Raw genomic sequence first — 144,179 nt, 5'->3', positions numbered from 1 at the left:
ATCACCAGATGGTCAACAACGAAATCAGATTGATTATATTCTTTGCAGCCAAAGATGGAGAAGCTCTATACAGTCAGCAAAAACAAGACTGGGAGCTGACTGTGGCTCAGATCATGAACTCCTTATTGCCAAATTCAGACTGAAATTGAAGAAAGTAGGGAAAACCACTAGACCATTCAGGTATGACCTAAATCAAATCCCTTATGATTATACAGTGGAAGTGAGAAATAGATTTAAGGAGCTAGATCTGATAGATAGAGTGCCTGATGAACTATGGACAGATGTTCCTGACATTGTACAGGAGACAGGGATCAAGACCATCCCCATGGAAAAGAAATGCAAAAAAGCAAAATGGCTGTCTGGGGAGGCCTTACAAATAGCTGTGAAAAGAGAAGTGAAAAGCAAAGGAGAAAAGGAAAGATATAAGCATTTGAATGCAGAGTTCCAAAGAATAGCAAGAAGAGATAAGAAAGCCTTCCTCAGCAATCAATGCAAAGAAATAGAGGAAAACAACAGAATGGGAAAGACTAGAGATCTCTTCAAGAAAATTAGAGATACTAAGGGAACATTCCATGCAAACATGGGCTCAATAAAGGACAGAAACGGTATGGACCTAACAGAAGCAGAAGATATTAAGAAGAGGTGGCAAGAATACACAGAAGAACTGTCCAAAAAAGATCTTCATGACCCAGATAATCACAATGGTGTGATCACTCACCTAGAGCCAGACATCCTGGAATGTGAAGTCAAGTGGGCCTTAGAAAGCATCACTATGAACAAAGCTAGTGGAAGTGATGGAATTCCAGTGGAGCTATTTCAAATCCTGAAAGATGATGCTGTGAAAGTGCTGCACTCAATATGCCAGCAAATTTGGAAAACTCAGCAGTGGCACAGGACTGGAAAAGGTCAGTTTTCATTCCAATCCCAAAGAAAGGCAATGCCAAAGAATGCTCAAACTATTGCACAATTGCACTCATCTTACATGCTAGTAAAGTAATGCTCAAAACTCTCCAAGCCAGGCTTCAGCAATACGTGAACCGTGAACTTCCTGATGTTCAAGCTGGTTTTAGAAAATGCAGAGGAACCAGAGATCAAATTGCCTACATCTGCTGGATCATCGAAAAAGCAAGAGAGTTCCAGAAAAACATCAATTTCTGCTTTATTGACTATGCCAAAGCCTTTGACTGTGTGGATCACAATCAACTGTGGGAAATGCTCAAAGAGATGGGAATACCAGACCACCTGACCTGCCTCTTGAGAAACCTATATGCAGGTCAGGAAGCAACAGTTAGAACTGGACAAGGAACAAATAGACTGGTTCCAAATAGGAAAAGCAGTACGTTAAGGCTCTATATTGTCACCCTGCTTATTTAACTTCCATGCAGAGTACATCATGAGAAACGCTGGGCTAGAAGAAGCACAAGCTGGAATCAAGATTGCTGGGAGAAATGTCAATAACCTCAGATATGCAGATGACACCACCCTTATGGCAGAAAGTGAAGAGGAACTAAAAAGCCTCTTGGTGAAAGTGAAAGAGGAGAGTGAAAAAGTTGGCTTAAAGCTCAACATTCAGAAAATGAAGATACTGGCATCTGGTCCCATCACTTCATGGGAAATAGATGGGGAAACAGTGGCTGACTTTACTTTTTTGGGCTCCAAAATCACTGCAGATGGTGACTGCAGCCATGAAATTAAAAGACGCTTACTCCTTGGAAGGAAAGTTATGACCAACCTAGATAGCATATTCAAAAGCAGAGACATTACTTTGCCAACAAAGGTCCCTCTAGTCAAAGCTATGATTTTTCCAGTAGTCATGTATGGATGTGAGAGTTGGACTGTGAAGAAAGCTGAGCACCAAAGAATTGAGATGCTTTTGAACTGTGGTGTTGAAGAAGACTGTTGAGAGTCCCTTGGACTGCAAGGAGATCCCACTAGTCCATTCTGTAGGAGATCAGTCCTGGGTGTTCTTTGGAAGGAATGATGCTAAAGCTGAAACTCCAGTACTTTGGCCACCTCATGTGAAGAGTTGACTCATTGGAAAAGACTCTGATGCTGGGAGGGATTGGGGGCAGGAGGAGAAGGGGACGGCAGAGGATGAGATGGCTGGATGGCATCACTGACTCGATGGACATGAGTTTGGGTGAACTCCGGGAGTTGATGATGGACAGGGAGGCCTGGCGTGCTGCGATTCATGGGGTCACGAAGAGTCGGACACGACTGAGCGACTGAACTGAACTGAAAGGAGGAAACTTTGGAGGCAGAGGTTCTGGCTCCTATGGTGGTGGAGGCCAATACTTTGCCAAACCACAAAACCAAGGTGGTTGTGGTGGTTCCAGCAGCAGCAGGAGCTGTGGCAGTGGCAGAAGGTTTTAATTACTTCCAGGAAACAAAGCTTGGCAGGAGAGGAATGCCGGAGAAATGACAGAGAAGCTACAGGTTACAACAGACTTGTGAGCTCAACCAAGCACAGGGGTGGCAGGGCCTAGCTGCTACACTGAAGACGTGTTTTAGACAATACACATGCATATGGGCAAAAACTTGAGGACTGTCTTTGTGACTAATTGTATAACAGGTTATTTTGGTTTCTGTTCTGTGGAAAGTGTAAAGGATTCCAACAAAGAACTTTAACATAGATTTATTTTTGTACCCATGCTGCTGTTGTTCAGTTGCTAAGTTGTGTCTGACTCTTTTCAACCCCATGGACTGCAACCCCATGGCTTCCCTGTCCTTCACTATCTCCTTGAGTTTGCTCAAACTATCTCCATTGAATGGTTTTGCCATTCAACCATCTCATCCTCTGTCAGCCCCTTCTCCTCCTGCCCTCAGTCTTTCCCAGAACCAGGGTCTTTTCCAGTGAGTCAGCTCTTCCCATCAGGTGGCCAAAGTATTGGTGCTTCAGCTTCAGCAACAGTCCTTCCAGTGAATATTCAGGGTTGATTTCTTTTGGGATTGACTGGTTTGATCTCCTCGTTGTTCAAGGGATTCTCAGGTGTTTTTTTCAGCATCACAGTTCAAAAGTATCAATTCTTCAGCATTCAGCCTTCTCTATAGCCCAATTCTCATATCTGTATATGACTACTAGACCTATGCTGTTGATTGCTAGGTGTAATAGTCTGATCAAGATGCTGAAGAAACATGTCTTTTTTAAAAATAGCCGAATGTGGGAAACTGATAAAAGGACAGGGTCCCTGCTGGGAAGAGGGAGTGGGAAGCCAGAGCATCTCACCAGGGATAACCCTGTGCCTCCAACCTCAGTGCCCTGTTAGCTTCCACTGCCCCCTGGAAGCAAACGCACATTTCATTTTTCTGTAAGGCTGCTCTCACCAGGCGGAGAAGGCAATGGCACCCCACTCCAGTACTCTTGCCTGGAAAATCCCATGGATGGAGGAGCCTGGTAGGCTGCAGTCCATGGGGTCGCTAAAAGTCGGACACAACTGAGTGACTTCACTTTCACTTTTCACTTTCATGCACTGGAGAAGGAAATGGCAACCCACTCCAGTGTTCTTGCCTGGAGAATCCCAGGGCCGGGGGAGCCTGGTGGGCTGCCGTCTATGGGGTCGCACAGAGTCGGACACGACTGAAGTGACTTAGCAGCAGATCTCACCAGGGCATCAGTGTCAGGCCACCTGCACTTAGAGCATGCAGGGCGTCCCTGGCCACCTGCAGGGGTGGAGGACATTGCTTCTATGAAGGTAGGACCTGCCACCACTGGAGTCCCTGTCTATCCTGGGGCCACAGCACAGCCTCCTCCATCCTTCCCTTCACCCCAAGCCCCAGCTGCAGACTCCACCAGGTAGCAGTGCCCTTTGGGGACAGCCAGGACCATAAACCCCCAGTCATAAATGCCACCACACTGCCCAGGCTCACGTGAGCGTGTCCTTCCAGTCATCTCGCCCATGTCATTGATAGAAGGGCTCTGATGAATCAGCCCCAAATTGCATGACATAGAAGTCATGGCTTCCATGAACAGCATAATCTGATGGGTGATAAAAATCACTTACAGGTGCTGAGAAAAAGTTCTGTGTGTATAAATTAGGAAGCTGGGATGCGCCCAGACCATGAGGGGCCCATCATGTGCCGTGAAATTGTTTATCCACTCACAATCCTGGGAATGCCATGCTGCCCCAACCCAACAAACCAGACTTTAGCACAGGGGACCAGTGTCTTCCCTGAATCAACACAACCCAGCAGAAGTAAAGCCCATGTGGGCGAGTTTCAGTCTGGCAGTGCTGGAATCAGTTCCAGAACCTTCCAGGCCTCTGGGGTCCCATCGCCCCACCTCTCAGCATGAAGGCCAGAAACATGAGCCATCCCCCAGCCGGCAGAGCCTGGCATCTTGCAGAGAACCCCATCAGATGTTTTATTAACCTCCAGATTTCTCTCCTGCCATTTAACCATGGGGAGACTCTGGCATTGGATCCACCTGGACTCTTGTTCTAAGAGCAAAGGTTTCCTGAATCGTCCCTTTTGTATAAAATGAAGTCCAGAATGGGCTTGTGTTCTGGTTTTAGTCATGTTAATAGTGACAACTATTAAATGATTCAATGAATAAATTGCAGGTTTTTCAGTCTCCTTAGTCTTTAGGCTAGTGTGGTGGGAAGGATGACCCAGGAGCCCTGTGTGCTGGGCTCATGAAGCACGTGGAGTCTTGCGGCTCCACAAGGGGAGGGTGATTGCCCCAATTCACAGCGGTGGAAACTGAGGTTCAGCGATCTTCCCAACCCACTATCAAACCCAGGTCTCCTGCATCGCAGGCAAATTCTTTGCCATCTGAGCCACCAGGGAAACCCAAGAATATTGGAGTGGGTAGCCTATCTCTTCTCCAGGGGAACTTCCCAACCCACTAATCTAACCTGGGTTTCCTGCATTGCAGGCAGATTCCTTACCAGCTGAGCTACCTGGGAAGCCCAGAAAGGGTGAGAAACTTACTCAAAGCTCCAACTCAAAGTTGGTGGTGCCACGATGGCTTTAAGTCTTGTTTGGTTTCCAAGCCTCTGCTCTTTGTAGACACCAAGTACCCTTTATAACTGTGTGTGTGCATGCTAAGTCACTTAGTCATGTCCAGTACTTGGTGACCCTATGGATTTGTAGCCCACCAGACTCCCCTGTCCGTGGGGTTCTCCAGGCAAGAATACTGGAGTGGGTTGTCATGCCTTCCTCCAGGGGATCTTCCTGACCCAGGGAGTGAACCTATGTCTCTTAAATCTGCTGCACTGGCAGACAGCATGCAGATGCATTTGCTTTTCCAGACCTTTAGAAAAACTAAGTCAGAAATTGCGGGACCTGCAGAAACCAGTGTTCATTATTTGCATCTAACAAAGCAAGTGTAGGAACAAACCCATGTGGGGAATTATGATGAAAGGCAGGGGAATTCTTCCTGTATGGATGTGACTGTGGGGTTGTTATGTGGGAAAACAAGGCAGGGGGGCATTTGAGCTTTTTAAAAACAATCCTAGTGAATGCAGTTTGCATATCAAAGGCATATAGAATGCTGGGTAGTGACCAAAACTCTGTTGAGGGCTTCCTTGGTGGCTCAGCTGTAAAGAATCCACCTGCCATTCAGGAGATATGGGTTCCACCCCTGATCCAGGAAGATCCCGTATGCTGCAGAGCACCTAAGCCTATGCACACAGCTACTAAGCCTGTGCTCTAGAGCCTGTGTCCGAAACAAGAGAAGACACCACAGTGAGAAGCCCACACGCCACAGCTAGAGAATAGACCCCAACTTGCAGCAACTAGAGAAATCTGTTGTTGCGCATGCAGCAACAAAGACCCAACACAGCCAAAAAATAAATAATATATTAAAAAAAAAAAAACCCCTCAGTTGACAGTGTTACAGAAAAACTCTGAGGGGCAGGCCTGCTGCTGCTTGTGTGGTGGGGGAGGGGAGCAGGGGGAGAAGTGGGTGGGGGAGAGGAGGTGGGTGGGGTTGGAGAGGCAGCTCAGGCAGGGTGGACATGGCATAAATGTTTCCTGTAGCAAAGTGTGCAGAGTTTAGCTGAAAAGTTATAGACAAGAAGCATATCCAATCAAAAGACATTTTTTTTTTTCCAGTTTTGCCTAAAATCTTCAAGTAAGCTTAGTAGCCCCGGGGATAAATCTGGGCAGTTCTCCTAAGTCATCAAGGACCAGGTTAGCAGATGTTAACCTAAAACAATAAAACAGCCAGTTATTTTTACCAGCAAAACAAGCTTATTCAGGAGCAGCAAAGAATCGTAATTTAGGATATACAGCTATGTGGAACCACCTACTAACCGATAAAGTAAAGGAGAGGAGACTCACAGGAGCAAAGGGGAGCCAGGAGAGGTTCTCAAAACAATGGGCTTCCCAGGTGGTTCAGCAGTAAAGAATCCACAGCCAATGCTGGAGACATGAGTTTGATCCCTGGGTTGGGAAGATCCCCTGGAGAAGGGAATGGCAACCCACTCCAGTATTCTTGCCAAGAAAATCCCACAGACAGAGGAGACTGGTGGGCAACAGTACAGGGGATCACAGAGTTGGAGCTGAACACACTTGAAGCGACTGAGCACACGTGCAGCAGAATAAAGCTGTGCATGCGCGCTAAGTCACCTCAGTTGTGTCCAACTCTTTGTGACCCCATGGATTGTAGCCACCAGGCTCCTCCGTCCATGGGATTCTCCAGGCAAAAATACTGGAGTGGGTTGCCATGCCCACCTCCAGGGAATCTCCCCAACCCAGGGATTGAACCCTCGTCCCCTGCAGCTCCTGCATAGGCAGGCACCTTGTTTACCGCTGAGCCACCAGGGAAGCCAGTACAAAAAGTCAGGAGACAGAAGACCTCAAGTCAGATCAAAATATACTAGTCATTTGTAACTCCAGACAAATTATCTAGTTTATATAAGCCTTGTTTTCCTCAAAATGTAAACTAGAAATAATTCTCGCCCCCCCTCTTGAAAGACTGCTGAGACAATCCAGTTACATTGTGAACTGAATGTAGATTTTTTTTAAATATAAAGCACTGTAAAAACACAAGGTACTTTTTCTTACCCGGAAGTAAAGAGAACATTAGAGTAATTGGAGTGATTATATTCACTTTCTACTCCTAGGTTTTGTAATGTTAAAGAGGTATTGTAGATTGCATAGTCCCTTGAGAAGCTTAATTAGACATTGATCAACAACACAAAAAAACTTTTCTCAAATACGTGATGTCTGAAAAAAAGTGAAATGTTTGTTTTGTTGTTTAGTCGCTAAGTCGTGTCTGACTCTTTTGTGACCCCATGGACTGTAGCCTGCTAGGCTCCTCTGCCCATAGAATTCTCCAGGCAAGAATACTGGACTGGGTTGCCATTTCCTTTTCCAGGGGATTTTCCTCATCCAGGGATCAAACCTGTGTCTCCCGCATTGGCAGGCAGAGTCTTTACCACTGAGTCATGTGGGAAGCCCCAGAATGTTTATTTAGTTGCAGCATGTGGGATCTTAGTTCCCAGACCAGGGACTGAACCTGTGCCCCGTGTATTGGGGTGTGGAGTCTTAGCCACTGGACGTTGTCGCTGGTGTCACTGGCCGTGTAAACTAGGAGGCAGTGTGTGGCCAGTTCTGAATGCCAGGGAAGAGAGGTTACCTCACTGGAGGCTAAGGAATAATAGGGCAGGGGAGGGGGTGTGTGTGTAAGGGAGACGGGATGATAATCCTGAGGGGCTAGAAGCGAAAAAGAATGACAGAGGCAGAGAGCACAGAGGTTCCCTGGGCAGGAGAGGGGCCTCCCTGTCTCTGACAGATACCCTTACAACTCGCTGGGAAGACTAGACTCCAGCTGCACCTGAGCAGGCACCCCTGGGCAGGGGCTCACCTGGCCCAGGGAAGGTCGTGAAACATGGCAGGTTTGGAGACACCTGTCCCTCCTCAGCGGACGCTGCCCAGCCATTAGGTCAGGGTCCCGAGTCCAGGTGTTTGCCCACCTTCCTTCCTGATCTTTGAGACCAAGGCAGCTGCCAAAACCTTTCTGGGCCTCACTTCTGCTCTCCGTGAGCGTAACTCTGAATGCAATTACAGTGTCACCTTTATGGCCTGGAGCTGTCATCTTTACATCCTGGAATATCTCATCAGAGAGGACGACGAGGCTGGTGACACCTGTGAGGGGGCAGGACCAGCTGACACTGGGGGCTTCCGGCGCATTCCTGGGGACGGGGCCGGAAGTGCTGCCCGGGCTTCCCGGAGGCCGTGTCTAGTCTTAAGGTACCCATCTTCTCCCTCGTGGCCACGCTAAGCAGGGAGGTCAAGGCCCTGGATTAGTAATTAACTAGTGTGATAAAACTGGTATTTTCAGATGGCTGTGAGCCAGGAGTTAAGCTGAGTAATTGAGGCCCCCAGGAGCAGAGCGTGGACAGTACTAGCTGGAGGGACCTCATTCCTGCAAACTGTGCTAGGAATCCACCTCTCCCCGCTACCCCACACCTCGCCAAACCAAGGCTGTCCCATCCCACCTGGCTCCCTCCTGAGAAAATCCCGAAGTCCAGCTCTTCAGGAAGCAGGTCTCTGAGGACGGAGAATGGCCCGGGTAGTGAGGAGCTTGGTAGGTCACTGTCTGGGGAGAAAAGAAACTACGCATCTCAGAGAGAGAGAGACGCGGTTTCTTCAACTCGACTCTGTCCTCTCGTGTTCGCTTCCTCAGCCCCTTCTGGGAATGTACTCGCTGGTCTGGAAATGCCCCCCTCTCTGTTGTTCCTTGAAAACAAAGAATGGAAACAGAAGAAAAAGTCCTTTCATTACCTGGTACAGTGCTACACACAGACCCAAGACGGGGGAGATCAAAGCCCCAGCTTGTAGCAGAAATAAAGAGGGATTCATTGACCGTGCTGCAAGCAGGCAGGCGCACAGCAGACACTCCAACCTATGTGCCTTTTCTTTCCTTTTTTTCAAAATATTCTAGTCAAGAAAAAAAAAAAAATTTTTTTTTTTTTAAATTCAAGGAGAGGAAAAATCAGACTGAATGGATTCAAATGATCTGAGAGCCACATCCGTATTTTAGAAAGGAACCTCAGGCAGAATGTCCCTGCCCACACAAGCAGGAGAGCCTGGAAAAAGTGGGCTGTTGACAGCAAAGGGAGTTCCCAGAAGTGACTTGATATTAAACTGGCCCAGGTGTCATTGAACCGTTTTCAACTGTTTCAGTTGAAACAGTTGAAAGGGGATTTGGACAAGACCCTGGCTAATCCCTTCTGCCCTGGAGCCCAGACCTGCAGGCTCAAGAGAAGGTTCTGGTAGATGGGTGGGTGAGGACTGTCGAGCTGGTGGCTCTTCCAAAGCTCTTTCAGTTAAGTGATCGGGAAAGAGATATGTTTGCAGACAGAATGGACTCCCACGTTTATGCGTTCCTGTTGTGGGATACTTTCCTCACACATGGGCTGTTTCACCCGAGCTCCCTGACTGCAGCACTGCCTTGGCTGGAAGGAGGAGTGTGGAGAGGGGCCAGGCTCAGGGCACAGATGGGGTCTGTGACTGGGCACAGCCACAGCTTCTCAGGTAGGGGACTAGCCTCCAGAGAGCCTGCCACATCCCCTGAGATCAGAACTCACACGTCCCCAGGGGCCTGAAAGGTTCTCAGCCCCCATCTGTACTGATGCTCCGGGCAGAGTTCCGTTTCTCTTGTCCTGGGGGAGTCTGTCCCTGGTCAGAGTGCTGGGCAGGCCTGGGGAAACCTGAGTCCACCGGAGCAGGTTCCAGGGGGCTTGTGGCTTATAAGAAGCATAGACGGTCTGTTTGCTTGTGTGTGTGTGTGGTGTGGTATGTGATGTGTGTGCTATATGTGTGACGTGTGTGTGTGGTTTGTAGAGGGTATGTGTGGGGGGTGTGTGTGTCCTGTGTGTGCTGTGTGTGGTATGTATGATGTGGTATTGGTGTTTGTGCTGTATGTGTGAAGTGTGAGTGTGCTGTATGATGAGGTGTATGGTGTGGTGTGTGATACAGTATATAGTGTGTGTGGTGTGTATGATGTGCGTGGAGTGATGTGTGTCTGTATGTGGTGTGTGTGTGGTGTGGTATGTGATATGCTACGTGCTGTGTGTGTATGGGGGGGTGATATGGTAGATGCGGTGTGTGTGTGGGGTGTGATATGTGATGTAATGTGGTGTGTGTGGTATGCATGTGTGGTGTGTGTGATGCGGTCTGTGGTATTTGCGCTGTATGTGTGAAGTTTAGGTGTGCCTGTGTGTGATGTTTGAGTGGTGTGGTTTGTGATATGGTACATGAGGTGTGTGAGTGTGTGTGTGTGGTGTGGTATGTGATACGGTACGTGCTGTGTGTGTGTGGTGTGGTTTGTGGTGTGGCGCCTGCTGTGCATGTGTGTGGTGTACATGTGTGGTGTGTGGGATGGCGGAGGGCAGGGGTCACTGTGGTCCGGGGTGGTCAGAAGCCTACTGAACACACTAGGACTTGCTGGTGCTCCTCGAACAGGAGGAAGGGCAGAGCCCCATTGGAGCCGCTCTGGGGAGGCCCACCAGCCCACGCTGGGCAGCCGGATGGAGGGCGGTGAGTGCTGGTCAGCAGGTAATGACTAAAGCCCGAACCGCTTCCCTGTGAGGCTCGCTGATGTGAGAGTCAGGACGTAGGTGAAGCTCCTGGCACAGAGCTTCTAAGAGTTGCCAGGAAAGCCTTAATGATGTTAACTGTGCCCTAAAAGATTCTTACCTTAATATTGAAAGTATTATTGCAGTAAAATATTTTATTCAGGCATGGAATAATCTGTTCTTCCTGTCCTCCAGAGATGCACAAATAACAAAACCCTGGTGCCTCCTTTTGGTTTGTATAGGAAACCTATACAAACATTTTGCAAAATGCTCTCAAGTGAAAAATCACCTCACCACAGTTACCCACCCACCACTTACCCTCCAGGCTACTTACTTAACCTTTTCACACCCTACTTTCTTCTGTGAAACAGGGTTTATGGTCTATAATCAACTCAATGAAAGTAAAGTGTCTACACTTGTGTGCACAGTGAGTGCCTGATAAATGTTAGCCAGCCTCCCAAGCTGGTCTCCTAGGCAGGTCCTCTGCTTTACTTCAGATGCTTGGTCCTGAGGGTCCAAGGTGAGTTGGCCTGGTTGACAGAAGATAACTGTGAAAGTGAGACTTGGAAAGTGACAAGTTCAAAAGGAAGAAGGGAGGGAGGAAGAGAGACAGAAAAAGAGAAAGAAAAAAAGAAGGGACCAGCCAGGTCACTACAGGGAGGAAGAGAGACAGAAAAAGAGAAAGAAAAAAAGAAGGGACCAGCCAGGTCACTACAGGAGAGGTAACTAGACCATGCATGGACCATGTGGCATGCTTCCATTTTCCTCTTCTATTTCCTCCCCCAGAAGAATTTCCAGACACACAGAAGTTGGGGCCAAGTCCAACGTCTTACTGTGTTCTCTCTGCCTAGAAGTAGAGTTGAAAACCATGTACTATGACTGCCCACATTCAGATCTGCTCGCGTGAACAGTATTTTCAGAGTTTATGAATCTTAACTCCAAAATAACACAGTGAATTTTTTTTACTGAGGTATAGTTGACTATTTTCTTGGGCTCCAAAATCACTGCAAATGGTGACTACAGCCACGAAATTAAAAGGTACTTGCTCTTTGGAAGAAAAGCTATGACAAACCTGGACAGCATATTAACAAGCAGAGACATTACTTTGCCAACAAATGTCCATATAGTCGAAGCTGTGGTTTTTCCAGTAGTCATGTATAGATGTGAGAGTTGGACCATGAAGAAGGCTGAACACCAAAGAATTGATGCTTTTGAACTGTGGTGTTGGAGAAGACTCTTGAGAATCCCTTGGACTTCAAGGAGATCAAATCAGTCAATCCTAAAGGAAATCAATCCTGCATATTCATTGGAAGGGCTGACGCTGAAGCTGAAGCTCCAATACTTTGGCCACCTGATGCGAAGTCAACTCATTAGAAAAGACCCTGATGCTGGGAAAGATTGAGGGCAGGAGGAGAAGGGAATAACAGAGGATGAGATGGTTGGATGGTATCACTGACTCAAGGGACATGAGTTTGAGCAAGCGCTGAGAGATAGTGATGGACAGGGAGGCCTGGGGTTCTGCAGTCCGTGGGGTTGCAAAGAGTCGGACACGATTGTACGACTGAACAACAATAGTTGATTACAATATTATATTAGTTTCAGGCATACCACATTGTGATTCAAAGTTTTTATAGGCTGTACTCCATTTAAAATTGTTATCAAATACTGGTTATGTTCCCTGTGCTGTACAACATACACTTGCAGATTATTTATTTTGTTCCTTCCTTCCATAAATATGCACTGAGCACTTGCAACATGCCAACCCCTGTCTGAGACATTTGGGATGTGTTAACAAATGAAACAGGCAAAGACTGCTGTCCATGTGGAGTTTATGAGCTGTGTATGCAGGGAGACAGACAGTGAGCAGTAAAAAGCAGACAGAATGAGTGATTCATTTGTCTGGTTTGTTATAAAGTGACAAGTACTGTGGAAGGAGAGAAAGAAGGAGGAAGGGAGCCGGGGGAAGGAAGGAGGACAGAAAGTAGAGGTGGGCAGCCGTCAGGGAGACCTGGGCCAGGCTGGGGAGAAGGAGGCTGGTTGTGACTGGAAATCGAGAGGTGACCTCTGAGCAAGGGCTTGAAGGAAGGGAGGGCCTGCAGGGGCAGTGTCCACAGGGGGAGCATTCCAAAGGGAACAGGCAGCAGAGAGGCCCTCAGGGTGCAGCGCACTGGAGCATTCCCTGGAGGAGCTATGAGGCTGGATGCCCCTGGCGTTCACAGAGGAGGGCCTCTGCAGAGGGCCTCACAGGTCATTATTAGACAGGAGCCCCCTGGGAATCATTGCAGAGGTTTGAACAGAGGGGCGACATGACGTGACATACTGTAACAGAGTCACTATGGCAGCTGGGCAGAGACCAGACCTTGCGGACAGAGGTGACAGCCAGGAGATCAGCTCAGGGGCTAGGGCAGGTGGGAGAGGATGGTGGCCCGGACCAGGGGGCAGACCAGGAATATGAAGTGGGTGGTCAATGTCTCGTAAATTTTGAAGGTGGAGTCAGATGTTTCCTGAGAAGCAGATGTAGGGTGTGAGGGAAAGAAGAATTAACTAATAGAAGGACGCATGTGTGCGTATGCTCAGTTGTGTCCAGCTGTTTGCGACCCCATGGACTGCAGCCCCCCTGGCTCCCTTGTCCATGGAATTCTCTAGGCAAGAATGCTGGAGTAGGTTGCCATTTCCTCCTCCAGGGGATCTTCCTGACCGAGAGGTTGAACCAGCATGTCTTGTGTCTCCCTCATTGAGCAAGGGGGATTCATTACCAACTGTGCCACCTGGGAAGTCCCTGTAGAAGAATGGGTGGGGTATGGACTGAGGTGGAGAACCTGGCAGGTAGAGGACTTGGGGGAGGGAGGTGAGGAAGGGTAATACAGCAGAAGCGGACTTTGATCACATCAGCCTCCGAACGTCTATCAGAAACTCCAGCGGATGGTCGAGGAGGCAGGGCCGCCGGGTCTTAGGGTTTGGAATCAAGGAGAACGAGGAGCTGGAACTATAAACTGACCTCATGTTTCAAGTCACAGTCTGGCGAAGACCCCAAAAGCACAGAAGAGGACCAAGGGTGGATGGCACCCCCGCGTTTCCAACCCTACAGGACTGGGAAGGGAGGAACCAGAAGGAGAGAATGGGAAGACAGAGGAAAAGCAGGGCAGCCGGGTGGTGGAGAGACTGGAGAAAGGAGACTGGAGGCAGAAAGGTCAGCCTTGAATCAAGTGCTTCCAAGGGTCCAGGTCAGAAGGCGACTGAGGACTCAGCAGCTCCTTTCTGCGGCTCGGAGCCAGAGGCCACTTTCATACTGTTGATCATCCTTCCCTGGGCTATGCAGGCTCATCCCCAGGATTCACTCTTTGTTTCCATCGGGGGACTCCATCAAGTTTTATGTCCAGTGGGGTGAAAATAGAGACTCAAGGAAAGGAGTTTCTTCATTTAGCATTGAGCTCCAAGTACAAAATGGCCCAGCCCAAGGTTATTACAGAGAGAGAGAAAAAGAACAGCTTGCAGCCATCGCATCCCCAAGCAAAGTGGCAAGTTCACCACCCTAATTCGTAAATAGGAAGCCTCCAGCCTTCGAGACCTGGTAAGGCGAGTTTGTTTCCATTTCACAGGGTGAGTTTTATTGCTCTGCACCCTTATAAGCTATCGATGCACTGAGTACGTTCTATCAAAACTAAATAAAAGCAACACTTAGTTGGGAGTAATCGAAAGGTACTGATGAAGGAAAAGACAAAAGAAATACATTGCCCTCAGACTCTTCCTGAAGCTCTGCAATGGCTCTGTTACTCCAGCCAAGGGGCCAGCATCTCCTCCACCTGCCAGAGGGCAAGTCCCTTCATGTGCTGGAGTCTCAGCTGCCTCACCTATAAACTTGGGGTGATACTCCTCGCTGCCTACTCTGCTTAAGGATCCAATGAGATAAAATGTGTAAGATCCGGCATATGGTGGCTGATGAATATTAACCATAACGTTTTTAGCACCTAGAAATGCACGATCTAAGAGCTTGCAATTATTTCATTTATTTAGTTTTGGCTGTGCTGGGTCTTTGTTGCTGCACGGACCTTTCTCTAGGTGCGGTGAGTGGCGGCTACTCTCCAGGTGTGGCGGGCAGGCTTCTCGTGGTGGTGGCTTCTCTTGTTGCAAAGCACAGGCTCTGGAGTATAGGCGCTGTAGTTGTGGAGCTTTTAGTTGCTCCATAGCACACGGGCTCTTCCCAGATCGAACCACTGTCTCGTACATTGGCAGGCAGATTCTTTACCACTGAGCAACCAGGGAAGCCCTGAAGAGTGACTATTATAATGGTGATTCTCTGATACTTCTTCAGAAGGTTGATTTCACCAGAGGTCCTCATCTCCCCCAGTCCCTGGGAAACCCCCAAATCCAGTCCTGACAGCATTGGACCCACCCTCCCTGACCAAAACCCCCAGGAACTCAACTCTCCAGGTGATAGCACCTGGCTGCCAGGTGTGTGAGAGAGGCTGCTCTTGACCTTTTCTCCTCTGCACACAGGGAAGTAGGGCCCTTTGCAGGGCGTTCCAATGGCTGCAGGGAGCTCCTGAATGCAGGGCTGGCTTGTGATTCAAATCCTGCTCCTGTGGTTTAGGAACTAACAGTTGCCATCTCACTGTGTACACAGGTCGACATCCTGCTCTTTGCCCTGAGGGACACGTCTCATGGGTGACTCTCTTTTTCAGGTGCCTTCTTGTTGGCCCTTGGCTCGGCTCCCACCCACCTGATGGGGAGAGGCCCCAACCTCTTGGAAAAAAGCAAACAAATTCCACCCTCCGGATCCAACCCAAACCAGCCAGCCTGGCTGGGTCCACCTGCCTGGCTCGCTCAGGGAGAGGGCACCCCACCCACCTGCCCCAGGTGTTTAGAGAGGTGTTTCCTCCACAGTACTCCATGGGGCACAGGTTTATCGCCCAGGTGGGACTGTCAACATTCCAAACTCAGGTTGTACATCGGAGGGGTTTCTGGTAAGCTTTTACAATGGCATAACTGAAGCTCTATGTTTTAAAAAATTGTTTTAATGTTTAAATATGGTTGAACCTGTATTTTCCTATCACCATCAATGATAATAATGTGCATGCATGCTAAGTCTTTTCTGTTGTGTCCAACTCTTTGCGACTCCATGGACTGTAGCCCACCAGGCTCCTCTGTCCATGGGATTTTCTAGGCAAGAATACTGGAGTGGGTTACCATAATAATAATAATTGTTATTAATTAAAATAAAGCTATTGACTGTCACGCAATTAAAATGTGCCAGCTCTGGCTGAGGTGACTGGCACAAGTGTTATGCACTAATTTCACCATCTCCAGTGGAGTGGGTTTTCTCTCCCATTTCGCAGACAAGGCAGGAAAGGCATCACAAGGAGGGGACACAATGGCAAACCCTGGATTTGTCCTTGCTCAGGATTCAGTCCTTGCTGTGGGACCCAGGGCGTCTCCCCTCCGCCCGCAGGTAATCTTCCCACACCCCTCCCAGCATCCAATCCACCCCCACCCTCACCCAGGTGAGACCCCCTCCCACCTCACCCCTACCCTGTCCCTCCCACCTGAATGAAAGAACTTGGTGAAATAATCAGAACTTTTGGTTCTCGGTTGTTAAGCCATTTTATTAATACTTTTTCACATCGCGCCTCCTCTGCTTTGTGAATCCTTCCTCGACAACTGCGGTAAGCCTTTCAGTCCGATTCTCAACAGCGGTTCAAATTCAACCCGAAGGTTTATTGTGTCGCTGGTCACTGCCTTGTATAGCACCATCCTTTTCTCGAATTCCCCCTTCTAATTCATTTTTTTTTTTCATTTGATTGATATATTTCGTGAGTAAGATTTTTTTCAGAAGTAGCATGGGAAGCACACCACTCTCCTTGTTCCCTCCCATAGGAAGGAGAATCCTGGCACTACCCAGAAGGTCCCGGGTCCAGCTACTCCTCACTCAAAAAAACAGTACTCAAGTGAGGCAAACGTAGACAGAAAGAAAAGTTGCTTTTAGTCAGAAAGATGGCAATCCTGGGAGATGGTGGACTCGGTGTCTCCCAAAAACCACCTCGGAAGGTTCTGCTTGGCCATGACAGCTTTTAAAGAGAAACAGAAGTAATCTCAGCTCGTCATTTAGAGGAGGGGTCAGAGTCATTGCCACCCCCCACTACATGCAGGCTCGTTGACTTCTTGTGATCTTTTTTAAAACTTCTTTGTTGGAGGACAGCTGCTTTACAATGTTACATTAGTTTCTACTGTATAGCAAAGTGAGTCAGCCACACGTATGCGTAAATCCCCTCTTCCTTGGATTTCCTTCCCATATGGGTCACCACAGAGCACTGAGGAGGGCTCCCTGTGGCTCTACAATAGGTTCTCATTATTATCCCCACTCCAGTATTCTTGCCTGGAGAATCCCATGGACAGAGAAGCTACAGTCCATGGGGTCGCTGGGAGTCAGGCACAACTAAACGACTTCACTTTCACTTTTCACTTTCCTGCATTAGAGAAGGAAATGGCAACCCACTCCAGTGTTCTTGCCTGGAGAATCCCAGGGACGGGGGAGCCTGGTGGGCTGCCGTCTATGGGGTCGCACAGAATTGGACATGACTGAAGTGACTTAGCAGCAGCAGCAGCAGTGTATATCGGAGAAGGCAATGGCACCCCACTCCAGTACTCTTGCCTGGAAAATCCCATGGACAGAGGAGCCTGGTGGGCTGCAGTCCATGGAGTCACTAAGAGTCAGACACAACTGAGTGACTCAGTACAAGCTCCCAGTCCATTCCACTCCCTCCCCTGCTTTGGTATCCATATGTTTGTTTGTGATCTTTCTTTAGATGCTGTCTTGTTCACAGAGTTTGTTCATGAGATTACTGAAGGGGAAGCTAGGGATAGAGATATGGTCATCTGTTAATTACTTATTCTTCATTTCTACTTCCTCGATCTATGGAAAGAACCAATAAGTTAGGCAAAGTATTGTGTGAGCAAAAGATTGATTGGTGATGCTCTGGTGGGGTTTCTGAGATTTTAAATGAGTTGTCCTGTAACTGCTCCTGGTGCTTGGGCTAGAAACGAGTGGAGCATGGGGGTGACTGGTGTAAGTTTAATGTCAAGACAAAGGGGCCTCCAGCAGATAGCTCTTTCCTGCCAAAAGCTGCTTACACTGGGATCAGTCCCATTTTTCTCAGACTGGTGGTTCAATCACCACTCAGTCTTCTGGGACACTCCTCTTCCAGTCAGACACACAGTTTAAACAATTTCCTCTTTATCATTGAAATTTCCAAGTGTTCTTTTCAATAACTGCACTCAGAATTTGGTGAGGATATTTGACCTGATGTCCTTAGCTTAAGAAACACTTGTTTTTTTTAGTCTTTGCTTCTCCTCCATCATTTTGGTTCTCACTTCCTGGAAATTATGTTGTTGCTCCTTGTTCAGTTGCTCAGTTGTGTCCAACTCTTTGTGACCACATGGGCGCCAGGCTTCTCTGTCCTTCACTATCCCCCAGACTTTGCTCAAACTTATGTCCATTGAATTGATGATGCCTTTCAACCATCTCATCCTCTGTCACCCCCTTCTCCTCCTGCCCTCAATCTGTCCCAGCATCAGAGACTTTCCCTTCAGGGCTCTCCTCACCAGGTGGCCAAATTATTGGAACTTCAGCTTCAGCATCAGTCTTTCCAATGAATATTTAGGGTTGATTTGCTTTAGGATTGAATGGTTTGATCTCCTTGCTGTCCAAGGGACTCTCAAGAGTCTTCTCTAGCACCACAGTTCAAAAGCATCAATTCTTTAGTGCTCAACTCGTGTTCTTGTTGTTGGTTTAATCCCTTAGTTGTATCCGACACTTTGCAACCCCATGGACTCTAGCCCTCCAGGCTCCTCTGTCCATGGAATTTCCTAGGCAAGAATACTGGAATGGTTTGCCAGTGCCTTCTCCAGGGAATCTTCCTGACCCAGGGACCGAATCCAGGTCTCTTGCATTGCAGGTAGATTCTTTACCAACTGAGCCACCAGGGAAACTCAACTTGTGACATGAATGTAAAGGTCCCCTAGACTCCCTTCCCCATAATCTATCCTTTCATGGTCCCCATCTCTTTATCTCTTTGCTCTGGGGCTTCAAATATTCCTTGACCTGCATTGAGCTTCTCATTTACACCTCAGATTTCAGCTCTGTTCCTTCTGCCATTTGCTGTCTCTGTGAGTTCTTCTTTTATTCTCCAAGAATTCTTTTTTGAGCTCCACTTGCTTTTTTTTTTTTTTTTTTTACAGTAAGAGTTCTTATTTCTTTCTTAGAATAGCTCCTGAAATTTCCCTGAGGAAAAAGAGTCTTAGAATTCTATGTTAAGTTCTTCGTGGTGCCCCTTCAGCTGCTGATCTCCTCGTGTGTCTGGGAGCATCTTGTCTGCATGTATTTGGGGGGAAAAAGCTAAGACTGACGTATCTTGGTAGCTAGTGCAGGTTCATTCTGGAGCCAGTTTAGTGGGAGTCTTTGGAAAGAGCACAGAATGGGATATAAGCCAGGGGTCAGCTGACATACTTCCCCTTGGGAATGGTGCAGAGGCAGGAGGGGGCAGGTGGCCAGAGCTAAAAACCAAGGTGAAGGGGTGGCGCCATTTTGACCTGGTGGTGGAGAGTGTCATTAGTCTGCAGGTCCTTAGTCTGCAGGCCACAGGTGGATAGTCACTCTATGTCTGATGCTCTGGTGGGGTTTCTGAGATTTTAAATGAGTTATCCTGTAACTGCTCCTGGTTTGCCCACCCACCCTTCAGCCTCTCTCTGCTGGTGGAATCTTATTTGTGTCTCTGCAGTGTCAAGACAAGTGGCGCTAGTGGTAAAGAACCTGCCTGCCAATGCAGAAGACCCCACGTAAGAGACCCAGGTTTGATCCCTGGGTCAGATCTCCTGGAGGAGGAAATGGCCACCCACTCCACTATCCTTGCCTGGAGAATCCCATGGACAGAGGAGCCTAGTGGGCTAAAATCCACAGTGGTCACAGAGTTGGCCACGACTGAAGCGACTTAGCAAGTAGCAAGCAAGTGTCAAGACAGGGCACCAGAGGGCGGGGCATGCGTGGGCATTCCACTCCTGCCTGGAGCCCTGCTCCCACCTTTGACTAAGGCCCTTACAGGGAAATGAAGCACTGCCTCCTGGTCCCCGCTGTCTGCTAAGGACCTTGCCAGACCAGATGTCCCACGTCACCCAGCAAGCCACCCATGGGGGCAATGTGAGGTGCAGTGCCAGGGTGAGCTGCTTTTTGGAGACAAAGGGCCAGTCTGATTATTGGCCCCTTGGGGCCCTTTGCCATCGCCAGCCCTACCCTGATGTCTCACATGGGCAGCTGCACTCCAAGCTTGTGGGGAGGGCCCTGGGGAGGGGATTCTGTACCCTGAGTTTAAAGGAGAAGGTGGTTTCTGGGACCCACATTGCTTCCTTCTCCAGTGTGGGATGAAGCTGAGCTGATTTAAACTGGACCAGCCTGGGGCTCTGAGACTCCAAGTGGGCACTGGCATCTCCTGCGAGGGGGTGGGGTGGATGATGGTGAGTCCCAGCCGTTCCCCACCCCCACAACGAGCTGACCCGCAATTTCTCCTGTCCTTTCTTCCTTATTTTAATCCTTCACTCCCTCCCCTCTTCATGCTGTTACTTTTTTCCTCCCACAAACTCATAAATCCACACAGAAGACAGTCCCATTCTCTAAACGGCCCCTGTCAGAACAAATGCTTTCACGGGCACTCACTTGAATTTGTCTTCCTCCAGCCTTCCGCCAGGAAAGAGAAGCAATTACAACTTTCAGAGGGCGACCAAAATAAAGATGACATGTAAAAGAAGATGTCTGAGTCGGTCTGTGGCCAGCAACCCACTTCTGATCTCACCACTCAAGTATTCAGCCTGCATTGGCATGAATCTTAATTCATTATGATCACATGAAAGTCACTGAACCTGAGGGAGCTGTGAGTGCCAGGATGCCGAACGTGGGGAAGATTCCACTCTCACCTGGACATCAAAACCACATGGGTCTCAGTCCCTGGGATGAGGAATGGAACCCATTCCTAGTGCAACTGGAAAGACAGTGACAGAGGTGGAGAGAGGGCCTCTCGACTGCGCCCTGGAGCCCAGTATCAGGAAGGATGATAATGGAGATGAGAGGCCCCCCTACCAAATCCCAGATACACCCAGCCAAAGGAGCAGAGCCTTTAAATCCAAGACAACATTTTCAGGAAAGGTACAGGAACATTTCTTGAGTGACTACTGCGTAGTGAGAACTTCTACAAGTGTTAGTTTCAGTAACTCTAGTCATAGTACGATACACACCTCAGTGGAAAGAACCACTATTCCATTGTTTATATACACAATATTTTTCTTTGTCCATTCATCTGTCAATGGACAATCATCTTCCCATGTCATGGCTATTGTAAATAGTGCTGCACTAGTGCTGTAAATAGTGCTATTGTAAACAGTACTCCAGAAACACTGGAATACACATGTCATTTTGAATTGTAGTTTTCTCAGGGTACATGCCCAGGTAAGGAATTGCTGGATCATATAGTAGTTCTATTTTTTTTTTTTTAAGGAACTTCCATATGCTCCCCCATAATGGCTGTGTCAATTTTCATTCCCACCAACAGTGTAGGAGGGTTCCCTTTTCTCTACACCATTTCCAGCATTTATCATTTGTAGATTTTTATGATGATGGCCATACTGTCTTGTCTGGAGAACCCCATGGACAAAGGAGCCTGGCAGACTGCAGTCCATCAGGTTGCAAAAAGTCAGACAAGACTGAAGAGACTGAGTATGTACACACTCATTCTGACTATTAGGACAGATGAACCTATTTCCATGGCAGGAAAAGAGATGCAGATGTAAAGAATGGATATGTGGATATGGGGGGGCGATGGCGGGGGATGAACTGAAAGTTTGGATTTGCACATATACTCTACCATGTGCAAAATAGATAGCCAGCGGGAACCGATAGCACAGGGAGCTCAGCTCAGTGCACTGTGATGACTTAGACGAGTGGGGTGGGGGGATGGTGGGAGGGAGGTTCAAGCGGGAGAGGATATATGTACGCGTATGTGTTCACTCACTCAGTCGTAGCCAACTCTTTGCAACCCCATGGACTGTAGCCCACCAGGCTCCTCTGTCCATGGAATTTTCCAGGCAAGAATACTGGAGTGGGTTGCCATTTCCTTCTCCAGGGATGTGTGTATATATATATATATATATATATATATATATATATATATGTATATATATGTATATATATGTTTGTGTATACATGTAACAGATTCACTTTGTTGTACAGCAGAAACTAACACAAAAAGCAATTATATTCCAATAAAAATAAAGTGAACAATTCAGAGGCCAAAAAACCACTATTTCATGCCACTAAGAAAAAAATGCTAGTTAAACTGTGATATGATACTTTCTTATCATTTAGGTTTTGAGTTTCCTGCCTATAAAAGAAGTTTTTGGCCCAATTTAGGTTTTCCCGTATAAACATAAAATATAGGTGAAATAAGCTGGTAAGTTATTCTTAAAATTTTTCACTCCAACCAACTCTTGAATCCTTTCTGGACTCACAGTCATCAATGTCTATGCTTTTCCTACAGTATCATTCTCTGGGCCTTTAAGGTATGAGGCGATACAGTTTCCTAAGAGTGGTGTATCAGTTTCCCGTCGCTGCTATAACAAATAAGCACAGATTGGTGGCTTAAAATAGCATGCATTTGGGACTTCCCTGGCACTCCAGTGGTTAAGACTGCCTTCCAGTGAGGGAGTATGGCCCCAATCCCTGATCCAGGAACTAAGATCCCACATGGCTCAGGGCTACAAAAGCCAAAACATAAGAAAAAACAGCAGAAGCAATAGTGTAACAAATTCAATAAAAACAGCATGAATTTTATTATCTTACACTTCTCAAGGTCAGAGTCTGACTTGTCTCAGGGCTAAACTCAAGGTGCCAGAAGTGCTCTTCTCCCTTTCGGGACCTGTAGGGGAGAGTCTGTTTCCTTGTCTTTACAAACTGCTCAGGTCACCTGCATTTCTTGGCTTGGGCTCCCCCCCCCACCCCCATCCCCAAACTGGCAACAATACACCTTTCTAACAGTTCTTCTGTAATCACCACTACCTCCCACAGCTGGGAAAGGCTGTCTGATTTTAAGGATGCAGTGATTAGACGGGCCCCGCTGGCTAATCCAGGCTGCTCCCCCAAGCCCAAGGGACATAATTTAATCCCACCTGCAAAATTCCTTCTGCCATATAAGGTAACTTATTCACAGGTTCTGGGGACAAGGACGTGGGCATTTTTAGGGCATTTCCCTTATCCTGCCACCACAGTGGTTCCCTACTGTGGTATCCAATCCCCCAGCCCCTGACACCTTTCTACAAGCATTTTTTGCTGGGCTTTCTGGATATTATCTGAATATCAACAGAAACTTTTGGACAATCTCAAGACTCATACACCTTTCTCAAATGATCCTAAGTGGTTTGGCAAGTGAAATGGCAAAGACAATGGTTACCACTCATGATGGGGTTTTTGTCATTCAGTTGCTAAGTCATGTCCTACTCTTTGGGACCCCGTGGACTGCAGCAGGCCAGGCTTCCCTGTCCTTTACTATCTCCTGGAGTTTAGTCAAACTCACGTCCATTGAATTAGCAATGCTATCCAACCATCTCATCCTCTGTCATCCCCTTCTCCTTTTGCCTTCAATCTTTCCCAGCATCAGGGTTCTTCCCAATGAATTGGCTCTTCGCATCAGATGGCCAAAATATTGGGCCTTCAGCGTCAGCATCAGTCCTTCCAATGAATATTCACAGTTGATTTCTTTTAGGATTAACTAGTTTGATCTTGCTGTCCAAGGCACTCTTCAAGAGTCTTCTCCAGCACCACAGTTCAAAAGCATCAATTGTTCAGCACTCCGCCAACTCTCACATGCATATATGAAAACTGGAAAAATCATAGCTTTGATTATATGCAGCTTTGTCAGCAATGGTGATGTCTCTGCTTTTTAACATGCTGTCTAAGTTTGTTATATCTTTTCTCCCAAGGAGCAGGTGTCTTTTAATTTCATGGCTGTAGTCACTGTCCCCAGTGATTTTGGAGCCCAACATAAAATCTGCCATTGTTTCCACTCCCCCCGCCCCACCCCGCATCTATTTGCCATGAAGTGATGGGACAGGATGCCATGATCTTCATCTTTCTAATGATGAGTTTTAAGCCAGCTTTTTCACTCTACTCTTTCACCCTCATCAAGAGTCTCCTTAGTTCCTCTTAACTTTCTGCTGTTAAGAGTCATATTATCAGCATATCTGGGGTTGTTGATATTTCTCCCAGCAATCTTGATTCTGGCTTATGATTCATCCAGTGGGAATCACAACCAAATGTACGCCTTCTCAAGAGACTAACATCTGAGTCCTGGCTTTGGAGCAGTTTAAACATGAGCAAACAGAATTGAGGGAGCCTACTAAAGCCAGCAAAACCATTCTGATACATGACCCCAGGGGGTGCCATTCATCCTGACTGTATGAAAACATGCCCCTGGAGGAGGGTGTTTCCTTAGAAACTAAGGCTCAGCGAGTGGAAGACAGTTGCCTGGGGATGTTCTAATGGTCCTTGGCAGAAGTTGATCCCAGGTCTCTGGGCTCAGAGCCTTTGTGCTTCCTTTGGCTGTTACCTCTGCACTCATTCAAAGGGCAGGGTTGGCGTTGGACAAATATTTGGAAACCTCTGTGAGTTTGGCAGACTACCTCTCTAGGTGGAACCCAACTGATGTAATACAATACTGATGAGCCTTATTTATCCAAGCAATGTATTCCTAAAGGTATGCATGGCTTTTTGTAAAGGGAGACCTATTTTAAATGTCTAAAGCAAGATTGCTGTGAGGAAGTGGAGGTGAGCCCCCACTTCCCTCTCTCCCAGAGGGAGCAGGACTAACGTGCCTGATAAGTCATTTTAAGACAACAGTGTATGAAATAATGCCATTTACAGCAGCACAGACGGACCTAGAGATTTTCATACTAAGGGAAGTAAGTCAGACAGAGAAAGACAAATACCATATGATATGACTTATATGTGGAATCTAAAATACCACGTGAATAAACACATCCACAAAACAGGCTCACAGAGAGAACAGATTTGTGGTTGGCAAGGGGGAGGAAGGTTGAGGGGCAGGGATTGGGAGTTCGGAATTAGCAGATGCAAACTATTATAGCATGGGTAAATAACAAAGTGCTACTGTATAGCACAGGGGACTATATTCAGTATCCTGTGATAAACCATAATGGAGAAGAGTATGAAAAAGAATAGATGTATGAATAACTGAATCAGGCTTCCCTGGTGGCTCAATTGGTAAATAATCTGCCTGCAATGCAGGAGATCCAGGTTTGATCCCTCAGTGGTGAAGATCCCTTGGAGAAGGAAATGGCAACCCCTTCTAGTATCCTTGTCTGGAAAATTCCATGGACAGAGGAGCCTGGCGGGCTACTGTTTATGGGGTTGCCAAGAGTCGAACATGACTTAGTGACTAAACCACGATAACTGAATCACTTTGCTGTATAGCAGAAATTAACACAGTTTAAATCAACTATTCTTCAATAAAAGAAAAAAGAAAAAAGCAACATGGTTTAGGAAAAAGAACATAGTCTTGGGCAGTTGATGGACCAGGTTCAAATGGGTTGGCCATTTACCCACTGTGATCTCAGGCTGACCTTGAACTCTGCCTCAGTGCCCTCCTCCACGGCCTGGGCATGGGATGCCCACCTTGGACCATAGTCAGAGTGTGTGAATCAGAGGACAGAGCATCCAGAATGTGATGGGAGCTCAGTGTTCCCATCTCTCAATGTCCTCTCATACACAGGGACATGCGCCACCCCCAGCTCCCATCATTTGAGGATCAAGGGGAGATGGGTTTGTAATTCTGCTTTGAAAACTAAGGCACACCAGCCACGGGCAGAGAGGAGGAATTATCCTAAAGATGCCTGTATAGTTAGTGTCCTCCCACGAGCCCTGTCATCCTTCTTCCCAATGCTGTGCAGATTTCGCTTCTCAACACTAGACGCGACCTCTCCATCTCCATACCCAGCGTCTCCATCCTCATGGAGTGAGCTGGTGACCTCCAGATTGTTCTCCCTGTCTCCAGACTCACCGCCTCAAACTCTCCTCCATCCAGAAGCTGCAGCAGTGTCTCCAAAAAGGAGGTGTATTTAAGGTCTGTCTCCTGCTGTGGCCTCTGATGGGAGGGGTTGTCTGGTCTTATAGGCCCATCTAACTCTGGCTGTAACATGGCATTGACACAGAGGTACACTCAACATATGCCTGCTAAATGATTGACGGGGAGATGTGGCCACTGTCAGCAGGCTCTCCCTGCTCCTCTGGAGGTCCTCCTCAGTTCAACCATCCTGTGATCTGCAGAAAACCCACATTAAAGAGGAGACCCAAGCCCCGTGATGACGACCACAGGATCTGAAATCGGGACTCAGATTTCGAATCTGTGCCTTGGTTCTCATCTGTAAAATGGGAATGCTAATGGTGCCTGCTGATAGGGTTATTATTAGGATTGTCTATTTCACTGAGAATACTGCCTGGCACATTCCCCACCAACCCGTATCATTTTGAAACAATTCTCATTTCATTTGTAAACACTACAGAATAAGCCCTCACTAGATGAGAACCCTTACACACACAGACACATATACACTTGATGCTATTATTACAACTAAAATGTTAATAATAATTCCACAACATCTTCCAACTAGTGTTCAAATTTCCCTAATTTGGCTCATAAGTAACTTTTTCAATGTGTTCATATCAGGATCCAAATAATGTCCCTAAATTGTAATTTGTTGATAAGGGTCTTGGCACTCTTGTGATCTAGAGCAGGGTTGGCAGACTTTATCTTTAAAGGGTGGGTGGTGGTTTAGTTGCTAAGTCGTTTCCAATTCTTATGACCCAATGGACTGTAGCTTACCAGCCTCCTCTGTCCATGGGATTTCCCAGTCAAGAATTCTGGAGTGGGGATTGTCATTTCCTTCCCCAGGGGATCTTCCCAAGCCAGGGATAGAACCCATGTCTCTGCGTTGCAGGCAGATACTTTACCCACTAAGCCACCAGGGAAGCCCCCTATAAAGGTTAGGCAGTAAATATTTTAGGCTTTAAGGACTATACGGTCTCTGTAGCAAGTACTTTAGTAAATAAGTGTGGCTGGGTTTCAACAAATCAGGCCAGATCCGGCCCCCAGGATATGGTTGGCCAACCTATGGTTTAGAGTCTTGATCAGATTCAGGTTTGATGTTTTTGGCAAGAACATCTCACAGGTAGCATTGTGACCTTTCAATAGGAGGCAGGGGATGCTGTGTGGTGTTATCAGCTGTGTATGTTCAATGCCTAGATCTATTATTTCATTAGAGGCTGGGACTTCCCTGATGGTCCAGTGATTAAGAATCTGCCTTGCAATGCAGGGGACACAGGCTCAATCCCTAGTCAGGGAACTAAGGTCCCACATGCTATGGGGGTAACTAAGCCTGTGAACCACAACTACTGAGCCAGAGGACTCTGGAGCCCAAACACCACAGCTAGAGAGTCCTCACATTGCAAGGGAAGACCCCGCATGATAAAACAAAGACATGACCAACCAGATACAAAAATAAATAAGATATTTTAAAAATTCATTAGGGGTTGCAAAAGGGCAAGTCTAATTCCTTCATCCTTCATTTACTAGCTGTAATACTTCTATAAAGAGAAATTCCCCTTCACCAGCTATTTGGTTCTACTAAGGCATGGTTTGTACACAAAAGGGAAGATAACGAAGTCTTGCTTCTTCTCTTTTCTCTGCCAGTTTTTAAAAATAATTAGCTGGGCCCCTTAGCATTCTTCAAAAATAATTGATGTACTTTGTAAAAGAACATCATGAACGAATAGATTTCAACATAATTGAAATGTTACAAGCCATTGAAATTACTACTTCTAATGATGTTTAAATGGTTGCAGTTCTGCCCTGGCTCTTGACAGGACCTCAGGAACCTTTGATAAACATCTTCACTCTCTGGTATGATGAGATATCCCAGGGTCATTTTGTTGGGTTTCTGCTCCAGGCCTGAAATCGGCCTTCTCCAAAGAGGCCTGGAGTAGAGGGAAATAATATTTAGAAACTTTAATTCAGGCACTAGGGATGCTCAATTTTTTCTAGGTCTTTTCACTCAACACAGCAAGAAATTTTTTTTTTAAATATGAAAGACCTCTGGGTGCATACTGAAATTTCCAAATCAATTCAGGACAATGGGAGCACTGAGCCTCTTCAATCTGATTTGTAAATCTCATTTCTCCCAGGTTCAAATTCCAGATTCACTTGGAAGCTTTGAAAACTAGCAATTCAGGAGCCATGCCCCAAACCAACTGAATGGGAACCTCTAGGGAAGAGTCACCTGAAGGATCCCCGGGTGATTCTAGTGAAGAGTCAGGCTTGATGGAGATGTGGATGGAGAACCCAGACGTGGATGGACAATGCTGCCCAGGGGGTGGGTAGGATAAGGCTGGAGACTGTCCACCAGGGCACAGCCTGTCCATGTGTGGATGGGGACTTGTAAGTGAGGAGTGAAGGAGAGGGTAGAAGTTGGGATGGGGGTGCAGGCAGCATTTTCAGAGGGCAGGAGATTAGAAGCACTAGCCACAGAGGGGCAGGATCAGGGCAGGTTTAAAAAAAGAGAGAAAAGAAGCGTTTAAACTAAATGTTCAGATGTTGCCTAGAAGGCACCTGGAGGCAGGTGGGAAACGAAGCTGCAGGAGAATGAAGAGATCAATGGACCAGATTCTTCAGGCTACAGTGGCGGGGATCCCCTCCTGCTAAGTCTGGGGAGCCCAGGCATCACTAGGATATTGGGACTGGCTCCTGAGTCTAGTCTGCAAACTTAAGGACCGGCTTTTATTTCGCCTTTTCCTCCCTACTGTTGACACAGTGCTGGGTACAAAGGACTCTTTTTATGTTGAAAATGATTTAAGATGCAAACATAAAAACCAAAAAGATACTGCAAAGCAGCAGTTCTCAAGGTGTAGACTGACCCTTTCAGGAGGGCCTGTAGCTCCAAACATTTTTTTATAATATAAAAATGTTATTTGCCTTGTTCACACTCATTCTCTCCTGCCTGTTGGACAGAATTTTCCAGCAGCTTCCTGATAGACTGAATATAGATACAGATATCACAATCTAGCTGCCTTCTATTAAGTCAGAGAGCGATTTGCAAAAGTGCAAAAATAATGTGATTCTTATCTTTTGAAAAGTAAAGTTAGTTTTTATTAAAATGTTATTGATGTTGCTGTGTAGTGGGTTTGTTATAGCTATTTTACATGGATTACTACATACTGTTAAAATTTCTCACTTCTAGTTCCTAATTTGCTGACTGTTGATAGATAAAACCCACATAAATAAAAGCTCTTTGGGGTCAATTTTTAAGAGGGATCTTAAACCAAAGATTCTGAGAACTGCTGGTGTCAAAGGAACTTGGAGCCAGTGTATAAGCCAAGGAACATCAACACACATATCAATGACAACCTTTCTGGCCAAACACTTGTATCCATGGAAGGAATCCCTGGTGAACAATGTGGGCTGGGATGTGAGACCCTATCTCACCTCCTGCTGTCCAGGGGCATGATGATGGTGTTTGCTCTTCGCAAGGAGGGAAGGACCATCTCACTGCAGGGCTTTGGTGCTCCTGAGTGGGCCAAGAAAGAGTGTGGCCGAGAGTGGAGGTGTTCAGGCTGGAAGGAGGAGCGGGAGGGGAGGAGAGGGGAGAAGAAGGGTGAGAAGGAGTGGGAGAGGAGAGGGGGGAGCTATGGGTACAGTAAGGGAACACAGGCCAGTCTGAAGAGGATGTGGGGCTGTCCTCAAGGAGTGAGGGGTCACCTCCTCCCTCCGCACTGTATTGTTCACCCACATAGGAGAAGTGGCTTCTTCCTTGGAGAAGCCCTTCATTCAGTCAGTCAGTTCAGTTGCTTAGTTGTGTCCGACTCTTTGCGACCCTATGGACTGCAGCATGCCAGTCTTCCCTGTCCATCATCAACTCCCAGAGCGTGCCCAAACTCATGTCCATCAAGATGGTGATGCCATCCAACCATGTCATCCTCTGTCATTCCCTTCTTCTCCTGCCTTCAATCTTTCCCAGCATCAGGGTCTTTTCTAAGGAGTCAGTTCTTCTCATCAGGTGGCCAAAGTATTGGAGTTTCAGCTTTACCATCAGTCCTTCCAATGAATATTCAGGATTGATTTCCTTTAGGATTAATTGGTTTGATCTCCTTTCAGTCCAGGGGACCATCAAGAGTCTTCTCCAACACCACAGTTTGAAAGCATCAATTCTTCAGTGCTCAGCTTTCTTTATGGTTAAACTCTCACATCCATATATGATTACTGGAAAACCATAGCTTTGACTAGACAGACCTTTGTTGGCAAAGTAATGTCTCTGCTTTTTAATATGCTGTCTAGGTTGATCATAGCTTTTCTTCTAAAGAGCAAGTGTCTTTTAATTTCATGGGTGAAGTCACCATCTGCAGTGATTTTGGAGCCCAAGAAAATAAAGTCTCTCACTGTTTCCATTGTTTCCCCACCTATTTGCCATGAAGTGATGGAACCAAATGCCATGATCTTATTTTTTTGAATGTTGAGTTTTAAGCCAACTTTTTCACTGTCCTCTTTCACCTTCATCAAGAGGCTCTTTAGTTCCTCTTCACTTTCTGCCATAAGGGTGGTGTTGACTGCATGTCTGAGATTGATGTTTCTTGAAGCTCTTCAAGGATGCTGTAAAAGAAACCCAAAGCCACCCTATGGGAGGACTGCCACATATGATTTCAGTTAAAACACCTGAAAGGTAAAATGATTGTTTCCCAAATCCAGCCAGTGCCACAGTTCTGAGCAGGGATCAAGAATTCTAAGACCATTCATAAAAACAGATGCCATCAAGGGGACAGTCATCAGATGCTGTCACTTCTGTCTGCATTATTTTCTGATGCGGCAGCTCTGCCCTCCATTAAAACTGCCTGAGGTCCTCTGTGACTATATTTTACTGCATCTGTTTACCCACGAACCTAAACAAGCCCTCTTAAAATGAAAAGCTCATGAATACTCATATTAGATGGAGTCGGGAGTTTCCTGAAGGACAAACCTTAATTAGACTCGGTTTTTAAAAACTTCTCCTGGGCTGTTTAATTATTAGAGCAAATGTCTCTTATATTGAACTTCTGGGTCACGTAGCCCGTGTGTCAATGTCCTTAATAAATTTCATGGTTTTTTTTTTTACAAGGTTGCAGTCTTTGGAAAGCTGTCTCTATGTCTTTTTGAACCCCTCAAGACTGGACACTGAGGAGTATAAATAATCATTTTAAAAAAATTACACTTCTCCAACCTTGAATTTGAAATGTGAATATATGAATATAATAGCTCTGGAATCACTATGCAGATTTATGAGGAATATCAACTTAGGTTATATCCCAGGACCCAACCAGGCCTTTCTTTGTGTGGCCAGGGATTTGTTAAAGTTGGGATATAGTTTGGGAAAAGTATGATTTATAGTTAAAGTCATCTGAAAATCAATACTGCTGAAGATCTCTGACATAAGGGTCCCTTGCAGAGCTAGACATGATTCTAAAATTGAGAAGATAGGAATAAAAATCAAATCTTGAGTAGCAGTAACTGGAAGTTGCAGGGAGGAGGGAAGATTCCTCCAACCTCCCCACTGTTTGAAGATGGGCTTGTTTGTTTTTTTAAAAAAAACAGCCAACATAATTCAGCTGGAGGAGGTAGAAAGCATTGTCTACTCCCCGTTTCAGTAGAAATCGATGGACTTCAGCTCGTGTAATTGTCCCCCCTGCGTTTACTATTTAAAATAAAATCACTCTGATCGCTTGCATTACTGAATGCATTTCTGGGTATGCCTTGATGTCTGTGGCTAAACAAGTATTAATTAGACCATCCGCGGAGAGCTTGGGGGAAGCGGGAACGGGAGGGATGGAGGCAGAGCTGTAAATTCAATGGCCCTGATTTTGGATGATGACTGCAACTTGCCCGGTGGAGTGAGGGAGTCCTGGGGCAGGTGAAGTGCAGCTCCTAGCAGCATCCCATCTGCATTACGGTCGAGCAGGGGGCAGAGAAGCCCAGGCTCAAAGCCAGCTGCGGACGCCACCTCCCAGCCGAAACGCTGGGCGCAGAAGGAGAACCGAGGCCGGCGCAGCTACAGCAGCAAGAACCACCGCCCCCCCGCCCCGCACCTCCCCCAGGCTTTTTAGGGGGAAGTCTCCAAAGCTCTTGCGTCCTCGCCCGACTCTCCCAACCCTCGCCTCTCCCAGCCTCCAATCAGATCTCGTCAAAATCATTCAGGGGCCCCAAAAGTGGGGATGCAGAACGCGGGTTGGGGGTGGGGGTGCGCAGTGCACGGAAAATGCCCCGAGAAGCAGCCGGACTCCGGCAAGGCTGAAAGGCTGCAGGACGGACTTGGCGAGGGGAGGCGCAGACTCTCACACTCCTTGAGATGCTCGCTGCGTTTTTACGATTTCCTGCACTTCTCTCTGACCCCCACATCACCCTTGGCAGCCCCCGCCACTGCGGGGCTGGGGAACACCTGCGGGGCACGTGGTGCGCGGGGCCAGGGAGCCCGTTCAGGCCCTCGCTGCCCCTTTAAGGGTTCCCGAAACTTTCCCCTCTGGTATCAGATGAGCCTCGTCACATCCGTTGGCCGCGGCAGCGGGGCGCGTTCCGAGGAAATTGGGGACTCGAGTTTCCCGGGAAAGAGGCGCCGCCCGAGACGAGCAAGGGTGAACGGGGCCACCCTGAGGGGACCCGGGCGCACCCCGCGCCTCGCTTTGACCTTGGCCGGGGCAGGGAGGGGCCCGGCCCTTGTGGGGCAGCCGCCGCCCGCCAGAGGGGGCAGCGGCGACCAACTTGCAGAACTTGGCGCGGGCTGGGGCGGCTCCGGCGCCTCCTCCTCCCGCTCCGGCCGCGCCTCCTTCTCGGTCCTCCTCCTCCGGTCCGCCGCCGCCGGCCCCGCTGCGCGCCCAGCCCTGCCCCGCAGTCCCGCACGCCGCCGAGTTGCTGAGCCGCTGTCGCCGGACGGGACGGGCCCGGCCCAGCGCGCCCCCCGAGCCCCGCCGCGGGCATGGGCGCGCTGGCCCGGGCGCTGCTGCTGCCGCTGCTGGCTCAGTGGCTCCTACGAGCGGCCCCGGCGCTGGCCACCGCGCCCTTCACGCTGCCTCTCCGGGTGGCCTCGGCCACGAGCCGAGGGGCTGTGCCTACCCCGGGGCCCGGACCCCCTGCTGAGCCCCGCGCGGACGGCCTGGCGCTCGCCCTGGAGCCCGCTGGGGGTGCGGCCAACTTCTTGGCCATGGTGGATAACCTGCAGGGGGACTCCGGCCGCGGCTACTACCTGGAGATGCAGATCGGGACCCCCCCGCAGAAGGTAGGTCGGTGCGCGCTCGCCAGCCCTCTCCGACCAGGCGCCCTGCAGCCGAGGGCTTCTGGGGGACTTTTGGGGGCGCCCAGCTGTGCCTCCCCCGCAGCTTAGCGTCTCCCATAAAGCAGCAGCAGCTGTCCCCGGAGAGAAGATCTTGGGGACCCAGCGGGGCTCCAGGTCGGGAGTCGGGGCGCGCGCACTCGGGATGCGGAGCTGCCCAGCCCCCGGCGCAGCTGGGGTGCGTGCTTCCGAACTTGTTAGCTCTTCCTCACCATGTGCCTGCAAGGCGAGAGACCTATAACTTGCCTCTAACGGCATTGCCCCTGGCGAGCGACACCTCTTTTCAGCGAAGAGACTGTTTGGTGGGCCCAGGGAGCGATGCTGCTGATCCGGGGGAAATCACTTTGCGCTAATATTCCCACCCCCACCCCCGTGCTGTCTCATCGCTCAGGAGGCTCGTGGCCAGCCTCCAACGGCGCAGTACCCCTTACAAGGGATTCTTGCTTTATCTCAGCTCAAAGTAACGCTGTCTTAGCAGGCTGGCTCGCTGGCTGCCGGTGGAAGGAGCCGTGCTTCCACGGCGCCACTTTGCTCTCTCCGAGTTGGCTTGTCAGTTTCCTCCGAGCTGCCCAGCGGCTCCAGGCTGCCCGGGTCCTCAGCACTGATGAAGAGTCTATGCACGTGTATGGAACGTGCTAAATGCAGTAAAGGGACTGGGAAAAAACATGGGCTGAGTCAGGCTTCCGGAGACCAAGTGGTCTCCCAATGACAAATTAAAATCAAACAGCGATCTTATCCTGATTTTCAGTTATTAGCACTTTTTTGTAGCAAGAAACCCATGTGCCCAGGCCGGGTCATTTTAAGAAAAACCAAATCCTAGGAGTAGATTTGGCTCCCCTCCTCCTTCCAAACTACTCAATCTGTGATTTCAAGTCAAGTTTTTCTTATCGATTGAATATGCTGTCTGAAGATGCTTTATTTTTATTTTTAACATTGTCATTTGGTTTTTAATTCAGCTGTGATTCCTCCATAAATAGCACATACTCATGACTTCGGTGTAATTCTAATTAAATTATTCAAGACTTTCTTAAGAGGAAAGACATGCCATGCTAATCTCTTTAAAAAAAGAAACCCCACTGAATAACTTCTATACTTGTTTAATTAGTTGAAAAGAAAAAAGCCTTCAAAAATGTATTGCGGCTCAAAACTTTGATTCTGGTTGCCTTTCATCTAAGGGCTGTTTTTGGCATCTCCGGTGGAGGATGGCTGGGGGGCAGTGGGAAGTTGAGGGGGAGGGAGTCAGCTGACAAAGCTTAACTTGGCCAGGAGAGGTTGGTACTGGTGAAGGCCACCACGTGAGATCATGCGCTGGCAGTGAGAGTCTGGTACATTTCATTTTTCAGGAGATTTCGCTAAGATATTGAGGGTGGACCTCTCTTGTGGCCCAAGGATAATCTTTTGGAACAAATAATCATTACCACCTGGGAATGTGTGTCTTGATGTTTTGAGTGGAAGAGAATTTTTTCAGCTATACCAATCTACTCCAGTATTCTTGCGTGGGAAATCCCTTGTACAGAACTGAGTGACTCAACAACAAAAATTAATCTGGGCAATGTGGGTCCTGACACCCAAAGTTCAGTTCAGTTCAGTCGATCAGTAATATCTCTTTTCGACCCCATGGACTGCAGCACACCAGGCCTCCCTGTCCATCACCAACTCCCAGAGTTTACTCAAACTCATGTCCATTGAGTCGGTGATGCCATCCAACCATCTCAACCTCTGTTGTCCCCTTCTCCTCATGCCTTCAATCATTCCCAGCATCAGGGTCTTTTTAAATGAGTCAGTTCTTCGCATTAGGTGGCCAAAGTATTGGAGTTTCAGTATCAGTGCTTCCAAAGAATATTCAAGACTGATATCCTTTAGGATGGACTGGCTGGATCTTCTTGCTGTCCAAGGGACTCTCAAATAATAGTTTGTCTTTATTAATTAGTCCAATCACCTTTACTCTAAAATGACGAAGTTTATTGAATTAAGAAGAATGCATTGAGTATCTTATGCTGCTGTCTTTACTGAGGCCAAGGAAGTAGTTCATTCAAGGTTACTTCTCAGTTATACATTCTCATGTTTCCAGGGAAGGCTCTTTTTAACAATCCAGATTTAATTTTTACATTTGACGGGAAATGAAATATTCTGTGCCTTTTCCTTGGCCTGATTTAGTAATAAGCTGCTTTATAGCAGAATTCATGTGTGCTCATTCCAAATGCCTACTGTAAACTCTTAGGTGTTAATGACAAGTAAATCAGAATTCATTCTGTCTGCCTCCTCCTGAAACATCTCAGACCACTAACTGGGGGTCTATAACAGGCAAGAGGGGGCAGCTGTAGGTGACTTCTGAACTTAATGGAAGTTTTTCTGCTCTGTTAATTGCCAAGAGTCCTGCATATGTGCTCTGCTGATTTTCTGAAGCCTAAAATAAAACTTGCTTAGGTGGAGAGAAAAATGGAGTTGTAGATTCAAGAGAATCTTTTGAAAATGAAGGGATAGTCATGGATCGTGTGGAGGGCTCCCCTTGTGTTACATGCCTTACAGGTGCCTTCCCCAGGAATCCTCAAAAGGGCCCCAAGTTCTTACCCCCATCTAGTAGACAGCACAGCTGAAGCTTGGAGTTGAGTGGCTTTCCCACGGCAGTGGGACAAGGCAAAAGCAAAGCTCTAGAAAGCAGCACAAGTTGAACCCAGGCCATTGGACTCCAGAATCCAAGTTCTCAATGACCTGGCAAACACTGGGTCCCTTCACTTCCTCCCTTCTGACTTATTTTCTTTGGTTTTGGGCCACTTGTTTTTCTCATCAACCAGAGATCCCCGAACTGTGCACCCTCAGATACTAGGAACTTAACATATGACCCAGACTGGACTCTCCCAGACCCAGCCACCTCTCCGTGCATCCCCTTCCTTCAGGGTGATGCTCAAGCCTCGGCATCCTGAATAATTGGATCCAGGTGTGCGTGGGAGAGAACGTACAAGAAGATTCAACAGGAACCAGAGCCCCATGCTCCTTGCTCTCTCCTGGGAAAGGCTGGGAATGTGCTTAGTCCCTGGGTGCGTTAATCAAGAGCTGGGGTCCCTCTTTCAGCCTGACACCCTTCCAAGACATCACAGGCGTCCACCCGGAAGCACGTGTGTGAGCAGCCCCACGTTGGCATGGAGATGAGAGCTGGGGCTCTGATACCATTACATGACTTCCTTCTAACAGGAGAGAACCAGCAGCTGCTTGAACCATGTAATTTGGTCTTATTAATAATAATAATGGTGTTCTAAAGTGATTATAATTACAGCAATTTCCATTATTTTTTTAAAAAAGACTTTCATGCTGACACAATAAATCCAACCAGAGAAGCTAAAGGTCTGAGGCTTTGTACCTGGTAATGGCTTCAAAAAGGCTTTTGGGTTTCTGTTGAAAGATTTTCTGTCATCTCCACTAATATGGATAAAACAGACAGCAAAGTGATTTTGGGGTTTAAACATTTGAAGGTAAAGAGCTCACGAATTATTAGGGGATGCACATTTCAATCATAGCACATGGGCTCATTGGCTTCTCAGTTCACAGTTACCTGAAAGACTTTGGACTGAAGATATGATATATCCTTCATATACAATTTAAAGGTATGCCTTTTTCAGAATAAGCCACCCAGTGTCCCCAGATTACATTAAACTCACTTCAGGGGAGGCTGGAAAAAGGCCAACAAGAAGAAATTTGATGGAGCAAATTGAGAAGGTAAATGACTAAAGACAATGAAGCCAGGATGGATGACTCGCCTGGAAAGAGCCAGAAACCAAAACCAGGTTCCCACTAGCTCCTTGAGGTGGGGGAAGTTGCCCTTCCTGAGCTTTGGAATAATAATTCAACATCAAAGGTCTCCTTACAGAGGACCGTGAAATACCAAGCTCAGGAATCTGCTCCAAACAACTTGGAGAGGCAGAATCTGAGAAATTGTTAACGACTGTGTATTGATAGCTAACCTTGATTTCAGGCTGATTGGGTGCTGAACACCACGCTAAGCATTTTGCCCAGATTACCTCATTCTTACTCTCACCAGCCCTGTGAAGTACGTACGGTTGTTTGAGTCGGTTTTCAGATGGGGAAACTGAGGCTCAGAGAAGCCAGGTCATTTGTCCGAGGCCACGCTGGTGAACAGCTGGGCTGACTTTAACCATCAGGTCTACCTGGGTCCACAGTCTGAAGATTTCACTGCTCTGCATGCTGCTATTTGAAATGCAGTGACTTCCCCTGCCCTCCCCGCCCCACCAAAATGTTTGTTTATTTATTTGGCTGCACTGGGTCTTGAGGCATCAGGGATCTTTAGTTACAGCATGTAGCTGTGGTGTGCAAACTCCTCGTTGTTGCATGCAGGATGTTTAGTTGTAAATCTAGTTCCCTGATGAGGAATTGAACCTTGGCCCCCTCCAATGGGAGCATGGAGTCTTGGCCACTGGACCACCAGCGAAGTCCCTGCAATGACTTTTGTTTTTAAAGAACCACCTTCATTTGCCTGTGAATGACTTGGGCATAGTGGGAAGCACCCTGGAGCCACTGCCGTGTCCTGGGTCCTAGTGATATTTCATACGTGACGATGGGCAGGTGACAACCTCCCTGTGCTTACCCTTTCCCACTGGTTGATAATATTTTAAGTTTTCTGCAGCTGCTGTAATGGAAGAACACAAACTAGGTGACTTAGAACGATAGAAACGTACTCTCACAGTTCTGGAGGCCAGGAGTTCAAAATCAAAGTGTCAGCAGGACTGCACTCCCTCCAAAGGCTCTGAGGGTGGATCCTTCCTGCCTCTTCCAGCTGCTGGTGGCTCCAGGCAGTCCGTGCTGTTTCTTGGCTCCTACTTGCATCCTCCCATCCCTTCCTCTGTCTTCCTGTAACATCACTCCCCCACCCCAGACCCCTTGTGTGCTTCTATGTCCAAATCGGCCTCCTCTTATGAGAACAGCAGTCATTGGATTAGGACCTGTCCTGACCCAGTCCAACCTCGTTGTGGCTTGATTTTAACTCTCAAGACAGGTCATGGGTTCAGGGTTTTAACTTTTCTGTTTGGTGGTGGTTCAGGGGGACACATAATTTAATCCACTCAAGTTCATTCTAAGTTTATCATTCTGTGGATCTTTTTCCTTTCATTCTCTCCCATCTTTTAATTGCCTATTATTTTAATTTGGAATTCAACTGTAATTTTCATCAAAGGCCACAGCACATGGTGGTTTTGGCGCTACGTTGACACAGTCTGTGACACAATATTGCACTGTGGGACAGGGCAGGAGGTCGAGGAGGGGAAGGTTTGGGGTTATTTTCTGTATTTCATTGTCTGTTTCCTCACTAGAGAGTAATCACTTAAAATTTTAAAATGCCTCTTGTCATGTTGCATTAATTCCAGAATTGCTGGAATCATTGCATAACCTGGGAAAAGCCCACTTAGGCAGGCTCCGATTACTGGTGTTTAAATACCTATGACTCACAGATACTCATGGTGTAAGCTTGCATTTCATGTCATAAAGACTTTGGAAGGCATCTGTCCTCCCCTTTCAATGGAATCTATGATACGAAATACACATGCTTTTCCGTGAAGCATCCACAGCCCTTTCTTGACTTCTGCCTGGCTTCCTGTGTTGTCAGAAGGTGGCTTGACCTCCTCTGGGCTTCCTGTTTGCTCCTAGAATGATCGCTGAACCCAGTGTAGCTGAAACCAAAAGAGGAAGGTCTAGTTGAGCCACTGCTATGGTTGATTTCTTCTCCACGGTGGGCTGTGTTCACAGTGGACTGTGTTGGACCTGAGGAGAGGACTTTAGAGGTGACACAATTTTCCCTTCCCCGTGGGGTGGAGCAGAACACCTTGGGGTTTATTTTATGTCTCAGACACTGAAAGGAGCAGGTCAAGCCTTTGGATTCAGGGTCCCCCTGGGCTGAGGTTGGGGGTCATGGCTGCTGACTCTCGCCCCGGCCCCAAGCAGAGGGCAGCAGAGGGAGGCATTGGGTCTTATCTGATGGTGAGCAAGCCACTGCTCCCTTGAGCCTAAGAGCCCCCGTTTAGGATGAACAATGGGCCTTCTGCATACACTTGGCTCCCCTGCCATCTGTCACAGGTCCCTCCTTACACTCTCTCTGCCCTGCCTGCCCAGCCCAGGCTGGATGTTGACACTGGAATCATTGTTCAATAGTGACACTAGATACCACCTGGGGAACGGAACACACCTGTGAGGCAGGTGGATGGCCCACCTGGGCTTCCGTGCCTTGTGCATACATCACGATGGTGCAGTGCGAGTAGGGCTTCCCAGGTGGAGCTACTGGTAAAGAATGTGCCTGCCAATGCAGGAGACTTAAGACACGCAGGTTCAGTCCGAGTTGGGAAGATTCCCTGCAGGAGAGCATGGCATCCCACTCCAGTATTCCTGCCTGAAGAATCCCATGGACAGAGGAGCCTGGTAGACTACAGTCCATGGGGTGACAAAGAGCTGGATTGCACACACACACGCAGTGTGAGTAAGGGTGTGTGTGCCATATTCCGGGCCATTTCCCAAGCTGTGGGAAATGTGTGTGTGGCACACGGTTGGACTGGCTGTCACGTGGCTTCCGTTCCTCATCTCCTGGCCCAGATGGACTATTTGACTTTTTTTTTTAATCTATCACTACTTAATAAAAAATAGGTTTTTTTTTTTTTTGCTCTTGGAGTTCTCGAAGAGTAAAGAGACTATTGGAGGGATAACATCACTACAGGGGAGAAACAAAGCTAGTAGGTTTGTTTCTGAGTTAATGCTTGCTGCCCTGCACAGGTATCAGGTTGCGTGTTTCTGAGTTTTATTATACGGTGCATCATATACCTGTATGTGGAAACACACAATCTCAGTCCTGCCGGTTTAGGAAGATGAAGAGGACTGTCTGCAGTGTTAAGGGGTGGTGCCCTGGGCTGGCTTCATCGTAAAGGGCAGTGGGAACCTCTCACTCCATCTCACACTCGTCTGAGGACGCACAGGAGGATTTATACCCGGCCCTCCTAAGGACCCCGCAGGCTCAGATGGTAAAGAATCTGCCTGCAATGCAGGAGATGCAGGTTCAATCCCTGGGTCAGGAAGATCCCCTGTAGAAGGGAATGGTTACCCACTCCAGTATTCTTGCCTGGAGAATCCCCATGGACAGAGCAGCCTGGTGGGCTACAGTCCGTGGGGTCACAAAGAGTTGGACAGGGCAACCCACTCCAGTATTCTTGCCTGGAAAATCCTATGGATGGAGGAGCCTGGTAGGCTGCAGTCCATGGGGTCGCTAAGAGTCAGACATGACTGAGCGACTTCACTTTGACTTTTCACGTTCATGCATTGGAGAAGGAAACGGCAACCCACTCCCATGTTCTTGCCTGGAGAATCCCAGGGACGGGGGAGCCTGGTGGGCTGCCGTCTATGGGGTTGCACAGAGTCGGACACGACTGAAGTGACTTAGCAGCAGCAGCAGCAGAGCAACTAACACAATAGCAGGGACCCTGTAGACCTCCAGCCCACCTCAGCCCTGTGCTGGATAAATGGCCTTCTTGGGAGGGGGTTGAAAACTGCTTCAGTTTGTCTGCCCTGCCAACCCTGTGCCAGAAGCCCAAGAGAACAACCACAAAGCAGCCCCTTCAGAAAGTGGCACCGTGGGGGGAAAGGGTGGAAAGGATCGAATCCAAGTTTTCCAGGCAGCCTCAGGGGAGCGGGATAATCAGCTCTGACTCCCTTTCAAGGCAGGATGTGCTGCCGGAATGGAATTGGTAAGCTGCTGCTTTGTGAAGGAGGTGTGGATCCCCCAAGCCGCAGAGGGAACGTTCAGAGCCATCTTTGCTACATTGAGCTGTCTCCTGGGGAAATTCATTAGCTTTTCTCAGCCTGACAAGCCACCGTCTCCCGCTTGTCAGCCTTGGGGGATTAGGCGTTTCTGGTGCTGGTCCCGGAAAGTCTGCTCGCCAAATACTGGTGTGGATGAGCAAGTTCTCCAGCTGCTCGGGCCTCAGTTTCCTCACCTGTAAATTAGGGGATTGGACTGGGGGACCTGAGATGCCTTCTAGAAGCCCCAACACTCAGTGATTATAATCTCTTTTGTTTGTGAGCCCTTCCGATAGCTCTAATTTTCAGCAGCTGCTTGCAGGTACGTCACGTGGGGTCTGTGAAGATGCGGAACCTGGTTTAGGCCATGGGAAGCAGGCAGGCCGCGTGGTGCTGGTTGGAAGGCCAGAGCCGGAGTTCTTGCTTTGTAAACCAGCTGGCCACGGGGGGCGGGGTGGGGACCAAACACACCTGGCTGTTGTTTAGTCTCTCAGTTCTGTTCGACTCTTCTGCAGCACCATGGACTGTAGCCCTCCAGGCTCCTCTGGCCATGGGGTTTTTCAGGCAAGAATACTGGAGTGGGTTGCCAGCTCCTACTCCAGGGGGTCTTCCCGATCCAGGCAGATTCTTTACCACTGAGCCACCTGGGAAGCAAGCACACTTTGTAGAGTTGGTTAAAAATTCAGATTCCCAAGACCCAATCCAGACCGACCGGACAGGACAGTCTGCACCGAGGCCTGGGAGTCTGCCCTGGATTGCATCTCCCACCCCCGCCCCTTCAGTGGCCAGGCTGGTCTCAGCCCTGGGATGCTGTTTGCAGGCCGTGACAGAGACAGTCTCCTCTGCCATGTGATTTCCTGAGCGGAAGCAGCAGGTTCTTTCTTCTTCCTGAAGCCTGGTTGGTTAAGTGTGAGGTACCGCTAGTAGTAAAGAACCTGCCTGCCAACACAGGAGATGTAAGAGACATGGGTTCAAAGCCTGGGTGGGGAAGAAAAGCCTGGATGGGGAAGATCCCCTGAGGGAGGAAATGACATCCGACTGCAGTATTCTTGCCTGGAGAATCCCATGGAAGAGGAGCCTGGCAGGCTATCGTCCATAGGGTCCCAAGGAGTCGCATATGGCTGGTTACTTAGCACGCGTGCTGACTGTTTAGGAAATCTCTACCTCCAGAAAGTTGTGTTCCAGACGCTTGCTTGCATTTGGCAATTTGGAAAGGTGGTATGCACTTTGTGCAGAGCAAGAGCTCTAAAGCCCTGCTGTTCAAAATTCTCTGTGCTGACTTCGTCCTTTTGAAATTTGCAGTCTGTCCTGAGCAGTAATTTGTAAATCAATGGAAATGAATTACTAGGAAAATGAAAGTTTAAGAGACATACACATCTAAGTGCCATATTTTAGATGATAAGATTCTGCAGATGTTCCACTTTTCTGTTTGCCAAAGTTTCCGGGGCTTCCTCACCCATCCTGTGGTTACCTTGTTGCCAAAATGTATCCATTTGTTTGTTTGATGGGTGCCACCATCTGGGCACTCTTCCAGCACAGATAAGAAGTTGTTACAATTGGTTCTAGTAACACTTGTTTTGCAGCCTGCTGTCTTCAAGAGGATAGTGGTCATTTTCACTAAAGCAGAAATTTCCTAGGCAGTCCAGTGGTTGGGGATTTGCCTTCCCATGCAAAGTTTGCAGGTCTGATCCCTGGTCACTAAGCTAAGATCGTACATGCCTTGGGGCCAAAAAGCCAAAACATAAAACAGAAACAATACTGTAACAAATTCATAAAGAGTTTAGAAATGGTCCACATCAAAAAAATTCTTTAAAAGAAGAAAAAAAGGAAATGTGAGTGATGTGAGTGTTGGCTTCTGGGCTTCCAGCCCTCTCAAAAGGTGCTGGTATCGAGCTTTACATCAGAGGTAGCAAGTAAGCCTAACTCAGTTCAGTCGCTCACTCGTGTTGGCTCTTTGTGACCCCATGAATTGCAGCACGCCAGGCTTCCTGTCCATCACCAACTCCCGGAGTTCACTCAAACTCATGTCCATCGAGTTGGTGATGCCATCCAGCCATCTCATCCTCTGTCGTCCCCTTCTCCTCCTGCCCGCAATCCCTCCCAGCATCAGAGTCTTTTCCAGTGAGTCAACTCTTCGCATGAGGTGGCCAAACAAAGTATTGGAATTTCAGCTTTAGCATCAGTCCTTCCAATGAACACCCAGGACTGATCTCCTTTAGAATGGACTGGTTGGATCTGGCAGGTCAGGTCACAGTCTGGGAAACTGTCCTGCAGGGGTCACTGGGCAATCCATGGAGATATTTTTAAGTGTAGTCAGTTCAGTTCAGTTGCTCAGTTGTGTCCAGCTCTTTGTGACCCCATGTATTGCAGTACACCAGGCTTCCCTGTCCATCACCAACTCCTGGAGCTTATTCAAGCCCATGTCCATTGAGTCCATGATGCCATCCAACCCTCTCATTCTCTGTTGTCCCTTCTCTTCCCACCTTCAATCTTTCCCAGCATCAGGGTCTTTTCCAATGAGTCAGTTCTCATCAGGTGGCTAAAGTATTGGAGTTTCAGCTTCACCATCAGTCTTTCCAATGAATATTTAGGACTGATTTCCTCTAGGATGGACTGGTTGGATCTCCTTTCAGTCCAGGAGACTCTCAAGAGTCTTCTCCAACACCATGGTTCAAAAGCATCAATTCTTTGTTGTCAGTTTTCTTTATAGTCCAACTCTCACATGCATACATGACTACTGGAAAAACCATAGCTTTGACTAGATGGACCTTTTTTGTCAAAGTAATGTCTCTGCTTTTTAATATGCTGTCTAGGTTGGTCATAGCTTTTCATCCAAGGAGCAAGTGTCTTTTAATTTCATGGCTGCAGTCACCATCTGCAGTGATTTTGGAGCCCGAGAAAATGAAGTCTCTCACTCTTTCCATTGTTTCCCCATCTATTTATCATGAAGTGATGGGACCGGATGCCATGATCTTAGTTTTCTGAATGTTGAGTTTTAATCCAGCTTTTTCACTCTCTTCTTTCACTTTCATCAAGAGGCTCTTTAGTTCTTCTTCACTTTCTGCCATAAGGGTGATGTCATCTACCTGTCTGAGGTTATTGATATTTCTCCTGGCAATCTTGATTCCAGCTTGTGCTTCATTTAGCCCAGCATTTCACATGATGTACTCTGCATGTAGGTTAAATAAGCAGAGTGACAATATACAGCCTTGACATACTCCTTTCCCAATTTGGAACCAGTCTTTTGTTCCATGTCCAGTTCTAACTGTTGTTTCTTGTTCTGCATACATATTTCTCAGAAGGCAGGTAAAGTGGTCTGGTATTCCCATCTCTTTAAGAATTTTCCACAATTTGTTGTGATCCACGCAGTCAAAGGCTTTGGCATAGTCAGTAAAGCAGAAGTATATGTTTTTCTGGAATTCTCTTGCTTTTTCAGTGATCCAACGGATATTGGTAATTTGATCTCTGGTTCCCCTGCCTTTTCTAAATCCAGCTTGAACATCTGGAAGTTCATGGTTCACGTTCTGTTGAAGCCTGGCTTGGAGAATTTGAGCATTACTTTGCTAGAGTGTGAGATGAGTGCAGTTCTGTGGTATTATGAACATTCTTTTCATACTGTTCATGGGGTTCTCAAGGTAAGAATACTGAAGTGGTTTGCCACTCCCTTCTCCAGTGGACCACATTCTGTCAGACCTCTTTACCATGACCCCCCCGTCTTGGATGGCCTCACAGGGCATGGCTTAGTTTCATTGAGTTAGACCAGGCTGTGGTCCGTGTGATTGCCTTTCTTTGGGATTGGAATGAAAACTCACCTTTTCCAGTCCTGTGGCCACTGCTGTGTTTTCCAAATTTGCTGGCATATTGAGTGCAGCACTTTCACAACATCATCTTTTAGGATTTGAAATAGCTCAACTGGAATTCCATCACCTCCACTAGCTTTGTTCGTAGTGATGCTTCCTAAGGCCCACTTGACTTCACATTCCAGGATGTCTTGCTTTAGGTGAGTGATCATACCATCGTGGTTATCTGGGTCATGAAAATCTTTTTTGTATAGTTTTTCTGTGTATGTACTCTTGCCCCCTCTTCTTAATATCTTCTGCTTCTGGGATGTTTTTGGCTGTCACAATTTGGGGGGTGACACTGGCATCTGGTAGGTGGAGCCCAGCAATACACAGGACAGAGCCCCTCCCCCAACAAAATATTATCTGCTTCCAAAAGCCAGGAGTACCAGGGATCTGAAATCCTGGCAACTCAGCACTGCAGCTCAGCAGGCCTGTAGTGACTGCTCAGAGCAGTAGGGAGACTGTCTGTCAGAAGCATCCGTGTGGGCCGGAGCGGGCTGTGGCAACAGGCCTGTGCTTGTGGGTCTCTTGATTGTTGCAATGCTGTCTTGTTCCTAATGTCCTAGTTCTTGCCAGATGCTGTAAGGCACTTCTAACTCAAGTGCCTGGGCTCTGAAGAGATGAGAGAATCTTGAACTAGATTCAAAGGATGAGCATGATTTATTCCTTCATTTGGCATATTTATTACGCACCTACTGTATACCAGGCCCTATTCCAAGCCCTGAGATGTGACAGTCAACTCCACCAAGACAGCCCTTGTTTTCCTAGGATCTATGTGCTTATTGAGAAGATAGATTGTAAAGACAGTAAACAGAATGTTTGGTGATGGGCTTGGATAAAGACCCCTTTCGAAAGGGGGCCCACGTTCCAGGATGAAACCAGACAGGTGAAGGCTGTGGCCGGAGAGCACACAGCACCAGCGTCCTGGGCTGTGGGGAGTCACTCTGATGTGCCCGGTTTTTGACGCAATTCCTCATTCATCTGTTTTGTTTTGTTTTGTTTTTTAAGAGAAATTTCTTGTTTTCTTTATTGTTAACAAAATTTCCTCAGAAACATAAAGTTTTGTTTTTTTAATTTTTATTTTTTAAAAGTTTTTAATTGGAGTATAATTGCTTTGCTGTATAGCACAGGGGGCTCAGCTGGGTGCTCTGTGATGACCTAGAGTGTTGGGATGGAGGAGGTGAGCTTGAGATGGAAGGGATATATATATATATATGGAGCTGACTCGAAGAGCCAACTCATTGGAAAAGCCCCTGATGATGGGAAAGATTGAGGGCAGGAGGAGAAGAGGGTGACAGAGTATGAGATGTTTGGATGGCATCATTGACTCAATGGACATGAGTTTGAGCACACTCTGGGAGATAGTGAAGGACAGAGAAGCCTGGTGTGCTTCAGTCCCTGGGGTTGCAAAGAGTCAGACACAACTTGGCAACTGAACAACAGGAAGAGCTGATTCACCTTCATCTGTTTTTATTTTTTTAATATAAATTTATTTATTTTAATTGAAGGTTAATTACTTTACAATATTTTATTGGTTTTGCCATACAACAACATGAATCCACCACGGGTGTACACGTGTTCCCCATCCTGAACCCCCCTCCCTCCTCCCTCCCCATACCATCCCTCTTCATCTGTTTTTTAATTGTGCTTTGAGATTCAATTCTATTAGAACAAAGGCCTTGCAAAGTGTGAAAACATGCTTTAGGCCAAGGGTGTGCAGGGTGTGAGGAGTTGGGGGCGGGGAGTTAAATATGTGGAGGAGAGTTTCTGAGTTAGAAAGGGAAGTTAAACTCGGGGTGCCTGAGAGGAGGCAGGGTGCAGGCAACCACTTAGATGGTGCCTTGGGTTGGGTTCCCTTGGAAACAGAGAAAGGATGTGAGGTGGGCAGTTCACTCGAGAGGTGATTCCAGGAATGGTGCACAGAGGTTGGGGCAGTGCGGGGAGGGGAAGTGTTGGGAGGGAGAGGTTACAGGTGTGGGTGGTGGGCTCAGTCCCCCAGGATCTCTTGAGAGGGAATGGTGCCTAGACTCAGCTGTTCCAGTTGAAGGGAGAGGGAGCTGGGCATTTATCGCCCACTCCTGTGGGTCCTGGGTGAGGGCTAACAGAGGTTGCGTTTGTGGTCCTGCAGCCACTGGCAGAGAAGCTGTCAGGCCGTGTCCCAGGAGGCTTCAGAGCCATTGGCATCAGCACAGTGTACTGTGGCCACTACATCCCTCCTGCCTGTAACCAAGGCTGGCCCAGGCTGGGCTAATATGTGAGGAATAAAAAAATGATTATTCTCTACCACCAAATGCACTTAAGAGCATCATTTTGGCTCAGGAGTCACAAAGCAGAGTTTTAAAGCTCTGCTTCCCAAGTCCTAACTTCCTGGAGTGTTCTAGAATCTAACTCACGAAAGCCTCTGTGAGTCAGTCCGGAGTGAGCCATTGCTGTGTGTACTTTGAACTTTTTTCTGGAAGAGGAAGATGTGACTTGTAAGCACTGGGACAAAATGGTTGGGGGGCAAAGGGAGATTTTGTTTGAGGTTAAAAACAACCACAAAACTTCCTTTGAAGATCAAATGCTCTGAGCATAAGGATTTTCAAAACCCTTTGAGTGGCCGACGCCGTGTGATGTGGAGGAGTGGGGCTGCCAAGGTCACGAAACTGCCAAGTTCCTGGTCCACGGACACTGACATGTCATCTAACCCATAACCACGTTCACCCAAGGGTGGCCCCCATGTGTGTTTAAGAATTCCCTATGTGACCGTTTGCTTATAGTCTCCATAACATCAATTCTCCAGTATACACAAATTGCAAAAAATATCAAATGTTTTCTGTCATCCTTTGATCAGTAAGTGTATGTGCATTTTGGCTCATTCATCCTGTAAGACGTGACTTCCATTACCCCTCCTCCTTGCTCACTCCACCCAAACAGGAGACACTGCAGTGCCCAATGACTGGGCTGTTGGTAGAGGAGGGATCCTTACCTTCCCCTCCATGTCTGAGTGGGCACTGCAGTTGGAACCAGCTCATCTCTGCCTCTTTGAACGCTTACTGTCCTAGGCTTATGAACCATGAGGCTGGCTGCAGAACAGAAATCCCAGTATTTATGTTCAGGCCTCCAGGAAGGAAGGGACCTGCTGAACCTCAAATCCGGGCCTCATGCTCCAACCCAGATTCACCAGAGGTCTGTGGGGGGGGGCAGATCTGGGGGTCAGCACAGCCAGTGGTCACTGGTAGTCACTTATTTCCTGTGGCTCCTTTGGTTAGCACCACCTCTGAGCTGCACCCAAGAGTGAGTAGAGAAACTCCACTTTTTTTCTTTATTATTGAAGTATAGTTGATTTACAACATCATATTAGTTTCAGATGTACATCATAGTGATTCAGTATTTTTTACATATTATACTCTGTTAAATGTTATTATAAGATAATGGCTATAACTCCCTTTGCTATACAAAATATATCCTGTTGGTTATCTATGTTATACATAGTAGTTTTTAATCTCTTAATCCCCTTCCCTGATCTTGCCAATCCCCACTTCGCTCTCCCCACTGGTAACCCCTAGTATGGTTTCTGTATCTGTGAATCTGTTTCTGTTTTGTTATATATATTCCTTTGTTTTGTTTTTTAGATTTTACGTCTAAGTCATATCATGCACTGCTTGTCTTTCTCTGGCCTATTTCGCTAAGCATGATAGTCTCTAGGCCCCTCTCTATTGTTGCAAATGGCCAACCAAATTTCATTCTTTTTATGGATGAGTAATATTCTGGTGTATGTGCGTGTGTGTACATACATATGTATACACACATACCATATCATCTTTATCCATTACTTTGTTGATGGACATTTGAGTTGCTTCTCGATCTTGGCTTTGGTAAATAATGCTGCTATGAACATTGGGTGCTTGCACCTTTTCAAATTACTGTTTTTGCTTGCTTTGGACATATGCCCAGGAATGGGATTGTTGGATCATATGGTAATTCTGTTTTGTGTTTTGAGGAGCCTCCATACTGCTTTCCATAATGGCCATACCAATTTACATTCCCACAACAGTGTACACAGGTTTCCTTGCCTCTACATCCTTGCCAATATTTGCTACTTGTAGACTTTTTGATGAGGGCCATTCGAGCAGGGGGCTTCCCTGATAGCTCAGTTGGTAAAGAATCTGCCTGCAATACAGGAGACCCCAGTTCGATTCCTGGATTGGGAAGATCCACTGGAGAAGGGATAGGCTATCCACCCCAGTATTCCTGGGCTTCCCTTGTGGTTCAGCTGGTAATGAATCTGCCTGCAATGTAGGAGACCTGGGTTTGATCCCTGGGATGGGAAGATCCCCTGGGGAAGGGATAGGCTATCCACCCCAGTATTCCTGGGCTTCCCTTCTGGTTCAGCTGGTAATGAATCTGCCTGCAATGTAGGAGACCTGGGTTCAATCCCTGGGATGGGAAGATCCCCTGGAGAAGGGAAAGGCTACCCACTGCAGTATTCCAGCCTGGAGAATTCCATGGACCCTATAGTCCACTAGGTGGCAAAGAGTCAGACACGGCTGAGCAACTTTCACTTTCACTTTCATTCTAGCAGGTGTGAAGTGATATTCATTGTGGTTTTGCTTTGCTTTTTTTTGATGATTAATAATGCTGAGCATATTTTCATGTGCCTTTTGGCCATCTATATGATATCTTTGGGAAAATGTCTATTCAGGTCTTCTTGCCATTAAAAAAAATGTTTATATTGAGTTGTATGAACTGTTCATATATTTTTGATATTAACCCCTTGTCATAGTATTGACAAACATTTTCTCCCATTCTGTAGATTGGCTTTTCATTTTGTCAATGGTTTCCTTTGCTGTGCAAAAGCTTTTAAGTTTAATCGGACACTATTTGTTTATTCTTGCTTTTATTTCTTTTGCCTCAGGAAATAGATCCAAAAAAAATACTGCTATGATTTATACCAAAGAATGTTCTACTTGTGATCTCTTCTAGGAGTTTTATAGTTTCAGGTCTTACATTTACAAAAACAGTCTTACAAAATAGTCTTTAAACTATTTTGAGTTTATTTTTGTATATGGTGTGAGGAAATAGTCTAATCTCATGTTTTACATGTAGCTGTCCAGTTTTCCAAGCACAACTTGTTAAAGAGGCTGTCTTTTCTCCATTGTGTATTCTTGCCTCCTTTGTCATAGTTTAATTGACCATAGGCATAGGTGCATTAGTTTATTTCTGGGCTCCCTATTCTGTTCCACTGATCTGTGTGTCTGTTTTTGTACCACTACCACACCGTTTTGATTACGATAGCTTTATAATATAGTCTGAAGTTTGGGAGGGTGGTTCCTCCAGCTTTGTTTTCTTCTTAAGATTGCTTTGACAATTAGGGGTCTTCTGTGAGTCCATCTGAATTTTAGGACTATTTGTTCCAGTTCTGGGAAAAATATCATGGGTATTTTGATAGGGGTTATATTAAGTCTGTAGATTACTTTGGGGAGTATGGCCATTTTGACAGTATTAATTCTTCCAATTCAGGAACTCTGGATGTCTTTCCATTTCCTTTGTATCATCTTCAGTTTCCCTCATCAGTGTTTTATAATTTTCAGAGTATAGGTCTTTCACTTCCTTGGTTAATTTTTTCCTAGGTATTTTATTCTTTTTGACATAATTTTAAATTGGATTTTAAAAACTTTCTGCTAGTTCATTAGTGTATAGAAAAGCAGCAGATATTTGTACATTAATCTCATATCATTCAACTGTGCTGAATTCACTCATTAATTCTAATAGTTTTTGTGTGTGTTTACTTTAGAGTTTTCTACATAAAGTACCCTCAGAGTCTTGAAGCTAGCTTTACATTACCTTTTGCTTTGATGCTCTTCATAAGCCTAATTCAATTGTGATTTCTTATTTTGTATGTGAATTAAATATGAGATAAGCAAGAGAGTTCCAGAAAAATATCTATTTCTGCCTTATTGATTATGCCAAAGCCTTTGACTCTGTGGATCACAATAAACTGTGGAAAATTCTGAAAGAGATAGGAATACCAGACCACCTGACCTGTCTCTTGAGAAACCTATATGCAGGTCAGGAAGCAACAGTTAGAACTGGACATGGAACAACAGACTGGTTCCAAATAGGAAAAGGAGTACGTCAAGGCTATATATTGTCATCCTGCTTATTTAACTTCTATGCAGAGTACATCATGAGAAATGCTGGGCTGGAAGAAGCACAAGCTGGAATCAAGATTGCTGGGAGAAATATCAATAACCTCAGATATGCAGATGACACCACTGTTATGGCAGAAAGTGAAGAGGAACTAAAAAGCCTCTTGATGAAAGTGAAAGAGGAGAGTGAAAAAGTTGGCTTAAAACTCAACATTCAGAAAACGAAGATCATGGCATCCGGCCCCACCACTTCATGGGAAATAGATGGGGAAACTGTGGAAACAGTGTCAGACTTTATATTTTTGGGCTCCAAAATCACTGCAGATGGTGACTGCGGTCATGAAATTAAAAGACGCTTACTCCTTGGAAGGAAAGTTATGACCAACCTAGACAGCATATTCAAAAGCAGAGACATTACTTTGCCAACAAAGGTCCATCTAGTCAAGGCTATGGTTTTTCCAGTGGTCATGTATGGCTGTGAGAGTTGGACAGTGAAGAAAGCTGAGCACTGAAGAATTGATGCTTTTGAACCGTGGTGTTGGAGAAGACTCTTGAGAGTCCCTTGGACTGCAAGGAGATCCAACCAGTCCATTCTGAAGGAGATCAGCCCTGGGATTTCTTTGGAAGGAATGATGCTAAAGCTGAAACTCCAGTACTTCGGCCACCTGATGCAAAGAGTTGACTCATTGGAAAAGACTCTGATGCTGGGAGGGATTGGGGGCAGAAGGAGAAGGGGACGACAGAGGATGAGATGGCTGGATGGCATCTCCGACTTGATGGACATGAGTCTGAGTGAACTCCGGGAGTTGGTGATGGACAGGGAGGCCTGGCATGCTGCGATTCATGGGGTTGCAAAGAGTCGGACACGACTGAGCGACTGAACTGAACTGAACTGAAGTGTGATATTATTAGACCTGGTATTCTGAAACTTCATGATGGTGCGTCTTGTTTATGCTGGAATTCTTGGTGCGTCTCTTCAGTCTAGAATTTCATGCCATTCAGTTCTGACAAATTTTTTTGTAACTATTCTCTCTTTTGGACCTCCTGTTATCCAGATACTGCTCCTTTCTGTGTGGTCTCTCCTATTTCTGATCTCTTTGTCTTTTGATTCTACATTCCATATTCATTTCTGCTATCTGAATTTTCAAGAGCAGTTTCTTTTCCTCTGAATGTTTCTCTTCTGGATGTGTCCTATTCTTGTTTCAAAGTTGCATTACTGTGAGAAAAATTGTGATTTTTTTTGAAGTTTTCTTTCGTCTTCCTGCCTTGCCTCTGTTTCTCCTGGGCTCCCTCTATCAAGGTTTTGTCAGTGTCTCTATATCTCACCTAGAGGCTTTCCTGGTGATTGTGGCTGTCTTTTCATATTTAAAATAGAAACATTACGAGCCTGATTGGAAGTTAAAGTTTGTGTGTACACAGAGTATGGGGAATATTCCCATTATGTGCATCTGTGTCTAGTTTTTGAAAGATGGCAATGGTCATGATTCTGTTTCCTGACCTGTGGCAGTGTATTTTCAGTTGGGTGATCAACCTGAAACATCTTCCCAAGTCTTCTTTCTCCAGCCTGAATCTTTTCACTGTCACTTGCTTTGTGACTAAGGACACAGCTATGGATAGTGGGACTTTAAGTGGTTTCCTGGGGGATTTCAGGGGCAGTGTGTGTTTTCTGATAAGGGTGGCAGGTGTGGCCGGGATTATAATTTCTCCTCCTTCCTGCCTTTGATAAAAATACAAGACTTCTAAAAGGGTTAGCCAAATTCTGACTTTGAACAAGAGGTCAGGGGTAAAAAAGCAGAGATCTGACACTGACTTTCCCTGGGATGTTGATCTACTACCAACTATTTCAAAAGACTTCTTGATTTGGGGAAAAATAAACCCCTACTTGTTTGATCCACTCTAAATCTATAGTTTGCTGTTTACTTGCAGCCAAAAGCATTCTGAATGATGCATCATCATCATCTTACATTTTGTTATTGTTGTTTAGTTGCTAAATCATGTCCAACTCTTTGTGACCCTATGGATTGTAGCCCTCCAGGCTCCTCTGTCCATGGGATTCTCCAGGCAAGAATACTGGAGTGGGTTGCTGTTTCCTTCTCCAGGGGATCTTCCTGACCCAGGGATTGAATGCTGGGTCTCCTGCTTGGCAGGTAGATTCCTTACCATGAGCCACCAGGGAAGAAGTTTGGGTGGTGGTAAATTGTAGCTTAATAATAATTAAAAACTAGTTTAAGACAATTTGTCCTTCTTTTCCTTTCCTTGGACTCTTCAAAGAAGAGAGGGGCAAGTCTAAAAATCTTGTCACTACCGTCTTTATTGCTGGTATGGACAAGGTGCTTATTTTCAGTGGGCACGGTGTGCCCCTGTTACAGGAATCTAGATCTTAGTCACCGCAGAAGGACCCCACCAGAGAGGACCCCCAGAAGGAGTTTGTATGTGGTGTCCCAAGGGTCAGAAACTAAGGCCTGTGGACCAAATCTACTTTTTTCTAAATAAGGTTTCATTAGAATGCAGCCATGTGATTGTTCACATGTTGTCCAGGGTGCTTTCTTGCTCCAGTAGCAGACTTGAGTGCATGAAACGGAAAGCATATTGTCAAAGATTGAGATGTTTACTACCTGACTCTATGTGGAAAAAGTTTGCCAACCTCTGTGTCAACTGTCAAGTGCTAGAGACTAAGGAAGGAGTAGTAAGTGGCCAACGGGCTAGCAGTGGCTCTGCCTACACCAGGAAGCTGCAGATGGGAGTCCATGGTGGGGGTGGAGAGGAGGAGACAGTGGTTCTGAGGAGACCCCTGTGTGTCTACATCAGCCACATTCAGAATCTGCCAACCACGAAGCCAAACAAGAACGTTCGTGCCCATTACCTCTCCACTGCCTCTGTTTCAGTCCTGGAAAAATCAGAGGCACCTTTGTAATCAAAATGGGAAAATAGAAACGAATAGAGATAAATCCAGCCACACCTCCCCTCCCCCTCTAAACCCTGAGCCTAAGGCAGGCCCTTAAGGGTGCCAGACAGAAAATTTGATGTTAAACAGGACAGGACTTATAATACCTAAAAATAAATGTATTGCCACAAAGCTCTTAGAAAAATATAGCTTTGGCCAAGATTTCATTCAAGGATGGGAAAGAGCAATTTACAGAACTCATTTGAAGGCATTTGTGTTACAAGAGAAGTTTCTATTAAAATGCTACTCCATCCTACAAAAACCACAGAGGGGAGTTTGGAAATGATTAGGCAAATTCATATGTGTTTGCCCTTTGACTCAGAAACCCACTCCTAGGAATTTACACAAAAGATGTTGTTCAGTCGCTAAGTTGTGCGACCCCATGGACTGCAGGATGCCAGGCTCCTATGTCCTCCACGATCTCCCATAGTTTGCTCAAATTCACGTTCATTGAACCAGTGATGTTATCTAACCATCTCTTCCTCTGCCTACTTCTCCTCTTGCCTCCAATCTTTCCCCGAATCAGGGTCTTTTCTAATGAGTCAGCTCTTTGTATCAGGTGACCAAAGTATTGGAGCTTCAGCATCAGCCCTTCCAATGAATATTCAGGGTTGATTTCCTTTGGGATTGACTGGTTTAATCTCCTGGCAGTTCAAGGGACTCTCAAGAGCCTTCCCCAGCACCACAATTTGAAAGCATCAATTCTTCCACGCTCAGCCTTTTTTGTAACACAAAAGTTACCTTCGGCAAAACTATGAAAAGTAACTCAAGGCTGTTCTTTGTCATGTTGCTTGTAAAAGCAAATGATTGGAAATGACCCAAATGCTCCTGGGAAGGGGGCTGGGGGTGTGAACCATGGCACTTCTGTCCATGGAATGGGAGACAGCAGCATGCAGACAAGGATACTCTTAAAACCTCACGTGAAGACAACAAGGTGGAGAAAAGAGAGGGCAGGGCGCATCTAAGCAAGTGGGTCCAGATCACGCAGGTACCTCTCTCTAGAGACTGCCCAGGACAGAAATCTCCAGTGATGGGCAGACTCTGCAGCCAAATGAGCATGTACTCTGCTCTCTGGCGTGTGCTGCTTACAGCTGCTACCACCATTTTCAGGCTGCAGTACATCATCAGCCTGGTTTGTTTATGAAAACAAGACCTCTGACGACGAATTACTTGCTTTTATTTCCCAGAAAGCCACAGTTCCAGATTTCCTGACTTTTATTGCAACTCCAAGTGTCCATCAGCAGCATGCCTTTAATAGATATTGAAAGAAATAATGAATATAATTAATAAATGCCCTTAAAGGGATATTTTAATCCTGAGTTGGAAACAACCTTTCAACAGGAGCTCCTGCAATGGAGAGTCTTTTTGAAGATGATTTTTCTTTTTATGGCTGTGCTGAGTCTTTGTAGTTGCTCGAGGAGGTCTCTAGTGGTGGTGCGTGAGCTTCTCATTGCAGTGGTTTCTCTTACTGCAGAGTACGGGCTCTAGAGCACAGGCTCAATATTTGAGGTGCACGGGCTTCGTTGCCCCGTGGCATGTGGAATCTTCCCAGACCAGTGATAGAACCTTATTACCCATGCATTGGCAGGCAGATTCTTATCCACTGTGCCACCAGGGAAGTCCAAAGATAATAGTTTTAAATGTTTCCATCATGATTTGATTTCTCCTACCAAAAGTGATATAAGTTTGCTACCTATAAAAATTGTTTGGAATAGTTAACCTAGAAACTGAATTTCCTACCTGGGTAAAAATCTTGCAGAGAATTTCAGCTGTTAAAAGAAAAAATGACCCACTGGAGATAGGTTGTATGTTCTGGTTAGTTTGTTGGAGCTACTGACTGCTGTTAGGGAAGATGAAAGTTTACCATTCATTGTCCCCATTTTACAGATGAGTAAGAAGAGGCACAGATATTCTCAGTGTTGAGGCAACACACTGCATGAGGCCAGAGCCAGGATTTCAAAAGTGGTGGGCTATTCCCACACCCTGTGCCCTGAACCACTTTACCATGCCGCCTCTTAGCATGTAAGTTAGAGGTATATTCACATATAGGGGGTGAGTACTCAAATATTGGGCTTCCCTGGTAGTCCAGTGGTAAAGAATCCACCCGCCAATGCAAGAGAGGCAGATTTGATCCCTGGATTCGGAAGGTCCCCTGGAAAAGGAAATGGCAACCCATTCCATTGTTATTGCTGGGAAATCCCATGGACAGAGGAGCCTGGTGGAACCAGTCCATGGTGGAGTCCTGGTGGAGCCAGTCCATGGTGTCACGAAGAGTCAAACACTACTGAGTGACTGAGCATGCAAGATCAGATATATTTTCCTGGATGGGGCGGTTTATCCAAAACTTTCTGGAGTCACTAGTCTAAGTATTCTGGAGCCTTGTAAGGGACAGTGGACCTGATTTGATTCTAGAGGAACTGCCCACTGCTGAGCTGAGCCAAGGTGTCTGGTCCTCAGCCAGTTCTTGGAAAAGCACAGATGCTCAGAAAATAGCCTTCATGCGTCCACTGACACTTGGCCTTCTGGAGAATGGACTGGCTGCCTCCTCTAATAAGCTCGTCCACCAGGGCAGTCCCAGAATAGAATTAGACAATTGAAAGCTTTATCTAAACCATAAATATCAACTCCCAGTGGCAGTCTGTGTGTGCTTATTTCCCTCACTTTCCAACTAGCCAAGAGGAGTTACACCCCTTGAGTTTTAGCAGTGCCCACTTGTTTTATGCAGCGCTGAAGAATTGATGCTTTTGAACTGTGGTGTTGGAGAAGACTCTTGAGATCAAACCAGTCCCTTGGACTGCAAGGAGATCAAACCGTCAATCCTAAAGGAAATCAGTCCTGAATATTCAATGGAAAGACTGATGCTGAAGCTCCAAACTTCGGCCACCTGATGTGAAGAACTGACTCACTGGAAAAGACCCTAATTCTGGGAAAGATTGAAGGCAGGATAAGAAGGGGGTGACAGAGGATGAGATAGTTGGATGGCATCACTGACTCAATGGACATGAGTTTGAGCAAACTCTGGGAGATAGTGAAGCATGCCGCAGTCCATGGGGTCACCAAGAGTCAGACACAGCCGAGTGGCTGAACAATAGCAACAACTTTTTCATGGGCCAGTCTCAGAACTCAAGGTGGCATCTGCTCCTCTTCTTCGGCCTTTGTGTGTGGGGAGGTGGGTTGGCTCCACAGCCTGCTCACCCCATTCCTTCCTGCTGCCAGTCCTGCCCTCCCCACACCGTCTTCCAGTGGAAGCCAGAGGAAGGAGGAGGCAGAGGAGGCCGACAAGGAGCAAGGTGCTGGGGATGCATCTTCGAGTGGTGGGGGTCCTGCCCAGCACACAGCATGAGGCATCTGATGTGGGCACCCAGATGAAAAGGCATCATCCAGGGACTCGACGGGCAGGGAGTTTTCCAGGGATGGTCCTTCTCTCCTTCATCAGGGTGGCCAACATCCGTAACTGCACCGCTCAAACTCCCCTTTCTTCTGGCTTCTGAGTGGGTTCCTGTCTTGCCTTCAAGCCCAGATGGGAAGGTGCCCCTGTCTATCCTTCCAGGCTGGCCCTGCATCCAACCTTCTCCCAGGAAGCCTGGACCAGAATCCCCTTTCTTGCTGGGCTCTGGTGGCCAGGATATCAGCATGGCTGGCGATGATGACAGTGAGAGTGAAGCTTTGTTTAGGAGTCTGTTGAGTGTTTAAATACAGGCTTTGGTTTGGTTGGTTTGTAGTGAACAGACTGAGCTACAGAGACTTAGCCAAGTTTCCCATCCGTCTTCACCACCATCTCCTCCTCCTCTGGATATCAGTGTTCTCATGCCCACAGGGGCTCAGATCGACACTGTGAGAACTGCAGGGTCCCGGGGCCTTATCCACGAACTGTGCTGGCCCAGTCCCCTGTTATTAGCTGAACTGTTTCCCCAAGACTCATACATGGGAGCCCTGACCTCCAGGGACCTCAGAATGTGACTGCACGTGGAGATACAGGGCCTTTAAAGAGTGATAAAGTGAGGCTGTCAGGATGGCCTTGATGCCCTCTGACTGGGGTCCTTTTAAGATGAGATGAGGATACACAGAGAGATGTTGGGGAGCCCATGCATAATGGATTGACCATGTGAAGGGGTAGCAAGAGGGCTGACATCTGTGAGCCAAGGAGAAGGGCCACAGGAGAAACCAGCCCTGCTGGCATCTCAGACCCCAGCCTCCAGGACCGTGAGATCAGGAATTTCTGTTGTTCCAACATCCAAGCCTGCAGTATTTTGTTCTGGGTGCCCCAGCAAACAAATACACTCTGCTTATGTCCAGCTCCCAGTGGGGGCGGGATGCACACGCTCACTCAGATTCTACAGGCTTCCAGTGTTCCTGGCCTCCCACGCTCCCCATCCCGTCAGGGCAGGTCATTTTCCTTTGGCAGGAACAAGTTGAGGGGAGGGCTTTCTGGGATAGAGTTGTCCCTGTGCAGTAAGAGCCCACCTGCCATAAAAAATACTTGTCCTGTGAAGTTGTTTGTGCTTCAGTAATTGAATGTTAATATGCCAGAAACAAGCTGAACACTCGCTGTGGGCCAGGCACCACTGGACTCTCTTCTCACACCGAAGGCAGAGAAACGCATTTAATAGAGTTAAGTTTGTTTTTCACAAATCAAGACACATCTACTCGGGGGCAAAATCGTGACATTTGTGTGAATCAGAAAATGATGGCTTCTTTTATAGCCAGGTATTCGAAGGCTAAGATCATCTCACTGCCTGCCCTTCTGAGCACTTGAAACAGAAAGGATTGGGATGTTTTGAACAAAACCTGGCACTTAAGAGTCTGAGGCTTTCCGCTGTGACTCTTACGGTCTCATCTCCGTCTGGGCAGTTCATTGATTTCCAAGCCTGGCAGCCTCCTCGGGGAGAGGAGATTTAAGACTGAGCAGTTCAAATCTCCATTCTGTCCAGAAACCAAGAGGTGTGGCGGGCAGGCTCCTTAGGCGCGTGCTAATGCTCTGCAGTGAGGCTGCTAAGACTCTTCCTATAAATCAGAGTTTAGGAAATGGTGTGGGAATGTTTTTTCCGAAGTCTACACTCACGCTCATTTCTTCATGAAATCCATTTTGTCAGTGAAGGAGATGAAGTTTGAGTTAATTTTGGCAGTTGCAGACCATTGCCCATATTTTCCAAACTCGCAAGCCCAGCATTTTTTAAGGATTATTGTCAGGGATGAAAACCTGATTGTTTTAAAACTTCATGCTAAATGCTAGCAGTCAGAGGCCCTGATTAGACAGAGCAGGGTATACTGGAATGCCAAGAAAAATCTTTATCAAGTGCATATCTCATTGTATGATGTTGGCTTTTCTAGAGTTTTAATGTTTTAGGGAACTGTGAAATCATGTAATACAAGTTTTACTATGAGTTATTTTCACAGGTCTTTAGGCTTCCCTGATGGCTCAGATGGTAAAGAATCTGCCTACAATGCAGGAGACCTGGGTTCGATCCCTGGGTTGGGAAGATCCCCTGGAGAAGGGAATGGTAACCGACTCCAGTATTCTTGCCTGGAGAATGCTATGGACAGAGGAGCCTGGCAGGCTAGAGTCCATGGGGTCACAGACAGTAGAGCATGACTGAGCAACTAACTCTTTGGGCTAAATGGGCAGGTGTGGCTGCAGTTCAGCGTTTGCTGTGTGTATTAAGACGTGGGTAATGCTGATATGTATGGAAATTGATAATTAGATGGTTGATTGGTGGATTGTTGGAAGATGGTATGAAGGATGGATATTAACTTTCAATGGGACCCTGAGATGCTCCCATGGTGGGGAAGTCATGTCATATGACCAAGGCTTAGAGAATTCCAGAGGGAATATACTTCCAACCCACCCAGCATCCCAGAGGAAGTATGCCATGGGCTCCACATAGAGCACACTCTACCATACTTCAGATATTTAACAAACGGGTTCATGGGAGTGGGCTTTCCTGCCAAGATCTGGCGAGGTCTCCTGGGCGGCAGTGAGGACTGTGAACTATTTAGTTGCCTGGAATCTCCCTGAGGACAAGCACTGAGTTTTTCTTGCTACTCCTTCATCCTAGGATGGAGCATCATGCCTGACCCAGGGTAGGTCCTCAAAAAGTATTCCCTGAATTAAACTGAGAAAGAAAGAGCATTCCAAAATGAATGCCCTGAACCTGGGACAATTCAGAGCCTAAGGTAATGAGCTGCCGTCACTGAAGTGCCTGGCAGACACGGGACTACCTGTCAGCGTGGTTCTAGACAGTGGTGCTACATTACAGAGAGGCTGTAACACCTTTTTGGTCCCCGTACCTGGCTGATTGTTACTCACCTGGGTCCTTGTTAAGAGTATTGAACTCCAGGCTCCATTCTCTGAATTGGAGATTCCATATATTTAATTCCTGGAGTGATTCCAGTAGACAAAGCAATGACCCCTGAGGTTCATTTCAGTTCTTCAATTTTGTATTTCATAATAAAAGCTAGTAACTGAGTTTGGTCATTGTTTTGTTAAGGCCATTGCTATAATTCACAAGTGACTAAACACATTCAGGAAATACATGATGTCCCTGTTCTGGGCATGGAGGATACAGTAGTGAGCCATGGTAACAGGGAACCTGCCTCCTCGAATATCACATTTTAGTGCAGAAAGGCAGACAAATCAAGTAAATGTTCTGTATTTGGATGGTGTGGTGGTGGAGGTTTAGTCGCTAAGTCATGTCTGACTCTTGAGACCCCATGGACTCTAGCCTGCCAAGATCCTCTGTCCATGGGATTTTCCAGGCAGGAATATTGAAGTGGGTTGCCATTTCCTCCTCCAGGGGATCTCCCTGACCCAGGGATCAATTGCTATGCAAAATATTAAAGTATGGGTAAAGGCACACAGTGGGTGGGAAAGTGTTGCTAATTTGTATAGGAGAGCTGGGGAAGGCACCTTGGACCAGGAGGTGAGACCTAAAGAAAGAGGGAGTGAGGTTCTGGGAAATCATGTTCCCGGCAGGTGGAGCGGCCAGTGCAAAGGCCCTTCTTGAGAAGAGTGTGTACTTGCATTGGGAGGAACACCACAGAGTCTCCAGTCAGGTGCACAGTGGGTTGTGGGAGAGGAGGTGAGAGAAAGGTGGGTTGCATGGCCGTGGATGAATGTTACATGGCTTACTAAGTGAGTTAGGAGTTCAGTTTTGGAAAAGTCAAACTGAGATGCCTTTTGCAACATCCAAGGTGAGCGTCCAGTAGCAGCTGAATCTGTCTGGAGTTTAAGCTAGAGGTTCCAGATAGAGACCTAAATTCAGGAGTCACTTGGCCAGAGGAGATGTGTAGTCTTGAGACTGGATGCAATCACTGTGGACTCGCAATGACTGGTGCTGAGACACCCCCAGACTTTAGAGACTGAGGAGGTCAGGAGGAATCAGCCAGAGCCCTGAGAAGGAGCAGCCACGGAGGTGGAAGGAGATTAGAAGATGGTCTGTCCAAGGAAGCAAAGCCTGGGACAGGGAGAGAGTCTGATGGTTGACTTAGACACGTGAGGGTAATGGTTAATGGGGAGAGGATCTGTTTCCATGAGTGGTGGGTCCAGTGAGAACTGGAGGAGAGGATTTGCTGTCAACTCTTTTAGGGACTTTATTGTAAAAGAAGTGCAGAGGAATGGGACTGAAGTGGGAGGAAAATGTGGGGTGAAAAAAGTTATGTGTCATCTTTATTAAGGTGGGAAATAATCACAACCTGCTTGGAAGTGGGTGGGAGTGGTCCAGGTAGAGGAGAAAAAACCTGAGGATGCAAACAGAGTTGGGGGATTTGGGAGTGTGTTGTCCTGAGTGGGCAATAGGGTGGATCCAATGTCCATGGAAGAGGCTGGAATTAGGAAGACATGGATCTGTCTCTACTTTTTCAACATCTGTCATAGTGAATGATGATACGCAAGAGCTCTCACTTATGTGTTGGAGATTTTGCCAAGGTTAATATGTTGCAATTTCTTGCCAAGTCTTTGTTTCTTTGTCATCTCTAAAATGTTCTGGAATGTTTTCGTGTGTCTGTTCTGTACCCTAATTAGGAAAACATCTGTATTTCACTGGTACAGATTGCAAAAGAGGAGTGCATCCGTCATTTCTCTTCTGGGCTAACATTCTTTCAAAGTATCTGGACACCACAAAAAATGTGTAGATTTAATGTCTTTCCTGAAAGGAATTTACTTGGAAAGGCTTTAAAAAATCTTTTTAGCAGAGAATGATATCTTTGATCACCATATGCCTATTAAAATACACTTTTCTCATAGGTTTAATAAGGGGGAAAAAAAATCAAAGCCTTTGATGAACCAAACAGAAATAGACTGTTTCTTAAATGGCTGGACTGAAATTAACAAAGGGTAGCGAATCTGAAAACAATGGCTTTTTTGTGTGTTATACATTCCAAGTTTGGGCCAATCAGATCAGCATGCAAAGATGTTCTGCAAAGTGGAGATACCATTTTGGATTTTAAGAAGACATTGTAAAGGCTAGGTCACAGCATTCCACATGGCGATGAATATGAAGACCCTTAGATTATCAATCATTACTGTTAACATACCCACATACAGTCATCGCTACTGCTAGAAGGTGCTGAACCCTTGTGATACTTAAGACATAAATCACATTTCCTGCTTTCAAGGCACTTAATGATAGCATTGTTTAATGCATGTACTTTGTGACCCCATGGACTATACAGTCCATGGAATTCTCCAGGCCAGAATACTGGAGTGGGTAGCCTTTCCCTTTTCCAGGGGATCTTCCCAAACCAGGAATTGAACCAGTGTCTCCTGCATTGCAGGCGGATTCTTTACCAACTGAGCTATCAGGGAAGCCCATGTTCACAGAGTTTATTTCAAGTAAACCTGGAGAGGATAACCTCACAGGACCATGTGGCAGGTCTGTTTTAGATCCAGTGAAGTTTTGATATAATCATCTGTATGCATAATGAAAAGTAATAAGATTGGCAGTCCATTTCCCTACTAGGAAATTTACTTTCCTAATTATTTTGTGTTTTACACACTATTAAAATTGATTATAGTATCTTGATAAATATCATCATAAACAGAGGGAATTTTTTTTTTCCTTTAAGAGTATTGATTGGCATGAGAAACGACTTAGACAGTAAACATTTAATTCAGGGGAATAACCTCTAATTAGTCATCTATAGTTCCTTGTGCTTTATTCCTCTCTAGTCCTATAGCCAATTCAACAGACACTGAAAATCATTATAAAAGAGAAGGCTGGTCTTTGGTGTGAATGTTGGGTGATGAATTCCCTAAGGAACCCCATATCTTCTGTCTTCATCGCCCAGGCATATGGTCACCACTCATTAAATATTCATTGGGGAAAAAAAAAGAATCTTCCCAAGAGAACTGAAACAGGATTTGAAGGAGATATTTGTACATGTATGTTCATAGCAGCATTATTCACAATAGCCATAAGGTGGAAGCAACCCAAGTGATCGCCGATGGATAAATGGACCAAAAATAAATATGCATGGGAATATTATTCAACCTTAAAAGGCGCTTACTCCTTGGAAGGAAAATTATGACCAACCTAGATAGCATATTGAAAAGCAGAGACATTACTTTGCCAACAAAGATCCGTCTAAGCCAAGGCTATGGTTTTTCCAGTGGTCATGTATGGATGTGAGAGTTGGACTGTGAAGAAAGCTGAGCACCGAAGAATTGATGCTTTTGAACTGTGGTGTTGGAGAAGATTCTTGAGAGTCCCTTGGACTGCAAGGAGATCCAACCAGTCCATTCTGAAGGAGATCAGCCCTGGGATTTCTTTGGAAGGAATGATGCTAAAACTGAAATTCCAGTACTTTGGCCACCTCATGCGAAGAGTTAACTCATTGGAAAAGACTCTGATGCTGGGAGGGATTGGGGGCAGAAGGAGAAGGGGACAACAGGGGATGAGATGGCTGTATGGCATCACTGACTCGATGGACGTGAGTCTGAGTGAACTCCGGGAGTTAGTGATGGACAGGGAGGCCTGGCGTGCTGAGATTCATGGGGTCACAAAGAGTCGGACACGACTGAGCAACTGAACTGAACTGAAAGGGGAAGGAGATTCTGACACTTGCTGCCATGTGACTGAACCTTGAGGACATTATGCTGAGTGAAGTAAGGCAGTAGCAACAGAATAAATACTGAATTATATTTACACGAGGTCCCTAGAGTAGTCCAATGTATAGTTACAGAAAGTTGAGTGGTGGTTGCCAGGGACTGGAGAATGGGGACTAGCGAGTTAGTTGTTTAGTGGGCACGGAGTTTCTTTTTTTTTTTTTTTAATTTTTTATTTATTTGTTTTTGACCATACCACTTAGCACACAGGATTTTAGTTCCCTGACCAGGGACTGAACTGATGCCCCCTGCAGTGGAAGGACAGTCTTAACCTTGGGACCACCAGGAAAGTCCCTAGTGGGAACAGAGTTTCTGTTTGAGATGAGGAAAAGTTCTCGAGATGGATGGTAGTAATGGCTGCATGGCGATGTGAATGCTGAACCGTACTTTTCAAAGTGGTTAAGATGGTAAATTTCATATTATATGTACTTTGCAATTTAACAAATGAATCTAAATGCCTAGAATAATAGTGAGTGCTAACCACTTTATAATAATAGTAACTTGAAAGTCTTGCCTGTTGCTGCAGTGAGTATACATGCTTTATTTTTTCACATTTACTGAAAATTGTAACAATATTTGAATGTCAGGAATCAGAAGGAAGTTAATCCTTTGTCTTTTTTCCTGAAAGTTCAGATCTGAAATGTCTTTCTATTTGCAGTTATCAACTCTTGAGCAAAAGTGAAAATTTAGTGGAACTCCCAAAGTGTCTTAAGAGTTAAGACATTACACCTTTGATGAGAATCTGTTTGAACGTCTTTGGAAAATGTGCAGAAAGAACCAACTTTTAGCTAAAATGATGTCTCCTAAAATCCTTAGCAATGTATAATGGGTTGAGGGGATGGCTTTAGTTATTGAAGGCAGGAGGAGAAGGGGACGACAGAGGATGAGATGGTTGGATGGCATCACCAACTTGATGCACATGAGTTTGAGCAAGCTCTGGGAGTTGGTGATGGACAGGGAAATCTGGCGTGCCACAGTCCATGGGGTCTCAAAAAGTCAGACACGACTGAGAAACTGAACTGAATTGAACTTGAGGAAAAAGGATTAACTCACCCATTATTAGTAGCTTCCCTTCTTGGCCCCTCCCCCCGCAATCACCAAAATATGGAGACAGATCTACTTTTGTCCAAAGTGCTTTCTGAGAAACCGTTCCACATGAATTTTCCTTTCTGTGGGAAAAAGGATCGTTATGTTTATTGGCGTCAGTGAATGAGTTCTATCCAGCCTTGTGACTCTCATCTATGTCTGTTTAAACATCCTCCTTCAGTCTTCAATCACTGGGATTGCATCCTTGTGTGACCTCAGAGGCTGAGGGAAACTCCACAGCCCAGGGAATTCCCTGGGGCCACAACATCTCCATAGAAAAGGGGCTCCCTCTGTTCTTTCTCTGCTTTCCTAGCCCCGTCCTGGGTTTGCCTGCCAAGAGGGAGGGGCTGGCCAATCAGCTGGAAGTATCCAGCCTACCTGTCTCTTGAGTGAGAGTGCATTCTCAGTCCTAACTAATGTTGGACTCTGTCACCCTGTGAACTGTGGCCTGCCAGGCTCCTCTGTCCATGGGATTCTCCAGGCAAGAATACTGGAGTGGGTTGTTATTTCCTATTCCAGGGGATCTTCCTGACCCAGGGACCAAACTCGTGTCTCTTGCATGACAGGCGGATTCTTTACCGCTGAGCCACCTGGGAAGCACCCATCTCTGAATATGCTCTTGCAAACATATAAGCACTTTCTGGCTTCTGGCTCCTACTTCCAGAAGCTTAGTGGGCACGAGGCTGCTTGCAGCCCCTCCCCTTGTGGTCTAGGTTCTCTGTCCAGGAGGCAGAGAACCAGGAGCTGGCTGTTTTGACCATCGGAGACAGTGCCACCATGTGTAGCCTCTCAGCAGACAATCAAGTGCCTTCTTCAGGTATGACAGCAGCTACTCCAATAACTCTGAGCCCAGGGGCGAAGTGGCTCTGGGTTCTGGCCCTGACTCTGTGGGCCAGGGGCAGCCTTGGGTGTGTCATCACGCCTCGACTCATGTGCATATGTTGTCTCGATTCTCAGCAGCCTAAATGGAGGCTGGAGCCTTGGGATATTAAGTGAAACAGTTTCAGGAAGGGCGACCCCTTCCAGGGCCCAAGAGTGGGCTCTTATCTAACACTCAGAAATGAATTGTCAAAGGAGGCACACGAGCTGACAAAGCAAGAGGTTTTATTGGGAAGGGCACCCGGGTGGAGAGCAGTAGGGTAAGGGAGCCCAGGAGAATGGCTGTGCCACAAGGCCCACAGTCTTGGGTTTCATGGTGATGGGATTAGTTTCTGGGCTGTCTTTGGCCGGTCATGACTCAGAGTTCTTTCTGGTAGCACCCACGTTGCTCAGCCAACACGGATGCCAGGGAGAAGGATTCTGAGAGGTGGTCGGACGTGTGGTGTCTCCTTTTGACCTTTCCCAAATTCTTCAGGTTGGTTGTGGCTTGTTAGTTCCAAGCTCTTTGCCAGGACCTCCTGATGTCAAATAACGCACATGGATGGTTGCAATGGTTCCTGGGAGGGTGGTTTTACTCAGTGTGCTTCCCCTAACAAAACAAACCCAGGGTTAACACTCACGTGTAAAGATTATCAACTTAAAAAATATTCACAACCTAAAAGTCAAGAGTTATGATTTATTCAGTGGGAATGTTTAGAACTTCAAGCCCAGAAGATAGCATCTCAAAGAGCCCTAATATAATTGCTCTGTGGAGGTGAGGGGAAGAACCAGGTTATATAGAAGTTTTGCATCAAAGGGCAAGTATTCTGAACATCAAAAGATTATTGTTAAAGAAAATCATATAGCCCAAGTTAAGGAATTTAGTGCTTTTCTATGTTGGGCAGATCCCCTAGAGGAGGAAATGGCTACTGACTCCAGTATTCTTGCCTGAAAAATCTCATGGACAGAGGAGCCTGGTGGGCTACAGTCCATGGGGTCGCAAAGAGTCAAACAGGACTGAGCTTTCATGCACACACCTCTGTATGACAAGATACAAGAGTCTCGGCTCACTGAAATCTTTCCTTTCTTCTGCATCTCAGCTATCCCAGTCCAGAATCCTGTATTTTTCACATCCTGTGCTCCCTTGGGGCTCCCCAGAGGGAGTGGCTACAGCCTGAGGATGACTGCTGATTCATAGTTATTCTTCTCCTTCCTGAGTGCCCTCTGGGCTCACCAGCTCACGTTGGAGGGCTGCAATAGCTGAGGACTGTGACATCCTTGTTTGCTGTATTCTGTTTCTCAGGATGGAACCCAGAAAGGGAGACCCCCGGATGCAGCTTTGTTAGGGAAGCAGGCTCAGAAGATGGTCTTCTCTCCTTTCTCAAATGTGCCTTACTGCTGCCACTACACCACTGTTAAAATTTGCCCTTGGAGCCTGGGAGATGGTGTGACTGGGAGATCCAGAACTCACTAAAACCCCTTGAGGGGGACTTGGACCTCAAGACAACCCAGATCAGAAGGCAGAAGCTAACTCCACTTAAGTCTTTGGGGACAGGATGGCCTCAGTGATGCTTGGGCATCATTCATGCCTTCAGCACCCTCTGTTGAGCACTTACTGTGTGCCAGGTCTCAGAACTAGGGACATAAAGCTAGGAGTGAGCTGGGCAGGAGGAAGGGGAGAGAGAAACATGATCAGTTTTAGGAACATTCTGGAAGTAGAATAGAGAGGACACACAGGCTCCTGGAAGTGGAGGCAGGAGGGAAAGGCGGAGCCTGTGCACTCAGGTGATGGAGTGGCCGCTTGAAGAAAAGGCGGGGTGAGAGAAAACCACACTCCTGGCCCTGGGATTAGAGCGTTCCTGGGTGTATCTCTGCCTTGTTCCAGCTGAAGGCAGGTGCTACACACGCCAAGCACCCCCAGGTGTTTTGGGTCATGTCCGTGTCAGCATCACCTGCTGTGGGACCAGCGCTGTGTGTGGGGGTCTGCTAAACACATGGCACGGGTTCTGCAGCTCCTGCTTATCGCTTCTGGGCCACATCCAGACTCACTGCAGTGTGGAGATGTGGAAAGAAAGCCTGCTGGGGAACTGGATGCCTGTCATGTTTGGCACAGTGGTGTATTTGAGAAGTCAGCCCTGTAGCAAGAGAAAAACAACGTCAGGCCACTCCTCTTTGAGAAACTGAAACACCCCTATGTGTGAGGCACTATTTTAGATGCATCGCATATGTATGAGGGGCATCTCGTGTGCTCATAGCAACACCTTTTCATCTTACCTTGGATATCATCTGTCCTTGGATGAGGACACCAAGGGTCAGAGGTTAGGTGGTTTACTTAGGGTTATGCAGCCAACAGGTGTGTGAGCTGAAAAAGAGCACAATGTATACATTAAGAGTTATGTTTTATTCAGCAGACAAAACTGAGGACTTAAGTGCTGGAGAAGACTCTTGAAAGTCCCTTGGACAGCAAGGAGATTAAACCAGTCATTCCTAAAGGAAATCAACCCTGAATATTCATTGGAAGGACTGATGCTGAAGCTAAAGCTCCAATACTTTGGACACCTGATACAAAGAGCTGACTCATTGGTAAAGACCCTGATGTTGGGAAAGACTGAGGGCAGGAAGAGAAGGGGACAACAGAGGATGAGGTGGTTGGATGGCATCACCGACTCAATGGACATGAATTTGAGCAAGCCCTGTGAGATGGTGAAGGACAGGGAAGCCTGGCATGCTTCAGTCCATGGGGTCACAAAGAGTCAGACATGACTTAGCGACTGAACAACAACAAAGCCTGGGACAGAGCATCTGATGTCACTCTGAGGGACTGCTCCGAAGCAGCAAGGGTGTGGGGGAGTCAGGATAAACAGGAGCATTTACAACAAAGACCAGATGGTCAGGACATGAAAAGATTATTGTTAATTAAAGAAAACCAGGTATCTCAAGTTAAAGAATTGAGCACTTTTCTATATATGGGAAGATGTAAGAGTCCGGGCTCATGGAAATCATTGCTTTGATATGCACCTCAGCTATCTGGGCTTCCTTCATAACTCAATCAGTAAAGAATCTGCCTGCAATGCAGGAGACCCGGATTTTAATCCTGGATTGGGAAGATCCCCTGGAGAAGGAAATGGCATCCCTGGAGAATCCAGTGGACAGAGGAGCCTGGCGGGATACAGTCCATGGGGTTGCAAGAGTCGGACATGACTTAGCGACTAAACCACCGGCTCCCTGGAGTCAGGATCCGGTCTTCTCTCATCCTGAGTCACCTCGGGGAGCACTTCGGGGTCAGCTGCAGCAGTTGTTGGCTTGATCACGGGCACCATCTTCCATCATGAGTTCCCTCAGGGCTCACTGGTGGGGTGGCTACAACATGATGATCTGATGGTCACAGCATCATTTGTTTACTGATACAGTATGCATGCGTGATAAATCATTTCAATTGTGTCCTACTGTTTGTGACCCCATAGCTCCTCTGTCCATGGGGTTTCCCAGGCAAGAAAACTGGAGTGAGTTGCCATTTCCTTCTCCAGGGGATCTTCCTGGCCCAGGGATGGAACTCGAGTCTCATGTCTCCTGCCCTGGCAGGTGGGGTCTTTACCACCAGCACCACGTGGAAAGCCCTCCTGATGTGACAGGCAATAGTTTTCACTCATAGGGAGGCTAATCTAGGGTTCAGATGCAGGTCTACCAGAAGCTAAAGCTGATATTTTTCATGTTATTCTCCTTTAGAGAACATGCAGGGTGTATCCTGGGACCACAGGTCAGAAGTGAACTGGAAGCCCTCATCCTGTGAGTGGGCATAATTGCAGCATATTTAAGGGCATCTGCTATGGGTGTGTGATGAAATCTCCCCCAACCTGAGAAATCCAGCCTTTCCACTCATCCTAACAGGGATGGGTTGTTCAAAAAGTTAAAAAATTCAATCACAAAGGAGGCCCTCCCTCTAGGAACTGCCACATTTCCTCAGCGACAGATTTCAGCTGCAGAGGTAGTAGCAGCTCCCGCATCCAGGAGGATTCTGATCTGGGGGTGACTTTTCGTTTCCTAAAACAGAGACCCTCACACCAAGCTCCCTTCATCCTACCACTTCCTCTGCCAGTCTTAGCCTGCCAAGCCCGACGCAGTCAGTGAAAAACTGCTGCTATATTCAAATCAGTGCAGGTGATGCCCTCTCCCTCCCCCAGCATTCCCTTGGAAGTTAAGAGTTTCCCAAAAGGAGTCAGGGAATCCATCCACAAGACTCTGGACTGTGTTTTTCTAGGAAGAGCCCCGTCTGCAGGAGGGAAGCAAACACACATACACGTGCATGCGTGTGCACTCACACACAGAGCCTGAATAGGTTGATAATCAAGTCCCTCGTAGCTTCTATAACATCTGTTTGTGTTAAGTGGAGCCCTTTGAAAATGATTTTTTTCCCCTTCTCTATAAAGGCAACCTTAATTTTAGAACGTGGAGAAATGGTGAGTGGCAATTATTTTTGCTTCCTTCAACAAGACGTGTTTCAGTAAATGAGCTTCATTTCCAGAATTGAAGCCCTGAAAGAACCTGATTAGCAAGATCGGCGCCCACAATCACGTGTAATAACTGTGGGCAAACAGCCCTGTGGAGCCGGGCTGGGAGGACCCCGCTGCTGTGGGTTCTGCTTGCCGGCAGACTTCAGCAGATGGGCTGCTAATGTAATTAGGAATCGTTGTGTGAAATGAGCCATTATTTAAATTATCTGCTAATTTTCCTATCTATTAACCTGCTGAAAAAGAGGCAGTGGTATCTGAGGAATCTCAGGCTGCTAATCACTAACTAGATGAAGAGCCCATTCTTCACTTTAATGCAACCTTTCACCTTATTACAGCAATTAGCAGATGGCTTTCTGGGGGGTTATTGCCCAATGCATCAGCTGAAGATTGAGAAGGGACATTGGGAAGACACTCACAGTCTACAGGTTTTCACAAGTGGAGATATTTGGTCTCTGGGGCATGTGAAGCAATGTTTGTGTGAGCCAGCCTTCCCTGTGTCTCTCTACCCCAGACATTGGTGGGAGCAGAGCATTGAGGCAGGAAGGAGGAGAAGGCTAATAATACAGAGCAGACCCCCAGGGACTCCCCGAGGCACAGGGCACACTCAGAGCCATCCACCTGGGGAGCAAGGAAGTGGAAACTTCATCAGCTGTTGTGTATTTGGGTTCAGGGCTGCTCCCAGGAGTGAACACTCATTCTTGTATTTCAGATCTCCCCTGGAAGCTGGAGAGCTTTTGAGGGGAGGGTGGGTACAACTAAGGTTTTCCTGGGTTCTTCCCAGTAAAGGAGAAGAACCCACACTGTACCCTGGATGTTGGAGGAGCCCCAGCAGCTGGAGTGAGTGTTGGGGCACCCAGAGAGTGCCAACACCACCACCACCCCCACCACCCCCTGCCCTTGGCTACCATCTCATTCCTAACTCTGGTTAGCCTTGGGTATTTAAAAGGAAACGTGTGATTATTTTATATTGTTGTTGATCAGTTGCTCACTCTTGTCTGACTCTCTGTGACCCCATGGACTGCAGCATGCCAGGCTTCCCTGTCCTTCACTATCTCCTGCAGTTTACTCAAACTCATGGCCATTGAGTCGATGATGCCATCCAAACGTCTCATCCTGTGTCTTCCCCATCTCCTCCTGTCCTCAGTCTTTCCCAACATCAGGGTCTTTTCCAATGAATCAGTTCTTTGCATCAGGTGGCCAAAGTGTTGGAGCTTCAGCTTCAGCATCAGTTCTTCCAATGAATATTCAGGACTGATTTCCCTTCGGATTGACTGGTTTGATCTTGCAGTCCAAGAGACTCTCAAGAGTCTTCTCCTGCACCAGAGTTCAAAAGCATCAATTCTTTGGTGCTCACCCTTCTTTATAGTCCAACTCTCATATCCATACATGACTACTGGAAAACCCATACCCTTGACTAGATGGACCTTTGTCCTCAAAGTGATATTTCTGCTTTTTAATAGGCTGTCTAGGTTTGTCACAGCTTTCCTACCAAAGAGCAAGCGTATTTTAAGTTCGTGGCTGCAGTCTCCATCCCCAGTGATTTTGGAGCCCAAGAAAATAAAAGTTTGTAACTGTTTCCATTTTTGCCCCACCTATTTTCCATGAAGTGATGGGACTGGATGTCATGATCTTAGTTTCTTGAATGTTGAGTTTTAAGCCAGCTTTTTTGCTCTCCTCTTTCACCTTCATCAGAGGTTCTTTAGTTCCTCTTCACTTTCTGCCATAAGGGTGGTGTCATCTGCATTTCTGAGTTTATTGATATTTCTTTCAGTGATCTTGATTTCAGCTTGTGATTCATCATATATCAACTGGGAAGTCAAGTTAGCCACCTCTGCCAGTTCTAGGAAAAGCTCAGTGAAGTCTGTGCACAGACGTATCAGGAGTTTGGCCTGGCAAACTCTCGCCAGCTCCTTGGCAGTTTCCCCTTCTTCATCAGCTTTCCACTCCTAGGTGGAGCTCATGTGAGTCCCCTCCCCATCCTATGGAAAAGGTGATTAGCAAATTCCTGCTTGGGAGATGACTCCAGAGACTAAGGAAAAGGGTTCTGCCCTCAAGCAACTGACAAGCTCCCTGAGAGAAAAGATGTGTGCCTGGGAGAAATGAGAGGCCAGTAAAAGGCATGAGACAAGTGAGTGGCCAAAACTTAGGGCCCAGTGGTCAGTGGGGAGAGGGACAGACCAGGGCTGGCACTGAAAGGCCTTTCAGAGGATGCAGGACTGCCTGGGTCTCAAAGACAGCCCTGTGTGTGGATTGTGGTTGAATTCTGCCAGCTGGCACAGAGTGTGAGAGGTGGCATATTATTGTGTCAGAACAAAAGGAGGAAAGTAAAATCCCACAAGATATGCCATTTTAAAAACAAGAAAGCATTGTCTAGGCACGACAAGGCATGGGGATAAAGTCCTGACTGTCCCCAAGAACGTCCCTAAAGGAATCTTCCTGGAGAGTCTGTTGGCTTCAAAGTGCTCCAGGACCAGCCCTCAGCCAGCAGTTCCTTGGGATGTCACAGAGTTTGTGTCAGTGGCCACCAGTGACTGACCTGACTCCCCACCTCCTGTTGAAAGTTGTGTGTATGATTACCATGTGTGTTCAGTCATGTCCAACTTTCTGTGACCCCATGGCTGCGGCCTGCCAGGCTCCTCTCTGTTCATGGGATTTTCCAGCCAAGAATACTGGGTTGCCATTTTCTTCTCTGGGGAATCTTCCTGACCCAGTGATTGAACCCTCATCTCCTATACTGTAGGCAGATTCTTTACCATCTGAGCCACCAGGGAAGCCTAAAAACAGGTAGTTTGACTATTTTAGAGTCTTCATGTGAGATCGTGTAAGATTTGTCCTGCGTCTGGCTTATTTTACTCTGCATAATGTTCTCCAGGTTCATCCATTTGGGTACATATGGTAAGATTTCCTTCTTTTTTTAAGGCTCAGAGTAGAATGGTGGTCTCCAGAAGGGTGGAACGAGGCAATATGGGGCTATTCGTCAAAGGTATTGGAGAAGGCGATGGCACCCCACTCCAGTACTCTTGCCTGGAAAATCCCATGGACGGAGGAGCCTGGTGGGCTACAGTCCATGGGGTCGCTAAGAGTCAGACATGACTGAGCGGCTTCACTTTCACTTTTCACTTTCATGCATTGGAGAAGGAAATGGCAACCCACTCCAGTGTTCTTGCCTGGAGAATCCCAGGGACGGCAGAGCCTGGTAGGCTGCCATCTATGGGGTTGCACAGAGTTGAACGCGACTGAAGCAACTTAGCAGCAGTCAAAGGTATGGCTCAGACTAAAAAGAATCTACCTGCAATGCAGGAGACCTGGGTTTGATCCCTGGGTCAGGAAGATCCCCTGGAGGAGGAATAGCAACCTACTCCAATTCTTGCCTGTAAAATTCCATGAACAGAGGAGCCTGGCAGACTACAGTCCATGGGATCACAAAAGAGTCAGACATAACTGGGCACACGGGCACACACACACACATCTGGCAGTGAAAATCTCTCAGTCCCTGACTTTTTCATTCATTCAACAACTGTTCACCGAGCATCTAGGAAACACTGGGCACTGTCCAAGGTGCTGGATGGATGAAGGATGATGAACCACAGGTGGGCCCCTGTGGTTGGCTCACTCTTATGGGGGTGCCCCATGCTTGGATGCTCTCTGGAGAAGATATACTGGAGTGTGTAAAAGATGCACAGTGGGGACCTGCTTCCTCCATGAAAGAGCCCCTGGAACCCCAATGTTGGCAAAGAGATTGGAGCAGTGAAAAGCCAGCGACTGTCAGAATGCTAGACCCTTGCTCTTTGAGAAGGCAGATTTTTGTCCTCGTTGCTATATTCTGGAAGAAGTGGAATGTGGTTCTATAGGAGGCTGCTTGGTATAGGGAAGGAGGTGGGGACTTCCAGCTCTCACAGCATTTCTTCTAAAGCAGGGATGATGGTTCATACATGCTTCTGATTCATTTTCAGTTGTGCTTCGAAAGTGCAGTGCATTTCCCATATTTGTGTGTGTTTTCTGCATCCATTTATGGGGTTGAATAATGTCCTCTGGGGTAAGACTATATTCGCAGTTTGAGTTGAACCCAAGGAGACCGGAGGTGATGCTGGAAATTCCGCAGATAAGGACACAGCAGGGGATGTTGTGTGTGTGAAGTGGGGCAAGGCGTTCAGGAGAATGGTGCACTAAGCCTTTGCCTGTCCATGCTTTCAGGGTGGATCCTATAAAATTTAGAGGACAAGTGACTGTATTTTTTTTTCCTTTGTGATTAAGACTAGGAGTTACAAAGAGAAAGTCATGGTCCTGGTGAGAATTCAACGTGAAAAATGTCTATTTCCAGTTCATCACACAGAAAAAGGTGTTGGTGGCTCAGAAACATTACTTGAAGCCCCACTCAAAGTGTTTACTGCTCCCTAGAAATCCATTCCTTGCCTGACGCTGTGGCTGCCTCGTTTACTCTCCTCAAATCCTGTCTTCTAACAGCAGCCAAAGTGATGACCAACTTGGCTGAGCTGTGACTCCAAACTGAATTTTCTTGAAATCTGGCTTCTGCTGACGCAGCTGGGGAGTATGACTGTGCCCAGCGCCTGGGCAGTTAGAAGTCATCTGTGTAAGATAATGCTGTCTGTGTTTTGCTGTGACTTTCTCTGTTTTGTGTCGCCCGCCTCTGCAAGGGGGGACCATGTGCTGTGAGGCAGAAGTAAGGACGGGGGTGTGTGGAAAGGACATGATTCTAATGTGATGCAGAGGCGGCCGGTGGAATTCCATACCCGGGAAAGCAGAGTGAAATGTCTGTAGAGCACGTCCCTGGTCACTGGGGCCATTATGCCCAGGAGAGTAGTCCTGGGTCTGCTCTGCCTGTGGCTGGTTATGTAGGAGCATTGGATGTGGATGTGGGATGCCAGCCTGGGAACCTGGCCTTCCAGGCAGCTGGTCTTTGCACACACGTCCTGCTGGGCTGTTGGGTGTGTGTTTGCCAGAGAGACCCGGGAAAGACTTGTAAAAATGGCATGCTTTCATGAGTTGTCGTGAGCCTGGAATTCTGGGTTTGCTTTTGTTTTTTTCTTTCTTGTTCATCTCTCTACTAGTTTCACCTAAGCAAATTAAAAGTTCATCCTACCTTAAGGAACCATTTAAATCCAGGATGTGAAATCAGAGCTGAGAACATAGGCCATGTGTGTTACATGTATTATTAGGTCAACTTGGACTGTCTGCTGTCAGGACAATGGACTTCATTCCAATGAAGGGTGAGATTCTGGATCTTGCTGACTGCCCATATGTGATATTATGATTTATGTGAAGAAACACATATTTATACAGAGAAATATGTATTTGGTCTTTGTCTCAGTTCCTGGCACAGGGCACCCTTGGAACTTCCTCAATAATAAGGGTGATAAAGGCACCTTTGTTTTCCATAACAAGTCCCTTCCAACCATACCTGAGGTGTGTCAGTGAGATGGCTTTTGGAAAGTCCCAAAGGATGGGGAGCCAACCCTGAGAGTAGAGAGCTGGAACTTTCAGCCTCATTTCTAGGGAAGGGAGAAGAGTTGAAGGTTGAATCAGTCATCAATGGCTCATGATTTAATCAATCAACCCAACAGATGCGTGTTCAGTTACTTCATGTTCTGTTCATGTGTGTCCAACTCTTTGTAACCCCATGGACTATAGCCCACCAGGCTCATCTGTCCATGGGATTTCCCAGGCAAGAATGTAGGAGTGGGTTGCCATTTCCTTCTCCTATATACTTTTAATTGTGTTCTGTCTGAAATCAATGCAAACACCTATGTAGTGAGACCCTTCAACTTTTATAGTGACTATGTGTTCATAAATGGAATTAAGAGAATTCATTTCCTAAAGTCACAGTGCATAAATGGGTATTTACTGTCTCTCAATTCAGTATGAGAAGCCCAAAAACATGTTGAGGAGAAGAAGCCAGAACCTCCTGCCAAAAATCCCACATGATGCCATTTATATAATGTCCAGGAACCAGTGAAACTCGTCCATGGTAATAGGCGTCAGAGAGTGGTTGCTTCTGAGAAACAACGGGGATTGACTAGAAAGGGGCATAAGAGGGGCCTTTGGGGAATAACAGGAATTTCTGTATCTTGTTTGGGAGAACACCATGTCAGAACTCTCCAGTGGAAAATCCAAGATCTTTCATTTTTATTGTATGTAAATGATAATTCATTAAAACTTAAAAAAAAAAAAATAGCGATGCCTCTGACAGTTGTTTCCAGGTCCTGTGCAGCAGAGATGAGGGAATACCCACTGCCAGAAGGTGTCTGGGGAGGTGTGCTGGGTGTGTGGGGTGGAGGTGGAGGTAAATGAGGATTTTCAGGTGAGATTGGAAAGGCAGGAGGAGGGCTGCCCAGCCAAGTGACAAACCAGCCGACAGTCCAGGGTGAGAAAGGGCTCTGCCTGGTTACCAAGTACTGCTGGCTGGAAAATGAAACCCCACTTATTCCACTGAATTTATCTTCTTTTAAGGTTTGGTGTGTATCTGAAGCTAAACTGATCTCTGCCCTTGCAAGCTTCACAATGGACTGTGTTTGGAATTCAATTTTTCTAGCAGCTTTTTAAAAATATTTCTAATCCATATGATTTCTCCAAGTAACAAATTGTTCTCAGCACTTAAGGTTTAAGAGAAGTATTCAAGAGTGTTGCCCTAAGCAAGTAACCTAATGGTTTCTCTGTTTTTCCCTTAAAAATAAAAGCTGCAGATACTCGTTGACACCGGAAGCAGCAACTTTGCCGTGGCTGGGGCCCCACATCCCTATATCGACTCTTACTTTGACGCGGAGAGGTGAGTGATGGGTCTGTGCCTCGGGGTGGGGACCGGGCTTGGGGGCACCAGATTAATGCTTCAAAATACACTGGGAGATGCAGCCGAAAGCTGTTTCATTTTAGGGAGGACATGTTCATGTATATGTCTGTGTAAGTATCTGTGTGTATATGCATATAGTGGTGTGCATATATTTGTGTATGTATGTATGCATAAGTGTATGTGTAGGTATCCATGTGTACATGCATATGGTGGTGTGTATATTTGTGTATATTTGTGTGTGTGTATTTGTGTATATGTAGATATCTGTGAGTACGAGCACATTTGTTGTTGTTCAGTTGTTGTCATGTCCGACTCTCCGACCTCAGGTACTGCAGCACAGCACCAGTTTCCTCTGTCATTCACTGTCTCCCAGATGTTGTTCAAATTCATGTGCATTGGGTCACTGATGCTATCTAACCATCTCATCCTCTGCCACCCTCTTCTCCTATTGCTTTCAATCTTTCCCAACATCAGGGTCTTTTCCAATGAATCAGTTCTTTGCATCAGGTGGCCAAAGTATTGGAGTTTCAGCTTCAACATCAGTCCTTCCAATGAATATTCAGGACTGATTTCCTTTAGGACAGACTTGTTGGAGCTTCTTGCTGTCCAAGAGACACTTAAGAGTCTTCTCCAACACCACAGTTCAAAAGCATCAATTCTTCAGCGCTCAGCTTTCTTTATAGTCCAACTCTCACATCCATACATGACCACTGGAAAAACCATAGCCTTGACTAGATGGACCTTTGTTGGCAAAGTAATGTCTCTGCTTTTTAATATGCTTTTTAATAGGTTGGTCATAGCTTTTCTTCCAAGGAGCAAGTGTCTTTTAATTTCATGTCTTCAGTCACCATCTGCAGTGATTTTGGAGCCCAGAAAAATAGTCTTTCACTGTTTCCATTGTTTCCCCTTCTATTTGCGATGAAGTGATAGGACCGGATGCCATGATCTTAGTTTTTTGAATGTTGACTTTTAAGCCAGGTTTTTCACTCTTGTCTTTCACTTTCATCAAGAGGCTCTTTAGTTCTTCTTCACTTTCTGCCATAAGGGTGGTGTCATCTGCATATCTGAAGTTATTGATATTTCTCCTGGCAATCTTGATTCCAGCTTGTGCTTCATCCAGCCTGGCATTTCGCATTATGTACTCTGCATAGAAGTTAAATAAGCAGGGTGACAATATACAGCCTTGATGTACTCCTTTCCTGATTTGGAACCAGTCTGTTGTCCCATGTCCAGTTCTAACTGTTGCTTCTTAACCTGCATACAGATTTCTCAAGAGGCAGGTCAGGTGATCTGCTACTTCCATCTCTTTAAGAATTCCCCACAGTTTGCTGTGATCCACACAGTCAAAGGCATCAGCATAGTCAATGAAGCAGATGTTTTCCTGGAACTCCCTTGCTTTCTCCATGAGCCAATGAATGTTGACAATTTGATCTCTGGCCCCTGCCTCTTCTAAACCCTGCTTGTACATCTGGAAGTTCTTGGTTCGTGTACTGCTGAAGTCTAGCTTGAAGGATTTTGAGCATAACCTTGCTAGAATGTGAAATAAGCACAATTATACAGTAGTTTGAACATTCTTTGGCATTTTTTTTCTTTCGGATTGGAATTAAAATGGACTTTTCTAGTACTGTGGCCACTGTTGAATTTTCCAAATTTGTTGACATATTGAATGCAGCGCGTTAGCAGCAACATCTTTTAGGACTTGAAATAGTTCAACTGGAATTCCATCACCTCCACTAGCTTTTTTCCTAGTAATGCTTCCTAAGGCCCACTTGCCTTCACATTCCAGGATGTCTGGCCACACCATCATGATGCACTGAGTGGTGTGTATATTTATGAATATATGTATATGTTTGTGTATGTGTAAGCATCTGTGTGTACATGCACATGAGGGTGTGTATATTTGTGTATAGATGCATATATCTGTGTAAGTGTAGGTATCTGTGTATATGCATATGACTTCACAGTTAGTATGCATATGATACACACTTAGTGGTGTGTATATTTGTGTATAGATGCATATATCTGTGTAAGTGTAGGTATCTGGGTACATGCATATGACTTCACAGTTAGTATGCATATGATACACACTTAGTGGTGTGTATATTTGTGTATAGATGCATATATCTGTGTAAGTGCAGGTGTCTGTGTACATGCACATGTGGTGTGTATATTTGTGTATACAGGTACACATCTGTGTAGGTGTGGGTATCTGTATGTTCATGCACATTGTGGTATTTACATTTGTGTGTGGTGTGCATGTGTGGCCTGATGTGCTGAGTGTACATCCACTCCAAATGAATCCATTGCAGGATTCTCCTAACAGCCTTGGTGTGTTCTCAGGAGCTCTGCTTTATAGACATTCAAGTCAAACTTGAATGTTTTGTGGTCAGACCTGAATTGCAGGAAGCTCATGACCCTTAGACATTTGTTGAGCCCCCCTAATCCTCACGAGGAGGTGGCCTGAGCAGGGCAGGGCTCATTGGATCTGAGTGTGAGACTGTTCTGGGCAGTAGCCTGGCATTGCTTGGAAAGCCACCTTTGTGTCACCTGAAGTTTGGTGGCGTCAGTCAAGGTGTGGTTCGCTAAAACCATGTCTGTGCTGGGAGGTCTCTGTGGTGAGAGAAACCCATGAATCACTTGGAAAGAACACACTGTGAGCTCAGAGCACTCAGGCCCGAGACGGGGCTCTGAGCTGGCAGCTGTGGGCGGGGCTGTGAGAAAGGGCGGAGCCTGGACGGAAGTCTGGATCCAGGCCAGCTCTGTGTCCAGGTCCCTAGACTCAGCCCTAGGAAGCTTCGGGCGGTCCTGGTGTGTGTCACTGTTCATCTCTGGAGGAGCCCTTGGGGTCAGAGTTACTCTGCCCCAGATACTTGTTGCTGCCCTAAATGTATGCATGTTTTAATTTCATATCCATTTTTTATGACCCTAAAATTTAGACCCAACAGATAAAACCAGTAAGCTGCCACGTGGTTTACTGTTTAGGCTCGTGAACAAGCATGTCACATTTCCCTGCTACCAGTGCTCTCTGTGTCTTTCCTTTCCCACTTTCTTTTCCCATAGTCTTTTGTTTCAGGGAATAAACCCCATCTTTTTTGAGGGGGAAAAAAAAGAAAGGAAACACAGGACAGAAAGTAACAACTGGGGAGGTTCAACAAATCCCCAGCAGCATTAATAAGGCAGGAGTGCCCATCTCTTCCCCCATGCATCTTGGTCTTTGTTTTGGTGGCACAAGGAGGCCACCTGTGTGTCCAGCTGGAGGGAGGGATGGCTGGTGCTTCATGGACCCCTCCTTCAAGGAACTTGGAGCTTAGGTTATGACTCAGTGTGTTGATAACCTTTGATCACCGAAATTCCAGGTGCGCCTCCAGGCTCATGATGCTTTGTGAAGACAGATGTAAGCCCTGGAGCTGTTCTTGGGACTTCAGATGCTTGTGAAGTGGGGCATGGGCTGTGCAGCCAGGGAACAGAGGCTGGCTGATGAGCCCCCAGCTACCCTTTGCCCTTTCCCCACTCAAACTGTGATTCATCCAAGTCCTCTGCCCCAAACAGCCCCCTCCCCTCAACTACTCCATCATGTGACAGATTTTGGAGTCAGTCCAAACCTCTCATTTTTATTCATGTAGCATAGGAGGTCTGGGAACCAAGAAAGTGAACCAGGTTCAGGCTTCTAGGACAAAAGGTCTGCAAACTTCAGCCCTGGGAGCTCCTCCTTATAGTAAGTGCTGTGTTCGCTCTGAACCAAAATGCAAATGTAATAAAACTTATCTTCACGTGTAATTCTAAATGCCCTGACACAATCTGCAGGGATTGGGGGTGAGTAAAAGGAATTAATTTATTGCGGTGATCAGCACCACAATATGTAAACATGCTGGGTAGGAGTCACGTGAAGCTGGGTGATGCAGGAGGCTGTGAGCGTCCCTCTGGCCATGCAGTGCCCAGTGCAGACTGACAAACTGAATTAAAAGAGAATCAGACACCCAGAACAGCTTGGTTTAGTGATGTCAGTGTTCCAGATCAGTGAAGAATCTTGGTATAGTTTCCCCACAGGATTACCTTCTTCAATCTACACAGTAGCTGCATACCTAGAAAATGCAAATTATATTAAACTGTGTAGAAGATGTTGATCTTGGTCGTGAGGCAATCTTGGCCCCATTTTTTCCACTACAAGATTCTTCCTGGTCCATACATTCTCCCAGTTTCTCCATGCCTACTGGGGTTCTGCCTGCCATAAGACAGAGCAGACATCCTTGGAGCTCAGATACATCTTTAACAGGTTTCCTCCCCAGAGCAGTTTTGTTTTCCATCACAGATCTGTAGACACATGATACAATAGAAGAAAATAATAGTACAGCATAGTGAAGCCAAGTTCGAGTAATGTGTATATCTACCTTTTAGATTGAAATGTGCAAATCTAACACCATGGGTGGATATTTTCTTGGTTCCCAGACCTCCTATGCTACATGAATAAAAATGAGAGGTTTGGACTGACTCTAGAATCTGTTCCATGATAAAGTGGTTGAGGGGAGGGGGTTGTTTGGGGCAGAGGATTTGGACAAACCACAGTTTGAGTGGGAAAAGGTAGCCAGGGGCTCATAAACAGGTAAACAGCACAGCCAGTGGTCAGTACAAGTCAGAGTGTGCTTGCAACCCAGTTACCCTTTTGCTGGGTTTCCTTGATTACAGGTAAAGAATCCACCTGCAATGCAGGAGACACAGGAGATGCAGGTTTGATCCCTGGGTCAGGAAGAATCTCTGTAGAAGGGAATGGCAACCTGCTCTGGTGTTCTTGCCTGAAAGGTCCCATGGACAGAGGAGCCTGGTGGGCCGCAGGCCGAAGGGTTGTCACAAACAGTACCTGACTAACCACACACAGGCACGCACCCGTTTGCTATGCAGATGCAGATATGGAAGCATTCAAGGGTAAACACTAGTCAACATTACAAATACTGCATTCAGTGCCATTTAATATGTGTACAATATTTAATCAACGGTAGACAACTGGCTTCTTTCTCATTTGCCTTTGACTTTGCTCATTGCTGGCTTGAACCATAATTCTCTCAGCCTTAGTGGGACACAGCCTTCTAACTTTCCTATTAGCCAGGTTTGAGTTCAGGTTTGAGTTCAGGTTTCAGGTGGCTCCTGTCATTCATGCTTAAAGACTGAGCTCCTCTGCCTCCTTTGCACCTGATTTAATGTGAAGACTCCTGGGAACATTCGTGACTCCCATGATGGCTAGCCCTGCCATCCTGCTAACCACACAGGAGAATTCGGGCCTCCCTCTTAGCTTTCTGAGCACCTGAGGGTCTCATCTAGATGTTTCTCCTTTGTGAGCAAACAGAGAACTAGCAGAACCTGCCAACATGCAGGGGAGGCCCCAGACTCCCCTGCTTTGTCAGTGTCGCCCCCACTGGCACCTCCGTTATTCAGACTTCAGCCTGCCTTCTCATTTGCAAGTATTGTTGAAATTTATTTAGTACCTTAAAACATGACCTGCTCTGGCCTTCTAGCCCTGATACTGCCTTTCTTATAAAGAGATCTAGTCTCCTCCTACCAGTGCAGGAGACATGGGTTTGATCCTGGGGTCAGGGAGAACCCTGGAGAAGGAAATGACAACCCACTCCAGTATTTTTGCCTGGGAAATCCCATGGACAGAGGAGCCTGATGGGCTACAGTCCATGGGATTGCAAAGAGTTAGACATGACTGAGCAACTGAGCATGCATTCATTCTTCACCTGGGCTTCTTCTTAACTGAAACATCACATTTTGAGTTTTAGGCAAGTTCTATTCAGTCACCTGCATTTGTCACCAATACAAACACACGTGCTTTGCAGGTTCAATCCTTGCTTTGATTTGTGCTAACCTTTCTCTCCTTTCTTCTGTTTTTCCTAAATAGTTCTCATAGGTTTATGTCAACACAGATGCATTATTGTTAAGATATGAACTATGAACATAATTTATATAGTAAATTATAAACAATTAAGTTGCCTGATGCTTTCAGCTCACTTTACAGTTGGCCTAAGCTACACTTTCCACCATGGTATTTGATGGAAGCCGAGAGAATGTTCTACTTCCTCTCTCAATTTTTGACAAAGGTTTCTTTTCTGAGATGCAGCTTGCTGCCTTGTGATGTTTCTGTATTTGCTTGTCCCTCTGATCTCTCTTAGTTATAATAAGGTTTCTGGTTGGGTTTGTCAGCCTCTGATTCAAGTCCCCCAGTCTCTGGATATTCAGGTTTAACGCTTCCTGAAACATGTCCCAGTAATTGGAGATTTGACTTGGGGTTCTTTGACAAGATCTCTTTGATTTATGGAATCAGACATCAGGCTACCATCAGTCATCTGTGCAGCTCTGTCCCATCAGAAGCGCTCTTTTCCTGGTGGTGAATGTTCCAATGAATTACTATACAGCAAAAAGGCAATCATGTATTTTTTTAGGTGTACTTCTTTTTTAGCAAGTAAAATAGTCTCCATCCAAGTGGCTTGATGAGAGATTCAGTATACTCATCCCCCTGACCTTATACTAATCTATTTAGAAATTAACTATGTTTTCACTAAAATGTCTCCCCCTCCTATATTCCATCTGGGATGCAGTTCACAGAGTAGTTCTGGCAAAAGAACAATTTCTTGTCTTCAACTGATGCTTATGAGTAGAGTTGGGATATTAGAAAATTAAGCAGGTTGTTTCCTTAAGGAGGCTGACCCAGGCCCTTGAGATCTCATGCTACATCTTTCCATCTGATGATGACACACATTTTTCTTGATTATTTAGATAACTTCTTAAGTTTGTCCAGGAGGGGTCTTGCAATATTGGGGCCCTGAAGCATTTGCCATTGTTGAGTATGTTGACGACCCTCCGGCGTGAGCAGAAGCCCCTGGGCTGGTGAGTGGCCCCACTGACTCTGACATGGTCACTTCCAGACCTTGGAAGAATAAGACAGGTATCTGGTCACCTGGTCCAAGTCCCTTATCCCTGAGGTAGAGTCCAAATTCTGAAATGTGCAGAAGGCCCCCAGGGAGGTCTCAGGCAGAATTTTCCAGGCGACTTAACATTCTCTTGGGGGCTGGTGGTTTGGGGGAGCCAGAGTCGACTGAAGGATTCAATTCTTTTGATCTCTGCCCTCCCACCTCCTCCCTGTATATGTTCTGAAAACAAAATGGGTTTCTTTAAATTAATAAAATGTTCTGTGGTTCTTCTGTTCTCAGTTTGATTGATTTCATTTTTCAAGCCTGCGTTCCCTTCAGACTTGTATTAGAGTCAGAAAGTCTCCTGAATTTGGTTCGAAGTGATTCTGTGGCTGTGGGTGGACTCTTTGCTAGCTACTCACATCCTTGATGAATGGCTGTTTATACACACCCAGAATGGATGCTGCAAAAAAGGAGCATGTCTGGGGTTCACTCTCGTTATAGTTAATTAATGTCCAAAACAGCTGAGAACCAAAGCATTTTAGTGCCAAGAGGTGGGATGTTAGGACATAAACATGGAGGAATGCGTAGTTTTTAGGTCTAGTGCTGAAACCTACGCGTTAATAACATTCAGAGCTGCTTGCAATTCATCTCTGGGGTTTTTGCTCTTTGAGTTCGAGGAGCCCAGGGAATATGAGCTAAGAATTACTTTTTTCTCTCATTATCTACAACTGTGCTTTCTACAAGGGTAGCTACTAGACACAAGTGGCTATTTAAATTTAAATTAATTAATGTTAAATACAGGCTCATTCTTTAGTCAAACTATCCAGATGGTCCCTGACTTAGATGGTTTGAATTAGCTTTCAACTTTACAATGGTGCAAAAGCAATACACATTCAGTAGAACCTGTACTTTGACTTTTGAATTTGTTTTTAATTCTTTTATTTAACATTAAAGAAATTGAGACCTATGGACCAGAGTTTCTTAATCTCAGCACTACTGACATTTTGGGCTGGGTGATTCTTTATTGTCGGGGGCTGTCTCGTGCATTTGAGAATGTTTACAGCATCCTGGTTTCTGTTCCATTTGATGCCAGAAGCTTCCCTCTCACACAGCTGTGACAACCAAAAATGTTTCCAGACGTTACCAAATGTCACCCGGAAGGCAAAACAGCCTCTAGTTGGTAATCACTGTCGTAGAAGCTAAATCCAAGTTCAATCATTGGACAATGCAACATTAAAATCCAAGTTTGGTGCTTTTTATCCCACTTTCAATGGACTTGTTCCACCAATTCTATGGAAACTCATGGTGGTAAGATAGCTGATGCCCCTCCAGATATCACATATACATTTCCAGCAGGAAGATAGGAGGCTAACAAGTAACAAGAGGCAAGAACATTCCTCCTAAAGTGGCCATCTTTTTACTGAGAAGGCATGCCCTCCCTAGTGACTCTTCCTACATAGCATTAGTCAGAAGTGTTTGCATTTTGAATTTTGCTTCTGCCAAAACTGGCAGGAGGGGACAATCCTGTCTCGTGATGCTGGGAAACAGCAGCCAAAGCTCCCTGTCAGCCCTGTGATCATGAGGGTAAGCAACTGATATATTGACAGCCGTGAGGACCCAGACAGACATTCTGCTTTGTTCACTTTCAATTTAGTAATCAGTAAATTAGAGGAGATATTTAACATTTTATCATAAGCTAGGCTTTGTGATAGATGAGTTTGCCCAACTGTAGGCTAACGTAGGTGTTCTGAGCACCATTAAGGTAGGCTGGGCTGAGCTTAAGATGTTCAGAAGGTTCAGTCCATTAAATGCATTTTCAACCTAATGATAATTTCAATTTACAATAGGTGTATCGGGATGTAACCCCATTGGGGAAGATCTGCAATCACATTTCAGGTGCTTTGGAGCCACCTGTGGCTACTGTATTGGAAGCATAAATAGAGAATATTCCTGTCATTGCAGAAGCTCTATTGGACAGCCTTGGTCCAGAACACAGAAGAACTCCATCTTTTAGAAACCTGGAAGGCTCTTCCCGTCCCTGCACCATTTCAGCCAAGTCTTACCTGAGACTTGCCCCCTTTTCCTGGAGGTTGTTGGACTTCACAGTGAAACAGTTTTGGATATTGAGAAAGATTATAGGAAACATTTTCTAGGAAAAAAGCTTACATTTTCTAATAGCAGCTCGTAGATTGAATAAAGGTAGCAAGTGATTAGACAATTATGATAATAGCACCTACTATTGTTGTGTACCTGCTGTGTTCTGGGCTTTTGTTCTAAATCATTTACAAAGAGACTCACAGACTTGGCAAACGAACTTACGGTTGCCGGGAGGAAGGGATAGTTAGGGAGTTTGGGAAGGTCATGTACACACTGCTATATTCAAAATGGATAACCAGCAAGGACCTACTGTATAGCACAGGGAACTCTGCTCAATGTTATGTGCCAGCTTGGATGGGAGGGGGGTTTGGGGAGAGAATGTGTGTGTGTGTGTGTGTGTGTGTGTTAGTTGCTTAGTTTGCAACCCCATGGGCTTAAGCCCACCAGGCTCCTCTATCTATGGAATTCTCCAGGCAAGAATACTGGAGTGCGTTGCCATTCTCTTCTCCAAGGAATCTTCCTGACCCAGGGATCAAACCCAGGACTCCTGCATTGCAGGCAGATTCCTTACCATCTGAGCCACCAGGGAAGCCTGTGGGAGAGAATGGAGACATATATATGTATGGCTGAGTCCCTTTGCTGTTCACCTGAAACTGCTAAAACTTTGTTAATCAACTCCAATAGAAAATAAAAATTTTAAGTTTGAAAATAAAACACCTTAAATAATGATAATATATTCATTCAAACAATAAATGGTTTATAATATTAACTCTTTTAATCCTTAGAATTAACCCTGTGAAGTGTGGTGCTATTTTGTCCCTACTTTTCGGTGGAGGAGACTGAGGTATAGAGAAGTTAAATAACTTAGCCTGGAGTCACACACAGCTCCTAAGTGGTTGAAGTGCTATTTGACCCCAGACAGCGTAACTCCAGCTGCCTCCCACATCTTTGTAAGTGGCACCAGAGTATCCAGAATGTTCACCCATGAGGGAAATAGCAAACTGGTCAGTACACTGCAGAGGACATTCTGCCTAGAAGGGCAGCCTGGTTAGAAGGGCAGCCTGGTTCATGCTCTTCTCAGTGACCTCAGCAAATTCTAATGAGTTTTCTGTGGGCTCACCAGGCTTCCCTGGTGGCTCAGATGGTAAAGGACCTGCCTGCAATACAGGAGACCTGGATTCCATCTCTGGGTTGGGAAGATCCCCTGGAGGAGGGCATGGCAACCCACTCCAGTGTTCTTGCCTGGAGAATCCCCATGGACAGAGGAGCCTGGCAGACTACAGTCCATGGGGTTGCAAAGAGTTGAACACGACTGAGCGACTAAGCACAACAGACTAAAAATTAAAAAAAAAAAAAACAACTTCTCAAAAGAAAGTCATGGCACTATAGACTGTTTGGTGGGCATAACTGATTTTCTAGATGAAGAATTGGTATATTAGGGCTGGCAGGCTACCTCCAGCCTGCCGCCTGTTTTCCTAAGTAAAGTTTTGTTGGAACATGGCCACACATGTTTGTTTAATATATCACCTCTGGTTGCTTCTCTAGCAGAACAGAGTAGGTGAAATGGAGATCACGTGGCCCACAAAAGCTGAAACATTTACTTTCTTTAGAGAAGCTCACCAGCCCTGCGGTGGACCGTATTCTCTAGGTCTTTCAAAATAACCAGCCTCTTCTGTTAGCAATAGTGCTAATGTTTTGAACTTGAAGAATGACCCTAAATTGTCAGAAAGGACTGACATTTCAGTATTTTCATTGCTTTTCAACCTAATGTGTGCAGCCCCTGCTGTGTGCCAGGCATCACTGAATTGGTGCCGGCACTCAGCCCTGGCACGAAAACACCAGTCCTCAAGTGCCTGCATTTCAGTGGTCTGACTATGTGCTTTCTGTAAGTAATCTCTGATGGGTTCCTTAGCACTCCATGTGCCTGGGGTCCATTCACGCTTACTTTTCTGCCCGTGCTTGCTGTTGTCAGAAGACATGTGTACACAAAATGTTCACCTAGTGCTGCTCTCTAAGACTGTGGTGGAGTTAGCTAAAATAGTCAGAAAACATTAAAATTAAACATCCTTTGTATTTCATATCCCATTATGGAGGTAGAATAAACTAAATTTCTCTAAAATGTGTCTGCCAGACATTTTAAAAATACTTTTTTCCCCCTGATTATAAAAGTTATATATGCAGAAAATATGGAAGGACCTAACCACAAGAATGGCAATGGCACCCCACTCCAGTACTCTTGCATGAAAAATCCCATGGATGGAGGAATCTGGAAGGCTGCAGTCCACGGGGTCGCTAAGAGTCAGACACGACTGAGCGACTTCACTTTCACTTTTCACTTTCATGCATTGGAGAAGGAAATGGCAACCCACTCCAGTGTTCTTGCCTGGAGAATCCCAGGGACGGTGGAGCCTGTTGGGCTGCCGTCTATGGGGTTGCACAGAGTCGGACATGAAGTGACTTACCAGCAGTAGCAACCACAAGAATGAGAGTTCCCCGCCACAAAACCCCACCACCCAGAGGTAGCCCTGTTAGTATCTGAGTGTAATAATTTTTTTGAAGAAGATTGTGCCACATATACAAAGGTTCCTTTTATCTTAATTTTTCTCTGTCATTGAAAATGTCTTAGTCAACATCATTTTCCAATACTACATAATATTCCATTCATATTTCTGTACCATAATTTACTAAACTGTTTCCTTTTTTACTGTGCACTTAGGTTGTTTCCAGCTATTTTCTACTATAAATAAAACATAATAACTGTCTTTGTTAATGAATCTCCATTTGCACCATGGGTGTTTCCTTAGGGTCAGATTCTCAGAAATGCAGTTACTGAATTAAATAGACCTAATATGACCAACCTAGGTAGCATATTGAAAAGCAGAGACATTACTTTGCCAACAAAGGTCCGTCTAGTCAAGGCTATGGTTTTTCCAGTGGTCATGTATGGATGTGAGAGTTGGACTGTGAAGAAAGCTGAGTGCTGAAGAATTGATGCTTTTGAACTGTGGTGTTGGAGAAGACTCTTGAGAGTCCCTTGGACTACAAGGAGATCCAACCAGGAAATCCTGGAGGAAATCAGTCCTGGGATTTCTTTGGAGGGAATGATGCTGAAGCTGAAACTCCAGTGCTTTGGCCACCTCATGCGAAGAGTTGACTCATTGGAAAAGACTCTGATGCTGGGAGGGATTGGGGGCAGGAGGAGAAGGGGACGACAGAGGATGAGATGGCTGGATGGCATCGCTGACTCGATGGACATAAGTCTGAGTGAACTCCGGGAGTTGGTGATCCACAGGGAAGCCTGGCGTGCTGCGATTCATGGGGTCGCAAAGAGTCAGACATGACTGAGCGACTGAACTGAACTGAACTGAACATTTTTAAAGTTTATAACATGTACCCCCCAAAATTCATATCATCTGTGACTTAACTTCCTCTCTGTTTCCCAACAGTACCATACTAGGTCATATAACCCTACAGCAAAGACTTATTATCATAGATGAATGTTCAGAGATTGAATGTTAAAGTGAAAATTGTAGACAAACAGGTCCATTTACAATGATCCCACTGGTGGTTGGACACTTCTCTTAGGAATGTGATTGTTTTCCTAAGGGAACCATGGTTTGAACACAGATATTTGCTTGGAGATGTCCCTTGGCCTGTAATCCAACAGCATTGTCAAGCTCACCTGGGTGTGAGAATGACCTTATAGGACTGGACACCCCAGGGCCTTGACACCTGCTGCTCTCTCTCTCCAGGACGTCCCCCTGCAGAAAGTCCCATAGCTTATTGTCTTCCCGCAGGTCTTACATAAATGTCAGTCTCAGAGCAGCCTCTGTGACCACCGTGTCTCTCTTCTATCCCTCACCCGCTCTCTTCCCTGGGTGGCTCTCATCACTCTATCGTTGCTTGAAATTCTAGGTGTTCATTTGTTTACTGTCTGTCTCTGAAATCCCAAGAGCAGGGCTTCCATTTTCCCTGTCCGTTGTCTGGTCTTGTTCATGTTATTCTGTCTCAGTATCTCTTACCTTTAAGTGTTGTGCGGTTATCACAGTGACTTGTATCCCAGCTTGTCATTAAGGTCACCCTTCTGATATGGGGATAATCAGCTTGGGGACAGATGGATGGCCTTGAGAAGGAACCTGTGACGCCAAGAGGTCACAGGGGCCCTGAGGAGGGCTGGCCCTGGTGTTGGGGGGGTGTGACTTGACTTTTATTCATCACACTGGCCGTTTGTATGAATTTGAGCCTGCAGCCACTTTGGGCACAAGCTACTGGCCCTCCTTCTGGGGCTGGTGGCCCCTCCCTGTGTCACAGAGCAGCAGTGCAGTGCCCCCCAGAGCCGGAGGGACAGGCGGACCCACACTTGGTTGTGGCGTTCCAGTTAAGTACAACACCTGACTTACGGGGGATACGTGGGCTCAGCAAGAAGTTAAACTCGGGTTACATGTAGACCCCAGTACTCCCTCACAGATGGCACAGAAAAGGTCATTGCCCAAATGTCAGTGATTATGTTGTGGGAAATCATGCCTTGTGAGCATGAGGACTCTTCCTCGGGAAGAATTGCTGATGCACACCTTCCTTGCTTAGAGCGGCTGTCTTGACGGCTGTGTTGTCAGAACAACAGCAGGTGGACAGAGCACAGGACACAAGGCCTCTTCTCTTTCTCCAGGTCCAGCACGTACCGCCCCAAGGGTTTTGATGTCACTGTGAAGTACACACAGGGGAGCTGGACGGGCTTCGTTGGGGAGGACGTGGTCACCATCCCCAAAGGCTTCAACAGTTCTTTTCTTGTCAACATCGCCACCATATTTGAGTCAGAGAATTTCTTTCTGCCTGGGATTAGATGGAATGGGATACTTGGACTGGCTTATGCTACCCTGGCCAAGGTAAGAATGATGGGTGGGTCTACGAACATCAAATGATGGAACAAAGTTCTGCAACCAGTCACTGGAGGGGCCAGCAGAGGGGTCCAGGCTGTCCAAGACAGTCAGTGAGAATCACATGGTTGAAAGACCAGTGTTCACATGATTGATTAGACCTCTAAGCACTTTGAAAATTTAAGGTAAATGGCAAGATTCTTTGAGCCTTCCCGTAAGATATTCCCATGGCATAGCGTTTTTCATTTGTTTTTTTCTGTTTATTTTACTTGTATAGTTGACAAATGTTAACAGAATCTGAATCCCTTTGATGGTGGTGCTTGTTTAGGAGTTTTTATTAGGGCAGGATTAAGAGAAAACACATTTATTAAATTCATAAAGGGGACTTCCAATGCAGGGGATGAAGGTTCGATCCCTGGTCAGGTAACTAGGATCCCATACACTACACAGCATGGCCAAAAAATTTCTTTAAAAAATAATATTGATAAAGAAGGAGGTTCAGGGTGACAGTGGAAACTCCACAGGAAGAGATGTCCCGCCAGGCATGGAGCATGACACTGCTTTCCCCTCCCTCTGGAACTGGGGCCCAGATGCCTGCAGGCACACCCTGGGGATCGCCAGCCAGTCGAAGCAGCGATGCTTTGAGGAGAGACGGTGAAACCTCACTCTCATCAGCATCAGGACCATCACAAAACAGGGAAAGAGCACAATTCTCTGTCCTTGGTCCACCCAAAGGAAGCAATGATCATATGTGGGAGGATGGGGGTGGGCTGGGAAGGAAAAGATGCCAGGGGCAGGCAGATCTGACAACCCTAGTGTGACCCCTGGGCCCCGAGAGGCCAGGGTGGGTCAGTGTACACGTGAGGAGAGGTCACCCCTCCTGGCCTGTAACCAGGCACCCTGGCTTGGCTTCTCCTTATTCAGACAGGCTTTGAGCCAGCGCTAAATGTGAAACAAAGACTTGTGGGTGTAGAAAGTCCTGTTTTCTCTCTGGAAGGATGTTTTCTCCAGCTCGAGTTTACTAGCAAGTGATGCAGGCAATGAGGTGGGGGGACACGGGGGCATTTCCCAACACTGTAGTTTCTTAAGGAGAAAGAACAACCCTGACCCCTGGACCGAGACCATTACAAGATGTCCTTCCGTGGAGTCTCAGGACCTCCCCAGAAGGCAGACTTCATAGGCTCACGGTAGTCGTGTGGGCAGAGGGTTAGAGAGGCTTACCCCTTGCCGAGGACTGTCGGAGCACAGAGTCCTGTCTGAAGAGCCCAGATGGACTTTAGAGCTCGGCACCATTGGGCTTTCCAAGTGGCTCAGCAGTAAAGAATTTGCCTGAAATGCAAGAGACGCAGGTTCAATCCCTGAGTCTGGAAGATTCCCTAGAGAAGCAGCCCACTCCAGTATTCTTGCCTGGATATCCCACGGACAGAGGAGCCTGGCAGGCTGTAGTCTATGGGGTCACAAAGTGTCGGACGTAACTTAGCGACTGAATGACAACCGTAAGGAAAGTTTAATATGAGTTCCCAGACTTGTAACAACTTCCATTTCTAAATACTTTTCACTGACAATTGACTACATGTTTCTTCTTGTGACTTAAAAAATAAAAGATATATGATTGACTTGATGATTATTTGGGAGATGGTACCTTAAAGCTAAATTATCTGGAATTAATAATACATGAAACTTCCTCAAGAATAGGCTGCTTCGGGTTTTTTGAGATGTCCAGACTCCCCAAAAGACCTTTTATCTTTTCATCTATGAGATTCCAAGGTGGCCAACAATTGGCTTCATGTTCCTAGGTTAGGGGAGACCAAAGCAGGATTTACAGGAAGTGGAACATGTCTAGAAAGAGGACTGGCAGGGCGGTCTGGGTTGGTGGCCCAAAGACATTTCTGAAATAGATTCCATGAGCACCCAGTCGGGGTGTCAGAGTGTGCAGGGGCCCCCAGCTGATGCTATCTGCTCCCTCACCAAAGATGTGGTTATGGCCACCTGCAGGGTCTCAACCTGCTGAATCAGGTTCTCTACTGGTCCTGGGCAACTGTGTGCTTTTAAACCTTAAAGGGATCCTAAGTCCTGCTGAAGAATGACTTGGTGCAATAATAATAGATCCTGTCGCATGTACCGGGCACTTTTCCAAGCACTCTGTATGTACTGACCCATTTAAGCCCCGGAAGAGCTCTGGGATGTGACTGTGATCCCCATTTTACAGATAAGGAAACAAAGGGACAAGTCACACAGTTTGCAGGTCAGGGGTGGAGCCAGGATTCAATTCCAGGCAGTGTTTTCCTGGCTGCTTCTCATGAAGGCAGACACAGGCTGGGTCATCACCAGACCCAACCTGGTTTCTAGAGGGGGCTTTGTCTCCTTCCTTGACCCATACACAAAGTGTTTAGGCTACAATTACACAGAGGGATTGGGCCAAATTCTGCCAGAATCCACAGAGGCTGGGAAAGAAGCGATAGGAGGCCAGATATGAAGGAGCTAAATAAATAGGAAGGTTTCTGTCTGATCACACTACTGTCACTGCCTCCAGAATTAGAGTTTCAGTTCCTACAGATTATAAATAATCCTTCCCTATATTTACTGTGGATGGCCAGAAGATACCTGGAGCATCTAAGCTGCTACAATTGTTGAGTTTTCATCAAGAACAAACCATTCATAGTAACAAACTCTAATCTCTCCCAGTTGTCAAAGCCAAAATGGAGACATGGATCTATGACGTTCTTTCCTCACCACCAGCACCTATGACCCCCCTCTGCTCCCGCAGCTAAGACCTGTTCACAGACTATCCTTCCTTTTCAGTTCTAGAGAAATGGGGTTGTTCTCTGAAGGCATGGTTACATGTAAGGAGGCACAGAGGATGTTACTGACATATGGCAATGAGGAGTGATGGGCTTTGTAAACTGCAGGACAATAGCATCGTTCCTTTTCTGATCACAACAGTAGCATTATTCCTTTTCTGGTCACCAGAGTTCAGCAGACAGCCAGCAGAGCTAAGCCTCCTCCCAGGGTCTGGGATGTGAACTGTTCCCTTGGGTCAGGCATCTGTCATTTGCATGATGGACGACTATGACTGAAAAGGGTAGGGAAAAAAAAAAAAAAAAAACTTTTCCTGAAGCTGCAAAGGCAGCTCCTGGAGACCCTGTTCTCTCCTTACTCCAAAATGTCTAAGATTAGATTCCACCACCTACCTAGGTAACCCATTTCTGCATCTTCTCACACTGGCCTCACAAGGTGGACAGATGATAAATGGGGCAGCCACTTCACAGCTTCAGGAAATACTATCTTATCTTCCCAGCAGAGACACTGCCCCAAAAGGAAAAATACCAAGTCACAGGGAGTTCTGTTGGAAGTTTCCAAATTAGTGGACTTAATCATGAGCTTGTTTATTTCTTAACCTTGAAAATATTAAATAGAAAGAAACACCATATTGTACACCATGCCTGGCCCCTGCACAGGGGGACCCCTTGTCTACCCTGGAGTCCTTAATCAGCTGCCTTGTTTCCCTGCTCCTTCTGCAGCCTTCAAGTTCTCTGGAGACTTTCTTTGATTCCCTCGTGGCACAAGCAAAAATCCCCAATATCTTCTCCATGCAGATGTGTGGGGCCGGACTGCCAGTAGCTGGATCTGGTACCAACGGAGGTAGTCTTGTGGGTATCTTTTAGTCTTAAAGGGGGGAAAAAAAACCAGTGGGGCTATTTTTCCTGCTTTATTCAGACTCTGATAGAAATATTAGACACATAGAGATACATGGGTGCTCTGAAAGTTTTGATAATCCTTGTTTTGTAGCCTTAAAAATGGATAAAATTGGGTAATTTTCAATCTTTCCTAAGCATCCTGCTATCTAATAAAATGATTCTCATTGCTTCCCCAAATTCCTTTAAAGCTTTTTTTTTTTTTTTTTTAATTCTCTTTATTACTTTTAAAAAAAATCACATGCTCCCCATCCTGAACCCTCCTCCCTCCCAACCTCCCCATACCATCCCCCTGGGCCTTCCCAGCGCACCAGCCCCAAGCATCCAGCATCATGCACTGAACCTGGACTGGCATCTCGTTTCATACATGACATTTCACATGTTTCAATGACATTCTCCCAAATCTTCCCACCCTCTCCCACAGAGTCCATAAGACTGTTCTATACATCAGTGTCTCTTTTGCTGTCTCGTACACAGGGTTATCGTTACCATCTTTCTAAATTCCATATACATGCGTTAGTATACTGTATTTATGTTTTTCCTTCTGGCTTACTTCACTCTGTATAATAGGCTCCAGTTTCATCCACCTCATTAGAACTGATTCAAATGTATTCTTTTTAATGGCTGAGTAATACTCCATTGTGTATATGTACCACAGCTTTCTTATCCATTCATCTGCTGATGGACATCTAGGTTGCTTCCATGTCCTGGCTATTATAAACAGTGCTGCGATGAACATTGGGGTACACGTGTCTCTTTCCCTTCTGGTTTCCTCAGTGTGTATGCCCAGCAGTGGGATTGCTGGATCATAAGGCAGTTCTATTTCCAGTTTTTTAAGGAATCTCCACACTGTTCTCCATAGTGGCTGTACTAATTTGCATTCCCACCAACAGTGTAAGAGGGTTCCCTTTTCTCCACACCCTCTCCAGCATTTATTATTTGTAGACTTTTGGATCGCAGCCATTCTGACTGGTGTGAAATGGTACCTCATAGTGGTTTTGATTTGCATTTCTCTGATAAAGAGTGATGTTGAACATCTTTTCAAGTGTTTGTTAGCCATCTGTATGTCTTCTTTGGAGAAATGTCTATTTAGATCTTTGGCCCATTTTTTGATTGGGTCATTTATTTTTCTGGAGTTGAGCTGTAGGAATTGCTTGTATATTTTTGCGATTAGTTGTTTGTCGGTTGCTTCATTTGCTATTATTTTCTCCCATTCTGAAGGCTGTCTTTTCACCTTGCTAATAGTTTCCTTTGATGTGCAGAAGCTTTTAAGGTTAATTAGGTCCCATTTGTTTATATCCGCAAATCAATCAATGTAATACACCACATTAACAAATTGAAAAACAAAAACCATATGATTATCTCAATAGATGCAGAGAAAGCCTTTGACAAAATTCAACACCCATTTATGATAAAAACTCTCCAGAAAGCAGGAATAGAAGGAACATACCTCAACATAATAAAAGCTATATATGACAAACCCACAGCAAACATTATCCTCAATGGTGAAAAATTGAAAGCATTTCCTCTAAAGTCAGGAACAAAACAAGGGTGCCCACTTTCACCATTACTATTCAACATAGTTTTGGAAGTTTTGGCTACAGCAATCAGAGCAGAAAAAGAAATAAAAGGAATCCAAATTGGAAAAGAAGAAGTAAAACTCTCACTATTTGCAGATGACATGATCCTCTACATAGAAAACCCTAAAGACTCCACCAGAAAATTACTAGAACTAATCAATGATTATAGTAAAGTTGCAGGATATAAAATCAACACACAGAAATCCCTTGCATTCCTATACACTAATAATGAGAAAACAGAAAGAGAAATTAAGGAAACAATTCCATTCACCATTGCAACGAAGAGAATAAAATACTTAGGAATATATCTACCTAAAGAAACTAAAGACCTATATATAGAAAACTATAAAACACTGGTGAAAGAAATCAAAGAGGACACTAATAGATGGAGAAATATACCATGTTCATGGATTGGAAGAATCAATATAGTGAAAATGAGTATACTACCCAAAGCAATTTATAGATTCAATGCAATCCCTATCAAGCTACCAACAGTATTCTTCACAGAGCTAGAACAAATAATTTCACAATTTGTATGGAAATACAAAAAACCTCGAATAGCCAAAGCGATCTTGAGAAAGAAAAATGGAACTGGAGGAATCAACCTACCTGACTTCAGGCTCTACTACAAAGCCACAGTTATCAAGACAGTATGGTACTGGCACAAAGACAGAAATATAGATCAATGGAACAAAATAGAAAGCCCAGAGATAAATCCACGCACATATGGACACCTTATCTTTGACAAAGGAGGCAAGAATATACAGTGGATTAAAGACAATCTCTTTAACAAGTGGTGCTGGGAAATCTGGTCAACCACTTGTAAAAGAATGAAACTAGAACACTTTCTAACACCATATACAAAAATAAACTCAAAATGGATTAAAGATCTCAACATAAGACCAGAAACTATAAAACTCCTAGAGGAGAACATAGGCAAAACACTCTCTGACATACATCACAGCAGGATCCTCTATGACCCACCTCCCAGAATATTGGAAATAAAAGCAAAAATAAACAAATGGGACCTAATTAAACTTTTTTTTTTTTTTTAATGTTCCTTTGAAAGGTAACTGATTTTGTTGGGTGTTGGAGGGAGGGGCATATGAGGACCTGTGGGGCAAGGTGGTAGGTTGGATGTGCTGGGATTTCATAAATTTGTAGGGAGTGGGGCCTAGGATTTCATAAATTTGTGGGGCCTGGGATTTCATAAATTTGTTGGAGAGACAGGAGCACCTTATGCACAGAAGTACATATACATGCATATACACACATGTTACGCATCTTATACATACACTATACCCATCTTGAGTTCTGAAGAAGAGCACAGAGAGATAAGAAAGCCTTCCTAAGTGATCAATACAAAGAAAGAGAGGAAAACAGTAGAATGGGAAAGACTAGCGATCTCTTCAAGAAAATCAGATATCAAAGGAACATTTCATACAAAGATGGGCACAAAAAAAGACAAAAAGAGTATGGACCTAACAGAAGCAGAAGTTATTAAGAAAAGGTGGCAAGAATACATGGAAGAACTATACAAAAAAGATCTTAATGAACCAGATAACCATAATGGTGTGATCACTGACCTAGAGCCAGACATCCTGGAGTCTGAAGTCAAGTGAGCCTTAGGAAGCCTCACAACAAGCAAAGCTAGTGTGGGTGATGGAATTCCAGCTGAGCTAGTTCAAATCCTAAAAGATGATGCTGAGAAAGTGCTGCACTCAATATGCCAGCAAATCTGGAAAACTCAGCAGTGGCCACAGGACTGGAAAAAGTCAGTTTTCATTCCAATCCCAAAGAAAGGCAATGCCAAAGAATGCTCAGGCTACCACACAATTGCACTCACCTCACACGCTACCAAAGTAATGCTCAAAATTCTCCAAGTGAGGCTTTAACAGTACCTGAACCATGAACCTCCAGATGTTCAAGCTAGATTTAGAAAAGGCAGAGGAACCAGAAATCAAATTGCCAACATTCATTGGATCATCAAAAAAGCAAGAGAGTTCCAAAAAATATCTACATCTGTTTTATTGACTACGCCAAAGCCTTTGACTGTGTGGATCACAACAAACTGGAATATTCTTCAAGACATAGGAATACCAGACTACCTTACCTGCCTCCTTTGTATGCAAGTCAAGAAGCAACAGTTAGAACTGGACATGGAACAACAGACTGGTTCCAAATTGGGAAAGGAGTACCTCAAGGCTGTATATTGTCACCCTGCTTATTTAATATATATGCAGAATACATCATGCGAAATGCCAGACTGGATGAAGCACAAGCTGGAATCAAGATTGCCAGGAGAAATATCAATAACCTCAGATACACAGATGACATCACCCTTATGGCAGAAAGCAAAGAACTAAAAAGCCTCTTGATGAAAGAGGAGAGTGAAAAAGCTGGCTTAAAACTCAGCATTCAAAAAACTAAGGTCATGGCATCTGGTTCCATCACTTCATGGCAAAGAGATGGGGAAACAATGGAAACAGTGACAGACTTTATTTTCTTGGGCTCCAAAATCACTGCAAATGGTGACTTCAGCCATGAAATTAAAAGACACTTGCTCCTTGGAAGAAAAGCTATGACCAACCTAGAGAGCATATTAAAAAGCAGAGACATTACTTTGCCAACAGAGGTCTGTCTAATCAAAGCTATGGTTTTTCCAGTGGTCGTGTATGGATGTGAGAGTCGGACTATAAAGAAAGCTGAGCACCAAAAAATTGATGCTTTTGAACTGTGGTGTTGGAGAAGACTCTTGAGAGTCCCTTGGACTGTAAGGAGATTCAACCAGTCCATCTAAAGGAAATCAGTCCTGAATATTCATTGGAAGGACTGATGCTGAAGCTGAAAGTCCAATACTTTGGCTACCTCATGGGAAGAACTGACTCATTGGAAAGGACCCTGATGTTGGGAAAGATTGAAGGCAGGAGGAGAAGGGGACTACAGAGGATGAGACGGTTGGATGGCATCACCGACTCAATGGACATGAGTTTGAGCAAGCTCTGGGAGTTGGTGACGGACAGGGAAGCCTGGCATGCTGCAGTTCATGGGGTCACAAAGAGTCAGATATGACTGAGCAAATGAACTGAACTGAACTGATACATACTTACACACATGTGCATGTACACAGCACACACACACATATGCACATGCACACACGTGCACACATATACACACTACACAAGCATACATCATATACACATATGCTTACACATGTGCACACACATGTACACACAAGTATATACACATGGCTATGCACATATACACACATACTTGTGCATACATACACACATGCATGCATGTACACACTATATTCAGTTACACAGAGATTTACATAATACATACTTGCACGTGCATACATACATGTACATGCACGGATGTACACACATACCTACACACACACACACACACAATGAAACAGAATCGATGCTGGGTACATGCCATATCCCAAGTGTCTCCCTGACGGACCTGCACCCAGCCGTCTACAGTGGGAGAGGAAAGGGAGAATGCGCATGAAGGGCCCCCAGGCCCGTGGTGCTGACCTCTTTGCTCTCTGCCTGTGAGAAACAGCCTCACACGTGTTTTCAGCACTCTGTTTTTTTACCACCTTTTCAGAGGAGAGGGGTGATGTTACACAGATTCCAAAGTGAAGTTTTGATTAGAGAAGCTCTCTTGTTCCTCTTTCCATGCAAATATGTGGGGCAGGAAGTCATCCTTCATCTTCCGAGGAACTAAATTTTGTCAGTCTGTGTGGTTAACCATTTTATTGCATTTCTTTGCCCACGACTGGGATGGGGTGGGGGAGGATCTCAGTATCAGAAAGCTGGAACTGTATGCATTTCCTCTACATAAGAGAAACTATCAAAGCATCCTGATTAGAGTGGGACTCTGATCTTCCAACACATGGCCCCAGAATGTTCCTTGTTTAATTTCCAGGCCTATGCATTTGTTTATAACATCCTGTTAAATTGGAAGTACTGATTCCAGTGAAGTTTTGCCTTATAAGAGCATGCTTCTCATCAGAAAAACAAGTATTGTATGTTAACACATATATATGGAATCTAAAAAATAGTATTGATGAACCTATTTGCGGGGAAGGAGCGAAGACACAGATGTAGTGCATGGACTTGTGGACACAGTGAGGGAAGGAAAGGGTGGAATGAATGGGAAAAGTAGCATCAACATGTATACACTATCGTGTGTAAAACAGATAGCTGGTGGGAAGTTATTGTATAACGCTGGGGGCCCAGCCTGGCATTCTGTGATGACCTGGAGGGATGGAGTAGGGTGAGGGGTGGGAGGCTCAAGAGGGAGGTGATATATGTATAACTATGGCTGATTTGCCTTGTTGTACAGCAGAAACCAACACCACATTGGCAGAACAGTTTTCCTCCAATTAAAAAATAAATTTAAAAAGCAAAAAAGCACGCTTCTCTGTGTGACTTTGTAATATGCCTATATTTTCTTTCTCTTAAAGATGTAAATGTTTTCCTTCCCAGGTCCTAGGTGGAATTGAACCAACTTTGTACAAAGGAGACATCTGGTACACCCCTATTAAGGAGGAGTGGTATTATCAGATAGAAATTCTAAAATTGGAAATTGGAGGCCAGAGCCTTAATCTGGACTGCAGAGAGGTATTTCCACTCTTATCTCTTTGTGTCTCCTTGTCTGCGTGTGCCTGGGCCATTAAATTTGCATATTTAATTCAGCTAGTACCTGAATATGAAATCAGACTGTGCGTTACGTTGCAAGATAAATCAAAAGCTCATGACAATAAAAGTTACAGGGCTTTATTGTAGATAATTTTGTATCAATAACCCTCCCTCTAATTGCTTCCCTTCAATTCCTTCTCTTGAAAAAGAGGAATTAGCATAAAATGATGAGTGAAAAAAGTTATATAGAACCACATCATCCTGGCTTGATGGTCCCTGAACTCTGTTCAAGAGAGTAAAGTAAGCAAGGTTTTTATCAGAGTAAAAGGGGACTAAAAATAAGCAAAATGAAACCAGAAATTCATCATCAGCTTTATCCTCCATCCACATCTAATTCCCCATTTCCCCCCCAGGACACAGTTCTCACTCAGAGAAACATTATGATCTAAAGATGTGGGTGGCTGATGGTGCTAAGAGGAGGCAGAGCTGGGAAACCGCATCTCTCGTTAACCTCGTTCACACCTCTCACTGCATTTTGGCTTATTTGTGGCACATAATGACATGATTGTGATGATCTCCAACATTTTCAGAATTGTTTTTAAAAACCACCAGCATTTCATCAGCATTGATTGTATTCGTACCTGTCATCATTGCCTTTCACTTTAACCATCACATTGTACCGTGAGTTCTCATATAGAGATGCCTCTGCAGAAACAATCAAAGCTTGATAAAGGGATGGTCCAGTCCCCTGGGATGGTGTTTCTGTCCTAAGTCTACAAGTCTGTTTATTGTCAAAAGGCATTTTTTTGCCAGTGAAGAGTCCAATGGTAGAATCAGATGGGCTGGCCTAAAATAAACTACAAACTCTGTGTATGTGTGTGTGTGTGTGTGTGTGTGTGCGTGCGTGCGTGTGTGTGTGTGTATTGGAGAGTATAAGCGCCTTTGGAGGTTTGATTCTCATATTCTTCGTTCTCTCCTGCCCCCCTTCCCAATCTGCCATCCTTGCCACAACAGAGAAAACAATAAAAGTACTATCATCCTACTCCAACATTTCAGTATACAAGCTTTCCTTACACACACAGGCATGATAATTTTGTGAACAAACAAAACTGTATTTAAATTAGAGCTTTTCTAAATTGAAATCAGTTTTACACTTGAAAAGAATATGAATCAGTTGCTGTATTTTAGTTTCTCACAATTCTTCACTCCTCCCACCTGCTACCTAAACAAATCCTTACTTCCTTTTGACCTGATTGGTGTATTTGGTCATATGACTCAGGGATTTGCCCTGGAAACAGGAGGATTGAATTGCCCATGGCTCATTCCATCCCCTGGCAGCCTTGCTCATCCAGTTATGTCCCTAGAGGCTGGGTGACTTCTTTGGTCTTGGCCCACTGACCTCCACCTTTTCCCTCAGCCACATAAAGAATGAGGTGGGGGCAGGGCTGGCAATGTCTCTGTGTTGTAAAATTCTCTTATTGAATGTGGCTTTGGTTCCATTCTAAATGAAATATGGGGTATCTGTTGAAAAACCGTCCTTCCTCCTCTTTCTCTGCTAATGAAGTAATACAGAGTTGATTTTGCATGATTTACATAAATAACATTTAGTGTTTCATTTCAACCTCTAAAGACAAATGGGTCTTCCCTCTTTGGCAGAGGCAGGGGTGGGGGTGGGCGGGGAGGGTGGTGGTCCTTTACGGAATCCAGCCACTGCTGAATAAGAGAAAAGTCCTGAATTAAGCTGTTGATTTTGGTGATATCACTGCCCTTTTCTGGCCTCAGTTTCTTCATCTATAGTGAGAACACTGGGTGAGGAAGTTCTTGGTTCCCAAGTTCTGAGAATATGAAATAAACTGTAGCCACCAAGGAAGTACCATGGCTACTGAACGCATGTATCACAGAAGCAGGCAATGGCAGGCTGGACCGTGCATTGATGTGGGTGCCTTCTCCCCTGTTCTAGTACAATGCGGACAAGGCCATCGTGGACAGTGGCACCACGCTGCTGCGCCTGCCCCAGAAGGTGTTTGACGCCGTGGTGGAGGCTGTGGCCCGCACGTCTCTGGTGAGTCCCCAGAATGTTCGATGAGTCTCGGAGGTCACACCAGGTCAGGACCACATACTGGGGAGTACCTCCGTGTATTCTAACAGTTCCAATCCAAGGGTTTGGAGGGTTGTTTTAATGATTATTTCTTAAGTTCACGATCTTATTCTTGGATGGTGGTGGTGTTTAGTCGCTAAGTCATGTCCGACTCTTGCAGCCCCATAGCCCTCCAGGCTCCTCTGTCCATGGGATTTCCCAGGCAAGAATACTAGAGTGGGTTGCTATTCCTTCTCCAGGGGATCTTAACCCAGGGATCAAACCCACATCTCCTGCGTTGCAGGCAGATTCTTTACCACTGTGCAACCAGGGATTCCACTTTATTCTTTAATATGAACCACCAAATAATTCCTTCACTTTAATCTCAGAGGTCTTGGATCTAAAGATGCAATGCCTTTCGGTATTTCAAATAATAATGTAGTTGCTATGGCACTTTTTTAAACTATGGAAAAATAAACCACTTGGTAACACATTAAATAGTAAACCAGGAATGTGTTTGTAGCTTTTTAAACAAACCAAAAATTATGCTTCTTTTTTGGCCTTCATCCAAGCTATGCTTTTTAACTCCTACTTCTGTAACAAAGTATGATTCACAGAAGACAAAGGTCAGTCCACCAATATAGTAATTATTTTATGACCATGCTTTGAAATACCATTAAAATCCTGGTAAAGGACAACATGCCTTGAGGGCCTGGTTAACAGTCATCCCAGTGTGACCCCAACTTTCAGTTCGTTCAAGCACCAGGATGGACCACGAAGCATTGATTGCAAGGACCACAGCCTTGGGGGGCAGATGGACTTGAATTTAGTCTAGTTTCTGCCACTTATTAGCTGAGTGCCTTGTGGGGCAGTGGGTACTCTTGTGCCCCCTGAGAGCCTCTGTGTTCTTATCATGGCTTGTTGTGAGGGTTTAGGGTAACACAATGGGTGTTTGGTCAAGAAGTACTTCTATTTAATGTCTAAACCATGGTGCTACCGCTATTTGTTTGGATGTAAGATAAATATTTCTCTCAGCTTCTTGGGTGTCTTCATAAGCGTCTGTCCATGCAGGGCCACTCTTACAAGGTCACCCAAAAAAGTCTCTCTGCTGGTTCTGACTCCAGTGAGGCTGACAGTCCCACGACTCCACTGGGCTGTGGCCAAACCCAGAGACTGATGGATGGAAGAGGCACAGCGGTTACTTTGTCGCAGGTGATGTAGCAGGAACAGAGAAGAAAGAGCAGGCTTTTGGTTGTCCTGGACCAAAACTTCAAAAGTCTGAATAAAAATGCTATGGGAAATGCAGCAGGCAAATCAAAAGAACGCAGAGGGAAAACCAGAAGAAACATCGAGGTCCTTTGTGAACTGGGAGGTCAAGAGTACAGCGGACAAAAAAGCCAGAGCAAACCTCTACCTTGTCTAATATCTGCTGAATCAGAAAAAAAGTGGCAGCCAATGTTTTTAGTGCCTTAAATTTAGGAAACTGGCTGAAAACCAGACCATGCTGGAAATACAGAGCAATATGCTGCTTTTCTTCAGAGTAAAAAATGTCCTCAGTGAAATTAACATGCGCATCTTCAAATTTAATATTCTGAGCTGTCAGGGTTTTACCCACCATCCCAAGGACACACTGGCAGCACCAGCATGTGACTCCAGCAAGCCCATGACCAGCCTGGGCCTCTGCAGATTTTGTGACTTCAGCCAGAACCAGCGGGGCTGTGGCGGAGGGGTGCTAGCATGCCTGAGGTCAGCACAGCGTGTGTTCAGCAGTGCCTGACTTTGTAAGAAAAGCACGAGGTGGAAGGAACGAGATTATGAAATGTGTTTGCCTAATCTAAAATTATCCTCTGGTTTCAGTGCCTGCATCAGGAAGGAGAGGCCCAGGAGGATGTTTGTCTTGAGCAGGGAAAGCTCAACAAGGGGGATGCTCTCTGTCTCACGTGCATGGACCAGAGATGTGCCTGAGCTTTCTCTCTACTGGGTTCATCTCAGCTGGCTCTCTTCACTTGGGTTTTCTTTCTTAGTTAAGCAAAGGGCTGGCTTCAGAGAGGTAAATACCGTACAGATGCCGGCCTCTGTCTTTGGGCCTGGATTGTTTAGATGGGATTTTAGAAATGAATAGTTTGTAGGTCTGTAGTTCTTTTTAATTATTGAAGTTAATTCACAATGTTTTATTGTTTCAAGTGAACAGCAAAGTAATTCAGATATACATAGATATAGATATGTACAGATAGATCCTTTTTCAGAGTCTAGAGTCCATTGGACAACAAGGAGACCAAACCAGTCAATCCTAAAGGAAATCAACTCTGAATATTCATTGGAAGGACTGATGGATGCTGAAGCTGAAGCTCCAATACTTTGGCCACTTTATGAGAAGAACTGACTCACTTGAAAACAGCCTGATGCTGGAAAAGATTGAGGGCAGGAGGAGAGGGGGCTTGACAGAGGATGAGATGGTTCGATGGCATCATTGACTCAATGGACATGAGTTTAAGCAAACTCTGGGAGATAATGAAGGACAGGGAAGCCTGGCATACTGCAGTCCATGGGGTCTCGAAAAATCAAATGTGACTTAGCGACTGAACAACAGTACAGGTTATTACATGATATTGAATACAGTTCCCAGTGCTATATGTTAGTCTGTTTTTTAAATGAGCCTGGTAGGGAATTTTGTGTTCAATGGGGACCTGGGCTCCCCACCTGTTCAGCTGTGACGCCCTTTTTGGCTCAGGCCCAGTGCTTCTCCATATGCAGAATGCAGCAGCAGGATGATACCTTCTGTAAACTGACTTTTGACTTTCAACTCTCTGATCTGAGTGTACAGACTCTCCCCCAGGATACAAGGCTTGGCCCCCCAGAAGCCTTCCAGACTCACAGGCAGTGCCACTTTGGAGGGAGACAGTCCCCTACTCACTCCTGCACTGTGCCCCTTAGGCAGATTACTTGGCCCCTCTGAGCCTCATTCTTCATCTGGAGATTGGAGTTCTTTACCCCCCATGCAGGCCCCACCACCCTTCACTCTTCCTGAAACCCAGCAGGGTGACCAACCCCTCCTCTCCCCCTCTCAACTCATCCAGCAGGGAGTTCTTCCCTGTGATACACATTTCAAACTGACTTCACTTTTATAAAATGCACAAATATTGGGTTGGCCAAAAAATTGGAACTTTTTGGCCAACCCAACACATTAAGGCATTAGAGACTTCGCAGGTCAGCACTGCAGTGGGTGAAGAGACTGCAGGCCCTTCCTCCTAGTTGTCTGCCCTGAGGAGGCGGCTCCTGCCCTGCATGGTCCTGAACAGGCAGCTCTCACCGTGTGTTCATCCGGGGACACCATGTTTTTCTCAGTTGCTGTCCTCCTTGACCTCCGCAGCACCCATGCTTACCTGCCTTATCTGTTCTCTCGGCTTCCACAACACCCTCCTCTTGGAATTTCCTCTCCACCCTGTGCCCTGCTTCATGGGGGTCTCCTTTGCTGGCCCGTTTCTCAGGGTGGGTCCTGCACCCCTCCCTTCTCCCTGTACCCTCTCCTCAGTAATCCCATCCATGGCCACACGATCACTTCCCACCCATTGGTCACTGACTTTCAAATGCTTCTGTCTAGCGCAGGCTGACTCCCTGGAGATTAAATTCAAAGAAGTGACCTACACAAATCCTGCTAGAATGCCTTAATCAATCTCATGTGCTCAGACCCCTGATAACTGATCTCTGATAAATGCCTGATGGTGCCCATGGGTCCCTCCCAGCTGTAACTCCTGCTCCTTCCTGTCCTTAGTACCAGCCTCCATAGCCTCATGGTGTCCCGTGGGACAGGTTCCGTGCTCTGCCCGCCCTGACACTCACCTACTGCTCAACTGAGCTCATGTACTTCTTCCTCTGGGACCCCAACAGACACCTCTTCCTTCCAATCAACCTCTTCTAGCTCCACTTCACATCCATTTCACATCCCCTGTCCCATGCCCTCCTAGCTCCACCCCTGTCTCATGCCCTCCTAGCTCCACCCCTGTCCCATGCCCTCCTAGCTCCACCTCTGACTCATGCCCTCCTAGCTCCACCCCTGTCCCATGCCCTCCTAGCTCCACCCCTGTCCCATGCCCTCCTAGCTCCACCCCTGTCCCATGCCCTCCTAGCTCCACCCCTGCCCCATGCCCTCCTAGATGCCCCTCATCAGGTGTCCTCTTAGCTCTGCCCCATCACAGGCACCTCTGCTACTGACCTGAGTAGGGCAATGTACTGGGTGTGTGGAAAGAAACCCATCCGACACAGTCCTTCTCTCTGGGAGCTGGCAGGAAGAGGGCAGGTCTGCTCTTAGAGACCACTGGATCTGGTGAGAGGGCTCAGGAGTGATTTATAATTAACTTATAGATTCAGCAACTAGTGGACAAGCATGATCGGCTTTACCCTTCCATCCCCTGATGAGAGGCATCAGTGAACGTTCTGTGTTCTTGGTCATTCATTTTTTCTCTCCAAGAACATTCCCTGTGTCTTTCCTGTGGGCCAGGTTTTAGGACTATGGAGAGGAGATGGGGGAGCCGACAGCAGACCTGTATCCTTAGAGGAATCAGGTTCTCCTGCAAGAAACAGAAGTTAACCAACCACACCAATAAATGTAAAATTATAACTGCTATAAAGAGAAGCGCTAAGGAAGAGAGATACATGGTGGGATACCAGCACTGTGGGGGATAGTCAAGGAGGACTTCCTGGACAAGGTGGAATTGGAGTTGAGATCTGGAGGAGAAAAAAGATGTTCCAGAAGAGCAGAGGGTCACCACAGGGCTGTGTACCAGGAGGAAACTTACTGGGCTCGGGGAATGTATAGGGAAAGTGATGACCAAAAGGGCTTTGAGCACGTTTAAAATCTGATCTCTCTTCTAAAGGGTATTGCCTACTACAGTGTGACTCTGGGTGAGTTATTTCACCTCTCTGAGCACTGGTTTCCGCTTCTGTAAAGTGGAGGGGGAGCTGTTACTGCACTGATATGGGTGTTGAGGACTAAGGTGCCTGTGGCAGGTCTAATATCAGTAAGTAATCCACATGCCTGGGTAATTTTACTAATTTTTATTTTTGTCATCACCATCACTCTTTCAGAGGACTGATGTCTCCGCTCTGCTGTCCAAACTAAACAGAGTTTATCGCCGTGGGCATCTGGCAAGGTGACGAGGAGAGCTGGGAGCTACTTCCTGTTGATGCGCCAGACTTGTCACTGTTTGTCATGTGATCTTGTTTTGTCTAGATTCCAGAATTCTCTGAAGGTTTCTGGACTGGTTCCCAGCTGGCATGCTGGACGAATTCTGAAACACCTTGGTCTTATTTCCCTAAAATCTCCATCTACCTGAGAGACGAGAACTCCAGCAGATCATTCCGTATAACTATCCTGCCTCAGGTATGAACGTAGATTTGTGCTTTTGTCTTTTTAACATGAAACATGCAAAAGTAAAGCACTTCATGCATAATATATGCATTTCGATATCACACCTGTATTAGGTAGCGATTGCTGTGATAATGCTACATAACAAGCAACCATGAAACACAGCAGCTTTCATCAGTGAGCTTTTATTCCTGCTCGTGAGTCTGGGCAGGTCTGCTGGTCTCTGCAGGCACATGTCCCTGGTCAGCTGATAGTTGGCCAGGGATAGGTTGGCCTTGGTTTAGGATGGTCTCAGGTGGCCTCACTTGCATATCTGGTGTCTTGGTTGATGGAGAGATAAGACCATTGTCTCTCACCATCCTGGCTCACAGGGTGGCAGCGGGATTCTGTGAGACAGAAAGCAAACTCACAGGGGCTCCTGAAGTCCAGCCCAGAACTGGACTTCTGGTGCCCTGTTTCCCAAACCAGGCCAGGGGCAGCCCAGGTTCTCCAGGGGAGGATGGAGATGCCAATTCCCAATGGGGAGAACTGCAAGGCCACATCACAAGGGTGTGCCTACCAGGAAAGGTCAAGAATTGAGGACACTTTTGCAGTAAGTACCAATAACACAAATATATGGTTAGTTCCAATTTATTGATAAACAGAAACTAAAACTGGATGCTCAGAGATGAAGCTATGCATTTTTCCATATTCAAGCAATCATTGACTCCTCCTCCATCCTAAGCATCTGTCCTCCCCCGTCTCACCTCTCCCTGCTCTCTCCATCCGCAGAGCCCTCACTCTCATCCCCTCTCACTCCCACCTCAGGACCCCGGGAGTGCCCTCCACACACCCCCACCCTCTCTTCCTTCCAAACCACTGCCAGATTCCTCCTGCTAAGCCGCAGCTCTCTACCCCACTATTGCCATCCTGGAGACTCGCCACTGCGGCTTTCCTTGACCTCACAGGACCTGCCCTGGTTCTCCAGCCTGTTTCCTGCTGAACCCTTGACCTTCCTTCCCCTCTTGGTGGCTGTCCTCCAGTACTGGGCGCCTGCTCCATCTCCTCACTTTGCTTCCCCGCCACTGCCTGAAATGCCCCCCTCCTCCCCACTCCCTCTGTGTATCCACATTCTTCCCATCCTTTAAGACCCAACGCAAACAACTCTTCTTTGTTGAACCTCTGCCGAGCAGAATGGTCCACTTGTGAGCTTGCCTTGCAAACTTATAATGCATGTTTTCTAGTCCACTCATCTGGCCCGGAATCACATCTTCAGGGTTGAGTTTATGCTGTTGTCGTTTTCATTTGACTTCTTTTTTCTTTAGTTGCACACACGCTTATATTTCTTCCCCCATTAAATTATTAATTCCTTGAAGATGAGAATCATGAGATTCAAAGATCATCTTTCCTTTTCTAACACTGCTCTCTGGTGAGGGGGTGGTGCATAATAACTGTTTGTTGAATGGACAGATGAATGTGTCTTTGTTGCAGTTTGGTGAATTTGAGATAAAGGAGTGGGACTGGGGGATAGGGAAGGAGGAATAATTTCAGAAGAAAAAAGGAAATGATAAATATTGCCTTTTCCCTGTTCTCAACTTTATATAGAGAAGTGCATTCCAAAAATGGAGAGCTGTTAGGGTTAGGATTGAAAGCTTTAAGAGAAATAACAGCCCAACAGAGGACACAGACACAGAGCCGGAGGCTTGAGTTACACTTACAGCACTGCCCTTGACTCACTCTGTAACTCTGAACGGTCACTTCTCCCTTTCTGTGTGTGTCTCTTTAAGTATAAAAAGAGAAATAATAATACTCGTCAAAGACATTTTCAGAAGACTGCAGTATCCTTGGGTGAACAGCACTGCGTAGGGTGATGTGAGAATGATATGTTTTCAGCACCTTTAAAATTATGTGCTCTCTGTGATTAAATTTTGGTCAGGCCACCAGCAAAATGTGGACATTATTTCACCAGTGTGGTTTGTCACTAAACTTGAAACCCAGCTTGAGGACAGAGGTAAATGTGAGCTGCAGAATAAATGGCGTGTGGCTGAGTCGACAGTCAGGGACTCTAAGAAGCAGGAGGAAAGCAGGCTTGCAGGGTGAAGTCTGTCATTACATCCAGAGCAGGCAGTAGCCATCTGAGCTGAAGATCCACTGGGGCCCATCAACCGCTTTCAGGACCAAGCGCTGGGTGAGCGTGAAAAGATAATGAAGGAGGTCTGGGAGTATTGCATTTAATTTGCACATCTCTGCATAAGAATTCAGTTTTATTCTCACTTATGAGACTGTAGATATCTCTTGGTTGACTTTGACATGTCCACATTTTCAGTCTTTTAAAATCTGCTCTCCCCTGTTGTCCTGATTTCTCCTTCATCATCCCCATCCCAATTGCTTTCCATTGCCTTGATGGGAAAGGATGACAGTCAGGAACCATCACCTGATGAGAACCTCATGAGCCCCATATTCTAGTAACACACCCTTGGGGACGGCGCTGGGGGCCTCCCTCCCAGCCCTACCTGATTGAAGCCCTTCCTGACATTCAGAGCAATCATCAAGGCTCCTGGCCACCCAAATCTTAGAATGAGGTCCCTACCCAGGACCATCCAGGCATCAGCAGCAGTAGATGGATGATCGATTCTAAGTGCAGAAGAGTCATGTCAAAAAACAGAGTGCCTGTGCCCAGCTCTATTTTCCAAAACCACATGGGCTGAATCCTGTGTGTGTGTGCTCAGTCATTCAGTTATGTCCAACTCTTAGAGACCCCATGGACTGTAGCCTGCCAGACTTCTCAGCCCATTGGATTCTCCAGGCAAGAATACTGGAGTTCGAGGCCATTTCCTTCAGGGGATCTTCCCAACCCAGGGATCCAACCTGGTCTCCCCCATTGCAGGCAGATTCTTTACTACCTGAGCCACCAGGAAATCCTATTTGGCTTATTTTAAAAAGCAGCCCCGGCCCACAGGGAAATTCTGATTTTTTTTCATATAATCCTAAAAACATAAATAGTTTCAACCTAAATACCACCAGATTGTCTATTTGTGCTATTTAAGTTTGAAGGCAGGCATTTTACTCTGAGACACAGCAACACTGGAGCTTTCTCAACATGTTACAGAATTTACAGTCTGGAGTTTTTACTGGAAGTCAGTGGGGACACACAGAAAGGTCAGAGTGAAAGATACAAATTCAGTTTGCATCATGTTTGTGTCAGTGTCATCAGTTGCATTTTATTTGGTGATTTGGGGGGCTTTTATTATGGAATTCTTTCATTCAAAGGCAGGTGTGTGTGTGTGTGTGTGTGTGTGTGTGTGTGTGTGTGTGTGTGTGTGTGTGTGCACTCTAGGACCTGCTTACAGGGCCTTAAATAGAAGTGTTTTAGTAGCAGCTAAATACATCCACTACCTTTTCTTAATTTATATTGACCCTCAGGAGAAGTTGTCTATTTCATTACACTGATCAAGCTCATCCATTTAACACACACTTACTGAGGCCCTACTATGTGCAGAGCATATATGAGATACCTAGGAGCCAAGAACAGAGTTGAGAATAGGACGATTCCTTGCCTTGAAGAAGGGTTTACAGATAGACAGCAATCAGTGCCTGGTTTAAAACTGCTGTACCCACCCCCTGGACATGGCAGCTGGTTGATGTCCAATGGGTGATGACTCCAGAACCACCCATTTGCGCCCTTGCACACCTTTCTGCCTGGAGACCCCCTCCCTCTTGTCTTCGCTGCACATGACAAGTACACCGATGTTCATCTTCCTCGTGCGTCACTTTGATCATGCGTGTTTTGATCATGCAGAGAACATGTTATTCATCTTTGTATTGCTGGTACCAAGGACAGTGTCCAGGCCTTATGAAGTGTTCAGTAAGTCCTGAGCAGATAGGTGGCAGGTGGATGTATGGACAGATGGATGACTCCTAGATGGGTGTACCTGTGTACAGTCAGAGGTGCTGTGCATGCTGCTGTACTTCAGCAGGTTCCTCACCAGGCACATGGTCCCAAGTCCCGGATGGCAGGGCTGGTATCGTCCTCTCCATTCTCTGCAGCTCCGATGGCACCTTGGAGGGACTGAGCACACAGCGACCTCAACAGTTCTGCGATGTTGCCTGATCTGGGCTTTTTCTCTCTTGCTCTTTCCTCTTCAACAGCTTTACATTCAGCCCATGATGGGGGCTGGCCTGAATTATGAATGTTACCGGTTCGGCATCTCGCCTTCCACCAACGCACTGGTGATTGGTGCTACCGTCATGGAGGGCTTCTACGTGGTCTTTGACAGAGCTCAGAAGAGAGTGGGCTTCGCAGCCAGCCCCTGTGCAGGTAAGTGATGCTCCCGTCAGACAGGGAACCTCGGGAGAGCACCTGATGTCAGATAACTGACTTGGAAGCAGGTCTTGATGACAAGTCAATGCTGTTGAATTGTTTCACTCATGCCTGTCATCAACAATCAAAATCTTTGCAACAGAATGTACTTTGCAGGTTGCAGAAAGGAATCAGAATAATTCATGCCAAACTTTTAGTCCAGTGCTGCTGTTGTCTTTCAGTCACTAAGTCATGTCTGACTCCTTGAGATCCCACGGACGCAACATGCCAGGCTTCCCTGTCCTTCACTACCTCCTAGAGTTTGCTCAACTTCGTGTCCATTGAGTAGATCATGCCACCTAACCATCTCATCCTTTGTCATCCCTTTCTCCTCCTGTCCTTGATCTTTCCCAGCATCAGGGTATTTTCCAATGAGTTGGCTCTTCGCATCTGGTGGCCAAAGTATTGGGGCTTGAGCTTCAACATCAGTCCTTCCAATGAATATTCAGAACTGATTTCCTTTAGGATGGACTGGTTTGATCTCCTTGCTGTCAGTGCTGAGCACACAGCAAATGCACAATGAATGTTAGTCATTATAGTCATGTCTCACATTAAACTTAAAATGGCATCTCATACCAGGAATAATAATACTTTATGGGACCTTGGGGTGAATTACAGTCTTTGGACAATGACAGCAAAATGAATAAAAAAGAAAATTCATAGATAAACTGTGTATATTTTCTTCTTCAAAGATATCCTCATTATGAAATAAGAGTTAAATGCCTGTCATTGCTATTTTCTGAATCCTAAAATCTTAAAACTAAGAAGTCCGTTTTTCTCATTGAATGTTTTTGAGGAGATGGTATGAGGATGACACAGCAGTATTATTCAGCGATATCTAGCTTGACAACTGGGTGGCTCTTCAGAAAGACCAGGAGAGCACAATAAAGCTGATAGGGTGGTTAAACCCATTCCACTAGGAAATGTCTGTAGAGTAAGCAGTTTGCTTGAAATGGAGTGTTCCCATAGCACACAGTTTAGAGGGAGGATCAGGTACTTCTGACTAATAGCCGAAGCTAGCAAGAAAAAGGCAGATCTCAGTGGCAGGAAATTGAATTGCTAGAGGGATGAAGAAAGCGTATGCACCAGGGTAGAGGCTGGGAGATATGTTGCACTAAAGATAGGGTTTCAGAGGATGGAAAACATCCCACTGCCTTGAATTCAGGTTCAGGAACATCCTTGAGTTGTGCTGATATCATGCTAAAAGTGATTGTTCAGTCACTCAGTCATGGCTCACTCTCTGTGATCCCATGGATTGCAACACGCCAGGTTTCCCTGTCCTTCACTATCTCCCAGAGTTTGCTCAAACTCATGTCCATTGAGCTGATGATGCCATCCAACCATCTCATCTTCTGTCACCTCCCTCCCCTCAATCTTTCCCAGCATCAAGGTCTTCTCCAGTGAGTGGACTCTTCACATCAGGTGGCCAAAGTATTGGAGATTCAGCTTTACCATCCATCCTTCCAAAGTATATTCAGGGTTGATTTCCTTTAGGATTGACTGGTTTGATTTCCTTGCTGTGCAAGGGACTCTCAAGAGTCAGCACCACAGTTCAAAAGCAATTCTTTAGCAATCAGAGGAAGAACAAGAAATGTGAAGTAGATAAGAACTAACAACAAAAAGATAAAACAGAAGAAAATTGAGGGTTATAGTGAAATACATGACTATTACGTAGTGAAAGAAAGAAAATATGAATTTGATTTAAAAAAAATAGCCTTAAACATTAGCTGTAGCTGTAGGACTGATAGGGAAGCTGCTGACCATCCTGGTAGCCTGCACTTGAACCAGACCTTCACTTTGACCTAAGACCAGTGGAGATATTTGGAAGGGAGTGAAGGAGGTGAGGGTATACAGGGAAAATGCCAAATGCTCACAGGTGGGTTTCAGTTTTTATTTCTTACTGTCTAAATTGCTAAAACATGGTTGTAAAATAGAGGCCCAGTAAATAAAGTAGGTAAGTGATGCTTCATATTCTCATTTCAACAACACTGTCTATTCTCACTAAGTAAAATAACAATATGGAAGACTGAAAATAGATAGCAAATAGAAAAATTGTATCTGGACTTTTGTTGTTTAGTCTCTAAGTCATGTCCTACTCTTGCGACCCCATGGAATGTAGCCCACCAGGCTCCTCTGTCCATGGGATTGTCCAGGCAAGAATACTGGAGTGGGTTGCCAATTCCTCCTTCGGGGATCTTCCCGACTCAAGGACCAAACCCATGTCTTCCACACTGGCAGGCGTACTCTTTACCACTGAGCCACCAGGGAAGGCCATCTGGACTATAGGCGACTTCATATTGTCTATAAATAAATCATCCCACCCCATGTACAATTGGATGTCTTGCAGTATATCTTAAATACCAACGTGGATTTCTTTGACTTTGCCTTAGTGAGTAGACTCGGCTCCTTGAGGCTTGTCACTTTTTCAGTCATGAGTAAATGTTTACCTTTCAGGTGTGTATTCACCCTTTAAACCAGCTAGATATCACTGCAAGAGCGCTTTCTCTGCAACCTGAAACACTACTGTATCTCCCATGACTCTTTGCCTTCTTCAACCCAGAGGATGTAAGAAATAGAGCAACTTTCTCCACAATTTCTACTCTCTTGTTAAATACCACTAAAGTAGAGGCTACTATGGCAACAGCCATTAGATTGTCCACTTAATATAGCAGAGAGCATAATCACTGCATGTTTCTGAGTGAATTTCTGTTGGAAGTAGTTTAATATTAAGCATCTCTAAGTAGAGCGGAAATGGTATGGACCTAACAGAAGCAGAAGATATTAAGAAGAGGTGGCAAGAATACACAGAAGAACTATACAAAAAAGATCTTCATGACCCAGATAATCACGATGGTGTGATCACTCACCTAAAGCCAGACATCCTAGAATGTGAAGTCAACTGGGCCTTAGGAAGCATCACTATGAACAAAGCTAGTGGAGGTGATGGAATTCCAGGTAAGTGATTTCAAATCCTAAAAGATGATGCTGTGAAAGTGCTGCACTCAATATGCCAGCAAATTTGGAAAACTCAGCAGTGGCCATAAGACTGGAAAAGGTCAGTTTTCATTCTAGTCCCAAAGAAAGGCAATGCCAAAGAATGCTCAGACTACCACACAATTGCACTGATCTCACACACTAGCAAAGTAATGCTCAAAATTCTCCAAGCCAGGCTTCAAAAGTACATGAGCCATGAACTTCCAGATGTGGATTTAGAAAAGGCAGAGGAACCAGATATTAAATTACCAACAGCCACTGGATCATCAAAAATGCAAGAGAGTTCCAGAAAAATATCTACTTCTGCTTTATTGACTATGCCAAAGCCTTTGACTGTGTGAATCACAACAAACTGTGGAAAATTCTTCAAGATATTGGAATACCAGTCCACCTTACCTGCCTCCTGAGAAATGTGTATGCAGGTCAAGAAGCAACAGCTAGAACTGGACATGGAAAAACAGATGGTTCCAAATTGGGAAAGGAGTACCTCAGGGCTGTATATTGTCACCCTGCTTATTTAACTTATATGCAGAGTACATCATGTGAAAAAGTGGACTGGATGAAGCAGAAGCTGGAATCAAGATTGCCGGGAGAAATATCAATAATCTCAGATATGCATTTGACACCACCCTTATGGCAGAAAGTGAAAAAGAACTAAAGAACCTCTTGATGAAAGTGAAAGAGGAGATTGAAAAAGTTGGCTTAAAACTCAATATTCAGAAAACTAAGATCATGGCATCTGGTCCCATCACTTCATGGCAAATAGATGGGGAAACAGTGACAGACTTTATTATTTTGGGCTCTAAAATCACTGCAGATGGTGACTGCAGCCATGAAGTTAAAAGATGCTTGCTCCTTGGAAGAAAAGTTATGACCAACCTAGTTAGCATATTAAAAAGCAGAGACATTACTTTGCCAACAAAGGACCATCTAGTCAAGGCTATGGTTTTTCCAGTAGTCATGTATGGATTTTCTTTCTAAAAAGAAAGCTGAGTGCCGAAGAATTGATGCTTTTGAATTGTGGTGTCAGAGAAGACTCTTGAGAGTCCCTTGGACTGCAAGGAGATCCAACCAGTCCATCCTAAAGAAAATCAGTTCTGAATATTCATTGAAAGGACTGATGCTAAAGCTGAAGCTCCAATACTTTGGCCACCTGATACGAAGAACTGACTCGTTGGAAAAGACCTGATGCTGTGAAAGATTGAAGGCGGGAGGAGAAGGGGACGACAGGGGATGAGATGGTTGGGTGGCATCACCGACTCGATGGACATGAGTTTGAGCAAGCTCCAGTAGTTGGTGATAGACAGGGAGGCCTGGCGTGCTGCAGTCCATGGGGTCACAGAGAGTCAGACATGACCGAGCAACTGAACTGAACTGAACTGAAGCAGAGCTACATTCTTCCCTGCATTTCACCTTGCATTCTTTGTTAGGTGTTCTTATACAAGTTTTGTTGCTATTTTTTTTTAATGTATTTAAGTTCTTGGTACTTAAACATTAGATTTTACTGGCTGTGGGAATATACTCTTTGTCTCCTCTCTAGTGCAAATTGTTTAGCCATTAAAGTAATTACATCCCTCAGGGCAGCAATTAGGAGCCAGACAGTGGAATAAAGTGCCATAGTAAGTGGAAGAGATATGCTGCCTTTTTTATTTTTTAAAGTGTTTAAGTAATAACACGTTTGAAATGAAATTTTTTCAGTTGCAAGGAGCCATATATTATGCACATACTTGGGAACACCCAGATGTAACAAATGCTAACATTTTGTCATATTTTCTTCAGAAATTCATTGTAGAAATAGATAAATATAGCCAACACCCTATCCCACTGCCTTCCCAGAATTACTCCTTATGCTGAAATTTGTGTATATTCTTTTCATAATTATAGCATGTTTATAACTTCACTATATGGCTGTAAGTATCGTGGATTAGTTATTGATTGCTGTGTAATAGTTACCCGCAAATTTAGCAGCGCTTCACGGCCTTGTGCAGGTACTGAAGGTCAGGAATTGAGAGGGGGCTCAGCTGGGTGGTCCTGGCCCAGAGTCTCTTATGGGGCTGCAGAAACCTGAAGTCTAGAGGGGCGCTTCCAAGCTCACTCACTTGGTTGTTGGCCAGAGCCCTCTTTCCTTGCCATGTGGAGCTCATCACTAACCAGCCCAAATGTTCACAAGGCAGGGCACTGATCACGCCAGAACAATGACCCCAGAGAGAGAGAGAGAGAAAGAGCAAACAGAGTCCCTGACATGAAACCACGGCCCTTTTATAATCTAATCTTAGAAGTTTGTGTCATTTTTTAATCTATTGTTTAATCTATCACATATGCCTACACTCTTGGTCACACAGAACCACCTTGGTACTATATAACCTGGCAGAGGACTACATGGAATAAATATTAAGCAGCTGGGAATCACAGCAGGTCATCTTAGAAGCTGCCTGCTCAGTTCAGTTGCTCAGTCATGTCCAACTCTTTGCGACCCCATGGACTTCAGCACTGCAGGCTTCCCTGACCATCACCAACTCCCGGATCTTGCTCAAACTCATGTCCACCAAGTCAGTGATGCCATCCAACCATCTCATCCTCTGTCGTCCCCTCTCCTCCCTCCTTCAATCTTTCCCAGCATCAGGTCTTTTCCAATGAGTCAGTTCTTCACATCAGATGGCCAAAGTATTGGAGTTTCAGCTTCAGCGTCAGTCCTTCCAATGAATATTCAGGACTGATTTCCTTTAGGATGGACTGGTTGGATCTCCTTACAGTCCAAGGGACTCTCAAGAGTCTTCTCCAACACCACAGTTCAAAAGCATCAGTTCTTCGGTGCTCAGCTTTCTTTATAGTCCAACTCTCACATCCATACGTGACTACTGGAAAAACCATAGCTTTGAGTAGACAGACCTTTGTTGGCAAAGTAATGTCTCTGCTTTTTAATATGCTGTCTAGTTTGGTCATAGCTTTTCTTCCAAGGAGCAAGTGTCTTTTAATTTCATGGCTGAAGTCACCATTTGCAGTGATTTTGGAGTCCAAGAAAATAAAGTCTCTCACTGTTTCCATTGTTTCCCCATCTATTTGCCATGAAGTAATGGGACCTGATTTTTGAATGCTGAGTTTTAAGCCAGCTTTTTCTCTCTCCTCTTTGACTTTCATCAAGAGGCTCTTTGTTTCCTTTTTGCTTTCTGCCATAAGGGTGCTATCATCTGTATATCTGAGGTTATTGATATTTCTCCTGGCAGTCTTGATTCCAGCTTGTGCTTCATCCAGCCTGGCATTTTGCATGATGTATTCTGCATAGAAGTTAAATAAGCAGGGTGACAATATATAGCCTTGATGTATTCCTTTCCCAGATTTGAACCAGTATACTTTTCCATGTCTGTTTTTAACTGTTGCTTCTTGACCTGCATACACATTTCTCAGGAGGCAGGTAAGGTGGTCTGGTATTCCAATATCTTGAAGAATTTTCCACAGTTTATTGTGATCCACACAGTCAAAGGCGTTGGCATAGTTAGTAAACCAGAATTAGATGTTTTTCTGGAACTCTGTTGCATTTTTGATGATCCAGTGGCTGTGGGCAATTTGATCTCTGGTTCCTCTACCTTTTCTAAATCCAACCTGAACATCTGGAAGTTCACGTGTCACATACTTTTGAAGCCTGGCTTGGAGAATTTTGAGCATTACTTTGCTGGTATGTGAGATGAGTACAACTGTGTGGTAGTCTGAGCATTCTTTGGCATTGCCTTTCTTTGGGATTGGAATGAAAACTGACCTTTTCCAGTCCTGTGGCCACTGCTGAGTTTTCCAGATTTACTGGCATATTGAGTGCAGCACTTTCACAGCATCATCTTTCAGGATTTGAAATAGCTCAACTGGAATTCCATCACCTCCACTAGCTTTGTTCATAGTGATGCTTACTAAGGCCCACTTGACTTCACATTCCAGGAATCTTGCTCTAGGTGAGTGATCACACCATCGTGATTATCTGGGTAGTGAAGATCTTTTTTTCTATAGTTCTTCTGTGTATTCTTGCCACCTCTTCTTAATATCTTCTGCTTCTGTTATGTCCTACCATTTCTGTCCTTTGTTGTGCCCATCTTTGCGTGAAATGTTCCTTCGGTATCTCTAATTTTCTTGAAGAGATCTCTAGTCTTTCCCACTCTGTTGTTTTCCTCTACTTCTTTGTATTGATCATTTAGGAAGGCTTCCTTATCTCTCCTTGCTATTCTTTGGAACTCTGCATTCAGATGGATGTATCTCTCCTTTTCTCCTTTGCCTTTCACTTCTCTTCTTTTCTCAGCTATTTGTAAGGCCTCCTTAAACAACCATTTTGCCTTTTTGCATTTTTTCCCCCGTGGGAATGGTTTTGATCACCCCCTCCTGTACAATGTCACGAACCTCTATCCATAGTTCTTCAGGCACTCTATCTATCAGATCTAATCCCTTGAATTCCTTCTCCAAGAATACTGGAGTGGGTTGCCATTCCCTTCTCCAGGGAATCTTCCTGACCCAGGGATCAAACCCAGGTGTCTTGCATTGCAGAAAGATTCGTTACCATCTGAGCTACCAGGGAAGCCTAGAAGCTGCCTGCTGCTGCTGCTAAGTCACTTCAGTCATGTCCAACTCTGTGCGACCCCATAGACGGCAGCCCACTAGGCTCCCCCGTCCCTGGGATTCTCCAGGCAAGAACACTGGAGTGGGTTGCCATTTCCTTCTCCAATGCATGAAAATGAAAAGTGAAAGTGAAGCCGCTCAGTCCTGTCCGACTCTTCGCGACCCCAGGGACTGCAGCCTACCAGGCTCCTCCATCCATGAGATTTTCCAGGCAAGAGTACTGGAGTGGGGTGCCAACGCTTTCTCTGATCATGTTTGCTAGATTTTCCAGTTTGAATGAGTACAGGTCATTCATTGTGACTGCTGTGCAGTTTCCCATTATATGAGTATACCCAGATCATTTAGCCAGTCCTACCTTGATTAACCCTTGGGTTGTTTCTGATATTTCAGAACTTTGTGCACATGAATGAGACCTTCTGTAAATGGAATTTGTAGGTGACTTGTATGCCAGCCTTCAGGATTACTGGGTGCTATCATATTTTTCTTTGCAGCAGCTGGACTACTAGAGTTATACAAGAATTTTCATTCTGTCAAAATATTACCATATTCATTTCGTTTTATTTTTGTCAATACGTATGTGAAATAGTGTCACATTTAAATTAACTCCTCCTAAAATTACATAACTTTTGATATGTCTATGGACTGTTTAACCTTTTTATCTGATAGTGAATTTTTCTGGTAGCAATTTGTGCACATTTCTCTATTTAGTTTTTATTGACATGCCTAAGTTCTTTCTATATTCGAGAAGCTATTTTTCTGGGTTATGTGCATGGCAATTATTTTCTCCTAATCCCTCTGGCTTTTCTTGGGTTTGGTCTCTTTTATTTATGCTTTTTAATTAGTGAAATAGAATTTATTAATCCCTTTTTAAGGCTCTTATTTTGTACCTTTTTTGAGAAATTCTTTCTTGCTCTAAAAAAATAGAAATTATTTTTCTTCTAAAGATATGATATACTTTTGTTTCATCTTCTTCTAAAATGTGAAGTAGGAATCTAATTTTTCTGAGGCCATTGAATTTTCTCAGCATCATTTTTTGCTTATATGCTTTTCCAAACAGTTTTTTCAATATTTCACTGTGAAAATTTTCAATGTACAAAAAGAGTAAAAGTAATAAAATAATGTTCTGCATACCAACCATCTGGATTTAATTTTAACATTTTGCCACATATTGGTATATGTGTATATGTGTGTATGTATGGTTTGCTGGGAGAAGGCAATGGCAACCCACTCCAGTACTCTTGCCTGGAAAATCCCATGGATGGAGGAGCCTGGAAGGCTGCAGTCCCTGGGGTCGCGAAGAGTCGGACAGGACTGAGCGGCTTCACTTTCACTTTTCACTTTCATGCATTGGAGAAGGAAATGGCACCCCACTCCAGTGTTCTTGCCTGGAGAATCCCAGGGACGGGGGAGCCTGGTGGGCTGCCATCTATGGGGTCGCACAGAGTCGGACACGACTGAAGTGACTTCGCAGCATGGTTTGCTGAACCATTTGCAAATAAGTTGCAATGTTTTGGTATTTCACCCCTAAATATTTCATTATTCATCTCAAAAATAAGTATATCCTCCTACATAATCATATCAATATGAAACCTAAAATGTAACAGTACTTACCTAATATCATGTAATATCTAAACCATAGTCCAGTTTCCCCATTTGAAGGCCAGTTGTTTTATAGAATGGATCATACTCAAATTTATTGGAGTATTTCTTGATGGTATCATTTAATGTTTGTTTGACATCAAATTCAAATTTCCTGTATACTTGAACTTCAGTCTAAAGGCTTGATTAGATTCAGGTTAAATATGTTTTGCAAGGTACCTACTAAACATTAATAGCATCTTTGCCATGTATATATATCTGGGTCTATTTCTGAGAATTCTGTTCTGTCCCAGTAGGGGCAGTTTTGTATTCTTGTGCTATAACATATGGTTTTAATTCCTGTAGTTAAAAGAAGACTCACTGTCTTGTAGGGGTTCGACTCTTTCTCCTTATTCTTCTTTAAAATTGTACCGTCTACCTTTGTTGTTTTATTTGTCAAAATCTCTGAAGAATCAGACCAAGATTTTGGTCAGAACCATACTGAATTTGTAGGTTAACTTAAGAAATCAAATCTTTACTGTATGAGTCATTTCCCCATAAATGTGCTAAATCCCATTTGTTTAGGTAATCTTTCATGTCTTACACCAATGCTCAGTAGTTTTCTCTAAACAGGTCTTAACATATATACTTATTACCTCTCTATTGCTATGAGATTATTTAAAAATGTACATTCTAATGGGTTGTTTGGTATACAAGCATTCAATTTTTTTTGTATATCAATCTTCTATTAAGCCACCTTGCTGGATTCTCCTTTTTTAAAATAGTTATTAGAGTCACTTGGATTTTCTTTGAAAAGTTATATGATCTTCAAATAGTACATTTTTATCATTTCTAATCTTTTATATTTTGTTTTTATTTTGTGATGCTTTTAAAGGCAATATTGAATAGAAATGGTAATGAATATTTTTCCTTAATTTAATGGGAGTAATTATTATTTTTTACCATTGAGCATAATATTTGGGATAGGTTTGTGGAATTCCCTACTAATCCTCAGTTAAGGGTTTCCAGTAGTTTAGTATGAATGAAAGAAACCACTTGACAATGGGGGTTTAACATTTCTACTAATGTTAAACAGACTCCTACTCAATGACTCAACAATTTCATCTTAGGAGAAAGAAAGATATATGTCCACTCAAAGACGACCAGAAACAGCTTTATTCATAAAACCGACCAAGAGTACTGCATTCATTTAGTCGTTCCATAAAACTATCATTTCCTTCTAACTAAGAACAGCCTCCTACAAAAGAGAATGGGTAAGCAAATGGTCATCTTTCCACTCAGTGTAACACTAAAAGCGAAGTCGTTCAGTCATGTCCAACTCTGCAACCCTAGCGTTTTTCTTTTCACTGAAGAATGTACTTTAGGATTTCTTTCATTAAAATTTGTGAAAGGTATATTTTATTTCACCATTTCTATTTTTTTTTAATAATTTCGTTTATTTATTTTTGGTTGCCCTGGACCACGGGCTTTCTCTAGTTGGAGTGTACAGGCTTCTCACTGCGGTGGCTTCTCTTACTGGGGAGCACAGGCTGTAGGCACGCGGGCTTCAACAGTTGCAGCACGTGGGTTCAGTAGTTACGCTGTGCACATCTAGGGTGCTTGGGCTGTCGTACTTACTGCACACAGGCTTAGTAGTCGTGGCTCGCAGGCTGTAGAGCATAGATGCAGAAGTTGTGGTGCACGGGCTGGGTTGCCCCGTGGCATGTGCAATCTTCCTGGACCACGGATTGAACCCATGTCCTCTTTATTTGCAGGTAGATTCTCATCCGCTGCACCAGCAGGGAAGTCCTCACCATTTCTTGAATCATAATTTAGCTACGTATGGAATTTAGGTTGACCGTTTTCCCTTTGTGTTCTGAAGATGCTATTCATTATGCTCCTGCCATCATAATTGGCAGTGTGTTTCCATTGTTACATCTTGAAGGGTAATCTTTTCTTTCTCCCTGGACAATGTTGAGAGTTCTTTTAATTTTATATTTTTGGTGTTCTGAGTTTGCACCATGATATATCTAGATGTAGGTTATTTTATTAGCTTGCTAAAACTCATTGTACTCTCTGATTCCGATCATTTATGTTTTTCATCATCAACCCTAGAAAATTCTCAGTAATATCTCTTCCACTATTGCCTCATATCCATTCTTCCTATTTTCTTCTAGTCTTCTATAGAATAAACTTTGGGATTTCTCATTATTTCCTACATATCCCTTGACCTTCTATTCATATTTTTCTCTCCTCATCTTTGCTGAGTTCTGTGTGGGCTCCTGAGATACATCTTGTATTAGCCTCGTTCTCTCTTCAGCTGTGTTTAATCTGTTTAACCTATTCTGTAAGTTTTGAACTACATTGACTGTATATTTCATTTCCAGAAATGCTATTTTGTATTTTCTCAAATGTACTAGTTTACTTTTCTATCCAATCCAATGAGTCGCTCAGTCGTGTCCAGCTCTTTGCTACCCCTTGGACTGTAGCCCACCAGGCTCCTACCTCCATGGGATTTTTCCAGGCAAGAATACTGAAGTGGGTTGCCATTTCTTCTGCCAGGGGATCTTCCCAACCCAGGGACTGAACCCGGGTCTCCTGCATTGCAGGCAGACTCTTTACTGTCTGAGCCACCAGGGAAGCCCAAAGTCAATCATATAGAGTACATAAAATCTTACCTTATTATTAATTTTTGAGCATCATGATCTGTTGTATGGGTGTTTCCTAATTTGTTTAATCCTTATTGATAGATATTTAGATTATTTCTAAACTTTTGTTGTTACAATGATGCTACAATGAACACCATTTATATATGTCTATTCACACATAAGAAAGTATACCTCCAGGTTGGATTACTAGAAGTAAAATTACTGGGTTGAAGGGTGTAGCATTTGTAATCTTGATGGATGTTGTCACATTGCTTTCCTAACAGGTTATGCTTGTTTATACCTGGCTATAGTAGTTCTCTAGCAATGTATGTGATGGCCTGTTTCTCCAGTCAGACTCACCAACATGGTGACCTTGGGGAATTTTGCCAATCTGATGGGTGGAAAAGATTATCTCAGTGTAGTTTTAATTGTATTGCTTTATATAGGTGAGGTTGAGTTTCTTTTTATGTATCTAAAGGCATTTGTTTTTCATTTTCTGTGAACTATCTACGCTGATCTTTTCCCCATTTGTTTTTTGTTGGGTTTTTAGTTTTTTGTGTTAATTTGTAAGAGCTCTTTATGTGTACATTTGTCTGGACGGGGCGAAAAACACTAAAATTCATATCTCAATTGTAAATTATTCTTAAACTTTGCTTCTGATGAATTTTAGTGTAAAAACTATTTACTTTTATGCATTTAAGTATATCAGTCTTTTGCTCTAAGGTTCTTGGGCTTAATGTTCCATTTCAAATTATCTTCCTCACTAAAATTATTCTGTGAGTTAAGTACTTTTACATCTGGTTTCCCCTGGCATAGAATGTATAGATTAAATATCTTCCCCTAAGATGACTACCAGATTGTTTCTATAACATTTATCAAATGATCTATCTCTTCTTGACTAATTTGAAGTCCCACTATTATTGCATACCAAATTCAAATAAATACTTGAGAAATATATATTTATTTCTGGACTGACTATTTTGTTCAGTTGATATGTTGTAGAGTATTATTTTCCTTTTGTTCTTTTTTTTTCAAAACTTCTCTGCTATTCTTAATTTTCTTTTCCTTTATGAACTTTTGAATCAGCTTGTTCAGTTCAAAAAATAATCTTGTTGATGTTTTAGTGAGCTTTTAATCCCTTTAAACGCAGCTATTGTATAATTTAAGCAGATCGCTGTATTTTCTAACGTTGAAGGGGAGCTCATCTCCCTGTTTCGTGTCTGCTGACTGTTCTCTCATGGTGGATTTGTTTTCTCACTTGGTTCGTAATTTTTTTGTTGTGAACTTATCTTCGGTGAAAGTGAAAAGTGAAGTCACTCAGTCGTGTCCAACTTTTTGTGACCCCATGGACTGTAGCCTACCATGCTCCTCCGTCCATGGGATTTTCCCGGCAAGAGTACTGGAGTGGGTTGTCATTTCCTCCTCCAGAGGATCTTCCTGACCCAGGGATCAAACCCGGGTCTCCCATATTATAGGCAGATGCTTTATCGTCTGAGCCACCAGGGAAGTTCATCTTTGGTGAAAGTGCTTTTATTTTCCCATCTGAGAGACTTCAGCGCACTTTGGTTTGTAAAAATGTTCCTATAAAGCAATTTTGCATTTTTCTGTTGGGTGTTTTCAAACCAAATATAGGGTTTCTATACCAAGTTGTATAAATTTATATGTCAGCCATGCTTGAGGTACTGGTTTGGAGGTTCCATTTCTCATGGAAGAATCTCTCTTCCCTTCAACTTCTACCCCTTCTCAAACCTCAGAGAGAGTCAGGCTTACTTATTGTTAGAGATTTTCTGGCTCCCTGTACCGATGGGCCAGACTTTCACTGGCATCTCAGCTCTAGTACATCTCTCCTTGGTGCTGGCATCAGGCACCACCACCACCACCCTGCCCCCTACTTTCTGGGTATTGAAACTGCAGCACTAGGGTCTGTTTCTGACTTCAGCTGCATATTTTAAATTGAGCGTTGTTTTATTCTCATTTCTATGTTATGGCAGGAGAAAGTTCTACCTTTGCATCAACCAGCACTTGAAAAATCTTTGGGAACTCCCCTTTCCCCTGCCCTGGGTCTTATTTTGGTTTTCATAATAATCTGTGTTTGTCAAACACCACTTAGTTTCTGGGATTAGACTTCTGTATAAGGGATGGGCTGAGGCAGGAAGGAGAGCAGTGAGTAGGAGCTCTTGGATTATAACCTCTTGGGGAGCTTTTTAAAATATGCATGCTCCATAGCCTCACCTCCGTCTGTAGCCACGCTGTATCAGAATGGTGGTGGGTGGGAGGGTGATGGGTATTTTGGAAAAAGACCCCAAGATGCTTCTGTTCTGCTGCCCCTGCTTCTCCTCGACTCACCCTCCACTCCTACGGATAGTCACTATTCTAGTCTCAGATCAGATAAACAAGGCAGGAGTCACAGTGAATCATGGAGCGGGCCAACCGGGGTCTTCAGCACAGTCTCCCGTGCCTGGAATAGGTATGAGGCACTGCAATACTTTCAACTGCCTCTCTGTTGCCTGGGCCAAGTGTCCTAAAGCTAGGAAAATAATAAAGTGCTAAAATTGACAACTTTCTCTTAATGTATCCAAAGCTTCTGAAATACCACCCATCTCTTTTTATAGATTGAGACATTTACCACCCAAGAGCTGTATAGATTTCAGCTTAGAAAATCTGAGACACATCATGGATTGTGGCAGTCGTTTCACTGTGAATTTTCTTTGCTGCAGGTTGAAATTGGATCTTCTGGTTCATGTTTAAAAATAGGAAAGTTAGCTGTTAAGAACAGAGTCTCAGAGATACGCCTCTGACATTTACTTAGAGTACAACCAAATGATGCCAAAGCCAAGGGCCCCCAAAGACATAGATTAGGCAGCCCTGCTTCCTCACTTTACAGAAAACAACAACGAGGCTTCGGGATAGTAAACGACTTCAGGTAGTTGCAGAGCAAGGTGGTACCAAATCCATTACACCTGTCCTGTAACCCAGGACACTTTTCTAGTAAACCATGTCCACTCAGAACACATCTCAGTACTGACTAATCCATCCATCAAAGGGGACAAGTCACTTTGTTTTGTACACTATGATGGAAAGGACCTGACCATGATAAATGTTATAGTTGGTAAAGGAGATATCTTCTTCAGACATTCATTATCAACTAGGTCCTCACCTCCTAGGCGATAAGATGAAAAATGCATGATTAAAATTTTAACCCAAGACTTTGGTGAAAGGATTTAGAATAACAGTGTGTTAACAGCTGACATTCTGTAAACATTGGCCTTACTCCAGGCGCCATGCTAAGTACTTAACTCCTGTTCACTTGATTACCCACACAACAAGGACTGTGCTGTTATTATCTTCTCTTTACGGATGGGAAACTGCAGGGCACTGAAGTTAAATAACTTGACCAAAATGACACAGCTCATAAGTGACAAGTAGGATTTGAACCCCAGGGACCATGCTTTTAGCTACAGTATACTATGGCTTCTCAGGACATCAAACCAGTCAATCCTAAAGGAAATCAACCCTGAATATTCTTTGGAAGGACTGATGCTGAAGCTCCAATACTTTGGCCACCTGATGCAGAGTCGACTCATTGGAAAAGACCCTGATACTGGGAAAGATTGAGGGCAAGAAGAGAAGTGGGTGGCAGAGGATGAGATGGTTGAATGGCACCACCGACTTGGTGGACATGGAGTTTGAGCAAACTCTGGGAGACAGTGAAAGACAGGGAAGCCTGGCATGCTGCATTCCAGGGGTTACGAAGAGTTGGACATGACTTAGCGACTAAACAACAAATGAAGTTAAAAGTTCTGAGACCAAAGAATTAATAGCATGTGTAATATATGTGCAAGGAGTCGGACACGACTGAGAGACTGAACTGAACTGAACTGAATATATGTGCAGGCTTTTCTGTGAGTGGCATTTCTAGAAAATATCCTCTAGATGTTGTTTATTTATTATTCATTTATTTTTAAATAAATAATAATTTTTGACTGCACTGGGTCTTAGCTGCTACACACAGGCTTTCTCTAGTTGCAGCAAGCAGAGGCTACTCCCTAGTGGCAGTGTGCGAGCTTTTCATTGCGGTGGCTTCTCTTGTTCTGGAGCATAGGTTTAGGGCACTGGCTCAGTAGTTGTGGTGTGTGGCTTTAGTTGCCCCACAGCATGTGGGATCTTCCCAGATCAGGAATCAAACCCATGTTCCCTGGATTGGCAGGCAGATTGGCAGGTCACCAGTGGACCACCAGGGAAGCCCCAGATGTAATTGAAAATCAACTTTCCTTTAGTGTTGAGTGCTATGGTCAGATGCTCAGTCATGTCCAGCTCTTTGTGATCCCATGGACTATAGCCCACCAGGCTCCTCTGTCCATGGGATTCTCCAGGCAAGAATACTGGAGTGGGTTGCCATTTCCTCTTCCAGGGGATCTTCCCAACTCAGGGATCAAACCTGCATCTTTAACATCTGCATTAGCAGGCAAGTTCTTTACCACCTGGAAAGCCCTTCATGTTGAGTAGCTAGTTAGCAAATGAGAAGTCTGGTGTCTCCAGATGATACATTATGTCTGACAACCTTAAATGGGTGCTAGTTCTCAAAAACTTTTTAAAAGATACATAACTTTCCTGATTATAAGAACGACACACGTACATTAAAGAAAGTTGGATGATTTTTTTTTTTACTATTTTTATTGTATTTATATATATGTACAGATGGTCCTAGACTTAAACGATGGTTTGACTTGAGATTTTTTGACTTTATAATGGTGTGAAAGCCATATGCATTCAGTAAAAAGTTTACTTCGAGGTGTGAATTTGGATCCTTCACTGAACTGGAGATACGTGGTCCGATGCTTGTGGGGTGCTGGGCTGTGGCAGCCACAGCTCCCAGTCAGCCAGGTGATCACAAGTGTAAATAACCGATATCCTTAGAACTACTCGGTACCCACAGGTGCTGTTTTCCACTTTCAATACAGTATTCAATAAATTACAGGAGAGATTCAACCCAGTGTTATAAAATAGGGTTTGTCTCAGATGATTTTGCCCATGTGTACATGCTCAGCCTTTAAGTCGTGTCCGACTCTCGCAACCCCGTAGACTATAGCCCACCAGGCTCCTCTGTCCATGGGATTTCCCAGGCATGAATACTGGAGTCGGTTGCCATTTCCTCCTCCAGGGGATCTTTTTGAACCAGGGATCAAACCCAGGTCTCCTACACGGCAGGTGGATTTTCACCACTGAGCCAAGTGGAAGCCCTGATTTTGCGCACCTGTAGGCAAATGTAGGTGTTTTGAGCTCAGTTAAGATAGTCCAGGCTAAACCAGGGTGTTCAGTAGGTTAGGTGTATTAAATGCATTTTTGATTTAGTGATATTTTCAACTCACCATGCTTTTATTGCGATGTAACCCCACATAAGTCTAGGAAGGTGTGTGTGTGATATGAAAAAGTGTATAAGCTTGGGCATTCCACTTAAAGAACAATGCTAAAATCAATTGCTAGCAACCTAACAGATCTGGGGTTGGTTTTGTTTTTTCTTTTTCATCCTGAATGCAATCATTTTCACATCTGTTATTCTTTGATGCATTTTTTGACTGCCTTGTTCTTTTGATTTTTTAAAAATGTTGTTGAGATATGAAATGAGCCGTTCACATTACAGGGTACAATTTGAAAAGTTTTACATAAGATGATAAATATTTCCATCAAGCCCCCAAATTTCCTTGTACTTTTCTATCTACCCCCTAGACCTTGCTGCCCCCAACCCCAACCCCAGATAGCCCCTGCTCTGCCTTCTGTCACTACAGATTCCTTTTCCCTTGTTAGAATTTCATATAAATGAATCATAGCATGCATTCCTTTTTGCCTGGCTTCTTTCACTCAGCGTAATTGTTTTAAGATTGACTTCTTTTTGTTTCATGTATCACTAGTTCATTCACTTTTATGCTGTGCAGTACTCAGTTGCTGCTGCTGCTAAGTCGCTTCAGCCGTGTCCGACTCTGTGCGACCCCATAGATGGCAGCCTGCCAGGCTCCCCCGTCCCTGGGATTCTCCAGGCAAGAACACTGGAGTGGGTTGCCATTTCCTTCTTCAATGCATGAAAGTGAAAGGTGAAAGTGAAGTCGCTCAGTCGTGTCCAACTCTTAGCGACCCCCTGGACTGCAGCCTACTCAGTTGCACAGATATAATTGGTTTACCCCCTTTCACCTTTTGATATTTGGGTTATTTCTGGGTTTGGGGGCTGTTATAAATTAAGTTGCTCTGAAAATTAGTGTTGAAGTCCTTGGACATAATTTTCATTTCTCCTGAATAAATGCCTAGAAGTGGAATGGCTGAGTCGTATCAAGGGGACGTGATTTTCTTCCTAAGAAATCGCCAAACTGTTTTTCAGAGTTGACTGCATCATTTTCCATTCCCACCAGCTGTGATTGAGTGTTTCAGTGCATCTACATACTCATCAGCATTTGATATGGCCAGTCTTTTCCATTCTAATAGGTAGCTGCTGCTGTTGTTTAGTCCTGCTCCAGATCTTCCCAACCTAAGGGTCAAATCCAAGTTTCCTGCATTGCAGGTGGATTCTTTACCACTGAGCTACTGGGGAAGCCCCTAGTAGGTAGGTAGTGGTGTCTTATTGTGGTTTAAATTTGCCTTTCCCTAATGGCTAATAGGCTTTCCCATCTTTTCATGTGCTTATTTGCCATTCACCCATCTTCTTCGGAGAAGGCAATGGCACCCCACTCCAGTACTCTTGCCTGGAAAATCCCATGGACAGAGGAGCCTGGTAGCCTGCAGTCCGTGGGGTCGCTAAGAGTCTGGCACGACTGAGCAACTTCACTTTCACTTTTCACTTTCATGCATTGGAGAAGGAAATGGCAACCCAATCCAGTGTTCTTGCCTGGAGAATCCCAGGGACAGAGGAGCCTAGTGGGCTGCCGTCTATGAGGTCGCACACGCCTGAAACGACTTAGCAGCAGCAGCATCTTCTTTGGTGAAGTATCTTTTCTGGTTTTCTTGCCCATGTTTATACTAAGTTGCTGTTTTCTTGGGCTTCCCAGGTGGTGCTAGTGTAAAGAACCGCCTGCCGTCGCAGGAGATAAAAAGACTCAGGTTAGATCCCTGGGTCAGGAAGATGCCCTGGAGGAAGGCATGGCAACCCACTCCAATATTCTTGCCTGGAGAGTCCCATGGACAGAGGAGGCTGGCAGGCTACAGGCCATAGGGTCGCAGAGTCATGCTGAAGCAACTTAGCACACACACTTGTTTTCTTATTTTTGAGTCAGAATTTTTTATATTCAGAATGCAAATCTCTTGTCAAAAATGGGACTTGCAAATATTCTCTCCCAATATTTTCAGCCTCTTAACATTATCTTTCGAAGAGGACATATTCTTAATTTTTATGAAATAAGACTCAATTGATGTTTTTCTTTTATAAATTGTGTATTTTGGTGTTATAGCTAAGAAATTTGTTGCTCCACTTGATGATATGAAGATTTCCTCCTATGTTTTTTCTAAGCATTTTATAGTTTTAGAAATGTTTCCAAGTATTTAGGGATTTTCCAGTCATCTTTCAGTTGCTAAGTCTAGTTCCACCATTGCCAGAGAGCACACTTACTATAAGTTGACTCCTTTTCAATGTATTGAAAGTTGTATTGTGGCCCAGGAAATAGTCTATCTTGGTAAATATTCCAAGTGCTCTTGAAAACTGCATGTTCTGTTGTGTGGGTGGAGTATTCTATAATTGTTAAGTTAGGTGAGAGAATTGTTCAGGTCATCTATGTCCTTTGTTATTTTCTATCTATTTTTAAGAAAAAGAATTTGAAATCTCTTACTCTCTTTGTAAAATTGTTTCTTCCTCCTTACACTTTTACCATTCTTATTTTATGTATTTTGAAATTCTGTTATTAGGTATAAAAACATCTAGTATTATGCCATGTTTATGAACTGAACATTTTATCATTATGAAATTACTGTATTTATCTGATAGTACTCTGCTCTGGATCTCCTGTCTGATATTATTATATGTACTCTGGGCTTCTTTTTATGAGCATTGGCACGATACATCTTTTTAAATCCTATGACTTTCAACATAATTGAGTAGTAACATTTAAAGTGGGTTTCTTGTAGGTAGCGTATAGTTGGGTCTTGCTTTTTATCCAGTTTGACAGTCCCCATTTTTTAACTGCAGTGCTTCGACCAGACCTCAGCAAACACCAGCCAGTAGCTAAATCTGGCATGTGACCTGCTTCCATATGGCCCGTGAACTAAGAATGGTTTTTACATTGTTAAATGGTTGTTAAAAAATCAGAAGGAATATGTGATAGAAACCATGTGTGACCCCCAAAATTAACATGTTTACAGTCTGGTCTTTATGGAAAAAGTTCACAAACCCCTAGTGTAGACTATTTATATTTCATGAGATGATTGATACGGTTGGATTTGAGTCTGTAGTCTTGCTATGTGTTTTCTCTGTCTCAGCTGTTCCTTTTTTCTCTTTTTCCATCTTCTCTTGAATTGAGTATTTTTATCTCCTCAGCTAGTTTACTAGCTATGACTCTTGGCCGTGTTATTTTAGTGGCTCTAGGGTTTGTAGTATCCATTTACTTTATCACGCCTACCGCTTCCTGTAGTAAACAAACCTACAAACCGCCCTTCCCTTTCTTGCCTCTGTCCTTTCTAGAATATTACTATCACGTATATTTTACAAATCTCCTATGCCTGAATGCTAAGTCACTTCAGTTGTGTCCAACTCTGTGTGACCCTACGGACTGTAGCCCACCGGCTCCTCTGTCCATGGGATTTCCCAGGCAAGGATACTGGAGTGGGTTGCCGTGTCCTCTTCCAGGGGTTCTTCCCGACCCAGGGATCGAACCCACATCTCTTATGTCTCCTGCGTTGGAGATTGTGTACATTCTCCAATTGGAGATTGGAGTACATTGTGATTACTTTTGCTTGAATCAGTCAGTTATCTTTTTAAATATTTAAAGTTAGAAATAAAGATTTTACAATTGCCTACATAGTTACCATTTCTAGTGTTCATTTCTGTGTGTAAACCCCTGTTTCTACCTGATCTCATTTTTCTTCTGCTGGAAGGGTTTCCTTTAGTGCATTTGATAGTTCAGATCTGAGGTAATGCTTTCTTTCTTTTTTTCAGTTTTATCGAGGTACAATTGACAAATAAAAGCTATGTATATTTAAGGTGTACAACTTGATGCTTTGATATGCGTGTACGTTGTAAAATGATTTATTGTTGTTTAGTTGCTCAGTCATGACCAACGCTTTGTGACCCCATGGACTGTAGCCCGCAAGGCTCCTCTGTCCATGGAGATTCTCCAGGAAAGAATACTGGAGTGGGTTGCCATGCCCTCCTCCAGGGGTCTGTCCAACCCAGGGCTCGAACCCACATCTCCTGCATTGGCAGGCAGGTTTTTTTGTTGCTGTTTTTATACCACTGAGCTCCCGAGGAACCCACTGTAAAATGATTACTCAAAGTAGTTGACATATCCATCATCTCACATAATCCTTTTTTCCTTTTTTTTTTGCTGGTAGTAAGAACACTTAAGTATACCCTCTTAGCAAATTTCAAGTCTACAGTACTGTTAACTACAGTCACCATGCTGTACCTTAAATCCCAGACTTACTCATCTTGCATAACTAAAACTTTGCCTCCCTTAACCAGTATCTCCCCTTACCTGTACTCCCAGCCCCCAGCAACCGCTGTTGTACTCTCTGAATCTATGTTTGACTTTTTCTGGATTTCATATGTAGGTGGATCGTGCCGTGTTTGTCCTTCTGTGCCTGGCTTATTCCACTTAGCAGTATTCTCCAGGCTTATCCATGTTGCTCAGATGGCAAGATGTCCAAGACTGAATAATATTTCAATATGAATACATGAGTGTATGTGTGTGTATGTCTGCTTATGATAAATTCTTTCAGCTTGTATATGTCTGAAAACACTGCTTTATCTTCACTTTTCATAAATACTTTTGTTTGGGATAGAATTCTAGGCTGGCTGGGTTTCTCCCCTTGGTACTCTAAAGATATCACTCCACTTAGAGCTTGTATAGTTTCTGACATGAAATCATCTACAATCCTTTTCTTTGTTGCTTGGTACATAATATTTCTTTTCCTCTCTTCTTTAAAGATTTTCTCTTTAACACTGGTTATCAGCAATTCACTAGTGTATTCGTGTTTCTTGTACTTGGGGTTCTCTGAGTCTCTTGGATCAGTGGGTTTATAGTTTTTATCCCGTTTGGAAAATTTTTGGTTCCTATTGCTTCATATACTCTTTCTGCCTCCCATCCTCTCCTCTTATTTGGGTGGTTGCACAGGTGACTGATTTTCTATTTTTTTTCAGTATTTTACTTTGTTTCATTTTAGTCATTCATATTGCTCTGTTTTCAAGTTCACTTATCTTTTTTTTCCCAATGTGTAACCTGCTATTAACACCATCCAGTATATTTTTCATCTCATGTAATGTAGTTTCTAATCCCTAGAAGTTTGATTTATGTCTTTTTTATAGTTTGTATTTTAGGACTTCCCAGGTGGCACAGTGGTAAAGAATCTGCCTGCCAATGTAGGAGACACAGGAGACGTGGGTTCGATCCCTGGGTTGGGACGATTCCCTGGAGAAGGAAATAGCAACCCACTCTAGTATTTTTGCCTGGAGAATCCCATGGACGGAGGAGCCTGGTGGTTATAGTCCATGGGGTCACAAAAGAGGTGGACACAACTGAGCACATGTCTCTATTTAATGTGACTAAGAGATCAGTCCTGGGAGTTCTTTGGAAGGACTGATGCTGAAGCTGAAACTCCAATACTTTGGCCACCTCATGCGAAGAGTTGACTCATTGGAAAAGACTCTGATGCTGGGAGGGATTGGGGGCAGGAGGAGAAGGGGACGACAGAGGATGAGATGGCTGGATGGCATCACCAACTCGATGGACATGAGTTTGGGTGAACTCCAGGAGTTGGTGATGGACAGGGAGGCCTGGCGTGCTGTGATTCATGGGGTCGCAAAGAGTCGGACACGACTGAGCGACTGAACTGAACTGAACTGAATATTTTGTCTATCATTTCCTAAGTAGAATAGAGTAATAATAACTGACTTAATATAATTTCTAATAATCCTATCACCTGTGTTATTTCTTCCTAAAGTTTAATTTATTAATTTTTCCCTGTTATGAATTTTTCTGTTTCTTTGCACTTTGGTAATTTTGTATTAGATGACAAACATTGTGAATTTTACCCTGTTGGGTGCTGAATACTTTTGTGTTCTTTAAAATACTCTTGAGATTTGTTCTGGGTCACAATTAATTTCCTCATAAAGAGTTTGATCCTTTTTTGTCTTGCTTTTAAGCTTTATCAGAGGCATCAGAGTAGTGTTAGTCTAGGGATAATCTTTCCTACTACAAAGGAAAGACCTTTAGTACTCTTTAAGTACCCTTAAAGAGTGAGTTTTTCTGGGTTTTTGTTTTTCACTGTGGGAAGCAGTTAAACAGGAAATAACTGGCCACAGTCATTATTCTTATGTGAGCATAAGAATTATTATTGTTGTGTGAGCTCACATGATTCTTGTGTGAGCTCCAAGCACAGTTTCTTTTCATCCTTCCAAGTGGTTCTTTCACTGGCCCTCATTCATTTTAAGGTCAGCGCTGGGCTGACAGCTCCGGGGAAGTCCTCTGGGGATGTGTGGGGTTTCACTCTCTCCTCTGCATCTTGCTACCTGCAAACCCCAAGAGCCTTTGCTTCTCTGGGTTTCTGCCTCTGTCCCCCCAACTTGGGTGACACCCTTGACTGTTCCACTGCCCAGAAAGTCTCTCAGTGTAGGAAGAAGGGTACCTGGGAGGCTGGCTCCATCTGTTTCCATCCCTCAGGGTTTACTGTGTCTCTTTACCCAAATTTTAATATCTTCAGAATCTTTTTCATATTTTTTTGGTCTATTATTTTAATTGTTTCAAGTGGAAGGGTAAATCTTGTCCCTCTTCCATCTTGTCTGGAAACAGAAGTGGTTTCAAGTGACTTTTCATTTCTTGGCGCTTTGTTCTATTAAGATATTATCTTTCCACTAAGCATGTTTCATTCTCATAATTGCTTGTTAAAGCTTCTCTATTTATAAAGGAAATGAATCTTTGAAAAGACAAATGGCCTACTGTGGAAGGACATTTGCAACAAAAGAAAGTTTTTTACTATATACATGACTCTTACAAATCCATGAGAAAAAGATAGGAATTATAATAGAAATGGTCAATGAGGGTATTTTTCAAATGGGCCCCCAACTAGTAATCAAAGAACTACAGACATGGTTTTGGATTGAGAACCATCGTTCTTCCTTACAGATGCTGATGTTGGTAAGAGTGTGAGAAGTGGCACCCCAGCTTGTGTTGATGGGCATGTGTGTAGTCTCAGCCTTTCTTGTGTGTATGTTGTCAGCATATATCTAGATGCCTAAAAGTGAGCGTACCTTGACCCATAGTTGTACTTTATTAATTCATTCTGAAACAAACTATGAATAAGGGCAAAGACTTAGGTACATGATGTTTCATATGTCAGTGTTCACAGTGGTGGGAATATTAAAAACCACTTAAATGGACTCAGAGATTGGTAAGCAGATTTGATACATCTATAATACGGTTTTTGTGTAATCATAAAAACAGCATGGTTGAAAATTAAATGATATGAAAAGACATATCACATATAAAGTGAAAATACAGTGTATGGAACAGCATGATTCCGTCTTTGTTTAAAAAATTGATGCCTTTGATTATATTCAAAAATGTCAGTATTGGCTATTTCTGAGTGGTAAATTTTGAGCGTGTTTTTATTTCCTTGTTTACTTACAGTTTCCAATTTTTTACCATACTATCCCTTTGTAATAAAGGTTATTTTTGTTATGTAACAATGTGTATGCTCCATCGTATACAATTCTTTGTGACCCCATGGACTGTAGCCCACCAGGCTCCTCTGTCCATGGGATTCTTCAGGCAAGAATACTGGAGTGGGTTGCCATTTCCTTCTCCAGGGGATCTTCCTGACCCAGAGATCTAACCTGTGTCTCTTGCATCTTCTGCTTGGTAAGTGAATTCTTGACCCACTGAGCCATCAGGGAAGCCCTTGTTATGTAATGTTTGTTAAATGCTCTAGGGCTTCCCTATGGCTTGGATGGTAAAGAATCTGCCTGCCATTCAGGAGACCCAGGTTCAGTCCGTGGGTGAGGAAGATCCCTGGAGGAGAACACGGTAACTCACTCCAGTATTCTTGCCTGGAGAATCCCATGGACAGAGGAGCCTGGCGCACTACAGTCTACAGGGTCGCAAAAAGTCTGACACAACTGAGTAACTAACACTTCACTTTTCTTTCTGTCATTAGCTGAGGATGGCTGTAGGCACTTGAGCGTCTAGACGAACAGAAGGTCCGCATCCCTCTCTTCAGAGATGTTTGCACGTTCTGTTTCTTGCTTTTCTCTCCCATCACTTTTAGAAAAAGTCAGGCATGCTACATGCTAAGTTACTTAAGTCATGTCCAACTCTCTGTGACCCTGTGGACTGTAGCCCTCCAGGCTCCTCTTTCCGTGGGATTCTCCAGGCAGGAATACGGAGCGGGTTGTCATATTCTCTTCCAGGGTATCTTCCTAACGCAGGGATCAAACCCACATCGCTTATGTCTCCTGCATTGGCAGGCAGGTTCTTTACCACTAGCGCCACCTGGGAAGAGAAAAAGCCATGGATCCGTGTTAACAGAATCCACATCTGTAGTAAGAAAAAGCAGCCTCTTTGCAAATTATTCACATTTGTCTTTCCCCTCACTTTAGACCATACCTTTAAAGGCTGATTCCATTATCGTTTTGACTTTTTCTTCCCTCAGTAAAAAAAGATCTTACTGGGCAGGCCTTAGGATCTTGAGGCTTCACCTATAGGAAAATTAAATGCTTAGCAGTCAGTTTAAATGGGTTTAAATGAGTCAGTTTAAATGAGGCCTTTTCCTTTTTCCAAGTAAAACTTGGGATGCCAAGTAAATTCTACACTTGGAAAGGAGCAGATCAGTCTAGTACAGACAAATGAAATACTAGTGATCCCCAAACCTGCTTTGGGAAGTCCTTCTCCAGGGAGAATGCTTTTCAGGAATCAGTTTGCAAAGTAATGGGTAGAATTGTAGCTGTTTTGGTTTGTTTTTTTTTTTCCTTGTTACCAACTATGTCCTAAATCCACTGGTATACTCATTTAACACTCTTTTTATTTTATTTTTTTCACCTCAAGGCATGTGGGATCTTAGTTCCCTGAGTAGGGATTGAACCCACTCCCCCTGCAATGGAAGTGCAAAGTCTTAACCACTGAACCACCAGGGAAGCCCCTCATTTACCTCTGTTGATTCTGGGCACTGTGCACACTGGAGATGTGTACAAGTCTAAGTGTGGGGCAAGGGTGGGGTGGGGAAAAGTCTCCTGGGCCAGGCTGACCCCGCTGGTCTTGGAACCCGTTAGGAGTGTGGGTCAGGCTGATGTAGGCATGTTACCTACTATGGAATCGACCACGGAGCAGGAACTCAGGGTGACTCCACAGGGTAAATCCCCATGATTCTGGCAGGTGCAGCTGAGTTTTCTGTTCTAGATGCTTCTTACTCTTCCTTGCCCATCTCCACTGAGGGCACACAGCCACGCGACTCACCAGCGGGCTCTGAGTGGTACATGCTCACCTGCCTGGTGCTCCGTTCTGTCGTGAAGGACCTGATGCTTCAGTGTCCTTCCACACATTGCTCTCTGCCATGTGGGTTCAGCACCTGCAGACCTTGAGACACACTGTCACTCCAGCAAGAAGGGGACTGGACCCTCTGAAGGCACACGGCCACCGAGACCTCCCTGGTGTGCGCTCAGACTCTGGGGCCTTTGGAAGATGAGAGCCAATGTGACTTGACTGTGGCTGATAAAGCAAACGGTTGTCTCTTGTGTCATGTGATAGAGATGACTGCTCGTTTCATAGCTGTGGCTTTTCCCCCTTCTGTCTCCTCAGAAATCGCAGGTGCTCCGGTGTCTGAAATTTCTGGGCCTTTCTCAACAGAGGACATAGCCAGCAACTGCGTCCCTGCCCTGCCGTTGAACGAGCCCGTTTTGTGGATCGTCTCCTATACTCTCATGAGCGTGTGTGGAGTCATCCTTCTCGTTTTAATCACCCTGCTGCTACTTCCGGTCCGGTGTAGGCATCACCCCCGAGATCCCGAGGTGGTCAACGATGAGTCCTCGCTCGTACGGCATCGCTGGAAATGAAGAGAAAAGCCTAGTGACCGTGAACTCGACAATTAAGACGATTCAGTGCAGCAGGCAGGGGTTTTAAGGCAAGGCTTCTTCCTGTGCGCACTAGTCTTAAATCTCTGTTTTGCTTCCAGATGCCTTCCAGATTCACTGTATTTTGATTCTTGACTTTACAGCTTCCTCTTTCTCCCCTACTTCCAAGGAAAATGATAATAAAAAAGCACCTCATTCTTAATCAAAACAGAGTGAATTGGGCTTCAGGCTTTATGTAGCTGGTTATGCCAAACTATTTGGGTGTGCCACCCCCCACCCCCTCAACTCCCCCCAAAAAAAACCACACAGGCCTTGGCTTGTTCTCTTTTCCCTTCTATGTCTGGAGAAATAAGTGCATATACTTTATAACTCTTCTTAGCTAATGGGAAGCTTTTTGTATTGATCACATTTAAGGGTATTTTGTACCAGGATCCATCTGCGTCAAAGTGATACAAAAAGGTTTGCAATATGACAGTGGGAGAAGTAGTCTGGGGCCTGATGATAAAAAAACATCCTGCCCCTTTCTGAGTTGGAAGGAGAGCATCAGGCCCCTTTTCTGGGTCTCCCTGGGCTCTGCCTGCGTGTTCAGTTGCTTCAGTTGTGTCCAACTCTTGGTGACACTATGGACTGTCGCCCGCCAGGCTCCTCTCTCCACGGGGTTCCCCAGGCAAGAATACTGGAGTGGGTTGCCATGACTTCCTCCAGGAAATCTTCCTGTCCCAGGGATTGAACTCACGGCTCTTGCATCTCCTGCATTGGCAGGGGGGGGTCTTTACCACTAGCACCACCCGGGAAGTCCTGGGTCTCCCTGTGATCTGAAGGCGAGCTGGACTCTACTAGGAAGAGATGATCACTCAAGTCTCCACCAGCCTCTTCTGAAGACAGAAAGCCTTCAAATGCAAAGGAAGCCTACTCTTTGTACTCAATACTTGCATAGTACTATGGGTATGAAAGTAAAAACTACCTCTGTCAACACTTGGCCCAGGGTCCTGTGCCTGCTGAGGGTACAGGCAGCCTGGTTCCAGCCATTGCCCCCACCTAAAGAATCCTCTTTCCAGCAGGAGAAACGCAATAGGTGCTGAACTGCAGATCAACCTGGAGATGTTCTGTCACGGAGCTGGTTATCATCACATACGCTTACTCTTACCCAAAATGAATAAACACCGTATGAAGGAGAAAAACAGATTCTCTTTCAATAGCTTAACTGTTTCTTTTCCAGGTCTCCCCTGAAGGTAGGTTGCTGATTATTCTTTTGGGAAATAGAGACATGGCTTAGTGCCCATATCCCTGACCAGCTCTCCGAGGATGTGAGGGAATGTCTACTTTTTCCTGTGCTTTGGAACCATGAGCTTCTGTGCGCAGAACCGCCAAGGCTCAAGCACACCCAGCTGAAACAGCTTGACCAGGTGCGACAAGCAGCTGACCTACATGCTTCTTCCCTTTGGCATGTTCAGTCTTTGGTGATGAGTCAGGTGTGCGGTGGTTTCCTTGTTTGGGGAACTCCACACTTGCTAGCATTTATTTGAGGACTTTGGCAAAGAAAAGCAGAAGCCTTTAACTTGAGGTCATTACAAGAAGGGTTTAAAGGCAATATCCTTTCTCTTGCTGTGTGCCAAGTTCAAGGGTCCCTTTGCATCACTGTTGGGGTGGGTCAGATATACACTACAAACCCGGAAGGGCTCACTGAAGCATCGCCTCTGGCTGGGATGTTGTTCGTGTTCCTGTGGATGTTTCAGTCACCTGCCTGGTTCACTGTCTCCCCAAGTCACGTCCATATTGAGAAATAGATGACCCTGCCAAAGACGACTGTGCCGGAGAGATGCAGGGCCATTGATGTGTGTCTTAGTGTCCTCGCGGACACTAAGTGGGCCCCAGGGCCACTCAGTCTTGTGGCAAAGGACCGAGTTACATCTTAGAACATGGATCTTCTGTGTTCTTTAAGATGCCTTCAGGTGTGGCTGTGGTGAGAATGGGGCCCTCTTGAAATGGGATGAGAACAGGACATTGTCATCAGAAGTTCATTGCCATTTCCGGCCTCAGCTAGTTTAGAGGTAATAATTTCAAAATACATTTCAGAGATAGAAATCCCTGGGAAGTCCAATTCTCTTTTTGCCCTCTTGGCTTTTTCATGGGTTCCTATTTGGTGGTCCACTTTACCTGGACGTGAAGGTGACACCTCTTGACAGTACCTTCCCCTTGCTCTGAAAAACCCAAACTCCTGAAATAAAAGGAGGTGATTGTATATACGACCCGGTTAATTCTGCTGCTTATTGCTTCACTCGGGCATCTTCTGTTTCATTTGCCCGTGTTTGGTTTCTGAGCTGGAGACCGTCTCTCCTGCCACCAACTAGCAGGCATGGTTCCCAGAATACTTGATAATAGCAAGTTAGATTTCAGGCTTGGGTGTTTGAATGAAGTTTGCTATAATGCTGTGTATTTCCTATCAAATTTCCTCTACCTTTTCATCTGAGATGTCAGTGGATGTGACATTTTAATGGAAATACTGAAATTACAAAAGCATAACTTAGCAACAAGAATGAAATAGACAATTGAAATTGGGACGTTTTCCTGGCATGCCTTGCTGCTGAAATTTGGACTTTGAGTCAAAACCCTGTTAGTGACACGCACCTCCTCCAGTTATGTAAATTGATCCTTCGCTTGGCAAACCTTCAAGCAGGCTTGCTTTGAACAGGAAAGGAGATAGCAGCCCTTTGGGGGTATCATTTTTATCAGGCAGCACACTGTGGAAGGGGCTGGAAGATGGTCCTCTCCTGAAAGATGCAAATTAGCATCAGGTTTTTGTCAAAACCTTGTCAACTCTCTGATAGAAAAAGGATGTTTTTACGTGAACAATGTATTTTTTTAAATAGGCTGATGCTTTATATTCTTGATGAGTTATTCAGAAGCCTGAAATGAAACCCTGTCTTCAGAACCTGAAACTGTTTATCAAAAATAGCAATGAGATGGGGATTGATTATATTTTTTCCTCTGGAATTTAGAAGAACTGCAACCGACTGGTGTGTGATCACCATGGTGAACTATTTTGTGTTTCTTATGAGCCAAAACACAGGGACCTGGTGTTAAAGAAATAGATTCCTGGTGTGTGACAACAGGGACGGTCTCCCTGAACACAGCCCTCTCCCAGACTTTTGTAAGGATTTTTCTTACCTGCTTCTGTGAAATGCAGACTTTTTGGTCCGAAATAAATTTGGGGTCAGTTACAGTTCAAAACTGTGAAAGTAACTCCCAGCATTGAGGTATTAACAACTTCACAGAGCTTTGGGCTGTAGATTCTGCAAAGCAGTTTTGCTTTGGGGATTCCATTATCTCCTTCAAGAGAAGCAGAAGGACTATTTCTTCATTTAATAGGGTCTCCTCTCAAATAGAAATTTGTCAAATTCCTCTTACCAGATCCCCACTGGGGGAGTTGCCAGGCATGGTTTAGTGCCAAGTTCTAGCCTGGTGTCACCTGATGTCATTAGAAATAAATCACTGCCTGACAGCCGGTTCCATAAACAACAATAATTGAGTTTCACAGACTTCATCCTTATTAGCAGAAAGCAAATAATTGAGTGGAGTCCCAGTGCATTTTTCTCTTGCATAAACTTATTAGAGTTGATAACAGAACTGTTCAGAGGGAATACTTGCCACTGAGGGTGTTATCTCTTTTAGGCAAAACAACTAAACACCAACCATAAAATGTAAAATGATGAGTTTTGCCAAAAGAGACACTTAGATTTCTGGGGCCAAGAAAACTCCACACAACAGAAGTTGTTGTGTACAGTTTCCGTGGGTTTTAAGAATTTCAGATTTGAACTTGTGGCAGTTTTTCAATTAAATAGCAAGATGGAAAAATACATTTTGAAAGTGAGGAGGGGAAAATACAAATACAATCGAAAGTATGCTAACAAAATAAGCGGAATTAGCTCTTTTGGAAAATGGCTTCAGTTCCAGGAATCAGCAGATTTCTTTTACTCTTAACATTGCTGAAGCCATGGGAGATGTCATTTATTTCACACAGCTGAAAACTCCAAATTTCAAGAACATTCAAACTGGAAACATGTGTTAGATGTCAGCACAGAAACACAGAAAACGTGGCCCCTTACACTTGCTTGGCATTACCTGATCCAGGTGAAGACTGGTTCATCCAAGGAACAGGGAGTAGGTGCTGGTTGGGACTAGGAGAATTCTAGAACCTGGGAAGGGCAATGGGAATAAGAGGTCATATCCCTTGGTCAGTAGATGATGGCCAATGTCTGGATGAACTGAGAACATCCCAGGATGTCGTAGGAAACTCATTTCCCCCAAGTTTGGGGTGCAGCCTACTTTCTTAGGAATTTTCCAAAGGAACCTCTCAGGATGTACAAATTTGTCAAAGAGAAACTTGCTTTGGAGCCATTGCCTCTGTTCTAACACAACTGGAGAGATCTGAACTCCCAAGCAGGACATGATCCTTAGGTTGCAGGTTCAAGGTCATGCCCTAG

General features: G+C 45.1%; 1 protein-coding gene and 1 long non-coding RNA gene across 3 annotated transcripts; both read left to right on the top strand.

Moving 5' to 3' along the window:
* Positions 1 to 15,322: 15,322 nt before the first annotated feature.
* Positions 15,323 to 21,686, top strand: LOC147379057 (uncharacterized). The gene is made up of 3 exons (XR_015132009.1): positions 15,323 to 15,490; positions 15,863 to 15,975; positions 19,301 to 21,686. It is a non-coding gene; the product is annotated as an uncharacterized LOC147379057 (long non-coding RNA).
* Positions 21,687 to 32,202: 10,516 nt separating this feature from the next.
* BACE2 (beta-secretase 2) lies at positions 32,203 to 139,903 on the top strand. Of its 2 annotated transcripts, XM_086341323.1 has the most exons (9): positions 32,203 to 32,924; positions 76,933 to 77,021; positions 90,711 to 90,927; positions 94,440 to 94,568; positions 100,693 to 100,827; positions 102,806 to 102,907; positions 108,153 to 108,302; positions 112,416 to 112,584; positions 139,424 to 139,903. In XM_086341323.1, exons 1-9 carry the CDS (start codon positions 32,625 to 32,627, stop codon positions 139,675 to 139,677), a joined length of 1,545 nt encoding a protein of 514 aa, XP_086197449.1. In that variant the 5' UTR covers positions 32,203 to 32,624; the 3' UTR covers positions 139,678 to 139,903. The 2 variants fall into 2 exon arrangements, with proteins under 2 accessions (XP_086197449.1, XP_086197549.1); XM_086341423.1 differs by lacking the exon at positions 94,440 to 94,568.
* Positions 139,904 to 144,179: the final 4,276 nt, after the last annotated feature.

The sequence above is a fragment of the Bos grunniens genome, chromosome 1 (assembly GCF_055505025.1).
Source record: "Bos grunniens cultivar Pamir isolate PY7600 chromosome 1, Bosgru_T2T1.0, whole genome shotgun sequence".
NCBI lineage: Eukaryota > Metazoa > Chordata > Mammalia > Artiodactyla > Bovidae > Bos > Bos grunniens.
This window is presented reverse-complemented; position numbering and strand designations above follow the sequence as displayed.

Coding starts and splice junctions, on each gene's coding strand:
- BACE2 (XM_086341323.1), top strand. CDS start 32,625: ATGGGCGCGCTGGCCCGGGCGCTGCTGCTGCCGCTGCTGGCTCAGTGG. Junction 32,925..76,932: donor TCGGGACCCCCCCGCAGAAG/GTAGGTCGGTGC, acceptor TAAAAATAAAAG/CTGCAGATACTCGTTGACAC. Junction 100,828..102,805: donor TTAATCTGGACTGCAGAGAG/GTATTTCCACTC, acceptor CCCCTGTTCTAG/TACAATGCGGACAAGGCCAT.